At 54.6% G+C, this 136,214-nt stretch overlaps 29 protein-coding genes and 1 non-coding gene across 30 annotated transcripts in view; 11 read left to right on the forward strand and 19 right to left on the reverse strand.

Moving 5' to 3' along the window:
• Nucleotides 1-11,584: 11,584 nt before the first annotated feature.
• COL26b_004379 (uncharacterized protein) lies at nucleotides 11,585-12,154 on the reverse strand (the record flags this gene model as incomplete). Its single annotated transcript, XM_053177257.1, has 2 exons — nucleotides 11,585-11,953; nucleotides 12,080-12,154. The coding sequence occupies 2 exons, from the start codon at nucleotides 12,152-12,154 to the stop codon at nucleotides 11,585-11,587; spliced, it is 444 nt and encodes a 147-aa protein (XP_053038853.1).
• A 5,099-nt stretch (nucleotides 12,155-17,253) lies between these two features.
• On the reverse strand, nucleotides 17,254-18,350 carry COL26b_004380 (uncharacterized protein; the record flags this gene model as incomplete). The annotated part of the gene is made up of 2 exons (XM_053177258.1): nucleotides 17,254-18,119; nucleotides 18,308-18,350. 2 exons carry the CDS (start codon nucleotides 18,348-18,350, stop codon nucleotides 17,254-17,256), a joined length of 909 nt encoding a protein of 302 aa, XP_053038854.1.
• A 984-nt stretch (nucleotides 18,351-19,334) lies between these two features.
• Nucleotides 19,335-20,030, reverse strand: COL26b_004381 (uncharacterized protein; the record flags this gene model as incomplete). The annotated part of the gene is made up of 1 exon (XM_053177259.1): nucleotides 19,335-20,030. One exon carries the CDS (start codon nucleotides 20,028-20,030, stop codon nucleotides 19,335-19,337), a length of 696 nt encoding a protein of 231 aa, XP_053038855.1.
• Nucleotides 20,031-29,949: 9,919 nt separating this feature from the next.
• COL26b_004382 (uncharacterized protein) lies at nucleotides 29,950-31,069 on the reverse strand (the record flags this gene model as incomplete). The annotated part of the gene is given in 3 exon segments (XM_053177260.1): nucleotides 29,950-30,002; nucleotides 30,022-30,710; nucleotides 30,789-31,069. 3 exon segments carry the CDS (start codon nucleotides 31,067-31,069, stop codon nucleotides 29,950-29,952), a joined length of 1,023 nt encoding a protein of 340 aa, XP_053038856.1.
• Nucleotides 31,070-32,873: 1,804 nt separating this feature from the next.
• On the forward strand, nucleotides 32,874-34,355 carry COL26b_004383 (uncharacterized protein; the record flags this gene model as incomplete). Its single annotated transcript, XM_053177261.1, has 5 exons — nucleotides 32,874-32,948; nucleotides 33,011-33,177; nucleotides 33,233-33,459; nucleotides 33,566-34,204; nucleotides 34,282-34,355. The coding sequence occupies 5 exons, from the start codon at nucleotides 32,874-32,876 to the stop codon at nucleotides 34,353-34,355; spliced, it is 1,182 nt and encodes a 393-aa protein (XP_053038857.1).
• A 1,031-nt stretch (nucleotides 34,356-35,386) lies between these two features.
• Nucleotides 35,387-35,516, reverse strand: COL26b_004384. The gene has a single exon. It is a non-coding gene; the product is annotated as a tRNA-Gly (tRNA).
• Nucleotides 35,517-37,635: 2,119 nt separating this feature from the next.
• COL26b_004385 (uncharacterized protein) lies at nucleotides 37,636-39,510 on the forward strand (the record flags this gene model as incomplete). Its single annotated transcript, XM_053177262.1, has 4 exons — nucleotides 37,636-37,681; nucleotides 37,766-37,866; nucleotides 37,932-39,387; nucleotides 39,440-39,510. The coding sequence occupies 4 exons, from the start codon at nucleotides 37,636-37,638 to the stop codon at nucleotides 39,508-39,510; spliced, it is 1,674 nt and encodes a 557-aa protein (XP_053038858.1).
• Nucleotides 39,511-40,727: 1,217 nt separating this feature from the next.
• Nucleotides 40,728-47,479, reverse strand: COL26b_004386 (uncharacterized protein; the record flags this gene model as incomplete). Its single annotated transcript, XM_053177263.1, has 2 exons — nucleotides 40,728-43,183; nucleotides 43,309-47,479. The coding sequence occupies 2 exons, from the start codon at nucleotides 47,477-47,479 to the stop codon at nucleotides 40,728-40,730; spliced, it is 6,627 nt and encodes a 2,208-aa protein (XP_053038859.1).
• A 7,506-nt stretch (nucleotides 47,480-54,985) lies between these two features.
• COL26b_004387 (uncharacterized protein) lies at nucleotides 54,986-55,546 on the forward strand (the record flags this gene model as incomplete). Its single annotated transcript, XM_053177264.1, has 1 exon — nucleotides 54,986-55,546. The coding sequence occupies one exon, from the start codon at nucleotides 54,986-54,988 to the stop codon at nucleotides 55,544-55,546; it is 561 nt and encodes a 186-aa protein (XP_053038860.1).
• A 247-nt stretch (nucleotides 55,547-55,793) lies between these two features.
• COL26b_004388 (uncharacterized protein) lies at nucleotides 55,794-56,986 on the reverse strand (the record flags this gene model as incomplete). The annotated part of the gene is made up of 3 exons (XM_053177265.1): nucleotides 55,794-56,450; nucleotides 56,518-56,647; nucleotides 56,709-56,986. The coding sequence occupies 3 exons, from the start codon at nucleotides 56,984-56,986 to the stop codon at nucleotides 55,794-55,796; spliced, it is 1,065 nt and encodes a 354-aa protein (XP_053038861.1).
• Nucleotides 56,987-58,099: 1,113 nt separating this feature from the next.
• On the reverse strand, nucleotides 58,100-60,200 carry COL26b_004389 (uncharacterized protein; the record flags this gene model as incomplete). Its single annotated transcript, XM_053177266.1, has 2 exons — nucleotides 58,100-59,052; nucleotides 59,105-60,200. The coding sequence occupies 2 exons, from the start codon at nucleotides 60,198-60,200 to the stop codon at nucleotides 58,100-58,102; spliced, it is 2,049 nt and encodes a 682-aa protein (XP_053038862.1).
• A 5,782-nt stretch (nucleotides 60,201-65,982) lies between these two features.
• Nucleotides 65,983-67,252, reverse strand: AOX1_1 (Alternative oxidase, mitochondrial precursor; the record flags this gene model as incomplete). The annotated part of the gene is made up of 4 exons (XM_053177267.1): nucleotides 65,983-66,128; nucleotides 66,187-66,518; nucleotides 66,587-66,680; nucleotides 66,754-67,252. 4 exons carry the CDS (start codon nucleotides 67,250-67,252, stop codon nucleotides 65,983-65,985), a joined length of 1,071 nt encoding a protein of 356 aa, XP_053038863.1.
• Nucleotides 67,253-70,362: 3,110 nt separating this feature from the next.
• Nucleotides 70,363-71,655, forward strand: HCR1 (Translation initiation factor 3 subunit J component; the record flags this gene model as incomplete). Its single annotated transcript, XM_053177268.1, has 4 exons — nucleotides 70,363-70,381; nucleotides 70,540-70,637; nucleotides 70,697-71,385; nucleotides 71,496-71,655. 4 exons carry the CDS (start codon nucleotides 70,363-70,365, stop codon nucleotides 71,653-71,655), a joined length of 966 nt encoding a protein of 321 aa, XP_053038864.1.
• Nucleotides 71,656-73,161: 1,506 nt separating this feature from the next.
• Nucleotides 73,162-75,488, reverse strand: COL26b_004392 (uncharacterized protein; the record flags this gene model as incomplete). The annotated part of the gene is made up of 2 exons (XM_053177269.1): nucleotides 73,162-74,600; nucleotides 74,654-75,488. The coding sequence occupies 2 exons, from the start codon at nucleotides 75,486-75,488 to the stop codon at nucleotides 73,162-73,164; spliced, it is 2,274 nt and encodes a 757-aa protein (XP_053038865.1).
• Nucleotides 75,489-76,514: 1,026 nt separating this feature from the next.
• Nucleotides 76,515-77,535, forward strand: PNO1 (pre-rRNA-processing protein pno1; the record flags this gene model as incomplete). The annotated part of the gene is made up of 5 exons (XM_053177270.1): nucleotides 76,515-76,733; nucleotides 76,795-76,876; nucleotides 76,938-77,132; nucleotides 77,191-77,289; nucleotides 77,351-77,535. The coding sequence occupies 5 exons, from the start codon at nucleotides 76,515-76,517 to the stop codon at nucleotides 77,533-77,535; spliced, it is 780 nt and encodes a 259-aa protein (XP_053038866.1).
• A 697-nt stretch (nucleotides 77,536-78,232) lies between these two features.
• Nucleotides 78,233-80,108, reverse strand: COL26b_004394 (uncharacterized protein; the record flags this gene model as incomplete). Its single annotated transcript, XM_053177271.1, has 3 exons — nucleotides 78,233-78,527; nucleotides 78,591-79,836; nucleotides 79,895-80,108. 3 exons carry the CDS (start codon nucleotides 80,106-80,108, stop codon nucleotides 78,233-78,235), a joined length of 1,755 nt encoding a protein of 584 aa, XP_053038867.1.
• A 643-nt stretch (nucleotides 80,109-80,751) lies between these two features.
• On the reverse strand, nucleotides 80,752-81,185 carry COL26b_004395 (uncharacterized protein; the record flags this gene model as incomplete). Its single annotated transcript, XM_053177272.1, has 2 exons — nucleotides 80,752-80,836; nucleotides 80,902-81,185. 2 exons carry the CDS (start codon nucleotides 81,183-81,185, stop codon nucleotides 80,752-80,754), a joined length of 369 nt encoding a protein of 122 aa, XP_053038868.1.
• Nucleotides 81,186-81,348: 163 nt separating this feature from the next.
• On the reverse strand, nucleotides 81,349-82,381 carry COL26b_004396 (uncharacterized protein; the record flags this gene model as incomplete). Its single annotated transcript, XM_053177273.1, has 4 exons — nucleotides 81,349-81,409; nucleotides 81,459-81,899; nucleotides 81,968-82,055; nucleotides 82,114-82,381. The coding sequence occupies 4 exons, from the start codon at nucleotides 82,379-82,381 to the stop codon at nucleotides 81,349-81,351; spliced, it is 858 nt and encodes a 285-aa protein (XP_053038869.1).
• A 4,533-nt stretch (nucleotides 82,382-86,914) lies between these two features.
• COL26b_004397 (uncharacterized protein) lies at nucleotides 86,915-87,888 on the forward strand (the record flags this gene model as incomplete). Its single annotated transcript, XM_053177274.1, has 2 exons — nucleotides 86,915-87,407; nucleotides 87,470-87,888. 2 exons carry the CDS (start codon nucleotides 86,915-86,917, stop codon nucleotides 87,886-87,888), a joined length of 912 nt encoding a protein of 303 aa, XP_053038870.1.
• A 1,922-nt stretch (nucleotides 87,889-89,810) lies between these two features.
• Nucleotides 89,811-90,576, reverse strand: COL26b_004398 (uncharacterized protein; the record flags this gene model as incomplete). The annotated part of the gene is made up of 2 exons (XM_053177275.1): nucleotides 89,811-89,847; nucleotides 89,894-90,576. The coding sequence occupies 2 exons, from the start codon at nucleotides 90,574-90,576 to the stop codon at nucleotides 89,811-89,813; spliced, it is 720 nt and encodes a 239-aa protein (XP_053038871.1).
• Nucleotides 90,577-98,661: 8,085 nt separating this feature from the next.
• On the forward strand, nucleotides 98,662-102,993 carry COL26b_004399 (uncharacterized protein; the record flags this gene model as incomplete). The annotated part of the gene is made up of 4 exons (XM_053177276.1): nucleotides 98,662-99,150; nucleotides 99,209-100,328; nucleotides 100,761-102,740; nucleotides 102,839-102,993. 4 exons carry the CDS (start codon nucleotides 98,662-98,664, stop codon nucleotides 102,991-102,993), a joined length of 3,744 nt encoding a protein of 1,247 aa, XP_053038872.1.
• A 64-nt stretch (nucleotides 102,994-103,057) lies between these two features.
• COL26b_004400 (uncharacterized protein) lies at nucleotides 103,058-104,371 on the forward strand (the record flags this gene model as incomplete). Its single annotated transcript, XM_053177277.1, has 1 exon — nucleotides 103,058-104,371. The coding sequence occupies one exon, from the start codon at nucleotides 103,058-103,060 to the stop codon at nucleotides 104,369-104,371; it is 1,314 nt and encodes a 437-aa protein (XP_053038873.1).
• Nucleotides 104,372-109,385: 5,014 nt separating this feature from the next.
• Nucleotides 109,386-111,498, forward strand: COL26b_004401 (uncharacterized protein; the record flags this gene model as incomplete). Its single annotated transcript, XM_053177278.1, has 2 exons — nucleotides 109,386-109,892; nucleotides 109,945-111,498. The coding sequence occupies 2 exons, from the start codon at nucleotides 109,386-109,388 to the stop codon at nucleotides 111,496-111,498; spliced, it is 2,061 nt and encodes a 686-aa protein (XP_053038874.1).
• Nucleotides 111,499-112,775: 1,277 nt separating this feature from the next.
• COL26b_004402 (uncharacterized protein) lies at nucleotides 112,776-113,645 on the reverse strand (the record flags this gene model as incomplete). Its single annotated transcript, XM_053177279.1, has 1 exon — nucleotides 112,776-113,645. One exon carries the CDS (start codon nucleotides 113,643-113,645, stop codon nucleotides 112,776-112,778), a length of 870 nt encoding a protein of 289 aa, XP_053038875.1.
• Nucleotides 113,646-116,525: 2,880 nt separating this feature from the next.
• On the reverse strand, nucleotides 116,526-117,260 carry COL26b_004403 (uncharacterized protein; the record flags this gene model as incomplete). Its single annotated transcript, XM_053177280.1, has 1 exon — nucleotides 116,526-117,260. One exon carries the CDS (start codon nucleotides 117,258-117,260, stop codon nucleotides 116,526-116,528), a length of 735 nt encoding a protein of 244 aa, XP_053038876.1.
• A 3,077-nt stretch (nucleotides 117,261-120,337) lies between these two features.
• On the forward strand, nucleotides 120,338-121,110 carry COL26b_004404 (uncharacterized protein; the record flags this gene model as incomplete). The annotated part of the gene is made up of 2 exons (XM_053177281.1): nucleotides 120,338-120,368; nucleotides 120,446-121,110. 2 exons carry the CDS (start codon nucleotides 120,338-120,340, stop codon nucleotides 121,108-121,110), a joined length of 696 nt encoding a protein of 231 aa, XP_053038877.1.
• A 141-nt stretch (nucleotides 121,111-121,251) lies between these two features.
• On the reverse strand, nucleotides 121,252-123,015 carry MUS81 (Crossover junction endonuclease mus81; the record flags this gene model as incomplete). Its single annotated transcript, XM_053177282.1, has 1 exon — nucleotides 121,252-123,015. One exon carries the CDS (start codon nucleotides 123,013-123,015, stop codon nucleotides 121,252-121,254), a length of 1,764 nt encoding a protein of 587 aa, XP_053038878.1.
• A 990-nt stretch (nucleotides 123,016-124,005) lies between these two features.
• Nucleotides 124,006-125,677, forward strand: COL26b_004406 (uncharacterized protein; the record flags this gene model as incomplete). The annotated part of the gene is made up of 2 exons (XM_053177283.1): nucleotides 124,006-124,764; nucleotides 124,817-125,677. The coding sequence occupies 2 exons, from the start codon at nucleotides 124,006-124,008 to the stop codon at nucleotides 125,675-125,677; spliced, it is 1,620 nt and encodes a 539-aa protein (XP_053038879.1).
• Nucleotides 125,678-127,208: 1,531 nt separating this feature from the next.
• On the reverse strand, nucleotides 127,209-130,647 carry COL26b_004407 (uncharacterized protein; the record flags this gene model as incomplete). Its single annotated transcript, XM_053177284.1, has 2 exons — nucleotides 127,209-130,047; nucleotides 130,181-130,647. The coding sequence occupies 2 exons, from the start codon at nucleotides 130,645-130,647 to the stop codon at nucleotides 127,209-127,211; spliced, it is 3,306 nt and encodes a 1,101-aa protein (XP_053038880.1).
• Nucleotides 130,648-135,130: 4,483 nt separating this feature from the next.
• Nucleotides 135,131-136,214, reverse strand: part of COL26b_004408 (uncharacterized protein) — a gene marked incomplete at both ends in the record, with an annotated part of 2,509 nt that continues 1,425 nt past the window's right edge. Inside the window, one exon of the mRNA XM_053177285.1 lies at nucleotides 135,131-136,214. This exon is cut by the window's right edge and continues 535 nt beyond it. Coding sequence (XP_053038881.1) covers nucleotides 135,131-136,214 — 1,084 coding nt within the window.

Here is a 136,214-nt window from a genome sequence, read left to right on the forward strand (position 1 = left end):
TCGTGGGGTTTTGGAGGTTGCAGGCTCGCGTCGGGTCACACAGGCCCGCCGTCCAGATGAGGAAGATTTCGGTATACTAGCCCTGCTGTTAACAATGACGACTCTGCCGAACTACATATTCGGAAACACTTGAGGACAGGACGGCGTCTTGGCACGAGGATGTTGGAGAAGCGACGTTGAAAACTTGCAATCAGAGTGCCCGTGGGCACTCTCTCTTTGTCTTGTGTGTCTTGCCAAAAGTGACGAAATGGTGTGTGGTACATGCCTGCAAAGTAACCTCAATATGATGACAAAATAGAATGACAACTTGTTGTTTCCTATGGTTATCCCCCATAGGTGACGACACCCAGTCCCGAAAAACGCCGTAATGCCCGCTTTGCCAGCCCATCCAAAGTGAGCAGTAACAGAACTTGCTTTGCTATGCCGGTGATGAACAGAAGGAGAAAAAAAAAATGAGCAAATCTCAAACCAAACATCAGCGTATGAAGAACGAGTCAAGAGCTTTTGACCGAGGAAGCATCCAAAAAAGAAAAAACTGAAAAGCCAACAAATGCTATGCCAATCGACGGATGCAGTTCAGTGCTCGCTTGCTGTGCTTTTTTTCTTTGCTGTCCCATCTCCCTTCTCCTTGTTGGTCAAGAACCCAGTTTGAGGGGAACCCCTCCCAGGCTGGCTGCTTCGCCCATTAACAGTCGACGACAGGGGAAAGTTTCCTCTCCTGCCGCGCCAGGTTGCCGCGCCGGATGTCCACGTTGTCTCGGTCTTGGGTCTGCAGCCGTACCTGTTCCCCATCGGCTGACATCCCGGATCCGCAGTTTGTCGAACACCCCGTGGTCGCTCGTGTCTCGCTTTCCGGACGTAGATGTATGATTACTGATCCCAAGAACGCCTGTCCATACCGCCGGATAAATGAAATTGCCCGCGTCGAGACCTTCTAGCGGCGGGCTGCCGGAGCTACAGCTCCATCCAAGGCTTGGCCGTACCAAAGGGAAAGGTCGCATTGCTGATGACGCCCGGATACGCAACAGTCGATGGTCGAGGCGTGAGAACGGTAAGTGAGAATTAAAAGTCCTCCCTGTGGCTTCATGACTAGCCACCGCAGAGCGGGCAGTGGCCGGGGACGACAATGTAACGCTCATGGGGCCCCTTGCCACATGTCCGATTCCGATTGCCGTCCACTGAGGTTCTGAAGAAGTGGGCGCCAGGATCGATGCATGACGTGTAAATGTAGTAGTTCTTGGTGAAGTCACACATGTTGGGCGACAGTGAGGTCAGACGCTGAATGGTGAGGTCAGTCTCGGACCTGTCTCCGCCGCAGGTGAGAGGCTTACATGAAAAAGGTCTGGTGTGAAGAAGAAGTGCCGGCTAGGGCGGGCTGAGTATCCAAGTGGTTGCGGTTCAGGCGGTTCTTGTTGGAAGAGGTGATGGCATGCCTGGGTTTATATCGTTGTATGGCGTGGATAGAGAAGGCCTTTGGCTCTAGGACAAGTCGGACATGAGGTCCGAAGTTGAACGGACGGAAGAGCGAGCAAGAAGAGATGACAGGCGTAATGTGAGGCGTAGGTAATAAGCCCGCTTGCTGGTGTATCTGAGGCCTGGGAGGGTTTTGTATTTAGGCACACGAGAGTCTGGTTCTCGAAAGCCCACGGTAGATCAGTCGAGGCCGGATGGGATATATATGAGTGAGACGAGGAGAGGGAGAGAGCGCAGGGCCAGGGCGTGCGGTAGGGTAAGTACCTTGAGGGAAAAGGAGAGCGAGCGCAACAATTGGTTTTGATCAGAATGTGAATGGATTTGAGCTACCCTGTCCATGTCTGAGAGCCATGACGGAAGCGCTTGCATCGAAAAAACAAAAAAACGGTCGTTAGGACGGACGGACGGACGACGAGGTCCAGGGTTGAGGTCTCTCCGCTTCGCAAGGTCCAGGTCTGCGACAGTGGATATGGGTAGGAAATTCCCCCATCAGGCGATGGAGGGCTTTGACAGTGGACGGGGGCATGGGGACGAAAGAGAATACATGGTCGGGAGGTATCAGGACCCCTGGTCTTAAGTGCACGCCTCGTGGCAGCTGCAAGGTAAATCCGCTATCACCACACCCCTTGCCGACGCGTGGAGTGTGTGTTCCTGCGGAGAGACCTGTGTGTACAACGGATAATGGTGGTGTGGTGTGTGGCTCAGGGCCATCCCGTAAAGAGCTGGAAACCGAGCGAGCTTTTCGGTGCCGATGGAAAGATTTGTACTTTCTGATTGATTGATTCGGACTGGAAGCCAGGTATTGATTGTAGCTGTCCTTGATGGGCGTTTGTTTTGAGTGCCAGGGGAACAAGTTCAGCAAAGGGTCCGGAGGACAGACGGACTCTGGCAAATGGCGACCTCCGTGTTTGTCACTTCTTTTGGAAATTTGCCCTGGCTCGCCGAGGGGTAAACAGAGACTCATCGGAAACCACGATGTCTTTCTCGGGAGCATGTTGAGCAGATGGAGAGCAAGTTTCGAGAGTCCAAGGAAGCCTTTGCTGGCGACGGCCGCCCGCGGGCCGCCTCTGGGTTCAACCTCGCTTGCTGGTTAAGGGCAGAAATGCTTCGAGAAAACGTACAGCTGCCGCTTCTCTCCCGACAAGGTCAGGTCGGGCATTTGCGAGAGGAGACGTCAGACGCCGTCGAGTGACCCTTGCTCGAGACAGATTTCTAATTTTTGTCCTTTCCTTTTCTGTGTAGCGTGCGCTGATTACCTGGGAAAGATAGGGCCGTCTCAGTGTCTTGCGAGAAGATGCTACTATGTAGACCAGACGCTCCATCGAGTTGTGACGGACACCAAATTTGGACCCAAGAGACAGAGAGCTGTCGCTGGAGGTGCAGGACATATCCCAGTTGGGACCCCTGTCAACGCACCTACAAGACCAAGCTACGCCTCTCTTCGCGGCGAAATGTCAGGGCGGGAGGTCTCTGTTCAGGCGTCAAGACTGAGGTGCCAGGTGCTGGCTGCTAGGCGCGTTGCTAGCGACAAGCTCCCGATGGACAAGTATCCCTTCCGGTCGGAGCATGTCTTCCTCAAGCTCTGACTTGCCTTGTGTGCCGTGCTAGGTTGAGTTGCTTGCCTTGGTGTCGGTTGCTTTTTGCTAACAGGACCAAAGCTGTCCGACGCAACTTTGGCTGACGACATGCAATATCGGGAGTTCCGAATGCGTGATCCAAGCGAAGCTGACCCTGTTGTGTTGTTGTTAATGATGTTGTTGCTGCTGCTCTTGTTGTGTCATGTCGTCTTGTGCATTGCTCGACAGCCATGAAGCCATGAAGGACAAACTGGCCATCAATCATAGCAAACGATGCGCATAAGTGTTGTGCTGAGAGAAACGAACGGAACAGGCAGCCCGGTGGTTGGTGCATGGCGTTGCTTCGACTGTGTGCGCTTAAGCGTTGAATGCAGCGCGTGTCGAGGCGAGCCGAGTTGATGCAGCATCACACCTAGCACCTAGCACCTAATAGCACCTACCTAGGCCTAGGTAGGCAGTGTGCTGTATGTGCTGTGCTGTGCTGTGCTGTGCTGTAGGTACAAGCAGTCCAGTGTGGAGGGGCTGGAGGGCTGCCCGGCTCAATGCACAGCACCGCACCGCACCGTAACCAGCCTCAGCTCACCTCCCCTCCCCTCCCCTCCCCTCATCCCCATCCCACTCACCTGTCCTCACCTCATCTCCGGGGTAAGGTGAGCCCGGTGTGAAGTTGAGGTAAGGTAGGGGTAGCTATGGTTCCATCAGTTGGCGAGCTGGGGGAAAGGCTTCCAAGAGCGAATAGACAGTATAAAGCCACACCGCTCGGCGCCGGCGGCATCCCGTCGCCAGTAGGTGACAGCGTAGGGTATCAGTCGGCTTGCGTTGTCTGGAGGCCGGGTCTAACACCAGCAGATGGAGGTCAACAATGAAAAGGGAATGTCTTTGCGGCACTCTTCCAGCAGGGTTCGGAAGACAGGATCGAGGTGAGACGAGGCGAGAAGACAAGCAGAAGGAAAAAACGACGGATGTTATCTCTACCCTTGTTGGCTTTGGTCCCAAGGCGAAGGGGAGAGGCCTGGCGAGGTTGGACGAGGCGAGACGAGATGAGGCGATGCTATGACGGTAGCGGCGAGAGAAGAGAGACACGATATCCGCAAGGTAGAGAGAGACAGCTCTACTCGTAGATGGATGGATGCCGGCACCCCACTTAAGGTAGGTATGTAGCGGGCGAGCAGGCGCATTGCAGCAGGGCAGGGCAGGGCCCGACGTGGGCGGGTGTGGGCGTGGGCGTGGGCGTGGACGTGGACGTGGGTTGGGAAGCATGCACGGCCATGGGCATGGCATGGCATGGCATGGCATCGCCTCTCTCCTCCTCCTCTCATTCAGGAGCCACGGCAGCAGCCAAGGTACCTGCGACTGCTCTGTATGGAAGGTATCCATCCGTACGAATAAGGCCAGGTGCCTGCAATCCAGCAAGTTGGGAGGCGGCCGAACCCCTGGCTTTTCCTTTTCTGTCCCGGCCTGTAGGCGAGGTCTGTAGCTGCTGCATCTAAGGTACATTACGACGCTGAAAGGGGATTCATTCCATGTCTTCATCTTCAGCACAGGTGGGGGTGCCTGCTGCCCAGCTGGAAGTGTTGTGGCTGCGGGCTGCGGGCTGCCAGAAGAACAATTGAAGAGGCAAAAGAAAAGAAAGGGAAACACAGCCTGACCTTGGGCTCTGCCACTTTGCAACTGCCGACAGGACACTCTCACAATACCTACGAGTCGGGCATTGTTTGCTCTTCAGTCTGCAGCGAGAAAAGGAATGGAACTCTCAACCCCCGACTCGCATTCCATTTCCAAGAGCCTGAGCCAACATCCATCTCGAGCCACCGCAGGGCTTTGTTTTCTTTTCAACCTCACCCTCCCATCCCAGACTCAGCCTCACCATTCGCAACAACCGAGAAATTATCGAACGTCATCCATTCCCATCCACCTAGTAGGTATGAACAACGACAACCACCATCTGCAACAACAATATTGCTCGCTGGCCACGAACCCGGCATCGTCGTTTCGAGGTCAAAGCACAACCAACAAACCCACCCACCCAAACCCTCTCTATCTCTCTATTTCCCTCTCCACTCACACACACTTCCAAGTTCCAACCCCAACGTACCATTCATCTTTCTAAGCAGTCGGTAACATGCCTCGACTCAATTCACCTCCCCTCCCTCCAAATTACCATCATATTTTCCCATCCATCCATCCCTGTTGATAGCTCGGGCAAGCCCAGACCTTTACGCGCCCAAAGCCATCCGAGCACGTCCACTGCATCTGCGTCGCTCTTTCGCCTTGACTGACTGACCTCAAAACCAGAGTACAGCAAACCCCCGCAGAAAGCTCTCGCTATCGGGACAGCCACACTGTTGGCTCACCGACGCTGGCATCCTTCGCCGTCATTAGTCTCCTTGCTGGCCTTCAACTCGCTAGCTCGCGAGACCACCACGCCGTAATTCTTGACGTTTGTTCTCTCTAGAACATCAGCGCCGGAGCCAGATCCGCATCACACGTGGATACCTGCATATGTACTATTACAGCACCTCCCGCATTTTGTTGGTCCGCCTACCCTGGTCGTGGTGTGCAGCGCATATCAAACGCGGAAAACAGGAATGGCATCAGACACGGTCGAAAACAGCACCGTGATGCCAGAATCTGCTCACCGGGAGATCCCAAAAGGGCATGTCAAGCTTACCATCAGGGCAACCAAGGTCTGGCGACAGTGGTCATTGTCACCTTGCCGCTACACTATTCGTACATAGTACTCTCCAATGTCACCCCCCGCAAGGACCGTCCGTCTGCGACAGACATGGCTGGAAAGCCCGTTCGTCGACTCCAACTCAACAACAATGCTTCGCTGCTTTGCTCGGCCACAAGACCCCCATCTCAACCGTAATAGCATGGCCGCTTAACGGACCGTGCAATCCAGCCCAATCGACAGCGATCGTCCTGTGTGACTATATTCTGGAGAGGGGTTTACAATGAATCGACACTTCATTGGGCCGACTGCCAGCTGAGGGTGTATGCCCTTGTCAATATCAACCTTCCACTAAGACATCCGTCTCGACTTTCGCGTTGCCGCTGGCTATTTTCAGCACTTTGTGCCCGTCTTCGTTATACGGCGGGACTCGGAAGCCATCTCCGGCCAGACTACTTTCCACTGAGACCCACCTGATCGTTATGATGTGTATGGTACAGAGTACAAATTGCGGCTCACGACGATTCCAACAAGGAGTCGTGCCGGGCTCCCTGACAATCGTTCTGCCTTGTCGGCCGACTTGCATACAAGTATCTGTGCACTGTCCGTACGTATGGATGGACGGTCGGTCAGAATGCACATTGCAGGCCTCGTGGTGAGTGGAGTGTGCTGTCTCTGCGGATGCCGGAGCATGGAGCCGCGGCAAATATTTAGTGCGCTGTGTCAGACTGCTTTGACGACATGACAAGGCGTCAAATGTGCCGGCCAGGGCATTTGACACTATTGAGCCACTCAGGGCGACCTCGCTTGGCGACCGGTCAGACTGAGGCGCTTCCAATGTTCAGGACCCCAGGCTTGTGCTCACAGATGATCAGATCAGTGGCTTGCAGAGGCGTATTCCACAACCCCCCCCCACGATGGCTTGCTCGGGACTCTTGCGAAACGTCACCCAGCCTGCCGCTTAGAGCTGTGCTCTGTACATCTGAACCAACGGGATCATGCCCCCGAAGCCAGGCTCTTTGCGGGAAGCACCGCGGGCGCGACAGGACGGCATTCCTTCTGGCTCCCCGACTTGAGATGGCACCGCAGTTTAAAGACGGACCTCGTGTGCTTCATAGTGAACGGACATCAGGCCTTTTGATGACTTGCTGACTTGGGTACAAGGGCATCGTGCGAATACAGCCTCTCGCCAGAGTTATTTCCGCTGTTGTCCGGCTCGGGAGAGACTCCACGAACCGATGCTGGTCCTCGGGTCACGCAAATAGCCGGGTTACATCCCATACGGGGGGTCGGCGACCTTTTCACTCTGGTCGTTTGTGATATGACAGGAAAACTGGTCTACTAGGGTGCGCCGCTTGTCATGCAAGCAGATCTCATCTAGCAAGATCGGAGATGGGGTGGAAAAGAAAGCAGCAGGAATCACTTGAAGGAGCGGCCGCAGTGTCTCAGAAACGGAGGGATGCACTTTGCACACGCACACAGACACACCGCCTACGGATACTCTGTGTCTGTACAGCTGGTCTCCTTGCAAAGTCGAACGAACTTTCTCGTCTACTGCATCCAATGGTGCAAAGGTGCGCGCGTCTGAGCGCACAAGAGCACACCAACTTGATGCGATGGTTTCTGGCTTGCGTGGGGACAGTCGCATCAGGTCGCGTCGTGCCAGAGCAATGGCAGCATCCGTAGCAGGATTGCCGAGCTTCTGGCTGGCCATCAAATCTTAATCATTTGGCTCCAGATCCAGACATGCAGTACCATCGCAAGTGTCTGTACGGTACTCCCACACGGGGAGGGTCCGGAGGGGTGTCATGCATTTGACAGGTCGACGACCCTGCAGCTGGTCAACTCCACCACCCCCTCGTCTCTGCAACCAGGCTTTGCAGACGGGGCAGCTCCGCAAGATCTCCAGCCATCGTGACTCTGAGCCAGAGAAACAGGACAGTTGGTTTTCCCGATTCGTTGTTTTACTCGGGAATTCGGGCTTTCTCTCACGACGCGTCGTTTTTCTGGTCGAAGAAGCAGTCGTGGCCACGGAGCGAGATGAAAGGGCTCGCCTGCCAGGGCGTTGCCAGGTTCAAGTTTGACAAGCAAGGGCTCTAAAACAACAAACGAAATACTGTTGCTGGAGTGGAAGCTGAAAAGTTCCGAGCCGCCGGTTTGGCGTGCTTCAGGCACATGTGAGCATTCGACGACCTATTTGATCCCAGAAGGGCCAGGTTCTTCTTCACGGAGACACACCTGGTAATTACGCTTGACTTGACGGCGTGACGGCGCAACATCGGAAACGTCATCCCACCAGTCCTGTGAAGACACCGCAGAGTCAAACACGGCGATGCCGACAGCAGCATCAGTGACCAAGCTCCCCCGAAGACACCTGTGAGGACTAGCGGAAACAGCTCTCATCTGGGAAGCAAGCTTGCCCCAAAGGACTGGCAAAAAGCTTCAACCAAGCCTGGCATGGCCCACATGGCCTCGGCCTTTGTAGGTTCTATCAGGAAAACGGCTATCCAGCTGCTCCTCATCCCCTAAGACGAGAGCAAAAGCATCGGAGCCGCCAAGCAGTTTGCGATAAGAGGAGGCATCATGATGTTGCGACACGATTGAAGTGTGACGATTCGAACATGTCATCGGATCTCCAGCTCCTGAGTCGGTCTGGATAGCAGACAGCTACTTCTCAGCAGCAGAGATCAAAGATTACATAACGACAGACTGACAAAGACGAATGCTGACCAAAGGGGCGTCATCACCCCATTTCCAATAACCCAGGTCGCGTCGCTCGCGTCGCCGAGCGGCGAGGTGTTACCTCGTTCCTCTTGCAGAAGTAGAAGTAGAAGTAGAAGCAGAAGCAGAAGCAGAAGCAGAAGCAGAACCAGGACCAGAAGCAGAGCTAGCAGGAGTTTCCAACGTCAAAGCGTTCGCAGACAAACCCACCGTCAAGTTTCACACCAGACTTCAAAATGGTCAAAGCACCGTGCAGCTCTGCGGCGTCTCTGCAGCCAAACCACCAAAGCCGCCCTCGCAAACCCCAAGTTCCTCATCTGATCTCCCAGGCCCTGGCGCTGGCCCTGGCCCTGGCCCTGGTCTGTTTTTCTCTCTCTCACTCTCTCTCACTCTGTCTGTCCCTGGGCGGCGGCTGAGAGCTGGATGATCGCATCAATCGGATTTGGAGCGTATCATGGCAATTGCAAGCCCATCCTGACAGGTACCCGATGTGAGAGTCCCCTCGGCTACCCTGTTCGCAACTAGCGTCTGGAAGGGGTATCGTCAAGCACGCGCGCTACGAGTACCTCCCACGGCGGTACCCAGCGATGTACATGCACCGCACCACACCACACCATACCACACCACGGATAGACCCAGCAAACTCTGACAGGTGGTGGAGAGGCCTGCAGGAACGGCTAGGCGTTGAAGCCTTGTCTGCCTTATGGAGAACTCGAGCGAGAGAGAAGGGGAACCTGGCCCCATCCCGCTAAACCCTCGGCGAGAGCCCTGGATGTCCGGAATACGAAACCCTTGCTGCGATAGCACGGCACTGCACTGCACTGCACTGCGCGATGGACGGCGGCGGCGAGAGTGGGCAGTCGGCGCACTGGCGTTGAATTGACATGCCACAGGAAGAGATTAACTCAGTTCAAGACGACCGAGTAGCATCATCTTCAACTTGGGAGCCATGCTACGGATACATGGCCGCACGTACTTTGCCTTTCACACACGCCCCCCTCCCCTCCCTCGCCGTCAACTTTCCCCCCCATAACATGTCATCCCGCCCACACCAAGCCAGCGACTTTGACGTTTTCACGCGCATCTCCCAATACGTCTTGCGCTCCAGCCCATCGGCCGGCCTGAATGTACCTACCCCTCCGAGTGCACACGGCAGACGTTGCGTGGCGGCGCGGCTCTTGCAATCTGTCTGCGTCTGCATGGGTAGACTGTCGGACGGCGTCTCTGTCCCTGTGGGGGGCCAGCCTCTAATGCTCTCAGGTCTGTGGTTCAAGCCGAAAACGGCCAACGAGAAGAGGACGGCCAGGACAACGACACCGGCAAGACGCCGAATAATCCAGAAAGAATGCTACGGGCACGCAGCAGATTCTCACCATCGCCCGCTTGTCTGCCGTTGCTCAGACCTCGCGCCGTGACAATATCTTTAGGTGGGGGATATACGAAAAGATTGTGGCAGTGACGGCTAGTCTCATCCACCCTGGGCCGGCGTTGAGGTGACGAAGACCACTTCTGGCCAGATGGTTCCGGCTCATCTCTGTATATTGCGGCAACCATGAAGCTGTACGCTCGTTGTCACATACCTTATTGGGCCTCTTCCCAAGCAATTTGAGGGTTCCTGCATGTACTAGGCAGTACATATAGCGTACATGGATGTCGGTTGCGTCGGCTGCATCGGCCATACTAGACGGGATCAACACCGCAAAAGAGTCCTTACTGCGTAAAGTCGAGCATTGCATCACCGCCTCGGCCGTCGGACTGGCAGCTCAGCCCCTGCTGCGTTGGACAATCGAGACCGGAATTTCCAATCGGCCGTCGTTGGAAATGTAGCATTTGGACTACACCGCTCCCGATCTACAGATGCCGATATCGAAACGGTTGCTACCGTTGCATCCCAGCGTTTGCGCTGCATCTCATCTCATGAACGACGGAGACAACATCCAAGGCAACATTTGCTCCCCCGGACGGGGTCTCCCGGTCTGGCCGGGAGCCTCATGGCAAATGACGCGGCTATCACCTCCGTTCCGTCCTCTTTTGCCGCGACCTCGGTGGCATTGTCAGTGTGCGGAGACCACCTCGAAATGGGACAGCATCCGCTCACCTGCGACGTCCATCGAAGCTTACCACGTGCCGTCGTCGGCAGTCATTTAACCTACATGCGTGCTACCAAGGTGTGCCAAGATCGTGCCGTACTTGGTAGTCGTCTTCATCGTCGACACACACCCAGCCTGTTAAGTGCCATCTCAGCAAACATGTACCTCGGCGTACACTGCCTTCCCTGCAGTGCCTGCGTTGTGTGTGGTCGCAACGAGGCTTTGGAAGCGTAGCAAGCTTCTGGCACCTCGGATTTGACAGCGGGAAGAGGAAGATTTCCCTCAAACTCCAGGCGGGCGGTAGGGTCAGACAGACTTTTGTCAATCTCGCCGTTTGTTGATCCCCCTCCCGCACCTCCTACAGCTTCCGCCTGCAGAAGGCCCGAGGGCGTTTGGGGGAAGTCCAGGATCCCTAGGCCGATGCAGAAGAAGGTTCGTCGAAAAACTCAAAATAAATATCCTCACCAGCACCAGCACCAGTACCAAGGCCAGGCCAGGCCAGGCCTCACGCACATGAACTGGCGGTCTGCTACCCCCGGACACACACAAATGCTACCCGCGTGCTGAGCTCGTCGTCGGCAGATGGATGATGTAAGGTCAGGGTCCAAGGAGAAGGGGTCCCGCCGATGTTTCGGCGCTGCTTTTCCGCTGTTCTGCCGACATATCCACAGACAAGACGGCGCGTTATCAACGTGACTCCGCTTTCGTATCGTCCGTTGCCGACCGCTTTGACCAAGACATTGGTCTCATTGTCCAGCACCGTCGTTGCATTTGTTTGCAGGTTAAGAAGAATCCTTGTGCTGCCGCATTGATATCACCAACCAATTGCATGGCATCAACGTTTCCTGTCACTGACGAAAATAACGACACATTGATGGTAATCACGTATTGATTTCGGCAGAGCGTAGGTGCAAAATTAACGCCACATCGAACCCAAAATATAGCCATTAAAACCATGATAAGTAAGTCCACATACAGGCTCGGTGAGCCTTTAAAAAGACGACGATTGCCGGTCGTCGTCGCGAACATCGAAAACACTCCCAGGTCATTTACAGAGCAAAAAGCGCGGCGAAGAGACCACCAAGCAGCGCTCCAGGTCCCATGATGGGCGCCGCGTTGGCCGTGCCCGTGGCAGAGGGACTCGACGCGGTTTGGCTCGCACCGGTGGCCGCCGCGCTACCAGACGCGGTGGCATTGGCGCTCTTGCACACCACTTGATCGGGGACAGTGACGCCGGCACCGGTGCAAATGTCCTTTGCGTACTTGACGGCAGTGTCCTGGTCAGCCTTGGGACAGGCGTCAGCGAGACAGCAGGCGATGCCGTCGAGGAAGCCCGAGTTGGAGCAGATGCACTTGATGTCGAGGTTGCTGCAGCCGGCAATGGCAGTGCCTGACGTGTACTTGTTCACACATGTTTGCTGTTACCAAGGTCAGCCCACGAAGACGCCAACTGCTTCCTCCCGCCGACGCCAGATGCGACGTCAGGGGCAGGGGGGTTGAGAGCGAGAGCAAGAGGGGTACGGAGGAACAGGATGCGAACGTACTGCGCAGGTAGGAAGCTGCTGGACTTGGGCGCCGGCAAGCCCGGCAAGGGCGACTGCGACAATGGCGAACTTCATGTTTGGCAGGTTGCGGTATGCGGTATGTGGTGCGAGGCGCTCGGTTGTGTGTTTGTCTCTCACTCTGATGTTCACTCTGAGGTGTTGACAAAGCCGCGTGAAGATACGTCTGAGCGTGGGAAATGCAGCCGACAGACGAGAATTGCGACCTTGAGGGACAGATGGAAAAAGGGAAAAGGGAAAACCGACACAGGTGCACAAAGGACGAGAAGAGGGGGAAGATTGAGGCACCTGATGGTTTGCTAAACTCGTGGTGCTTACCCCGATTCAGTCATGACTTACTTCAACCGCGCGCCACCAATCCTTATTTTTCCCTTCACCTTTCCATCCGCCTACTCAATATCGACAGGGCCCCTAGGCAATGGGACACTCTTTTTTTTTCTCATGATGAAATCACACCAATTACAGGGTCGTATTGCCGGCATCATAGGCGCGCCTAATTGGTCGGCGGGCTGCCCCTTTCGGCTCAATAGGCTTTTAGACTTTTTGACTCTGGAGCTTGTTGGGGAACTCATTTGGGGCAGGGGAAATGATTAGCATGCGTGCTAACGGCCGGCTGGCAGGGTCGCCCAGGTCCCCCGGGGAACGTTCCCAGCCCACGGAAGACCCGGAGCTCGCTGTGCGGTGCGGTGCGGTGCGGTGCGGTGCAGCGCCCTCGCGTTCCTCGACGACGTCGTGCTCAGTAGAGTGGGGAGGAGATGGTGGAGGAGGAGGAGGAGGAGGAGGAGGAGGAGGAGGAGGAGCAGGCACTGGGACGACACGGTCCCGGGGAATGTTCTATCTTTCCAGTTCAAAGGCAGGCCGCCCGGGGGCCCGGGCAAGCCGGAACCTCCGTGTTTACTTTTGCTCTGTTTCTTCCTCCCGCCCCATCCCCTCCGACATTCCCTTCCCTTGCCCTTCCGTGACGTTGTTTGGGTTACCGCCGAGTCTGATCGCGAGAAGGCACTGAAACGTCGTCCAAATTTCTCACAGGCCACGGCCGCGTGGCGCTCGCTTGTCTGGATTATTGGTCCGGATGGCCAGGTCACGTCCTGTCCGGATGATTCAAAGAAGGGGGAAAACTCTTCTTTTCTTTTTCCTCTTCTTCTCTTTGCGTCCACTCCGGATGATGTTCAGCGGATTTTCTGCTCCGTCCAAGTAGATGAGGCGGAATAAGGCTGGGATCAAGGCTGATGGAGCCCAGATGAAATCATTCAATTCCGTCACCCAAGACGGGACGTATGTACGTACAAACGACATCGTCATCGCGCGGGGGTCCAAACACCTCCTTAGCTCCCTCGCTCAGCCCTCCCACCCTTTTCTTTTTCTTCCCTCCCTCCCCCAGTTCCAGGGATTTGGGATCGCAGGAGAGACACAGACATAGAGAGAGGAGGAGGAGAGAGACATGGGCGGGCACCATCGACCACGTCCATTGGGCACCAAGACACACACACTCACATACTTCACACACCCATATGCATCGAAGACGCAGCAGCTCGTGCGTCCGCTTCACTTTGACTTGCTCAGGGAGGCTTGGACTTTTACCCATCACTAGACCGCCTGCAGACTACGGGCCTGTCGCTCGTTGCTCGGGCCGCTTCCTCCTCCTTCATGCTTTGGGGGCCAACCACAAAGCACACGTCGAGACATTGGGAAGCTAGGGAAGGGACGGCCGCGGTCCCCGTCAGAGACATACCTAGCGCACATGCAGGCATATCGTCTGATCTCACCCCTTACCCACATCATCGCTCCGTTTCCCTGCAGGCAGGTTGCTCGCGTAACACGAGACAGAATTATTGACGCTGCGGCTGACATCTTCTTTTCTTCTCGCATGATGTTCATGTTCTGCAGCCTCACGTCGTGCTACCCGAGGTTTTTTTTTTTTTTTTTTTTTTTTTTTGGGATGTACGATCCATCCCCTTACACAGAGAGACTGACGCACGACATGATTCGCTCCGATCTCGTGTTCACGTTGCGCAGCAGAAAGTTCCCGATCCGCCCAGCGGGTCTCTGCACACGCCGAGCCGGGCCAAGAGCCGACCGAGAAAGCTTGATAGGCGGCGGGGACGGCGGCAAGAGAAACGGAACAAGGACGGGGAACTGCCTTGTTTCCCCCAGCTATAGACTTGAGTGGGATGGCGAAGATGCTCCTCATCCCCCTAGAAGACGGGAAGCTTCCTTCCTCTGTTTTGCCTCAGGATCCACCAGTCTTGAACGGAAGATCTGAATTGAAGATGGCAATCACCGTCACATCTGGGTTACTGATCGATTATTACCCACATTTGACTTACATCGGTCACACAGGAATCGATAGAAGTGTCGGCATGCCTGCTCCTTCAGGGATAGATGCAAGACCCTGCATGCTTCTCTGGAATCTCCGCAAGCAACTATGGATCGGCTATCGAACCCGACGCAGGCCTCAGGAGGTTGCAGATGGAGGGGCCGGGCAAGCCACATGACAGGCCGGGACGATGCGGCGTCCGTCCCTTGGGCACGCAGGACGCAGCCGCATGAAGGCTCAGTCCAGGGCTGGTCGAGTTGACGCCCCTCCCCTCCCCGCCGGGCAGTCGTTCTCGGCTCCTCGGCGAAGAGTTGCTTGGCCTTGGTCCGTCGTCTCCTTTGGGCCGGCCAAGACAATCATCCGTGTCACGTTTGACAGATGCGGGCTGATGGCTCTCTCTGCTCTTCGTGTTCCCTCTCTCCACCTTTTACGGGAGAGGAGAGCACACACAGCAAAACACACACGAAAGGAGAGAGGTATGTGCGGACCTAAGCGCCGGACCGCCGCCCGTCCTGTTGCCGCGCATATACTTTCAATAGTGGCGCCCGGCTCTCCTCCGCCTTATGCATATTCCTCGCACCGGCGGACCTAGCGCTAATTGCGCCTGCGTTGTTGGAACCGCGTTCGTCCCCGTTCTTGACCTCGTATATCATGGCATTAGAGGTGCACCGCCGGAACAAGAGCCGTTGGGGCCGATTGTTGCCGACGACAAGAAGCATCTACTAACTACCCGTTGAGTCAAGCGTCGAGTTATTAGTTGGCATGTTTGGCATATGCCAGCTGAATACAGATACAGAAACTGGCTTACACTCACCCACCCCTCGAGCTCTCTCCCCTACGTCCACATCAAAGCCACAAACGCCAGCCACAGCGCGTAGCTTCATGTCTTGAACGTGACGACCAAAGACGGCGTGGGCAAGCGGCAAGGACCCTGGAAAACGTCGTGGTTCGCCATTGGCGCAAGCCTCAAGAACAATGAAGCCACACGTCACAGGAGTGAAAGAGGACAAAAAGAAAATGCACGGCCTCGTCCATCGACGTCTTGTCTTTGCCTTTCCGTGTCTTGTCTTTGACGTGGAAGGAATGTGTCGCGGTCGTTGGAGGGGACGAGCGGGGGCGGGAAAAGAAGAGGCTGAATCCGAGCGACCACGACGACAGGTTTGTGCTGCAAGCCCAACACCGCTTGGGCATGTTCCTTTTCTTTACATCCCCCTTGGGGCCCCAATCCGACTTCCCACACGCCCCCCTTTTCCTTTCCCCTTTCCCCTTTTGAGAGAGGGGTCTGATCTGTCTGACCTGCCTGCCTTGCCTACCCGGCCGAGAGACCAAGATACACGCCTTCGAGGTACACACCAAGCCAGGCCAAGCCTAGCTAGAGCAGCCGCACCCCACGGCCTGGGTACAGGCGACACTGCATCTGCAATTTTGCAGTCATCTCGATGTGTTGGGTTCGGTAGTTCCTTCCTTCTGTCGCTGTCCTACTCCACTAGTTCCCTTGTCCACCACCTAGATGGTTCATTGTGCTGTTTCTCGAGTCTATGTGGAAGGCTGGTAAATGTGGCTTGCGCTTGATTCCCTCTGACGTTGGTTCTCTCGGCCTTTTTTTCCAACTGGTGCGAGGGCGGTTACGGGAGTGTCTGTTGGTAGAGGTGGCGTTTAGGTGGCGTTCGAGGGAGGCATTCGGTGTGTGTAGTAGTAGCACGCGGAATGACCGAGGAACAGTTCGGCCCGTGGCACTGGCAGATTCAACGCGGAAACCGAAGCCGACGCGGGTGCATACCCGGTGTCGGCGGTCCAGGTATGTAAGTACACCGGAGTTTGGTGAGGTTTGACGGAGCACGCCGCGATGTATGAGCAATCCTAGCGATGGATATAATCTGGCATCTTATTATACAAGGAAACTTGTGGAGGTACGTTACACACTCGCAAACTCGCGTCAACTCTTCGCATATCACGTCAAGTATCGGAGCCCCCAGTTTGGTACGATCAATCGGCCTCCATGGGCCTCTGAACAATCAAGAACGCCTCGTCTAAACTCGGAACTTGATATCCACAAGTACGAGGATGACCAGTTCAGATGCGTGTTGATGAATCACCCTCATGTTACTATGCCTGTGGCGCGAGGGGAGTCTTTGATGATAACCCAATTCGCCTGTTATGTGTAAGATGCGTTTCCCATCAAACTGCCGATAGGATGTCTCCTGTTGATTCTTGTGAGAGGCAGACCGTATCCCAGAGGCACGGGGAGGGCACGGGAGGTCGTGGCTTTCCTCGTGCTGGAAGAGAACGGTGCGGCATTATTAGGCAATGGGCAAGATTCAGACTCGGAGATGTCCAGCTGAGGGACACCCCCTTCCGGTCCCAGGCGGGCTAAGCATCACCGGGGGCGTCTGAAGGATCATGATTGAACGGCTTGTGTGTGTGTGTGTCTGTCGCGCTCTCTGCGGCTTTCATCTTAAGAAAGTCGCTCTCTAGACGGAGCCAGTCATTGGCAGACAAGAAGGAGAAGAAGAAACCGAAATAAAAAAGGAGGGAGCGCGGAGCATCTCATGCAAGGGTATCTCTCCAGTCTAAGCCCCCATCGCAATCCAAGTGTTCTGTTTGTGAGTGCCACTTCTCTTCTCTTCTTTTCCCTCTTATCTTTGTTTTGTTGTCTGTTCAGTCGAATCAACCATATCTGCGAGCCGCTCGCAGCCGTAGACCCGTCGTTCTAACCTGATCGGTTCCTTCAACCTCTGCTGTAGATTGTAGTGTCATCTGCTCCTCTTCAACATCCACCTCATCTTCCTCATAGGCGCACAGCCGCAAGTTGACAGCCAAACTGGTTACAGTAGGGTCATCAGCCCTCCTGAGATGGCATCGCCGTCGGGTAAAACTCTGGCAGGAACCGGGTGTTTGTCGGGCTGAGGACCAGCTCTGGGTATATGCCCTGGATGATGGACCAACACCACCTAGCATCGGCATCGATATCCATGAGACTCTTGAACCATTCAACACACAGAAATATGGTCTGCCTCGCCTGCGCGTTCCACGCGCCGGGTCTCTTGAACTCCTCCTTGTCCTTCTTACCGATACTGAGACACACCGCCTGCAGCCTCGGGTGCGTGATGGCGAGGCGTAAGATGATGAGAATCCCCATCAGGTTGTGCGACCAGAAGTAAAGACCATGGATCAGGCGCTTGCTGTGGCACATCGGCGGTATGATAATGGGCCAACAAACACACTGCCGGAGGTATTCCTCGGCCCCGACGAGGTCTTGAGAAGACAGCTTGTCAGAATGCACGACCCGGTAGATATAAGGACGGTACAGCAGACACCGCAAGTAACCGAGACGAGTGCGCAGCAAAGCTTGGAGTATGGCCTCGGGCGACGCTGGCTGTGTCGGAAGAACTCCCGTCGCGATCTGCTGCTGTGCCATAAACTGGTTGCTGGGAAAATACACGGAACCGATTGAAGACATGACCCCTTCCATGCGTTCTTCCCCAGGGGTAGGGTACGGCGATGGGTATGGCGTGGGATACTGCCCTGGGAACGGTGTAGGGGTCATGCTTTGGTTAGTATTCCACTGAAGTCCTTCCATCAACTGCGATTGCCATTCGTTGAGACTACTTTGCATCTGGTCAACTGCAACGTGTAGCTCATGGGAAGCCTTCTCCTTGGCCGTCTGCGTAAACAGCCCCGGACTGGAGGCCGGCCGCGTCGAAGCTGGGTGAAGCGAGATCGTTAGCGGGTTACATCCCAAACGGATCATCGTATGGTGGGTGGCATGGGGAATGCCTCCTGCTGCACTTGCGATGGTGCAACTCAGAACTGGCATATGACGACAGAGTCATCGCTGAGCGCCAGCGAGAGGAGAGTGGTCAGAGTCAGAGGCGCTGCTGAGAAGTACTCACCCGTTGACAATGTGCGATGTATGTCGAGCGCGAGCTTCCGCATGCTGATTTGCGAGTAAAAATGCTCCTCGTAAATGCCGTACCCTGCATCTGGGACCAGACTATCTGAGAACATATCTGGCCACATTTCGCATTCTGTCTTACTGAGCGATGTCACAGGCAACTCGAGCTCCAGGTTGAGTCCCCTGTTCAGTAATCATTCGTCAGACAACTCAGACAGACGTGGAGGGATAGACACAGGGGATGACAGGACTGGCCGGGCGTTGATGATCCAGCCAAACACCACGAGGGGGTGGGAGGGGGGTGCGATTAAAGCAGACGACGCGGACGCGCATCGTCATCAGGCTACAGGAATGCGCCGTGAAATGGAAGATGGGGTTGGCGATGACGATGGGGATTAGGGGTCCAGTTTGGGGCGTTGAGTTGGGGGTCCAACTTTTTTTTTTCTGGATCGTTGAATTGAACATGAAGGGAAAGGGGCGATGGCACATACGTTTCTGTGATGGAGCAATGCCAAAAAAGCCGCCGCATCAGATCTGCCTGCGTCTGAGATCGGTCCTGGCCAGAGCTGCTGCAGGCTCTCATCAGCACATTGGCCAGTAAAAACAGCGCACCGGATGACCCGCGGCAATAATGGGGGTAGAGAAATCTCACCCGGCAATCATCCTGTGGCAAGCCAAGGACGCGTGAACGGACATAGCTCGGAATTCCTGCCTCCATCTTAGCCAAATACCCACGGCAACCCCTCCTCTCGCCGTTTCTTACCATGTGTCGAGAACAGCATTCATAGTACAATCTGGTCGTGGAAACCACCAAGCTCGAGTCAGCCAAAAAATTTCTTTTTCCAACAATCACACCCAAAAAGCGCGGGTGCGGCTCCCGATGCGGGCACCTATGGGACGGGCCCCCGGGTCCGGTCCCGGTCCCGGTCCCGGTCCCGGGTCCGGCGCCGGCGCCGACACGGATCCGGATCCCGCCCGGATCCCGGCGCCACGCCCGGCGCATCCCACCCTCCGATTACGAGAACTCACCCTGCTAACACGAAGACCTGTACGGCTTCGATGGTGGAATCTTCCATGAAGAATCCCATGCGGCGTCTCGCCTCGTTGAAATAGTGCAGGCCCGGCGGTTGGTTGTCCATTTCCATACTGGCACCCCCAGTTGAAGCCATGTGAGCCAGAGCAATCGTCAGAAACACCAGAGCGCATTCTGCGCTTTCTTGCGGAACTTTACCGCTGACTGCAGATGACAGTGTTCTCTTCATGAAGTACTCCTGGTCTAAAACAGGGTGCATCAGGTGGAAAGTACTGAAGTATATCGTCGATCCTTGCTCCAGCCATTCTTTGTCGGCATAACTCAGGGTCGCACCGCCCGCAATATTCGGTCTGAGAACATCATGCGAAAGTTTCCCATCGCGTCCTTGGCTTTCCATTAGGATCGACGTAAAGTTTGGCTCCAGGAGGGTCTCAAGTCCCTCTATCTTGGGCTCAGCAGCTCGAAGCATCTCCCATACTGCACCCCACCGCATCATTTGATGAACGGCGGACACGTACTGCAGCTGCGTCTGTAGGGGCACGGGCATCTGCAAACTCGCCGTCGCGGTTTGTGACTGGTAGCCGAAAGGGTCGAAAATCTGGTAAAGTCTAGAAATGTCTCCGCTGTTCTCATAAATGTGGTGGATTTTGGGTTCGATACGAGCTAGATAATCTCGAATTTCTTCCATAGTTCTGTCTTTCCTGTCGCACATCATCTAGTTAACAAAGGCTGACAAGGATCCCTCCGGACAACCCCCGGCGAGGCAGTCCGCAGGGATTGAGAGAGGAATGCTGGGAACAGACGTGCAGTCGTTGATGCTATCGGAGTCAGAGGAGGGTTAGGCGGGAAAGGAACTCACTTCGTCACGGGCGGCGCCGCGTAGTCGCACTGGAACCCTCGCTGTTTGCAGAAGCTGCACTTGGGTTTCTCCGCGTCGCATGCCTGCTTTCTTCTACGGCAGGTACCGCATGCCTGTTATCATGTCAGGTTTCTTCTGGTTGACAAGAAAAGGCCAAACAGTTGCTGGTCGGCAAGGGAACAGCTATCGGACGGCGACAGATCGAGATCGCCAAACTCAACGACCATCGGCAGCCAAAATTACGAGCAAAGCCACGTCGTCAACATAGCCGCAAAACTTTGTGCTGTTGCAGTCGACGCAACGCTAAACCTGCAGCAAAAATAGCGAAAGGGTCTGTTGGACTTACCACCTTCATGACGGAGTTTCGGTCCCTTCTCAACTCGGCCGCGGCAGAGCTTCCTCGCGACATCTCGCTAGAAGGCCCTGCTGCTGCTTCGTCGTCCATGGTACACCTAATAGTGACGGGATCGGAGGGGGTTTGATTCGATTTGGGTGTTGGAGATTCATGAAGAACCTAGGACAAGTTGAGTCGAGGAGATGGCATGCCAAAAAGCACAACGCCAGGCAGTGCGAGGGTCGAAGGGGACCAAAAGCAAGACTGCAACAACAACAGCGTCGATTCAGGCAAGCCGTCGAGGTGCTTGCGAAGGGGTGATTAACCCTAGGGGCGACGAGATCGGGTCTGAGAGGGCGAGTGATGGCGAGGGTGGCACTCGGCGGGCCACTTTCGCGGTCGCACAGAGGAGGAAACGGGTGGCAGGTTGAAGCTGTGTCGTGAATGGCTCGAAAAGGTGGCGGATGTGGTCTAATTGAGTCTTGGGGTTGTCAAGTGGCAAGCCGTAGCAGGCACGTTGGGCAACATGGGGACGTGGAAGTGGAGGAGCAGGATGAAGAGGGCAGGGAGAGGGAGGGAAGGCAAAAGCGGAAGCGTCCTTCAACAGACGGAGTAGGCACGGCCAGAGACGGAGTTGAGGGGTCCCTGTTGCCCGGAGTGCATTCCGTGCGTGCTTATGATATCCTTTTTTTTTTGTCCTTAGTCCCCTCTCTCTCTCTCTCTCTCTCTCTCTCTGTCTGTCTCTCTGTCTCTCTGTCTCTCTTTCTCTCTTCCTATTTTCGGGGGGGGTGGGTGAGGGTGAGGCGTATGATAGTAGGGCGCTGCGGGGTGGCCTGGCGAGCGCACCGGAGGCGGAGGTGGCTGCAGGCAATTGATGTTGCTGTTTGGCCACTACTGGATATCGCCGGTAGAAGCCAGGCGGAGTATGAGTTTTTTTTTTCCGACTGGGAAACCGACTGGAAAAAAGACTGGAAGGCTGGCAGCGACAACGCGGAACAAATTGGTTTCTGACTGATGGACTGGGGGTCCCGTTCTGGCCGGGGCACAAGGCCGTCTCCGATGGTCCGCGGTGCCGGTGGAAGCAAGTCTTGTTTCTCAAGCAACGCTAGGATGGCGAAGAGAAAAGCTCGAGAGTAAAAAAGACTGCAACCCGAGAAGAGACGAAATCGGCAGAGGCAACGACGAGGATGGCGACGAGGATGGCGCCGGAGCAAGTGGCACACACACACGCACACACACACACCTCACGCGCCGAGAGATAGTTCCGGAGCGAGACCCAGGAGAGGCGGCGGGAGGGTGGAATGACCCATTGAAGGCTCAACACAGGCAGGGCAGACTAATCGAGTGGGCGCACACAACTCCCATTGACCGAGCGATATGAATGGAAACAAGAGGACAAAGCAAGCCTATGAGACGTATCCAATAACGGTGGGCGGAATGACACTTTTTTACCCTCAACAGCAAGGTCCAAAACTCACAACCCGCAACTAGTGACTGTGACAGGGAATAGGCGGGATGAGTGGACGCCGGGTGGTATTTACCGCTCAACATTGGGTTGTCCGCAGCCATCAGGTCTGGTCTTTTTTTTTTTTGTCCCTCCCCCTCTCCCCCCCTTGGTTCAACGGGGGCATCCGACCGTACACGACACGACTGGAGTTGATTGTACACGCTCGAAACATGCAGTTCCTACCTTGCCTTCGGTACATCATGCTTGCGGAGTCCTGACTTGTACCAAATTGAGAAATAAAATAAAACGGACTCGTAGGCTACCGTCACAACAACCTACCTGGCTGAGATGTATGGTGCAGGAAATACGTGGGGCATCAAGCGGTGGGATGCGATGCGATGCGCTGCGTTGCGATACGACGACGAGTATCGCCGAGGTTGGAAAGGGGGGAAGGGGAGAAAAAAAAATCGAGTCCAACACCATGTCAAGCAACCACAAAAGACTTACCTAAATTTGGGCTCGCAATGACTTGACGCTGCCAATGGCTGACATGGGGCTCTCCCGACAAAGCGATGAGTGGCGGCGTCGGGAAGGGCAACAAGTATGGATACATGTGAGTTCAATGTTGCCGGGCTGAAGCCACTCCACGCCTCGTTTGTCTCTCACCCCCCTCCTGTTTAGCTCCCGCTTCGACTCCTCCTCGTCCTTTGCAGCAGTAGGTACGGATACGCCAGCGTTGGTGCGTGGAAGCCTGCCTACCTGCCTGCGTTGGTTGATAATACCCTAGTCCGGGATGATGCGAGGGAATGAGTAGTGAGTGAACAAGATTGGAAAAAGTGAGGGCCCGAGGCGATCCAGTCCTTTGGCTCGTTCGCCTGTAAGGTCGGTCGGTCGGTGTTGTGTTCATGACGCAGGCCCGGTCGTCGGTCGCTAGTACAAAAGGACTTGGCCGGGAGTTTGCTTAATAACGAAAGAAAGTGGTGGTGCAACATCCCATCGACTTGTTTGGCAGAGCCCTGTATGAAAAACAGGATGACCCCTCCACAAGGAATGAGTCCCCTACGCGGGTCGATCTGCTGGAGGTCCTCGGTTATTGTGGGGTCAGGCTGCCTGCCCCCCATCTCTGCTGCGCTGCAACATCCATGATGGGTTTCTCCGAAGGGCCAGTATCCGCACTGCGTAGGGCCAAGGCAAGGCCTGTCGCAACTTACAACTCATGGCTCGTCACAGAGTGCCGAAGACTGAAGGCATCCCAACATACAAGCACCATCCTCGTACCTGGTGCGGAGAGATGGCTTCTGTACTACGCCGCAAGTCGTTCGCCGTTGGGAACGGGCTAAAGAAACTTCCATCGGACAGATGTGGCACGGGCAAGGGGGCCATCTCATCTGAAATGCTAGACCCGATCTAAGATTCGACCTGGCTCAACTTGGCTGGGTAGGGCTGGTCACTGCGGGCGAGCTAAAGGTTCACAGCCCTGACAGACCTGGGAGGGAGGGGAGGAGAATGCGCACACCACCTACTTGGATGAAAATGAGCAACGGCCAGCATAAGCACGACATTCGTCTGCCACTTACTTGGCACACTTACTTGGAGGACAATGTCGCGAACCCGCACCTGTCTGATAAGAAGAGCCTGGCCTGGCGTGACCTGGCCTGTGGAAGCCATGAGCACGGTGTGTCGTCTCCCAACTGCACTATGCACCGTTTGGGAAGACCTTGAGAGATTACTCACCGGAGTGTCCACTCCCGCTCATAGTGTGCTTGCAACTAGAGGCCATTCGCGTACCTACGAATAGAGCAATGGGTTCGTGCAGCAGTGCTGTGCATATTCAGGCGGGACCACGACTCACGAGACCGACCCCGGAACAGTGGGCGCCAACCGGCACCCGCCATTCTTGTCTTGCTCGGGTCGAATCGTCCTGAGTTTAAGGGTCCTGTGAGGTAAAACTTTAAGATGTGCGTATCCGGAATGCCTGCCCTTCTCCAGCAATATGATTAATCACTCACGCGGACGACGGAAGCAAAGATGGCACTGCACACTACGCAGTAGGTAGAGTGATTTTCGGCCAGAATCGCACCATCAAATCGTGCCAATTCCGCCCCTCGTTGATGTGAGGGGATCTCCGTTGAGTCCGTTGAGGAGCATCAAGTGAAGCCGCTCATACCTGCCAGCTTTGGCCAGCGTGTCTTTCCTCGTCTTGTTTCCTCCTTACATTCCTGCCATTTTGCCTGCTAGCCCGTCCCTCACATAAAAGTCTACTTATTCAGGTGCTGATAGTGCGGGAGATGCGTACCTTGACCTTGACACCGGCCAAGTTTCCAAGTTTCCATCTATTTCTGTCTCACTCCATCCCTCCCTGACACCATGCTGGTGTGACAGCTCGAACTCCAAAACCCCTGTCCCGCCTTGCTCGGGTCCGATCTTGGCTGCACTGGGTGGTACATACTGCGTAGTAATGGGTGCTGCGTGGTATCTGGCATGGTGGCCCGGTGGTACGAGGTAAAAGAGCAGTTGCACTCGAAAGCGGCAGACAGATGAGATTGCACTCCCGCGGCGAGGAAGCACCGATGCTTGTATCAGCCCCCATATCCCCGCGAGCCCCGAACGTCCATCCGGTCTTGACCGTGAGCCAACACCAACACGCATTTGGCACGATGAGGAATCAAATTGGCCGTTTACGATCAGCGTAGACATGCCGGCAGACGTAGTTTCTAGATTGATTCCAACTCCCGTGCTCAAGCGAGATGTGTCGTCAACGTCGACGAACGCTAGTCCTCGGTGAGTGTGTCAGAGTTGAATACGTCCACCGCGACAAAAGTGCCTCGTCCAAGCTGTCTGTCAGCAGTAAGGTAGCGATCCGCAGGAGGAGGTGGGTGCTACCGTATGCTGGACTCAAACCATGGGTTGCTGCAGGCGGTACCGAAACAAGCCGGGGGGGGGGGGGAGGGGGGGGGGCTTCAATCCGACAGCCTGCTTGCTGCCTGGGACTCGGGCCCGCTCCGTCGCGGTTCAGTTCAGCAACAGTTGCCGAGTAATGATGGCTTGGTTTCGCTTTCCAGCTGACTTGATGTTGAAGCATTGGACTTTGAATATCATTGCGACATGAGCTAACCCTACCTTACTATTGTTACTGTTGTAGCAGGCACTACAGCGAAAGGCATTTTCCTAAAAGCGGATAGCGGCGCCCGACGTGGCTTAGCAGCCCTTGGGCCCGTCGTCTACCCTAGGTAGGTAGCTTACCTAGCGTGGACCCTCTCCGGGGAGCGAGCGTTCGTTCGGTGCCAAAGGGCATTCATCCCTCGGACTAAGGCACCTCACAGAGTATTGGTACCTTACCTTACGGATACACTAGCACATTTGCCAACCAACAACACTGACTGACGTCGCTTCTTTGAAGGGTGCACGGCACGGAGCGGGACCGATTTGTCGCGGAGACAACACCGGATTCCGTATCTTCCGCGGATGTACGGCTAGATGGCCTTCTTCCGCAAAACATGCTGCAAATTACGGCAGGCGCCTTCAGGCTCCGTATGGAATGCACCTCGAGGTACCTTACCTTACCTTACTTGACCTTAGCTGTCAGCATCAGCACCACTTTCCTCAGCCTACCTAACCTCGACCAAGGCATGGCATTGCGGTATGACACTAATAGGTGTCAACATCGAAGCCCGAGTACCAGTGTAGACCCACAATCCCGTCTTACCTAATCTTCAAGAGAGCACTGTAAGGTAAGAGCATGCGGGGAGGGGCTGAACCATCTTACGCGCCACAGGGCGGCACCAGCGGCTGCCCCTTGGCAAACTTCAGATCTAGGTCGATCCAAATCAGATCCGAGCTTTACCATTCGCCTTCTACCGCCACCATGAGAGAAGGAATTAACGGACAAAGAAACAAACATGCACCCTCGAACCCGACGAGATGGTTTGGCTCGCGCCTAGCAGCGACGCCGGCTTGTCTACCCCCCAGCCATTCGGCGTCCGACGTCTGCCGATGGCGTGTCGCTTTCCAACCCCCAAACAATCATAAGCATCACCTACAACGCTCGCCCAAAATTCGACAACCTCGTCTTCGGTAGCTACTTGCGCCGCAGAAGCTGATGACTGTCTAGAGATACAAATGCCGACGACGGTGGTCAAGGTCCATGGTTACGCAACCCTCGGGACGGAGGTTTTTCAGCCCTACCCACACACAGGAAATCCCGTCTTCGATTTAGATGACGCTCTCTGGCAGAACTTCTGCCGTCTCTACGCTTCAAAAGTCTCCTCTTACGCGAAAATGACTTTTTTTTTTTTTTTTTTTTTTTGCTTCCTTTCGGTTTTGTGAGGAACCACCCGGGTACTTGAGCCGTTTCGCGGCATCTCGGACCTGATCTTCCGCCTAGGTTGCCTATCGTCTGGTCCACATCCCGAACTACCCCGACCGCAAAAAAGGGTGGCTAGGCACTGGGGTAGTCTGGGTCTTACCCTGGCATCTACCGCGAAGAATTCCAGCCACCGTCGAGTTGCGAATCACTAATCGAAGTCCTATCCAGCTACGGATACCCGTATATCCGTACGGAATGGACGAATTGCTCGATGCATTTTCCTATTTTCAGCCGCACTTCGGGCCTTCTCTCGTCTCTAATTGTTCGGGCACGCCAAAACAAACGGCTAGGGACCCAGTATGCATTCCCACTGCGTTTCGGCTGCCGTTAGCCTCCTTTCGCTCTTGATGGACATAAGCCCTTCGACGCCACGCCCGATTGCGAGGCCCAGAGACTGAAGAGAAGCCCGAGACCCTTGAACCGCTCAGCCGCCCCGGGACTTCATCGTCATCTACACCGACGGCCGTGGCATTAATATGGCTACGTCTTTCGATGTATCTATACACGCGCCGAAACCTTGTAAGAGTTGCAGTCACCCCAGCTGCTCGGCCTTCGCTACCATTCTGCTTTGCCTTCCACGTCTCAGCTGCAGGAGCTAGCTTGCAGCTGCGCCAGTCTGGGGTTCCGCTTTTGGAGTGTCGGGCCCTCATTGGTGACAGGCCCGGCACAAGTTCCAGGGGCATTGTGTGGTTTCTTCAGTTCTGTCCGTACGCAGTAGTTCTCTGCGGCGGGCCATGCCCGACTATCGTCTTGAACATCGGACTTTACCGACGCCTTCGTGCGGCCAGACCTGAGCAAGCAGACAGACGTCCGAACTGCCGACTTTTTTTTCACACGGCGGAATTTTTTCAGTTCGGAATCGAGAGAGAATTCGCTGAGCTGCCTGCCAAGGTGTCAAGGCTGGTTGTACACCGGCACTGGTCATATTGCGGGAACAGCAGGCAGCGGATCTTCTATCTGCACGGCACGATGGACTAACACTACACCTGCACACAATGAGACCCTGTACTGAGTGCAGTACTGCGGTGCGCGAAACGACAGACAGACAGTGCTAACGGCATGCGGACTGGTCGCTGGGGAGGGCGCTTGTCATCAAGATCCCAGATCAATTGTCCGATCCTCACTGTCTCTTCTGATTACACATCGCACAGAAATTTCCAGCGATCGCAGAACCGCAGCCAAATCGATTCACGGCTACGTACCGTCTGGGCAGGCACTATTTCAACCTCGCGGCTGCGAATTGGACAACCCGAGTCAACCTTCATCGACGATTCGCATCTCGACAACCGTCAGGCGCTTTGCGAGGCTCCAAGTCCTCTTTGCTTATGATGCTCGTACGATCCAAGGACCAACCGCAGTTTGTTCGCGCCTTACTGGGGCCACGGCGCCAAAAGCACGTCGCTCGAAGCAGAAACGGTTTCCTGCCCTCGATCGTGTCCTCTAGAGGCTCATCCGGTCCATCCGCAGAGCGGCTTCTTCTTTTGTGGTTTCCGATTCCTTCCTAACTACTCTATATCAATATTCCATTCGTATAGAGCGGCTTCTTCATTCCATATCAAGCAACCTTTTCTTTCCAAGGAATGCATAAACCGCCAGCTGTACACATCAAAATTTCCATGGAAGTCTCATGCAGCACCCCGGGAGATGGCTTCAGTGCCAAGCCATGTCAGCAGCCGCAACCAGGCGTGATGTGTTGCCGGATCACGATCCATCTCATGTTCGCCATGCGTGACGCTTTTGAGGTATCTCTCGAGATTGAGTCTCCAAGTCTCAAGTCTCCAAGGCTTGCTTGGCATTCGCCAATGAATTGTTCGACGTGGAATCAAGACCGCTCCAAAGGGCCGCTCGTACAGCAAGTTTCGCTGGGATTTCCATTTTCAGACACGCAGGTAGTAAGGAATTACCAGCATCAACGGCGCTTCCAGTGAGCGGGGCGGGACCCTCTCTCTCTTTTTGTGTTACCGGCCGGCAAAATGTCATGAAAACACTATTTGATTTTTGACAAGAACGAAGAGACGAAGCCCAGTCTAGACCGTACAGACTTTCCCCCCGTCCCCTCAAGCCTGCGGGGTTATCGCGGGGAGTGATTTGCTGATCTACCCGAAAGAACAGACGATGGTTCGAGGCATCACCGCTCAAGCACCATCCCCGCCACAGATTTGATTTCTTGTCGTCGTCTCCTTGGTGATCGCTTCTGCTGCGTCTTGAAGCCTCGCAAGGCCTGCTCACTTCCCGGCAGGCCCCAGCTGCCGGACGCTCTCGTACGCCTCTAGGGCGAGAGACCTCGGAAATTCACAGTGTTACAGCGATCCGATCCGTTCCACTGCGTTGCGTTGGAGAGAGTCACAATCGAGGTGACCCCGTTTGTCTTATTGCTTGTCACTTGTCAGATTGGCGCTCACCAGAACCTTGCAACGCTTCCCTGCCCCTGGACGAACTCCGACCCCCTGGCGGTGCACGTGCAAGTGACATGCCGCGAATCACCGGTCAGCAAGCGGTGAGGAAATTGGACTTCTCGAGTGGGCTTGTAACTTTTTTTTTTTGTTCCGAATCGCACGATATGGACCACCGTTTGGGGAAGCGATCAGTCGACCCCATAACCAGGCAAAGAATCGAGATCAAGAAAAACCCCCGCTTTCAACGGTTAGGGTGCCTATTCGCTGGATACTCGCAGGCCCATGCAAGCGTACTCGCAACAAGGACTACGTCTGTACAGATTCGAATTTCTCGTTGATGCGTGTGGGGGGGGGGGGGGGGGGGGGGGGCGAAGGGCATCACACAGGGCCCCTCTCGTCCGTATGGAGTATTCCGTCGCACGCGTAAGCACAAAGAGCAGGGGCACGGAAAAGAAGGGGTCATTGATATCAACTGGAAATCGGAGCCGGGTGCTTGAGTTCGATCTCTTGACAGTTTGGGGAAGCCTGACACATCCTTTGCTCTCGGAGGTGTCTTGACGACAACACATCATCAAGCACGCAACACCAATCCCGCCGCATCATGTGCGTACGTGCGTGACATTCCGTCCCAAGAGACCTACCGTTGCCATCATCAAGCACGCAATACCAATCCCGCCGCATCATGTGCGTACGTGCGTGACATTCCGTCCCAAGAGACCTACCGTTGCAGGAAACGCAACATGAAACCCTGCAACTGCCTGTCCGTTTCCATACAACACTTGGGGCGGCAGGCAAGGTATTGTTGAAAAGTTCCCGATCAAACGATCTCGCGCTCCACCATTCGGCGGGCTACGTCCAGTCCATGCATTACAACCTCAAGGGAGGGGCCATCGACGTCTCGATATCTTCGTTCACACGCTCTGCCGGGAGGTTATCTCCGTCCGAGCTAAGCGCTTTGCGATGAGCTGTTCGTCTCATGTCAACACACGTACGCTCTCGCTGATTATCTCGGGGTTCAGGTAGGTGGGTGGATGTTCGGATAGACTCACCTCACCGCACGTCACAGGTTCATACTTGGCGGGATGCGCCTCATCGACACAAGTGGGCAACACGCCGAGTTTTTGATCGAAATTGAAACCTTCACACGTCATTATTCAGTTGAAAACAGGTTTTTGGGATCAAGAAGACGCAGTCGAAGGAAGGGATCACTGGATCAGCCCCATCATTTGCGGGATCAATGACCTCACGTCCCGCGAGGCTGCAGGAGACAGACTTACCGAAAAAGAGAGGCATCGAGATCCTGTCCTCCCGGCCGTGCTGCAAGACCCGATGCACCGTCGACTTGAGGCGGTCATTTGTCAGCCGCATGAGAAAGTCGCCAATGTTCACGACGAAGGTGCCCGGTACCGGCGGCGCCCACATCCACTCCCCGGAGCTGTTGAGCACCTGAAGCCCCTTGTGCTCGTCTTGCCACAGCAGGGTCATGATCTGGAGGTCCGTGTGGGCCCCGACGCCGACCTCGTCCGGATCCTCAACCGGATCGTCGCCGTGGCCCGGGTAGAAGTTCACGGCGAAGTCGCCGCCCGGATACGTTGTTGCGCCGTCAAAGTGGTCCTCGGGCAGATCCAGCGCTAGTGCAATGATGCGGATCAGACGACGGGACAGATCCAGACAAGCACGCCAGTGTGACAGCAAGGCAGACTTGAAGCCCGGCAGGACGGCGCCGTCCCCGGAGTCGGTCCAGGTGAAGTCTTCTTTTGGTAAGTGCTCCCGGACGTGGTCCGGAACCTCGTCCAAGCGGTTCTCGTACAACGGGTCAAACTCTGGCTCGTAATGAAACATGAAGGCTTCCTTCCTGTCTTTGGACTCCGTGACGTTCGCTTGTATCTCTCGAAACCCACAGTACCCGTATGCAGACGTGTTCGAAGTCAATTTGCGCTTCTCCTCCTCTGGGAGCTTGAAGAACCTGTCATCGTGTAAGTCGTTCGCCTCAAGTTGACGCCATTGTCGTCGTCGCCGCGTCTTTTTGGTGGCCGGGACCTACTCAAGCCCCTTTTTGTGAGCGGCACGCGTCACATCCTCTGGCACCCCATGATTCTCAATATAGAAGAACCCGCTCGTCTTCGCAGCGTGCAAGATTTCACGGGCAACCGCCTTGCGCGCGTCGAGGTCGCCGTGTATACCACTCAGGTCAATGATGGGAATCTCATCCGGGGTGCAGTCTCGCGGCGGGTTCGTCGACACAAGTCGATATGTCTGGCCCTCATAGCTGCCCAGGTAGATCTTCTTCATCCCAGCGGGTATCGTTTGCGTGGTGGCGGCCATAATGTGTGCGTGCGTAGCGACTAAGGCCGCAGATATAGAAAATTGGCGCAGATGACGATGTGCTGTGCGACGATTGCAGTCTTCGTGTTCAAACCACGTCTGTTTGGAACCGTTCTTATTTTAGACTTTATATCAAAGGCAGACAGACTTACACAGCAGTTACACAACCCACGTTTTTTCGCCACTGGTGTCCCCCGGAGTCCCTACGCACCGCAGATCGAGGTTCCATGCTCGACCAACCCCGGTCCGTCCATATCCGGTTATCTCCACTCCACCTGCAACCCCTTGCTCCGGCGCTGAACGGTTTCCATTGGACGATAAAGTCAGCGAGGACGAGATAACGACATTCCGACTCCGGCTAATTCCGTTTTTGTCCGGCGCGTCCGACGACGTGCCTTTCTGCCATCGTCAATACCGCGGCGACTACGCGATATCCGCATACCCCATCTCCGCAATAGTCGGCTTCGGATTGTCTTGTAATGTCTGGGAGCGAGGAAAACACGATGCAGAACGAGACAGACGCGCCCAACGTCCGCCGCCGGCGGCTCAGCGATGAGAGCCGTCAGGACGGCGCGGGAGGCGGCAGAGACGAGTCAAATCGGAAAAGAAGGCGGCGAATTCTTTCTTGCGATACTTGCCGTCGGCAAAAGTGTCGATGTGAGCTGGACGAGGAGTCGGAGCAGTGCTCACGGTGTCGTTCGCTAAGGTAAGAAGGCGCACTGTCTTGGTTGGTTATGCGGTCTTGAGGTTAGGGCACAATCAAGGATTGTGATACCCCAAAACGAGATATCCTTCAGAAATTAGCTCGAAATGGCAGGGCGATATCAGATGGGTTGACTGACAGGGTATAGGATTACCTGCACGTGGAACGACAGTGGTGACACGCATTCCGTCTCTTCAAGAGAAGCACCGACGAGTAAGCCAGACGCGGACGCAAGGTAAGTTCTCCGCCCCCATGCCTGTTTCTTGCTGGGAGGGAAAATGTCTCTTAACTCTTTTAAAGTGCTAAAAAGACGCAACTCGACAGAATTAAAAGTCTGGAGGCCTCAATAGCTGATCTGAAGGCCACTGTGCAAATGTTGGCGCCTAGCATCAGGCCAGACCTAAAGAGGACTTTGGCTGTGGGCCGTCAGGAAAGACTTATTGCTATTGATAAAAATGTTACTAGCAACAGCGTCATTGATGACAACGACGGGACTGGAAGTGTCGTTAGCGGTGGTACCGGTGGTACCGTTGGTAGGTCGTCTGCAAACGAGGATGTTGAGCCGGCGGATCGACATGTCTACTCCTCTCCCGCCGAGGTAGTTCGAAAAGTCGGAAGCCAGCTAAGCGGAGGGTTCCGTCGAACATTTGATGTTCAGGCTGACCTCGTTTCTCTGGGAATACTGAGCGAGAAGACGGCTCGCGACTTAGTCTTGGAGTAAGTGTTTTCCCCTATACAAAAGTCGTATAAGTACCAGGGTCCGAGAAAAAGAATTGTGGGGGGCCAAGAAGAAAGGAAGAGCGGCGGCTTTGTTCTTGAACAATGCCTAGGTGTGACGGGAAGGCGTTAACGAGTTGGCATCATGTTTTTTTTTTCTTTTTGGGTTTCTCTAACGCAGCAAACAGATTTGTCCGTCGAAGAAAAAACACCTTGCTGCTAAATAGCGAGATCGACCTGGCCCCGAGGAATAGGGATCTCAGACATGCGTCGCCATTTTTGCATGACGCATGTTGCCTGCATGCAATGAGATTTTCCGAGCACAGCTCTTCAGTTTTGCATCGACGCGTGTTCGAACATGTGCGGTTGCAACTTGGCCAGCTCATGATTGCGAGCCCGTTGCCGCTGGAGGAGTTGATGGGTATTCTCATCATGAGTCTGTGGGCATGTTCGCCATCGGTACGTGATTAAACAAAGCCAACTCTACGCTCCAGCAATATGAGGCTGACACAATGCTACAGAGCCCCGAGTATGTCGACAGTTGGCTGTTGAGTGGGCATTGCGCTCAGCAGGCGATGCTGAGCATCAACTTCTCAGAAATTCTGATGAGAACAAAGGCGAGGACTTCGACAGAGGATGACCAGAGAGTCGTACGACTTTGGGCCAATACATGCCTAGTTAACCTTCAGTCAGTTTGTTCTACAACATCAAGTCTCGACAGACTACTGACTTGCATTCTTTAGTTGGGCGGCTACTACAGGTAGGCCAGCGACCGTGCCTTCTGCGTACTTGGCACAATGCAAGCTCCTCCTCAACTTTGAAGAGGTGACCATGCGCGACGCCATGATGTATGCGGAGATCACATTGTACCTTATCCTGCAGGACAAATTTTCGCAGCGCTCGTACCTCGGTGCCGACGGGGAATGTGAAGAACTTGCGGCGTGGAAATTGAGGTGGAACTATTTGTTTGGTGAGTATCCAAGTCGACGATTTCAATACCCGGCTTCCACTTTGGGCTATGAACATAATTAGGAAGACAATTGTCAATGTCGATCACTAATATTGTGATATCCCAGAACTACCCGCGGCCTCGACATTGAGGATAAGCCATTCCATCGCGTGGCTAATTCTCGCCCGACGCTCACTTGAGCACGACCAGGCCTCTTCGGACGACGACTCCCTGTCAAGCTCGCCAAGGTTACAGCCAGCTGATGCCGTGCGTCAGGAGCCGCCTGCTCATCAGAACCCAGAGCTCCACGACTTGGCGCATGCTCGGGTATGCGGCTTCGCGACAGAGGTGGTGAGGGCGTTCGTGGAGATGCCATCCACTCGGGCAGAGGAGCTGCCTGAGTTCCATCGGCTCTGTGTCGCGTACGCCATGCTGATTATCTCCAAATATGAGCAAAAGCCGCCTTATGGCGGCGTAGACAGTGGCAATAACGGCGGCAGCCATGAAGTGCTGCAATTGCTGAAGGCGGCGCAGAAGCAGAATTCAGTGTGGTCGGCCAGCTCGCCGTCTGCGATTCAATTCGGGTTGGAGAGAGCTTTGAAGAAGGTCACCGCGCGGGTCGAGGGGACGGGCGGTCCGAATGTAGCAAGCGTGGCGGCGGCGGCGGCTACGCCCACAACAGCCATCGTCACGGACAACCGCGCGCCGCACAGGATCGCCATGGCGTCGCCGAGCAGCCTTAGGGAGCAACAGGTAGCTGCTGGTGGTACGCCGGCGGCTTGGGGACAGCATCATCAAGACGCAAGAGGACAGCAGCAACAGCCACCGCCGCACCCACAACAGGATCATCCATCCTCGTTCAGTGGCACGACAATGGTGCCGGAATTCGATGGGTCATTCTCTTTGGAGATGATTGATAACTTCTTCAACGGGGGACATCTCAGTCTCGGAGACCCCTCACTCTTCTAGATATGTTTCAAAAATGAGAACGTGCTCCAACCGTAGTGCACTGTCTTGCTGTATAGCTCCGTAACATTGAGAAATTCGCACGAAAGAATCGTGAGTCTGCGTACCTGTTTCGGTACAAAGCAGCTTCTGCGTTCCCCCTTCCGTTGTCAAGAAACACTTCCCTCGTCAAACGAAAGCCAGATCTTTGCACTCCGCATTGATTGTTTCTGTGCCATTTTTTGTCTCGTTGCTGTTCCTCTACACATTATCGGTAATCGGACTGCTGGGGTTCTCGATGGGGGCGCTTTGAGCTTGTCGTAAACGTCGCGCGTGGAGGGTTTATAGTATCCCGTCGGTCGCCGTTGCCAATCTGCTCTTGTCGGCCCGTTTATTTTTTCGCGGTCATGATCCTCGAGTCATCTTCGTGCCCGCTCGGATTTTGCGTTTGGATAGGTGCTTCGGTATTGCCATTAATTTGTCAAACGTCGTCTGAGGGGAAAGACAGCGTTAGCAAAGTTGCGTCACCCGCGAGCTTCCTGCATGATTCGCCACTGAAATCACCCTATCCTAGCTGCGCTTGCCAACCAACTGGCAAAACTAGTCTGTAAAGACTTGTCCAGCCAATCGACGGCCAGACTACAGCTCGCAGCGTCCTATAATCGACTGTATAGATTCTGGCAAAAGGGCTGAACTCTGTCTCGGATGTGGACGTTGAGCTTCTCTCAGGGTGCCTCCGACCCGGCAAACGTGGTCTGTAGTCGTATGTCAAACCGAAAGTCAGTGAGAGAAAACGGATACCATTTGCCTTTTTTTCTGATTGTCCTCGACGACGAGCGAGAGCCTACTCTCTGCCGTGGAGTGACAGACGAGCGAAAATAATGGATTGTTCGGAGAGGTGTGCATTGACCAGACTATTGGACACTGCGAAAGCACAGAAAGGGCTGGGGGATTGATTCGTATTGACCGACGGAGAGCCGGGCGGTCGCAAAAAAAGAATTGATGCGCGGCACCGGGTTCGAACCAGTGCTGTTTGGGTTAGCGAAGTTCCCAAAATCGAGAAGATATCAACCTACTTTCTGCCTGTCAACAGAAGTGGGAGGGCAACGAGTTAACCACTACTCCAACCACGCCTCGAGTTCATTGTTTGTTTGCTGGTGAGATTCTGCGAGTGAATGCTGCCTTACGAAGGACGCGGGATGCCCATGTCGGCCAGAAGCAGGGCTTTTCGTGACGGGACGTGACGCGTCGTTCTTTCCATTTTCGCTCCGTTTGCAAGCAGGCTTTTGCCCGAGTAGGCAAGGACCTATGCAGTCTCCCCAGAAAGAGCCATTGCCATCACCAATTGCCATCCTTGTTGCCTCGAATTGTTTGCTTAATCTCCCACCTCTTTTCCACCAGAATATTCGTAACGATCCATGCCTATCCGCTGGCCGTAATAGCGGTCTACGCCAAAGCTGAACCGACAGCTGTAAAAATTACAGCAAACAAATGGTGAAGCCTGCATGCAGTCTGTTAGGCGAATATAACAGGATGCATAGCGCCCTCGTATTACAAGCGTCGCTGTGCCAGCACATTGGGCTCCTTAGACCTCGAAACAGTTTCTCGAAGTTACCTGGGAGGAATCCCAGTATTCTGATATCGATTCGGAGGTTCGGGTTTGAATTCGTACGGTCGGATTGGCATACAAGAAATACTATGAAAAACGATCCTCGCGTTTCACGAGAAATATTAATTGAAGACGAAAATGGATTATGCTTAGATGGCCAGCTTTCGGGTTTGCCAACTTCAAAGGACGTTTTGAATGGGGACACTGCGCCTGCTGATTTGTGCAGGTCATCATCGTCGGGTATGTTGACTGTCAAAAACGACGAACCGCACAAAGCATCAACAATAAAGGCCGCAGGTCTGGTTTGTGCAAGCTGGCGAGTTTTGCATCAACAGTTGCTTCTTTTTGAACGAAACTCGCGGTGAAACAGATGGACAGCGGGCCGGCGGGTTGATGTAGTTGAAAAAAGGGGAAAGACGCGCAATTCGGGCTTGGGTGCCGTTATGACCGTTTTTTTCATCAGAGGCGGGCAGCTCCTCCGACGTGAAGTTGAAGAATCGCGATACCGATGAGGCTTAGACGACCCATTTCAAGCCTAAGGACACAAGGAATCGGCCAATTACCTCTTTCGGAAGCGGCATCCTTGCACATCAGAAGCCTATCTGCATGTCGTGGGACCCTACTTGGACACTTTACCGTGCTAGCGGCGCTCGTGCCTGCCGCCAGGAACTCCAACGGCGAGGTTCGTTGGAAGAAGGGGAGATGCTGGTCAGCAGAGGGGATTGTGCTCACGTGCACGTCGAACAAGCTCAAGGAGGTGTGCCACACAGATCATGATAGAAATGGCGACAGTCAACGATTAGTAACAATTGCGGCTAGAGTTCACGGCTTCGTGTAAGATGATAATGGTGGGATGCATGTTTTGGGAATGTGCACGGGAAGTTTCTATTGACTCCACCTCCGGAACTCTGATGCTTGGACTTAGGAGCGGAATTAACGTGGAGGATGGGGGAGTTGTTAAGGTTGATTCTAACAACAGAAGGATGGGATGAGATGGGATGGATCAGCTGCTTGAGACGGCCATAACATCACCAACAGGTAAGTTTGGCCGTTTTTCAAGTTCTTATTTCCTTGGTGGTAGACACCACCATTGTTCGCTGTGGAACCTTCAACAAGCTTAGTCACCCAATCAACCAAGCTGGCTTCCCTGTCACAGACAGCCCAAAGGTTTGCTGAATAAGGTTTGATGAGCCACAAGATTTTGCGGGCCCTGCGGAGAATCCCAGCACTTCCAAGCCGCAGGTGCCGAGCAAACAGTGGAACACCCGCTGAATGCCGTCCGTCCAGGCCCTGCAGGACGGCGGCGACAGCACCGTGAGGTGAACCTCGAGGCCCACTTTCGTCGTCCCAGGGTCGCACCACACACTGAACAAGGTCCCGAGTAAGGTGTCGGAATGGCTCCTAACCTTTTTGGTGTTGAGAATAGCCTTTTTGCGTCGCCCGCTCATCTTACCTTAGGACGCAGCACGGGAGGTGCCGTCGACGGCAAGCGCTGTCCATCAACGTCCCGTCTCCCGGCCCATCCTAAGAACTACATCTTTCGGCCGCCTCGTGCTCCGACCTGCACTTTTGACCCGAACATGTCGTGAGCCCGCGACTCCTTTACTCAGCTGAACGCGCTTTGAAGAACAACTTATGCGACCATGGGTCTCGGCGTTTTAGAATCAAAGTCCCTGGACCATGTTCCAGGTGAGTCCAACTCCAATTTGTGCTTCAACCACCCGCTCTGTCCTCCTGTCATCCCAAAACTGACGCTGTCAATCCGCTCAAAAGGCACGACGCGCTACTTCGACGACCCCGACCGCCCACAGGCTGCGACCAACGCTCATCACGGATTGAAGGTCGATAACAGCGGAGATGTTCCCATTATTTTGGTGAGCTACTACTTCAGGGACCACATCGCGACCCGCCACCCCCCGCTGACAGCCCTCCCCTCCAGATTCCCCAGCCCTCCGACGACCCGAACGACCCCCTCAATTGGCCACTCTGGAAGCGTGACCTCATCACCTTTGTTCTGTCCATAACCGCCATCTTTGCCACGGCTCTGGGTCCTATTCTCGCTGCAAACACCGTTACCATCGCGCTCCTCTTCCGCAAGAGCTTCACGTCCATCGCGCTATTGACGGGCTACTTCCTCCTTGGAGTAGGCGCCGCTGCTATCTTCTTCGTGCCCTCAGGACGTGTATGGGGGAAGCGCCATCTTTTCATCCTGGGAATATGCATCCTCATCGGGTCGTCCGCCTGGGCCGGCGCTGTCGGCACCAACTACAACTCTCTCCTTGGCGCCCGTGTCGTCCAGGGCATCGGCTGTGCTCCGTTCGAGACCCTTGTCAACGCTGCTGTCGGTGATTTGTACTTCGTACATCAGCGTGGCTCGCGCATGGCCTTCACCAACTTGGCCGTTTTCGGCGGTGCCTTCTTCACACCCATCGTCGTTGGGAAAATTACCCACAGCATCGGCTGGTGGTGGACCTTCTACCTGGAAGCCATCTTCTGCGCCATCATGCTGCCTGCCGTCTTCTTCCTGTGCCCCGAGACGGCCTATCGTCGCGACGCTGCTCTCAACACCGACATGGTAGCCAACACCAGTGACCACGAGATGAAGAATCTGGATATGAACCACGGTCATGATAAGAATTCTGCCGATACGACGACGCTTGTGCCTGGCATGGCCTCCAACTATGGCGCAGACATTCCCGAGAAGACATTTATGCAATCGCTCAGTCTCTTTGATGGCCGCAAAACTGATGAAAGCTACTGGAAATTGCTTTTGCGCCCGTTTCCACTGTTCGCTCAGCCAGCGTTCCTCTGGGGCTGCCTCGTTCAGGGAACCATGATCGGTTGGACGGTCTTCATCGGAGTCATCGTTGCCGCCATTTTCCTCGGACCCCCTTACTACTGGAATGAGGTGTACGCCGGTTACGCCTATGTGGGTGCTTTCATCGGAGCTCTCGTGGGATTCATTATCGCAGGTGTCTTTTCCGACTGGAGCGCCAAGTTCATGACTCGGCGCAACAATGGCATCTACGAGCCGGAGTTTCGCATCGTCATGGTGCTCCCAATGTTCATCATTGGGGGCATCGGCCTGTACGGCTTCGGTATCACCTCTGCAGGACTTATCAGCAAGGAATTCCACTACAGCATTCCTCTTGTCTTCTTCGGTTTTGAGGTCGCTGGCATGGTAATTGGCGCTGTGGCCAGCTCCCTCTACATTGTTGACGCCTACCGTGATCTCGCCATCGAAGGCTTCACTTGCATGATTATCTTCAAGAACATCTTCAGCTTTGGACTGACATACAGCGCCTACGACTGGATCATTGCCGGTGGCACCAAGCGCACGATGATCGCTATTGCCAGCGTGCAGGTTGTCGTCTGCGCAACGAGCATTCCAATGTGTAAGTGCCATCTTAGCCCAACCTTTTAAACCATGAACTGACGAGGATGCAGATATTTATGGAAAGCGTGTTCGTGCCTACTTCCACCAACACGACCTGCTCAAGTTGACTGGCCTTCGCTGAAAAGCCGGGCAATTTCCTGAGATTGATCTACTTCTACATATTTATTCACAAATGGGGCACTCTCTGCCCAAGACAGGGCGTTGTTTAGTTAGTGCTTTGGCACACGCATCTACCCGTCACCTAAGATAGCTTCACGCCTTCGCGCGTTGACCAGAGACCGTACATTAGTACCATAGTAATGCTAGTTTCTCTAATTTACTTCAATATGCTATAGCTAGGCCTGTTTTGTATGAGCAAGAGTATGGAATCACCAAGAGCCAGCCACCGACAGGTTCGTCCCGGGCAGAACCATCACGGAGGGTCTCCCTCAAGGACGGCCGGTCGGTTGGTCTCTTCGTGCATGTATGGCAGTAGCAAGCGGGAGTGGATCTGATTTGGAGCTTCGAGAGCTATTCGTACCTGACCAAGCCCATCCCTATCCTGGCCCCTCCATCCAGAAACAAGGTCCGCTCCGTGCCGCAGAGGCTGACCATCCGCCACACCACACTGGATGTTTCCTCAACCCCTCACAAAACACAGAGCATCAATCAGATTCCGCAGTGGCATGTCTTGCTCGGCCTATGAATCCCCTCTCTTCTCCCCTCTCCACCAGCGCGGGCCAGCGCCCCTCCAATCCACATGCCCATCTCTGCACAGTCCCCAATTCCGTCCAGTCACACAAATCCACGACATACAACGAAGGCAGCTAATCACATGTGATGACGGAGCTCGCGCCTTACTCTTGGGCAATGGAGAATAGCAGCAGATCCGCTGAAAAGGAAAAAAAAATATTTCTCACACGTTTCCCCGGGTATAACTATGCTACGCTATGTTGGGTGTGTGCGCACGCGCTGTGTGTGTAGTGTTGACAGAGAGAGTGTATGTGTATCTGCAAATTCCCTACTCCTTTGGCCTCCTTCAAGGTCCGTATGCTAGTAATCCTGAGCCTCCGCAAGCAATGCACTGAACTTCCGATCCCAAGGAGATGATACAATCCGACAGTATATGTTTCATGGTTTTTGGTTCTTTCTCACACGCTTAGAAAAAGGCGTCGCAACAATAATTTGGCCGTTTCTTGGTAAGATGGATTGGGGGTATGTGTCGCTGATGTCGTGGGAAGAAATATACTGAAGATAAATAGCAGAAAAAATCAAGACAAGAGTCAAAATCAAAATCAAAATAAAACACATCGCACGCTTTCGTCACTCGGTAACATCCATTCATACAGACATGTCGTATCATCCAGTCCACTTCCGCCACCAACTGCTGCGGGGCGTGGCATCGGAGAACATGGCCTGCCGACGGCGCTCATCACTACCTTCGGAGCCGCCGCCGGCACCGCCGCTGCCGCCGCCGCCAGCATATCGCCGCTCACGCTCTTCACGACGGGCTTTGCGGCGGCGATCGTCAGCCTCGTCGGCGGTACCTTCTTCGTACCGGGCCCGACGACGGCGTTCTCGTCGCTCGCGGCGCATCTCGTCCTCTGTCATCGGGATGGCCTCCGCCTGACCACCGTCTTCCGGGGGAGGGCCTGCATCGGTATGCTCCTTGACCCACGATGAGGTACCGGAATGAGGCCAGGCGGGCTTCATTTCCTCGTCACGCCTGTATCTATGGCGGGACGAGGCGAGGCCTTCGTCACCGGATTCTCGGGTGGACCGCCTGCGACTACCGCGATGGCGGACTTCTTCGCCATCCGTCTCCGCGGCGGCGCGAGCAGCACGTCGTTCTTCCCGCCTGATTCTTCGGGCCTCGTCTTCGTCGATCGCTGCCGCGTCGCGCTCCTCGCGGGCACGGCGGCGTTCTTCTCGGGCCGCTCTCCTGGCCTCCGCGTCTGCCTCTGCAGCGGCGGCAGCCTCACGTTCTTTGCGACGACGTCGTCGCTCAGCTCGCTCAGCCTCGCGGTCATCCGCAGCTCTGCGCTCTTCCTCTTCGCGCTGGCGTGCTGCGCGGCGCTCTGCGCGTCTGGCTTCCTTTTCATCGCGGCGGCGAGCTTCCGCGTCATCTTCTTCTCGCCGACGACGACGCTCACGTCTTGCCTCGTCTTTGGCACGTCGAGCCTCATCCTCATCTTGCTCGACAATACCAGCAGCCTCAGCTTCCCGTGCGGCACGGCGGGCGCGACGAGCAGCGCGACGCGCCTCCTGGTCCATGTCCGTCATTGCTACGGCTTCCGCCTCTTCAGCGTCAGCAGCGGACCCCTTGCGGCGGTGCTGCCGTCTGGTGTCATCGTCGGTTGCATATGTATGTCGCCTGCGCGGTGGCTCTGGGCGGTCCGGCTTGGGTGTTCTTAGGCCGAACAGACCACCAAGGCCCTTCTTGGCACTTGAGCTGGATCGCTTCATGGGTGGCGGCTCAGGAACATCGGGCGTCGCGAAATCATCAGGATATCTTTGACGTCGGCGGGAGGACTTTGGGGGGCTGATGTCTTCCCCATCCCCATTTGCTCCCATCATGACAACGTCTTCGTCGCGCCTGCGACGCCGACTGCTGGATTTATCGACGCCGAGCACTTTGGCCGCCTTGGAGGACATCGGGGGCGCTTCCTCTGGAGGCGGGGACATCAAGCCACTGGCATCAACCGAGTGTCGACGCGACGGATGTCCGGACCCAAGCCGCCGATCCCGAGTGGAGGTTGAGCGAGAAATGGGTGGCGTGCTAAACATGGACGTCAGCTTCGGCCGTGCTGGCGCCGGCGCTTCGACGGAACGGTCGGCCTTATCGGAGCTCGAGCCCTTGGAAGAGCTCTTGGTCCCCTGTTTTTCCGCAGAAGCGTGTTTTCTCTCCCGCCTCTCGGACTTGGACTTCCTTTCCCTGTCGCGATCACGGTCACGGTCACGATCACGATCACGATCTCGGTCCCGGTCTCCGTCCTTGTCACGAGAGTTGGAAGCCGCCCACGTGCCCCACGAACCGGAACCCTCGCGGCTAATCTTGGTTCGGTCTTTCCTGGAAGATTTTGGCTCAGGAGGAGAAACAACCTCGATCTCCTCGGCAGGAGGCTGTTCTTCAGGCTCTTCCACTTCGGGGTCTTCAACCACTTCAGGATCTTGAGGCTCTTCCGGCTCGTCGACAGGAGGCGCTTCGGGCACTGCAGGAGGAGGTGGCGGCGCCGGAGGCGGGGGTATATCCTCGGCGAGAAGGTACTTGTCCTTGTTCTTCTTCTTCTTCTTTTTCTTCTCCACAGGCGGCGCCTCAATTACCTCAATGATTTCGTTCTCGTCCTCTTCGGCAGGAAACGCGCCAGGAGGTTCTGAGGACTTGTTCTCGTCAGCGTCAGCGTCAACTACGACCGGTTCCTCAGCTTCAGGATCTGGTTCAGGTTCAGGCGGCGGCGGCGGCGGAGGTGGTGGTGCGGCTGCTGCTTCAGCTTCGAGGCGCTTCTTCTCCTTCCTCAGTCGCTTTCTTTCCTCCTTCGTCAGCGGAGGCGGAGGGACTGGCTCCGGTTCTGGTTCGGGTTCCGGCTCTGGTTCCGGCTCCGGCTCCGGCTCAGGCTCTTCTTCGACAATTGGTTCCGGCTCGTCCTCTGGTTCTTCTGGCGGCGGCGATGGCGGTTTGGCTTCGAATGCTTTCAATCTGTCAGCGATCTTGCTTCCCTTAGCCTTACGAGCCGTAGACGGTTGCATCCAGGTCGAGGCGTCGTTGCTTATGGCGGAAGACGTGTTGTTGTCATTCCAATCGTTGCTCGCACCTTCTAAACAAAGAGGAGTCAGCACTGTAACACGGTGGGATGCATCTCATTTCAATAGTCTCGATGAGGCTTGGTGGTGTGCTGGAGTGGTGTGAAGGGGAAATTGGGGGTTGCCTGAGGCCACTTACCATTTTTGGACGCTTTCTTGCCGCCAAGTCCCCAGAAACTGAAGGCATCGAAGGCAGCCTTGGGTTGCAGAATTGGCGGTGATACCGGAGGCGGAGGTGGTGAAGCGGGTTCGGCATCGGCCAGAAGCTCCTCCACTTGCTCCTCGGTGAGTTCAATGTCGCCAAGCTCGTCGTCCTTGTCGATGTCGTCGATGACATCTTCAGGCTCCTCCTCCTCCTGCTCAACTTCCTCTTCTTCTACCTTTGCCTTTTCCTTGTCCTTATCCTTCTTGTCTTTCTTATCCTTCTTTTTGTCCTTCTTATCCTTCTTTTCCCTCTCTTTCTCTTTCTCCCTTTCCCTCTCCCTCTCCCTCTCTTTCTCCTTCTCCTTTTCCCTAGACTTGGACTTGGACTTGGATTCCTTCTCCGACTTGGAACTCTTCTTGGACTTCTTGGCCGCTTCCTCGGCCTCCTCTCGCTCTCGGGCTGCCTCTTCCTCGGCCTCCTTAGCCGCGGCTTCCTCGGCCTCCCTGGCGGCTTGCTCTTCAGCCTCTTGAGCTAGGCGCTCTTCCTCCTCGATGCGGGCAGCCTCTTCAGCTTCTGCGGCAGCTGCAGCTTCCGCTTCCGCGGCCGCTTGGTCCGCATTCCGTTGGTCGATGGCCTCCTTCAACCGATCGTAGGCTGCTTGATCTTTTTTCGTCAATTTGCCCTTTTTGAGCTTCTTAGCCTCCAGAGCCGCAAAAAGGTCTTCTTCTTCGGCGATCCTTGCCGCCTCCGCCGCAGCTTTCTCGGCTTCCTCCTCCTCAATGCGAGCTTTCTCGGCAGCTTCTTCTTCCTCAATCCGGGCTTTCTCGGCAGCTTCGGCAGCGGCGGCCTCTTCCGCTTCTTGAGCAAGGCGCTCCTCCTCTTCCCTGGCGGCTTGCTCGGCGGCTTCTTCCTCTTCTCTCGCCTTCCGCGCGGCCTCCTCCTTCTCGGCCTTCTTCTTCTCCTTTTCAAGCTTCTTCAGCTCCTTCTCGCTCAGCTTGGGCTCTTTCTTGGGCTTCTCCTTGTCCTTGTCCTTTTCTTTGTCCTTAGACTTGGACTTGGATGAAGTCAAGTCACCCCAGAAGCTGGATTTGTCTGGTTCTGGTTCTGCTTCAGGCTCAGTCAGGTCCATTGTGGGAGGGGTAGGAGCTGGCGGTGGAGGGTCGGCAAGTCTGTCCTTACGGTTCTTGTTCTTCTTCTTCGAGGAACCCCAGGCGGCCCAGTCATCGTCGTCGCCTTTATCCTTGGTTTCCTCGACGGAATCTGGCTGCATAAAATCCAGGCTTGGCTCTTCGTCCATGACTTCCACGGGCTCGTTGTTAGACTTGTCCTTCTTCTTCTTCTTCTTGGACGACGTGCCCCAGATATCGTCCACCGGCTCCTCAATAGCGTCCGGTTTCATGGAGGCCTCGATTTCAGCGTCACCCTTCTTCTTCTTGTCTTTCTTACCACCAGTCATCCAAGAGCTGAAGAAGCCGTCGCCACCAGTGTCTTCGAGCGGATCAGAAACATCGGGAACAGCAGGAGGTGCCTCTTCTGCGGGGGTTGGCTCGTCTTCCTCAAGTTGAACCAGGGCCATGGCATCGTCCTTCTTCTTCTTCTTTTTGTCCTTCTTCTGGCCCCAATCGGCCCAGTCATCCTCGGCCGGAGGCTCTTCTGCGGGTGTAACTTCTTTGCTCTTCTTCTTCTTCTCTTTATCCTTCTCTTTCTCTTTATCCTTCTCCTTTTCCTTTTCCTTATCTTTCTTAGAAGAGCCCCAGATGCCCCAGGAGTCTGACGCTTTTTCCTCGGCCTCTTTCTTCTTCTTCTTGTCCTTCTTAGAGTCAAGACCGGTGAAGAAATCGTCATCGTCCTTCTTCTCGCTCTTGGCTGACTCGGGCTCTGCCTCAGCTTCTGCAGCTTTCTTCTTTTTCTTATCCTTCTTAGAAAGGCCAAAGCCCCAGTCGTCCTCAACAGCGGGCTCTGGCTCCGGCTCCGGCTCTGCCTCTGGTTCAGGAGTAGGTGGGTCAGGAGCTGGCTCGGGAACAGGTTCCGGTTCAGGTTCCGCAAGCTTGCCCTTCTTCTTCTTCTTGTCTTTCTTGGTGGTTATGCTAGCCCAGAAGTCGTCTTCTGCTGGTTTTTCGGGTTCGGGCTCGGGTTCAGGCTCGGGTTCAGGCTCAGGTTCCGGTTCCTTTGGCGGCTCTGGATCGGCAAGAAGTCCCTTTTTCTTCTTCTTCTTATCAGTCTTAGATAACCCAGCGAAGCTCCAAGGGTCGTCCTTCTTCTCCGGCTCTGGTTCAGGCTCAGGCACAGGTTCCGGTTCAGGCTCCGGTTCAGGCTCTGGAGGGGGTTCCGGCTCGGCAAGAAGGCCCTTCTTCTTCTTTTTGTCGGTCTTTGACAAGCTCGCGAAACTCCAGGGATCGTTTTTCTTCTCCGGTTCTGGCTCGGGCTCAGGAGCTGGAGGTGGTGGTGGAGGCAAGGGTTCGGGTTCGGGCTCAGGTTCACTCTTCCCTTTCTTCTTTTTCTTGCTCTTTGTGGCGATGCCCCATCCGGTATCATCAACTGGGTCGGGTTCCGGCGCTGGCTCCGGCTCCGGTTCCGGAATTGGATCTGGTTCTTTCGCAGCCTCGGCCTCGGCGGCGTCAGCAGCGGCTTGTTCCGCGGCCAGTGCTGCTGCCGCCATCTCGGCCTTCTTCTTCTTCTTCTGCGTTTTTGATAAGCCAGCAAATGGGTCTTCTTCCACCTTTGGAGGTTCTGGCTCGGGCTCCGGTACCGGTTCTGGCTCTGGCTCTGGTTCGGGCTCTGGTTCGGGCTCTGGCTCAGCAAGCAGACCTTTCTTCTTCTTCTTTTTGTCCGTCTTGCTTGGTGGCGTCCCCCAGCTCCATGGGTCAGCTGCCGCCGCTGGAGGAGGATCTGGAGCAGGTTCAGGGATGAACTGTGGTGGTTCAGGCTCCTCCTTTGCCTTTTTATTATTCATGCCCCAGGAGTCCCATATGTCATCTTGCTTGGGAGGATCCGGAACCGGTTCCGGTTCTGGGTCAAGAAGTAGGCCTTTCTTCTTCTTCTTCTTTTCCGTCTTGGAAAGAGGAGTTGAAAGTGCCCAAGGGTCGTCCTTCTTCTCTGGCTCTGGTTCTGGTTCTGGTTCCTTTGGTGGCTCCGGGTCGGCCTTGCCCTTCTTCTTACCTGTAGTGCCCCATCCCCATGGATCGTCGGCTGGTGGTTCTTCCTTCTTTTCTTCTGGTAAAGGATCCCAGATATTGGTCTTCTTCTTCGTCTTCTTATCCTTCTTAGAAGTCGCAAAAGAGCCCCATGGGTCCTCCTCCTCCTTCCTCTCAGGTTCGGGGGCAGGCGGGGGAGGTGTTGGCTCGGGCTCGGCCTTCTCGTCGCCAAAACTGAATCCCAGACTATTCAGCTTCTTCTTTGGTTTTGCAGTGCTGAGGCCCCAAGGGTTTGCGTCTTCCTTTTCAGTAGAGACCGCTGAAACCGGGCTTTTACTCCCCCAATTCAGACCCCAAGAGCTGGCAAGTCCGGCGCCCCACGTACCCAGTCCTCCACCAACACCCAAGCCGCCAAGACCTCCTGGTTTGTTGCCGTTGCCGTTGCCGTTGCTATTGCTGTTGCTGTTGGTATTACTGTTCGTTGTACCAAAATTTAGATCAAGTCCGCCGCCGTTGCCGCCACCTCCGTGATCGTCTAGTTTGATGTCTTGGAAGGAGTCCATGGGAATCGACGGGGCATCATCGGCAATGCCCTTCTTGGTTTTCTTCTTGGTCTTTGTGGCCGCAAAACCCCAACCGTCGTCTTCTGGGGGCGGTTCTTCGGCAGGCGGTGTTGGCTTGTCCTTGTCCTTGTCACCGCCGTCGCCATCGCCAGCCGCACCACCATCGTCCTTGGGCGCTTCGCCTCCCTGGTCACCTCCGTCTCCGGCGCCTTCATCGTCCTTCTTAGCGTCGTCATCATTACTATTGTTCGTCGGAGCCTTGGCAGGGGCCTTCTTTTTCTTCTTTGCCGCCTGCATGAAACCTTCCTCCGAACCAAAGTCGATGAGGAAATCGTGCGTCGGATCTCGAAAGATGGAATCCTTGCCGCGCCGCTCCCGTATGTCTGTGCTCGAGGCTTGAGGTCGGACGAAGAATGAGAAGTCTGAGGGTTGTCGGTTTGCGAATCCGCCAGAGCCCGTCGGGTCCATGACTTGTTCTGATGATTCAGATGCTTCGGATGGTGGGTTTACATGTCGTGACCATCGCGGACCGTAATCTGGTACTTTCAGCGGGCTCGAGGTGCTGGTGTTGATTCTGATGGTTCGGCGATAGGATGAGGTCTAGGAATGTCAGCGGATCAGCTTAGTCTACATGTTCATCTGATGACTGAGGCGTGTTAGTGGAATGCGGGAAGGGGGGGTAAGGCGGCATGCGCTGAGCAGCCCCCCCCTCCCCTCTCCGATTCCCCCGTTGGACTCGTAAGTTTCTCCAAACGGCTACGGCGCTGGTAGCCGTTGGGTTTAAACCGAACTTTGGAGGCGTCGGCGCTGGAACGACGCCGTCGCCCACAAATTTGGAGCAAAAACAATGACGAAGGACGAAAATGATTCGGGTCATACCTGTGGTTTTTGCCAGGCGGTTTCCCATGCGCAGGCGATGATGCGCAAGCGAACGCGTACATCTTCTTCATCCCAGCTAGTCCTCGAGTGCTGTGTTGTTCTCCAACAATGGGCGTCGTTTGCCCAGTTTCCTGGAAAGGACGCCGAAACCGTGGCCGCAGCCATGTTGGGAATTGTTGCTCGTGGTGCAGCTTCCTGTGCGAAAAATCATGGAAGCTGAGCCGGCTTTTGGAGGAATCGATGAAGATGAAGATGGGCACGTGGGAAGGTGGTCGCTGTCGTCGTTTCGTTTTCGTTGGAGGGGTATCGGTGAGGGGCAGCGGTTTGCGCACGCGGAAGTATGAGGCAGGCAATCGCAGCGATGAAACGGAAGACGGGTTGGTTGTGCGAGGGGAGAGTCTGCAGATGTGCGGTCTCAGGGATTCGTATGACCGGAGCGAAGTGAGACTGGAACAGAGGTTGCGCAAGTTAGTAAAGTTGTTTGTGATTGTGACTGAGGTGGTGGAATTATCCGTAAATGCGCGGGCTGGGGGGAGATCGGCTCGGCTGGCAAAAAAAGGGACGGGGGCCGCTACGCGCAGCGCAGCATGGCGCCAGGGTCCTGGGAGGGAGGTGAGGGACGGGAATGGAATGAAAGAATGACGGAGGAGAGGTGCCACAGGGCGAAATAGTAATACCTCAGAAGTCCAGGTCGCCGGCCGCTTCACTTGTCCCTACCTAGGTACCTAATAAGTAAGTAGTTGGTTAATTACCTACCTTATGCTACCAAGCAGCCCAGGCTAAAGATAGGTAGGCTGGAGAATGCCTTCTGTGGTCGATAACGAGCCAGTTGTGAGCGATAGCAGGGATGGAGCTTTTGGTGTTACACCTCAAAAGACGGCCGTCGCCACTGTTTCGCTCGCCAAAAAGTGCCAGTCTGACCGCGCTGAAAGAAGTCAATTCGTCGTTCAAGTCTCTTTTTTTTTCCTTCTTGCTCTCGTCTAACACTCTCAGTGGCTCTCCTATCTTCTTCCTCGTGAGCCTCTCTGACTGACTGAGGGAGGTGAGGTCGAGTCATATAGGAGAAGAAACGGAGCAATAGGAAGGCTGGAGACGGTCCGGAAAGAAGATTCTTACAAGCCACTTGCTGCACAGGGAGCCAATGGCCCGTCGCGTCGTTGCTGGATCGTCGCGGCGAGGCGAATTGGAGGATGACAATGTTGCAGACCGCCAGTATCTTGCAGCACCACGCACGCAGGCAACACACCCGCTGGTGCTGGGAGGAGGCTTTTGTCTGGCTCGGTGCCGGATATCGTAGGCCTGCACGTCGAGTTGAACGGATGACTTCGTCGTTGGTCAGGGTTGAAACGATGCAATGCGTAGGATTCGGGGTCGTAACGCATGCGCCGCCGGCGTTGGTCGATGATGGGACTGCGCTGTCTTCCCTTCCCCTCCTGCTCTGCGCGTCTTGTTGTTCTGTCCAGGAGCCTCGTCGTGCCATGCAACAGAGCCAGAAAGGGACACCGTCAAAGCAGGGGTGGATCAAATGAATGCTGGTGGTGCCGTCCAGTCGTCGTGAAGATTATGAAGGCTTGTTGATGTACGAGAGGAGGAGGAAACTCCCTTGATCAGCAGGAGCCATACATAGCATGAAGCAAGTTGAGGTAAGGTAAGGTATGTCGGAGTAATAATTATGGATATGGATGCTGGATGTACGTCGTTGCGATCCATCTGCCCAGCCATCCGTCCTATCACGTCCAATCCGAATCATCAATGAGTGAGTCTCCTCTGCTGTCTCCCGGCTGTTGCTCCTCAGCGTCGTCCCGCTCCCCTCGCATGGCCCATCATCCATGATACCAAGCACTGCATACAGTAGATGCGAGGAGGGAGGTGCCACAGTCGGCAAGAGCGCAACGAGCGACTCGTCCGCCAGAGGGTGTTCATCCCTGGCATCTGGGCGGGTGGAAGGGCGGGCCCGGCGATTCATTGGCTGCACAAGTGTGATGTAGTCCCTGCAAGTCCCGTCTTTTGACTCGATTCACACCACTTCGGGGGGCCCCCCTCCCCTCCCATCCAGCCTGCCGCCCAGGTGATGCCTCTTCTCCAGGATCCCATCTGCTTCAAGTGGGCGACCATTCGGGCAGCACACACCACACCACACACACGCACCACTAGTACACTGCGGGAGTGGAACACAAAACCAAGGTCAGGAGGTTATCATCGATGCCTCTCTCAAGTTCCTGTAATGACAGACAGTAGGGTACCTTACCTTTACTTAGACAAGCAGACGGGTTGTGACGATGGCCCACGAGCTAGTTCGCGAAAAGAGCCGAGGGGACGATGGCCGGAGGGGACGACACAACGACCAACGCCCTTGCCGCGCCCTCGCCTGTCTGCCACTTCACTTTCTTTCCTACCTTACCCAGACAGGGTACCCCAATGCCACCTGCTCTTGGGCCGGTATCCGCATCTTAATTGCTTCTGACTGTCGTCTCTGGACTTCGGTTCCTAGACTAAGCAACAAGCTGGACCCTACCTTACCCAATGCACGCAACGGCTGGTTATTCCAACCTTCTTCCCTGCGACGGGCAGTGAGCTGTCAGCACCGTGTCTTGGGTTGTCGCTGCAACACTTGTTTGTTGCCCTCCTCAGCACTGCGATGTTCCATGTTGCTCATCATGACGCCTCACGTTACACTCTCATCAACCCCTCCAAAAGGAGCCCGCCAGCCCAAGAGAAAAAGCCGCACACACAGAAAGCAATTGTGTATCACGGCCCCCACCAGTCGACAGTCAACGGTCACTTCCCTTCTAGCTGACTGGAAATCCGTTTCACTCGCCGACAGCGCTCAATTGGCGGAAATACATGCCTCTCCAGCCACCTCGCCGCGCTCCCCCATGTACAGTGCCGTGGCAAAAAAAACGACACAATCCGGAAATCGCCGAAAAAAGCCCGCTCACGTCGACCTAGCAACGAGGATCAAAAAAAATCCCAGAAATACACTTTTTGCTATAATTACCTCAAAAAAACATCAGAAAATTTATTAATTAATTCTATATTAGGTTGAGATTATCTAGTACTTTATATACTATCCCTTAGCGTTAATAATAGGTTAAATCTATCTTAGTATTTATTTTAATAGGTTATTAACTATTTTTTATTTAATATTAAGCTAGTACTTTTCTACTACTTTAACTAAATAATTAAGAAACTCTTTATTGCTCTTCTATATTTCTAAGCTTAGCTTAGCCTTATAAACCTACTATTTAAGGACTTTTTATAAATTTTTAATAAGTTTAAGATTTAAGCTATATAAAAGCTAGTTAATTATTTAAAACGCTTATATATTAAGCTATACTATTACCTTTTTTACTATATAGATAGAGGTATTATCTTATATAAATATATAGAATAAAGAGTAGAGGTCTAGAAAATTCTCTGAAAGTAGTTTAAAGTATAGATTTATAATATAGCCCTTCTTTTTAGTATTTAGATTACGTATTATAGTTACTAGAAAGGTTTTTTTGCTATACTAAATACTAGCTTAGAATATCTATAAATAGTATATTTATTTAATATAAGGTTATATATACTTAATATTAAGTTACTTATCCCCTATTTAGATTAAAAAGTAAGTAAAATATACTTATAGTAGTTAAGTAATTAGAATAAATATGAAGAAAGTATAATAGATTATTATAGAGCTAAATATATACTTAGCGCTAGTTATAGCTATATTTAACTAAGCACTTATTAGTAAAGTAAAAATATTTCTACTAACTTACTAGCTTCTTATATATCTTTAAATACTGTATAAGACGTCTTATTATACTTTCTTTAGATAATTAGAGGTATTATAGTGCTACTTTATAAATAATACCCTACTTAAGAAGCTATTATTAAATAGTCTACTTAGAGATAGTTAGAGTAATAAATTTAATTAGATTATATGCTAAGATAAAAAGGTTATAAGAGATTAACTATAATATATATCTTCTTATAATAGGAGTAATTAGTAGTAGCTACCTTAAGCGTATATTTAATCTAGTAGATATTTAATACTAGTATTAATACGTAATACTATTTACTATATACTACGTTAAACCTATCCTAGTAGCTATATTACGCGCTAAAATACCTGTAAAGCGTAGGGTTATAATAACTGTTTGTTTATAAGGCGACTAGTGTTTTTTCTGATTTTTTTAAGGGCTAGGGGTTAAGGGGGATATTTTCGTAGTATGTAGAGGGTAGGGTGGTTAACGCGTAAAGTGGTGGCGCGAGAGAAAGTGTGTCGTTTTTTTTTACAGCCCTACTGTACCTACACGCCCACATCCACCCGCTAAGCATGGGCACCATGGAGAAGTGAGATGCCTCACACACTCCATACGCGCAGAGCTCGTCGTAGTCGGATACGTACGGGCACATCACTGCCATGTTGATGACAAGCAGCTTCTGCCATGCAGGCGAGTCTTCACACACCTATGTATGGCATACGAACCAACGCTATTGCCATTGTCTCTGGGCCGTGGCGGCGGAAGCGGGACGAGGCTTGCAAGGGCAAGGAAACTGAGGGAGATGCCGTCGCTCATGGAGACGTTGCCATGCGGACGACGGCTCGGCCAGCATGCTAGCTAGCATCGACGTTGATGCACCAAGCCGCACACGATGAGGTATCGATACATGGACAACTGGGCAGCCATGCACCTGCGACCGTGGGATGACATCCGCTGGGGGTTGTATTCGTACCTGTTCGCACGGCGACATCCTGTCGGGGCTCCTGGCCAGTCTTCCCACGCCGCCGGAGCCCCATTTGGCATCTGTACGATGGACGAATGTCCTCTCGAGCCAGCGCCAGACCTGCGTCTGAATGGGTGTACTTGCAGCGCCGCTGGCTGCGCATCGGGAACTAACAGGGCCTTCATGCACACCCAAGTCTGGGCCTGTCTTGCGATGCAGGCGACACTCCTGTACTGAATCGTCTTGTCTGCCACTCATCCCACGATAATCGCCCAAAGAGGCATGGCGTGTCCTTCACCGCTTCAACATCTCAAACCACGCTGGCCGAATTCGCACCAACCAGCCACGCCGAATCGCCAAGTCTACACTTTGGACGCGACGGTGGAGAAGAAATTTCAATTTCCTCCCCCTTCTCACCGTCAATGGACACAATGAGTGCGGATATGAAGAAAGTCATTGTCCTTGAGACATGAGACATGTCATTTTGAGCGCAAGAAATGTGGTAACCCGCTCCGTGCAGCCGAGTTGGCGACGTCCTTGTGTATAGCAGACAACCCTCTCACGTTGGTTTCCACAGCTTCAGCAACAGCCTGATAGCTTGACTGCAGGCAGCTCAACCGATCATTGCCACACAGACATGAGCCCATGGATGCTCCTCGGATGAACTTTGAGTGTGATGTTGCGGCTCTTTCTGGCGGTCAGACCTGAGCCGAGAAAACGGCGAAGGCAACTTTCTGCTTCGTACCTAACCTCTGTTCAGGTTGAAACTATGGGTCGATGGGGAAGACAACTCAGCAAGTGCAGCATCACCGACTTAGCTAGCTGCAGACTGCAATTGACCTCCACAAGAATCATGTCGACAACTTTTCGAATGGAGCCCGGAGTTTAATGACTCCAGCTGCAAGAAAGCTCTCCATTCCATGACGAGCATCAAGTCATCGATCCCCCAGATTACTTGGCTGTTTACCTAGCGGTCTCGAGGAAAGGGCATGTAAATCATGTTCGCGTTTAGGGATCAGAGGGTCCGCCGTGACCACAGTTCATGGCGCCCCGTTATTGAGATGCCTAACGCGGCCTCGTCCCATGCGCGTTCATGTCTCAAGTCGTTGGTTTAGAGGGTGACAAAGAGCACCGGTGGCTTGGAAGAAAGAAGTCTTGGACGAGACAAATCTGGGGTTGGAACTCGGGACGAGCCCGACGGCCCTTGCTTGTGACCGTGACCTTGACCGTAACCGTACCCGTTCGAAGGGGCCGTGAAGAAGAAGGATTGTTCCGCTTCCGCCGCCGGCCGGAACACGACCTACGGATACCAAGCCGCAAGAGCAACGACCCTGCATCCCCGAGTGAAAGTGACGGTGGATAAGAGATAGCTCCCCGCGGAGCCGAGGTGAGGATGAGGTCCGGTTCGGTCAGCCTCAGCAAGCGCAGCCACAGCCACCGCCATCTCACGCCCCCCGGAGCTCCCGCCACGGGCGCAGTCACCAATTGCGGTCCCCCAGTGGAAGTGCCGACTCAGGGTCCAAGATCGGCCTGTCGTTTATCCCAGCTTGCGCCTCCCCCAAACATGGACGTTACCATAGGGCTCATTCCGAGGCACTGGCTCCTCCTCCAGGGGTTAAAATTAGTATCACAGGCTGTTTCAGCGTCTCTTCTCAGTCAACGTCGAGTATCAAGCTTGCTGCGAAATGTCATCCATTCGCCCTCAATGTCACTGAGGAGAATCGCTTCAAAATCTCACCCAATGCGCCGCGAGCCAATGCCTTCCTTCCCTTCCTTGGTGGGTGTAAGTCAGCCAGGCACTAACTGCAATTGAGTGCAACCGACTGCTAGCATCGGCAGAGCTGCCATCCGTGTTTGCGTCGGTTTGCATATGCTTGTCGACTTGCACGCGCCGCCTCCATCCTTCGGGTGACGTCGATGGTTTAGTGCCGCAGCAGGGCAAGGTCCATGCGACACTATGTCGGCATCAGGTGCACCCTTTCCTCTGCTCTTTGTTTTGGCGTTGACAACCCCTCCCCCCTCCCAAGGAGGACGTGCCATCAGACGAAACAAAAGATGCTGGCCCCCTTCGCTCATACCGTTCCTGCCTGCTGGAAAGGCAATTCAACCGTCAGTCAGGACAAGGTTCTTTCCCGGCCGCTTACACTCTGTTGGAGACAAACCACGCGGGAACCCCGCTGATCCTCGGACTACAGGGAAGGAAGCTGACTTGATCTCGACTTCACCTCGCCCTTCAGCTCGATAGTCTGTTGCCATCAGACGTTGTTCTTCTCTATCTCTATCCAGCTCTCGCTTTCGAGCCCGAGTACACTTGGGGCCATCGGTTCAACACCCCCAGCAGCTCCTCCGAGATCACCACCGGGAAACCCATCCGCCACCATGCCCGCTCACCACAATCTCACAATACGCATCCCGCTCCCCAGCATGTTACCGGCGGAGGCCGTCATCGAGACTCTCCAATCGCAGTCTCCAGCCCTTCGCCACCAGCCGCTGATAACCCGCTTCGAAAAGGTACCCGTCAGCCTCGACAGCATCGTCGACGACGACTTCTTCCTCGACACGGGCCTCAAGATCTCCTCCTATGTGGTCTACGAAAAGGTCACCGTCGTGCCGGGCATCAAGAAGGAAATCTCCTTCCCGGCCGTCCTCCAGAACATTCCCAATGGTCTCCGCGCCCGCGCCTCGGCCCCGGGCGGCGTCATCGTTCGGAGCGAGTGGCTCGTCGTGCCCCGTCCCGAGGAGCGCTGGCCGGGCGAGCACAGCTCCGGCAAGCTCGGGGGCTATGTCGACGGCGACTACGAGCTCGTGGAGAACGTCAGGGTCGAGACGAGCCGGATGCTGATGCCCCTCGTCAAGGGGCAGATGGAGGGCGCCCATCGGGAATTGTTGCGGAAGATGCTCGACGAGGTGGCGCAAAAAGTCGGCCGGTCCAAGATGTGATACGACGCAAACGGTGGGAAAAGGACATGATTTGGAAGTAGTACGATTTTTGGGTCGGCGTTGGTTGGCGAGTTCTTCTCTGTTTGTCTAGATACCACGGTCATTCATCATTCAGCGTTTTCTGTCGTCTTTGGAAAAACAAAATGAAGGACATATCCCTTCAACATTAATCCCCGTTACCTCACAACACACACCCTCCCCTCGTCGTTCCTCGTGTGCTCATTCACAGCCTCCCTTTCTGTAATTGTCAAATGGTATAAACAAGCTTGCCCGCGCTGACCTTGCCCTCCTTCAACTCCTTCAGCCCGACAATGACGCCGTCGAGTCCACTGCCGCCGCGGTTCTTGATGACGCGGATGGGCTTCAGCTTGCCCTCGGCGAGCAGCTCCCTGCTCAGCTCCCAGAAGCGCTTGCCAAATTCGTAGTTCTCCGGGACGGCGTCCCTCTTTCCGAAGTAGCCAAACTCCTCGCCGAAGACGGTGTAGTACAGGCTCATCTGCACGTCGGCGTTGGGGTTGACCTCCTGCACCTTTTTCTTGTCGACGGGCAGCAGCGTGCCGACGAGGGACGGCTTCGAGGACGACAGGGCCCTGGCAACGATCGCCGCGGACTCGTCGGTGGACTGGCAGTCCCAGGCCAGCGTGAGCGCGTCGCCCGTGTGCTTGCGGATGTCCTCGGACACGGTGGGCGACTTGTAGTCGAAGACGGCGGAGGCGCCGAGCTCCTTGAGGTAGTCGAAGTTGTGCGGGGAGGCGGTGGTGATGACGTTGTAGCCCGACAGCTTGGCGTACTGGATGCCGGAGATGCCCATGGCCGTGCTGCCGCCGTAGATGAGGATGGTCTTGGGCTCCTTTGCGGGGGAGCTGGGCAGCGGGAGCTTGAGGGTCTGGTAGAGACCTTGGCCCTGGTTTTGCGTGTGTAAGTGGATGATGAATCACGGGGGAGGGGTGATAGTGAAGGGAGAGGCATACGACAGTGGTGACGGCAATACCGAGGGTGGCAGCCTCCTCGTCGGTAATGTTGTCGGGAGTCTTGATCTGGAGGTCGCCCTTGACGGCAATGTACTTGGCGAAAGCGCCGTCAATCTCCCGCAGAGCATTGCTATATGTCGTCGTAAGCCACACAAATGGCCTCTTGTCTTGTCGACCAAGAGGAAACTCACGATCCGTTGACGGGTCCGCAGATACGGTCGCCCTTCTTGAAATCCTTGGTCACTCCGGATCCGACCTCCTCCACGATACCGGCGTAGTCGCAGCCGACCCAGATGCCGACGCAGCCCGCCTTGTCCGCGAGGTCGACATGCTTCCAGTCGGTGGGGTTGATGGCCACCGCGGTCGTCTTGACCAGGATGTAATCGTCGGCGGGGAGCTTGGGGACAGGTGCGTCGACAACCTTGGCCACGCCGGCCTCGATCGTCTTGACAGCTTGGTTCTGAGCCATTGTGAAGTCTGTGTGAGTGTGAGTGAGTCGAAAGGCGGTGATGTCAGTTCACTTCCCAATTGGGTCGATATGCCGAGAGCGAAGGGTGTCTTATATAGAAAGAGCTATGCCAACCACACAAACAAAGCATGAGAGCGTTCCTGCCCCCTCCGTCGTCAGAGCTTACAAATGCTAGTCCCGCGTCCAGCCAAGCCCAAAGCGCGGGTCCTTGAGTCTCCAGCATCTGCTGCTCGGCACATTGACGGCGGGGGCGGTCAACCTCATAGAAAACCACATCATAGACGGCCCCGCACCCAGAGGACGGAACGTGGCTGTCGCGCGGATCTAACACCGTTCCTGGAGTATTCCCGGTGGTCAAGCTCTACCTTCTGCTTCCCCTCCTAAAGAGCTCCCCAAAAAGCCCTTACTAGGACAGATGCCGAGGGAGTTCACCTTGTTGGCACTAAAGCTCGCAGGGCAGGGCAGGGCAGAGAGAGCTCCTCTGGCCCGGGGCCCTGCTCAACCGAAGGTCCCGTCTCGGCGCCGGCCATCTGCTTACGGCAACAGCCCATGCTGACCCTCCGTCGGGTGCTGCCCAGCCCGGCGCCGGATGCATTTGTCAGATCAGAGCTTGGCCGGCTGCAAATCGAATCGCTGCCGGACGTTGCTTGAATTCGTTGTCACTACGTAGATGGCCTTATCCGCACTGAACGATGAGCGAAAAGCCCCGCTACGACGACGATTTGGCCCCGCGGGCCCCCTCGCTGGTGATGTAACCATATCGTTATCGCCGACGGAAACCCCTCCGAGGGGCAACGCTTTGCCAAGTACATCTCACGTACAACGGAGGCCATGGTGATTTTTACTCAAGTGGAGGAGTAGAGGTGAACCTAGAATTTCATCATAATGGTATCTATAGCAACGCGTTCTAAACCCTGTAACCAGACCATCCGCTCAATGCCATCCATATCAGCGGCAATATTCGCAGTGTCCCCTTACAACAGTCGCTTGTTCATGAAGCGGTATAACACCAGGAATAAAAAAGATAAAAGACGTGTATCATAGACGATCCGTCGCACGTAGAAGTCAAGCAACAAAGCAAAAAAAAAGACAGCAACCAGCCGTGTTCGAACACTACCGACCGCCGTAGTCGCTGGCGTAACCAACTTCGCCGAACCCTTGGCTCATGCCACCCTCGCCAAACCCTGTGCCGGGTCCGCTGACATAACCGCCATCGTCACCTTCGTAGTCGCTAGCTTCGAACGATGAACGGCCTGAAATGTCGTCTTCCAGGCCGCTGCTTGCGTCCGGCGCAGACCAGTTCATTTGCGCGAGTGCTGGGTACTGTGCGAGCAGTGCGGCAGGCAGCATGTACTGGCCGCTGGTATCCATAGGGTAGCCCGGCTCCATCATGGCACCTTGGGCGGCCATATTTTGCATGTTTTGCTGTTGCATCCGCTGTTCTTGCCAAGCACGTTGTCTGTCAAGCATTTCTTCGTCCAGCAAGGGTTTGATGCAGATCCGACCTGCTTCAGAACGGAAATGTCTGCCAAGCGCATCCGCACGCGCAAATCTACGGCCGCAGCCCCACTGGCCACCAGCCTTCAGATCGCCCTTGCAGACAAACTTCTTCTCTCCCGAGTGCAGCCCCTCGTGTCTCTTTCTGTCATGCTGCCGAGCAAACGCCTTGCCGCAAACTGTACATACGAATGGACGTTCGTCTGTGTGTGTGCGCAGATGGGATCGCAAGTTGTAAGCTCTCGTGAATCGTTTCGGGCACAGCGTGCACTGGAAGGTGGCAGGATGCTTCTGCACACGTTTCGCGTTGCCGTTATCCTGGGAGTTTTGGTATTCGGGGTCTGCCAGTCTCAACGCAATGACGTTATTGGGCACCGCCGATGTCGACTGTCTTCTGCGATTGGGACTCGTGGCCTGTCGGTCGAGCGGTGAGAGTGATCGCGAGGAGTCTCTCGACAGATCGACACCCAGGTGAGGGGACAAGCTGCCTGAAGGAGTCTGGCGAACCATGCCGGGGCCGCCGCTGTTGAAAGGGTCCGTAACCGCGCGTGGACGGGATCGGGGACGGCCTGTTGCTTCTGTTAGTCACGAACGAATGGGTCAGAGTTGCAAGTCCCATACCTCGGTCAGGAGGAGTCAAGGAATCTTGATCCATGGGAGGCTTGGGGGTCTCGAAGTTGTTCGATCTTGAAGTAGGCGCAAACTCGATGTTGATAGCTGGCGCAACCTGGGGCATCTCATGTTGCTGCAGTGTCGGAAAAGCCTCCTGGCCCGCGTAGCCGGCAGCATATCCGGCATTTTGGGCAGCGAGGCCAAAGTTGGTCGGTTGGTTGAGCTCGGGCATCGTCTGGGGGAGGATGCGCGGGGAGATGGCCGGACTGTGGGAGGGGCTCCGGCCATGTAGGTTGGGGCTGCTAAGCGCCGGGTCCGAAATTGTGAAGCTGTCGAAGCCCTGAATCTGCTGGTAAAGACCAGAGTCTTGCGGGCGCTGCATGGGCGAATGGCGCTGGTCGACCGCCTCGAAGCTGTCGGCGCTCACGAGGTTAGGCGACGGGGCGGCGGAAGAGACGTCCGAGTACTCGGACGGAGACCTCCGGTGGCCCTGAAACTGGGGTTGACTCCATTCGTTCAGCTGGTTCGGCAGCAGAGCGGCCTCGGGCCCGAGTGAGGCGTTTCTCGAGTGACCGGAAGGGGGCGACGAGAACTGGTGTTGGTTGAAGGCCGGAGACTGGTGCGCGGAGGGTGTCTGGTGGGGGTCGGGGTTGAGCAGGTGGGGAGGGGTCGGCGAGTGGTGGCTCTGAGGCATGGCCATGTTCATGTCGCCTGGGTTGAGGCTGCTCTGGTCGAAGACTCCGGTGTTGTACTGCTGCTCGCCCTGAGTAGTGTTGGAGGGGAAGAGAGGAAAGTCGCCGGAGGCGAAGTTGGGGTCGAGGAAGCCGGCCGAGCTCTGGTTCGCGAAGGCGGCGGACTGGTTGAATGACTGGCCGTTCTGCTGGCCGTTCAGGAAGTTGTTATTGTTGTTGAAGGTGTTGAAGTCGGCGGAGGCGGGTCCGGAGAAGGCTTGTGTAGCTGATTGATCCAAGCCGAGGCCGAGTCCAATGTTTCCTGCGTCGGTGGGCTGAAACGGATTCGGCGATGGGGAATGCGAGGGTTGTCTTATATGAGGCTGTTGATGCCCCGCAGACGGTGAGCGACCGCGTTGGGCCTGTTGATCCATGATGTAAATGGATGCCGGGAGTCGGTAGTCGGAAGGATGGGATGCGTGTGTTGCGTGTGTGTGAGAGTGTTTGTTGCCGTCTTTAGAACTGGGCGAGGCAGTTCACAAGTCAGCCTTTCAGGCACCGCACTGCCCTGGGGCTGTGCTGACGCGCGAGAGCTGACAGACCGCACCCAACTGGCGACGGCGGGGGAGAAGCGTATGCGACGGACTGCGATTCGCTGTCGCAAAGACTTATGCGGGAACGGTAGACGTAGGCGCTTCTGGCGGATGTAACTGAACAATGAGATGGAGAGCGATGCCGAAGAGAGGACGAAAGTCGAGGGGGTTGTTTGCGGGTTTTGGAGGGGGCGTTGGAGAGAATGCGTGTCGCAGTAAGGTAGCAAGAAGAAGCGTCGGGGAGTGTATGTGTGCGGTAAGCGGTGGTAATGAGGTAAGTAAGGCAAGTACGCAGTAGGTAGGTAGGTAGGTAGGTAGGTACCAGCGTGCCAAGGGGAGTTGAGATGGGGAAGCGAGGGACTTGGATTCCTGTCCTGTTCTGTGGGCGGGCCAGAGACCGCGGGACCGGACTGGACAGCTGAAGGACTCAGACTCAGACTCTCAGGATCGGACTCAGGACTGGCGGGACCGACTGAGAGAGACAGAGGGACAGAGAACCTCGCAGTCACTTCTAGCGGTAATTTGGGGTCTGAGGTGTGTCGGTCGGGTCCCAGTTTGCAGCGGGCAGCTGGGGGGGAACTTGGTTGGGAGGGGAAGGGGTGAGGGAGGAGAGGAGAGGAGAGGGGTGAGGGAGGAGGACAGTGGAGGGGTGCGACCAGGGTCTGGGAGACAGAGACGCGAGTGGAGAGGCAGGTGCTATGCGCGGTAAGGTACCTCACAGTGCTGGGGACTGACAGGCGACGTGGTTGGCTGGAGGGGATCCACCTGGGCGGCCCAATCTGGGTGGTGCCCACAAGGCTGTGCACGTTTGAGGATGGATCTGTCGACCGGCGCCTTTGGGAAGTCACTCAGTACCTGGCAGACGCAGTACCTGACAGTTGTGCCTGACTTTGGCACCTCGATTGGGTACCTTTTTTTGTGCGTCCAGTTCCCAGCTGAAGTGAGTATCGTACCTTCGGCGGCAGGTACCTGGCGTTGGGGTTGGGGTTGGGTTGGGGGCGGCCAAGTTGTGCGTGCTTGCTTGTCTGTTCACGTAGCACCGCTCTCTGCCCTGCTCTCTGCAACGGCGCGCTCCGACTGCCCGTTCTACTGACTGGAATGCGCCGGGCTGCTTTTGCTTTGCTTTGCTTTGCTGTGCTGTTGCTTTGGCTGCAGCTCTGCGTCTCGGCTTCTGATCCTCTGCTGCTACGGCCGCTTTGCTTCTGGTATTCGGTTGGCTGTCGTCCTTGGTGTTCAAAGAGAAGCTGTACCGGCCGCGTGTCTGTCTGCGTGGAGCGGCGAGCGAAGCGAGCGAGAAGCAATGCTATGCTGCAAGCCTAGCACCGTAAATCCAAAAATATCCTTTTCTTGTTCTTTCGGGGCCGGCAGGGATCAGGACGCGACAGCTAGGCGAATTGTCGTCGAAGCTATCGTAGCTCTCTCTGCTGTTGCTTTGCACTGCTCTCAATTGTGGGCGTGCGTTGCGTGCGTTTGCTTGCCACCTTGGCCCCGACGTCCTGATGTCGGATGACGATCTGCTGCTGCTGCTGCTGCTGCTGATTGTTTGTGTCCGGTTGGTCAACCTTCTGGTAGCGCTCGTTATGGCTGCGAAGAGAACAAACAGTTTGATGATGATGTGATGTCCACGACGGGGGTGATGCCAATCAGTGGGATTCGCGAAAAGTAGATGGCGTTTCTATGCTGATATTCGTGGGAGCACGGGACGGAGGGCGCCAACAGCCATGCAGCCGTGGCGGCCGATTGAACGACACTTCACTTTGGACTGGGGTGTCCGTGGGACGCAGATACACCCTGGAGCAAGCTTGTGACTCGCGACGGCGCGGTAATCAGTTGTGCCGGTCGGCGGCGGCGTCGGAGGTCGGGGGTCGGGGGGGTTAGGTGAGCTTGCTGCTGCTTGACCTACCTAGGTAGGTAGCTTGGTGATTTGGTGGTCGGCGTCGCGGGCATGTGGGCTAATAAACACACTTCCACTTCACAATTTCTTAATTACACACTGGCTCCCTGGCGCATGATATCTCGCCCTTCTTTCAGTTTAGACCATGGGAAACGGGCGGGAAACAGTCCGGTGCAAGAGGGGCAAAATAGGGGTCCTGTTTCGAACATGAACATATTCAAGATAATGCCATCACTTCCAAGGTGTGGCCGGGTCACACCAGGGTGTGGTGTTGGTGTTGGTACCGAGCACGGGGAAATGGATTCACAGGAGGCGGATCATTGCTTCCTGTCCTCACGAGAACGGACATCCCGTCCGTACTGTAGAATTGTGCGGCTTGTTGGCCGTACCGCCGTAGGTAGTGTAGACTCGGTGATCCAAGCGTCGATCCGCATCCTTATTCGTACAAACCCATCCATTTCATTACTGTTATGTCATGCCTGTACGCTGAGTATATGCGAATATATGACCTAGGTCTCTTCCTGTACAGCTTATTACACAGCTCACCTTGCTGACCTTAACCCAGGTAAGGCGCGCTAGGTCCCAGAGTGTCCAGAGTCCAGACTGGATCATTTCCATATTACTCTTCTGACAGTTCATATTGCTGTCTATCCCAGACCGTGGTTGTCTCCCCATCAGCCGGCCTCTGGCTGGTGGTCCGTTCCACGGCCAATGGAATCTCGACTTGCTGGTCCTACGAGTGAGTGTGTTTCTGCTTGGGCAGGCATGTGCCTATGTCTGGAGATCTGTTTGGTGAGTACCTAATAACCTACTCTGTAAGATGAGGAGGTATGGTTGGTTGGTGTCCGCAAGTACTCTGTAGGTGCCTGGCCAAGCCAGGGGAAGGTTTCTGGCAATGGCACGAATACCTAGCAACTTGTAACTGAAAGTGTTAGGTTAGGCGTTTTTTTGCTTCTCCAAGTCTGCCTTGAGGTGGGTTCGTGTTTCCCCCGTCCGTGTCCACCGCCCAGCCAGCGCGCGCTGACTGCTTGACCAGACCCGATAATTTGAAATTACGCTGTTCCTCGCTTGGTCTTGGCATCTGGTTTCCCACCACCTTCCTTCACACTTCCGTGCCGCAGAGCAGAGCAGAGCAGAGCACACGCCGTCGGCACCGTGACCCCGTCCATCCATTCCCATTCCCATTCCCATTCCCCTTCCCCTTCCACCACCCTCTCACCGATCCATGGCTTTCGCATTTGCCCTGCATTTTCCCATCCTTCCCACCCTCCCCTGCGCCCAGTATTGACTTCCGGCGCTGTTCACTGTCCAGTCTTGATCTCTTGGCCTGGTCCGTCATCATTCCGTGCGCGCCGCAATACCGCCAAAATTCCAACCACCTGTCATCGGTCTGTCAGTGTCACAGGCCGTCGCCCCGTCTAGACCTTGACGCCCGTAGGTATTGACAGGCCTGCTTCATCCACTTTCCACCTCCAGTATCCAGTTGATTAGACGACCTGACACGGACGAAAGAGCCCACTTGAAGCTGTGATTCGCGTCAGCATGAGATGAGAGTGGACAGCCAAACGACTGGTCTCATCAAAAACATGACACCACTAGCAACCGTTGGCTGTCCGAAAGTCTCGGGTGTCTCTGCTTAGAATCAGCACCGAATTAATGGTGACGAGAGAGGGCCACCAAATGTGGTTTGCTCATGGTGCGTCGGACTCTCGAAATGGTAGTCTACGCGCGCAGGAAGAAGATGCTGACACTTTGTCATCGCCGTTACCCTCATCAGACAGGCCGATTCGCGAGCAAGCGAGAAGGCATAGCGACTTGCAAAGCAACCCTACTCGCCTCCATGTAGCCCTGTGCAAGCCCGGCATATGCATGTTCCTCCCAGATACTGATACAGGTCGCAACGCCGAGTTCGAGTCTGTCCTCGTCTAACACATACAGAGTCCGCTGGTACCTACCGAGTAAGGTACCGTAGCTCGGCTTCGATGACGTTTGTCCAATCAGCCCTGCTTCATCCATCTTATCGTTTGACAGCCGCTGCAAATCGCCGGCACTGTCGCCTCGCTAGGCTGAGCCGCCGGTTTACTATCGACAGGCACAAGTCTCACCTTCCCGCGTCCAAGTGCATAGCATTGAGACGAACGTCAGATTCAACATGAACCTCACCCCTCAAATCTACATCAGCGTCACATCTCACCTAGCTTGTTCGGATGCGATCGCCCACCTGAATCACCCACTATCCCTCCATTGCTGGCAACATTTCGCGGCCCCGAATTTCCAATGACACTTCTCGAAGGAGACCAAATGAGGCGCAATTCGTTTCGAAACAGGGCCCCCCTTCTTTGCCAGAATCACGACAACGGCCACCAGCAGCCCTGGTATCGACATTGTCGTTCGCCCGTGATTCTCAACCCCTGAGTGTCTCGCCCAACATCTCCCACGATACACGCCAGACTGCTCATGCTGCTCGGCACCTGCATCCCAGCCAGCCAATTGCAAAGCTGTTGCAGATGTAGCGCTGCAGGACGCGGAATAGCGTCTGACACAGCCACCCAAGCTTCGTGGCCCCCAATATCAGACCTGCCCCGAAATGACATCAAGCATCTGCCATCGAAAAATCCACAACGCGGCAGGAAGAAGCTTATTCGAGAAAAGGTACGAGGGACGTTTCAGGACAACCGACGTCTGTAAACTGCCTTCCTCCGCGGGCTTCTAGATTCTCCACATCGGCGAGAGGTCGGGTTCCATCCCATGCCGGGGCGGGTCTCGAGCCATTTCCCCCGCCTGCTCAAACTCCATTTTTAGAAAACATTCGGGAATACGAACCGGACCGCACGCCTGGGAATGGCATGTGGTTCAAAGACGTCAAGTCAAGCTAGGAAAGATGACGATGACGACGACGACGTGTCTCGCAGACGTGTCTTTCCGGCCGTCTCGGCGCAGCAGCATTGGCACTTGCTTTTACTTTTGCCCACGTGTGGATGGCGTCTCTTGGATTCCATACTTTTCAGTTCATCAGACCACTCCGAGCGAGACTTTAGGCAGCCATAATCTGCAATAGCGCTGGGTTTGGTTCTTCGTCTGATTACATATCGTTCATCCAAAGATGAGGCGGCTTCGTCCACAGGGATCGTGCCCTCGGGTGGCTGTGCTCGTCGATCATTCTGGAGAAGAGCTGAAATCCCCCACGAACACCGAAACATTCGTCGCCCGAATCGTCACACCGACTGATGGCATGCAGCGGCAGGCGCCCGGCACTTTTGTCTTGTCTCGGTGTCGTTCCCTTCTCGTCTCTCCCTCGCACAGTGGCTTATTCTGTACCACAGCAGTGTCCCACGATCTGCCAGGAGATGGATACACCGGATATCTCGATTCGACCGCCCATGTTGGGTCCACTCTGACGGCAAGAAGCTGACTGGATCTCGCTCAGTTGTACCCCCAGCTGTGTTGGTCAAAGTCCAGCAAAGGAACCTGTTTCGGAGTGTTGAAGAAAATGGCATTCCACCAAGTCCAAAGACCGATGTCTTGCTCCCAATATTGTACAATGAGGGGGGACTGCCCTGTCTCCCGATAACGCCGTTGCGCCGGACAACCCCTCTTCTTCTAATGGTATCATCGGTCTTGTCGTCTATAATTCGCAAATCCCAAAGGAACAGAAATGTCTGGTCTCTATCCCAGATCTACACTTGCCAAACAAAGGAAAGGTGTTTTTGTTGTACAGTCAGGACATCCTCAGATGACCTCTTCCCGCTCGAAACCCTGAGCCTTCAACGCGGCGTTGGGCTTCTCGCCGTCCTTGTATTCGCTGACGAAGGGGTTCGGGTCCTCCTTCTGGTTGAGGTTACTCAGAGTGTGGTTAACGCCACGATGGACAGCCTCTGCGGTTGATATCAGTAAATGCTTTCTCCTCTTGAACTTGTACTTGATAACACATACCATCAGCTCTGATGTACATGATCAGATCCTTCATCGTCCTGTGCCCCTCTGGAATCTTCCAGTACTGCACCGCAATGTCGGGGATCTCGAACTTGGGGTCGGACCACTTGGGCAGAAGGCCCTGGTCGATCTCGTGGATACACCTGGTGTACGTGTGGACGGCCTCCTCCTCGAGATACCCGACGAAACGATGGGTGATCTTGGGCGAGACCAGGTACGACAGGAACATGCCGTTGAAGAAGACACCCTGGGCGCCGAGGATCATGGTCTTCATGAACCAGCCCGGCTCTGACATCTTCATAAAGGTCAAGAGATGCATGCGCTCGTTGAAGCTAAGCCGAAACCATGTTAGTATATCTGACTGCACCGAGAGAACATCCTTCGAGCCGCGTCTACATACCTCTCTTCCAGGAGCGTTTCGATCCAGCCATTGTCGCGCTTCATGCGCCGCAGGCTACCAAGATGACGAAGCATGCCGGCGACCATGCCCGGGACTTGAGTAACGTGTTAGTGACCTCTTCCTGCTAACATGCAAAGAACAAGGGTGGAACTATTTTGAAGGCTTACCTCCGGCAATGCTCTCGAGGAAGATGAACCGCACCAGCCATTGGGCCTCAGTGAGCGGTTTGTCGGCGGTCAACGCCGTGGTCGGGTTCTTCTTATCGACCTGCTGGTCCGCGCCCAGGCCCGTGGCTCTGTCCATGCACCACCTCGCCAGACGGACAAACTTCCACGCGGCCCAGTCGCCGACGGTGCGCGGGACGCGGTGATCCGGCACGATGTCCCGCATCTGTTGCTCCGTGTACCCCGGATGCGGCCATGCCGGCGCAGTCGTGCGGATGTGCTCCGTCTCCTTGGCGGGGAAGAAGTCCCGGAGCTGGGCGGCGGGCGTCGTCGAGAAGTTGCTGTGCTGCTGCTGCTGCTGCTGGATTCGAAGGCTTGCTGGGTAGTAAAGGGTGTGCGAGGAGGAGGCGCCGATTTTGTACGTGGTTGCTGCTGCCCGGACGAGCTGGGCTGCGCCGGTTCTAGGCGCGCAAAGTTTGGTTGATGCTCTTGATGAAAGCATGGGTAATGATATTGTAGATGCTGGTTGACTTGGAGTCGTATGAGTCTTCAGGGATCGTTGTGATGTTGTGTTGATGATGCTGTGAGTACATGGGAAGAGTGCCTGAGGAGGCTCACGGCCTCTGGCTCTTATATATCACATCTTCAAGGCAAGTCGGCGGCGGCGGTGGTGGTAGGGGTTTCGGCTGTAAGACCCATGGGATGGATACACAAACACAATGCGCAAGGAAGACAACGGTAACGGGGGCGGATTACTCAAGCCTACGAATACAGACCGGGTCAAAGACGGGGAAGAATTCTACTGTTTGCAATGCCTCAGGTCGCAGGCGTGCCCGTGACACCGGCCGGAGCTGTCCCCCGTGTCAAAGCTGAGGCTAAGTCGCCGAGAGTACGCCGGCTAGATTAGCCTCGATGCCTTGTTGCGTCCAGCTTACATTACCAGCGCTGTGGTTGACCAGGTTGACGGTTGTGACGTCTCCGATACCCGATCATTCGGGTGGGCAATACTGGTTTTGGTAGGTGGGGGGCACGGGGGGCCAGCAGGCAAAGCCCGCTGGCGGGGATCAGCTGGACGGCGTCTGTCGGGAGCTCTCGGGATGGGACGCTGGGGACGCTGAGAACGATAGCTGAGCACTCCGCTCCTTTCTCGTCGGGCTGTGATTGGATGGAATCCGCCGCAGTCGCCAGAATGCACTCACGGATACGGACGTTTTCTCAGCGACAATTGTTTCCGCACGGAGGTGAAGGCATGCATTTGATGCCGCTGCTGACGTTGGAGAGCCACCTGCATTATCTATCCCCAAGAATAGAGTTGAGCCGGTAGTATAGGGCGCGTCTCCGATGGTAAGGCGTTCACTTGGCAAACAAGTTGATGTTATTGTTTTAGCCCTTGAAGTCATTGAGTGGGCTCGCTGTGGTAATCGCCGACCTCTCCGTGTGTTGCCGTGGCTTTGATGATGTCAAACAGGAACAAAATTCTCTCTGCGAAGCTGGTGCTGTTTGAGTCATGAAATCGAGAAAAAATCTTCTCCTTTTACGGGGAGGTGCAGATGTGAACGGCGATGTTTACCGCGAATCCCCACTGAGCTTGTTTACGAATTTCAAATCCCGACTTGTCGATGGAGAAAAGGCTCCAGAGCGGGACACCCGTCCGCCGCCGTCTTCTCCGCCGCCGCCCCGGAGGATCGAGGCCGGCCATGTGACCGTTCTAGAAATGGCATCTTTCAAAGCCAAATTCGAGATGACAGGCTGGGACCAGGATCCGGAGGGGCATGGGGAAAGGTAATTGGAGCACGAAACTGCCTCAGCTAGGGGGCTCTCTTGGTGAACCCCGACTATCCTGTTGCCCAACGCCCTACGGTCCGCGGAGACACGGACGATAAAACGTTTTGCTAGTCACGTTGGCAAATTTGAGGCTGTTTTGGGCAGGACCGTTTAGGAGGGATCGGGAGAAGGCGGCTGCGGCTCTGATCGCCTCAGGCCCGTTCGTCCTGCGAATGGATGGCCGTGATCCATCGGTGCCTCAGCTGCCAGGCTACGACATGGTCGTGGTTCAGGTGCTGGGTTGAGTATCTGTGTCAGATATTTGAGATTTCACTGGGCCTGCCTTCTTTGCGAATATTTATCACTAAGTCGTCTGGCTGCCCACCCGCAGCCTGACCGCAGCTTATCCTGTCCAAGTGTTGAGTTTGCGGAAATGCGAATTATCCTGATTTACAGCCTCTTGGATCGTGCTCATGAGAAAAATGACAAGCAAACGTCGGTGTTCACGGGACAATCCGATTGGAGCGCCTCTTGGCATCTTCATCAGGTCAACCTTCTTCACAACGGTCCACCAGGGACCGCAAGCAATGAAAGCAAAAGAAATCCTTCTCAGGAAGCTTTGGGTGTTCAAAAATTCCCTAGCCAGCCTAGGCCGACTAGGAGTGGTCATAGTTATAGTTTTCAACTAGCAAAAACACGATCTCGGACGAATCCTCACTGATACGCGTAAAGCCCTTGCACTCGGATGAAGAAGAAAGAGAGAGAAACGAGCAAGACCCGCGGCACGAGCTGGGGTTTATATGTGTTTTCCATGGTGGGTCACGGATCAGTAAAAGGTACGTACCGGAAAAGCTCCAGGTGAATTTTTTCAACAGGCAACAGGCGCGGGGTCATTTGCTGGGTGAGTCACTGCGCGCAAACACCAACAAGGTGCCTGAGACGGAAGGAAGACTGAGGTTTTCCAGCAGCAAAGTTCTCTGCCTGGAGGGACATGAAGAGGCAAGGGCCACTTGAGGCCACTGAGGCCACTGAGGCCAATGAGGCCAAACTCGGTGACGCCCGTCATCAAGCTACCTTGCTGCTTGCCTTACCTAAGGTATGCAGCCCACGGCCCGAATCTAGGGATGGCGGGGTAGAACATCCCACCTTCGCCTTTCGGCCGCGACTGGCTTACACTGTCTCTACCATGAGTTGTGCAAAGTATTCCATGATGAAGTTGCCGACGACGTCTTGATTCTTATCTTTATCAGTCAGTTAGGCTATGACTTGACGAGAGATGCCACGGTGATTTTACGAACGCAAAGCATCCTTCAGCGCCTCCGTCGTAAGGTACCCTTATGATCATGAAGGTCTCCGTTCTATGGCTTCCTATTCCGTGCAGCCTCGGTTTTACTGAGCGTACCTTCGCAACCCAAACGGATTATCCCCTTTCACAATGACTCTAAGCGCATCTTCTTCAGATGACGGGAGAGCAAGCGCAGTAAGGGTGCCATTTCCGTGCATCACAGACGCTGCCTGTGGAAGTCGATCAGGGTGACCTCAATACTTCAGACTTCGTCGGGTCTCCAGCGAGTTCCCCCGCTAGGTGCTGCCCGCTGCCGCGTTCGGCCGGTCTGGGCTTTCCCTTCCTCGGGCGCCCTTCACTGCTTTCCTGCCCAACCACGGACCCCCCTCCTGTCCACAATTGGTATCTCCGAAAACCAAACTTCAGGCTTGATGGGATTTTTTTCTCCTCGACCAACATCTCTGTTAATCGCCCGCTTCTCTAAGCTCTGCTTCCGTCGCCCATTGTCGACTTTCGACTTTTGATTTCTTGCCCCGCGCCTAGCACATATACCATCTGACATCATGCCTCCTAAGAAGTGGGGTGAGTAGCTACATGTCCCGCACACGCACACAAATTATCCTCAGAGGCAAAATGTCACGATGATCTGGCTGGACCGGTTCTCGCGGCCATGATCGTCAACCCCACTTCAGCATCATGTCCTCATCTTCTTGAGCTATGCTGACTGGGTTTAACCGTAGACGAGGAAGAGAGCGGCGAGGAGAGCTCCAGCTCCAACTCGGCCCCCGTTGCCGCCCTCCGCCGTACAAAGTTCGATGACGAAGAAGACGAGGACGATGTACGTTCGCCGACCGACCCGCAACGTCGCTGCGCGCACACACTGACGCTTTCTTGCAGGTCCTTGACTCCTGGGATGCCGCCGAAGACTCCGAGGTCGAGCGCGAGAAGGCCAAGAAGGCCGAGGAGGCCAAGGCCAAGGCTGCCGAAGAGGCCAAGAAGAACAAGAAGTCCAAGACCCAGCGCATCGCTGAGCTCAAGGAGGAGCGCGCTCGCCGCGCGGAGGACGAGGAGTCCGGAGAGGAGGAGACCGAGGCCGAGCGTCGCGAGCGTCTCCGCCGTACTGAGAAGGAGTCCGACATGAAGCACGCCGAGGACCTTTTCGGTGATATCGGAGTTCCCGCCGGCCGCAAGGCCACTCTCGCCGGCACCGCCGTCCAGATCGACCCCAACGATCCCAGCAAGACGGCCAACATCGCCCAGATGCCTCTGTTCAACCCCCAAACCAAGACCCAGTTCGAGCACCTCCGCACCACGCTGACGCCCATCCTCGTCAACAACGCCAGGAAGGCTCACTACGGTCTCTTCATGCAGGAGTTCACCAAGGGCTTGGCCAAGGAACTCCCTAGTGAGCAGATCAAGAAGATCGCCTCTGCTCTCACTGCCCTCAGCAACGAGAAGATGAAGGAGGAGAAGGCCGCTGCCGGTGGCAACAAGAAGAGCAAGGCTGCCAAGACCAAGGTTTCCGCTGTCGTTAGCCGTGCCAGTGCTGCTGACACCGAGACCTACGAGGACGATGCCTTCGGAGAGTAAGTTGCACTCTTGAGATGCTGTGAACGTGCCCCGAATGCTAACCCTTTCTCCAGTGACGACTTCATGTGAAGCAGCAGGCAGGGTTGCATCATTCTCCCATACCCAGCGTCCGGCCCCTTACAGTCCTGCGAGCCCGCTACGTGTCGTATAATTCGGCGCGTCTGCGTGCCGAGATTGGCGGCGGCGGCGGCGGCTTGATTGTACGCGATCATGTCCACACGGCACAACCCGTTGCGTCATTCGCACGTGGGAGCAAGGACCCTTGAGGGATCGCAACCGTTTGGGGCCGCTGGAGATTGGGCCAAAGCAGAAAAGATGACGATGTTGGTTGGCGGAGTAGTGAAAAATGGCGTCAATTTTGGCGGACGCTGAATAGATCATGGATGGTGTTCTTCGCACTCCATTCCGTTAGGGTCAGCATGCTACACTGCGTTTTCCGCATGATATCAGGAGCACGACGATTCATGATCGATGGATAATGGGACTTGGTAGATCAAAACAATATGATAGATCCGATTCATCAAAGATTCATTTACAAGACTACCTGCATAGCCCGACACATTCCGCATAGATTGGAGGCGAAGTACTAAGTGTATGGCATCCAGTGCTTGCTAAGAGAAGCGGCTTGAACTTCGAATTCGGTACAAGTAACCCCTAGTAAAGGGATTAACTCATGAGTTCTGAACATGCTCAAAAAAGTAAAGATCTCGCAATCCATCTTTTCGGTGATTGCACGAGCAACGACTACAGCCAGCAGGAGAGAGACTCCCTGTGATTCTGAGAGCAGCATTGTCATGAGATACTTGATCAAATAGAAACATGTTCCGTCAGATTCCTGCGCAGTATGGCCAGCGGATACAAAGCTAGCATGTAGTCATTGATCCAGGCATAGAACAGGTGCCTCTCCATCCGCCTACTTGAGCTACACCAGTTTCGACCATTTTCTAGACGAAGGAGACTTTGGGCCTAATATCACTCGACGGGTGGTTTGTCTTCTCCACCCCGGGCATGCTTCCTCAGCTTGAAGCGTGTTAAATGTTTAATGCCTCGTTCGCTGTGCTTTCCAAGCATCCGGCGATACGCCTTCTTCTCTAATGCATGTCAAATGGCTATCAAAAGCAGAGAGAGAGAGAGAGAAGGGGGGGGGGGGGGGGGGGGGGGGGGGGGAGGGAACTTGAATCGCCGTGATAGGCGCAATCATTTCCTGGGTGAACCCCAGAAGACCATGCTTTGGTATCCTTGGATGGAGGTCGAGATAGCACCCTAGGCTTCAATATCGCGCGTTATGCATAAAGTAGGTGGTCAAGGGTGTCGCGGGGAGGGTGGAGAGATGTTTAGAACCACGAGCATGGTTCGGATCCCGGTTTGACGATGTGGGCGTCATGCGCGAGACCTTCAACACAAATGCGACAAGCGCAGTGTCGATGTGAGTCACAATCGAAGCGGAAAAGGCAAGCCAGTTGGTGCGAAGTTGCAAGCACATACGAGTCAAAAGTTGGAAATAGGGGTATCAATTATTTTGTCGTTACCTCTCCCCCTACCAAATGTGTATCCCATGTATCGTACGGAACGCCTCGCCGCCCAGAAAGCAAAATGAAGGAGTGAAGTGGGGTTTGAGAGCCGACCCTTTCTACTCCGAAAACATGCTCAGCCGTTATATATACACATTTCCGTCTATGCAAAATGAACGCCCTTCTTTTTAAATCATGAGGCTCGTTACCACAGCCGTGCCCGCCCCAACTGGAGCAAAAGCTGATGAGAGGAGAGGTGGACTAGATGACGTTACCGGCCATGCCCATGAAGAGGGCATGGACAGCAAGACTCAACGTCCAGAAGCCAACCTTCTTGAGTCGGCGTACGCGGCTTTGCTGGTTTTCGACATCGCGGGCAAAGGCCTCGTACGTCTCGGCTGACATGTCATCCATCAGACCGCAGTCGAAGATGGTCCAGCTGCCGTCAAAGTCACTAGCGCGTTTGACTATGCGACAAGTGATGGGGATGTACGTCTTTTTGGCGTTGATGTAGGCCACAATGGGGCGAACAAGCGCCTGGTTGATGTATGAGATGTCCTTCGTGAAAAGGGGCACGGCGGCCTTGACATCGTTCATGTGGATACGAAGATCCATGATCAGATACCGCCTATCCCCGTCCATTTGCTCGGGCTCCTCTTCATCGTGTGACTCGGGAGATTCCGGAGTGCTGTACCCGACAACCTCTGGTGCAGCCTGAGAAAGATGACCCGATGTTGGGGTTGGGCCCAAAAGTGCGGCGGCGTCGATAAGAAGGTCCTTTTGAAGAAGGCGCATGCGGTTCGAGATGACCACATCCTCGAGTTGGTCGTAAAAGTCTGACATAACCTTGGTAATGCTATCGTCCAGGTCGGCAGGGAACATTACATCCGCTACAATGTCAACATTTCCCTCATAAATCCAGCCGAAAGGACCTTCAACGCCTCGGTTGAGGTGGTCAATCTTGAGGCCGTCGATGCGAAGGCGGCTAAACTTCTTCCATGCCGACGGCTCGCCAACATCGTTAGCAGCGTCTCCGTTCTCGCCAGCCACGGTGCCATGAACCTGACGAGGGTGAATGGTGAATAGAGAGCCATCAAACGACCCAGACATGTGTGTTGCTGAGAGGAAGTCGTAGAATAACCACTGTTTCCGGAGCTGTGGTAGCTCGCAGGAGAAGATGCTGACCGAGAATGGCCGGAAGCCGTTGGGCTGGTGAACCGTTACGAGAAGATCCTCGAGTTTGAAGGAATCGATCTCAAAGTCGCCAGGCTCGTGGGTGTGACGGTACGAAAGAGGATCGACAACCTCATCCGACCACACAACTGAGGTGCGGTCCACTACGCCCCGGACTCCCTTGACCTCGACATCTTTCAGGAAACCCTTTCCGTTCCACCATTTCAGGAACGACAGGGTGACGTTCACGGTAGCTATAGTGACATCGTACTGCGTGTAGTTGCCGTCGTCCTCTTCCAACACTCTAACATCATTCTCGTCGTGCTTTTCGGCGGCTGCCACAGCCGCGGCATTCTTCGAGGAACCCTTGCTAACTGAGGATGTGACCTGTCCGGGCCGTCGTGATACGAAAACGTTTCTAAAGGTGATGACGCCGTCTCCCCACTTGGGGACGATGGCCGACTCGAAGACCACCGTGACGCCAGCAGACTCGGTCAGAGAATCACCGACCCATTTCGCGAGAGTTTCTAGGACAGAGCATCAGTGACTGGGGTGCCTAGAAGCAGTGCAGTGAACGTACCCTGTGCAAAAACCGTGTTGATACTGAAGATGATGAGGGAGAAGAAGGTCGTGGTACCGACGAGAATCCAGACAAGGTGACCGAACAGGAACCACGATACGAAAGCACCCCATTCATCAATATTCCACGGCCTCATACTTCTAATGCCCGCCCACTTGAAGCGCACCTTCATGCGACCCAAGAAGCCATTGGCAGCGGCGAGAAGTTCTTCCCGAGTGGGCCGGTGCGGCATCTTCGGTATGTGCAAATATTTCGACATGGTGGAGGCAATCGACTCCGCGTCGTGGTCTGATGTGTCGGCCTTGTCCTGATCTGTAGCCTTAGCATTTTGCTGCTTCGGCTCGGCCGCCGTGCCCTTTTCCTCGGGCTTCCCGCTTTCGGAGCTGTGATGCCTCCTCTCATTCGGTGCTGCGCTCCTGGAGTCGTTGTGTATGCCTCGTCGCCATGCTAGTCGGCCCAGCTGGTAGAGCTTCGACTTGCTCGTCAGCCCCGCACTCGCAGACTCGGCAGCAGCGGCGGCGCAAGTAACTACCGCAGCCTGCGAGGGCGAAACGTTGGTGGTGAAGCCGACCAACAGCAGTCCGCTCCCAGTGTAGCTTCGTTGCGCATTGTAGACGTTCGGTCGTGGAAACGAGTGTCGCCCAGAGTGGATGGTTCTTCGGAAAGATGCCGCCTTATAAGTCGGATTGGCAGCCGGCTGAGTAGCCCTGACGCAGGCGTTCCTTGTTGCAGCAGTTAAGATAGTCGTCCCTTGCAGACCCAGAGTCTGCGACGCCGATGCGCTGGCACAGGACCAGAAGCGACGCCCAAGAAGAGTCGTCGCAGTGTTAGACATGTCTCCAGCTCATCCTGTCTCTTGGTTGAACAGAGAGACAGCAGATGAGGAAGAAGAGCCGGTCGATTATCTACCTCGAAGGGTATGTGCGGGGGGTAAGGGGCGGCTTGCAACAATCGGATTGTAAACAAGATGCAAGAGAGAGAGAGAGGCACGGCAAATGTTAGTACATTTCATGCGCTCATGCAGATGTGACTGAGATGTAAACCTGCGCCAGGGAAGGCGCCTGTGAAAAGTCATCCATGACGCGCTACCACAGCTTTCGCTCGCTGAACCCAGCTGGACCCATTCCAAAGATACCTGACGTAAGGGGCGTCACCTCACACCAGCACCCCTCCTGCTGCTGGGAGGCTGGAGCCAGGGCAAAGAGAAAAATTTAGTCAAAAAGGCAGCATGGTCTGTGCTTCCGTAACCTGGGCCCCCTGCTTCCACTCATGTAGGCAATGGTTAGGTAGGGTGCATGGTGAGGCTTGTATGGCTGTTCTTTCTAAACCCTCAACGTTATTCCTTGAAGCCCCGAAGCCTGTTAAGAACTCTTCTGTAGGTAGTCCGAAATACTCTAGCCAGCCTCTCTCAATTAACGTGCGCTGTGACTCAGGAGAGCAGGATGAATATTGCTGCAAAAAGATGCCATGCTGAGCAAGGATGGTGGTGACACACAGTTCACTACGGAGACCGGTCTCCACTCTGCTCTGGTCCCCTCTTTCGTTTCTCAAGTCCGTGCCTTGACCCCCTCACCCAAGAGCCTCTGTCTCTGCTTATCCGCTTATCGATAAAAAAAAAACACAAAAATTTGGGATTGCAGTTTAATCGAATCGGTCTACAATTGATACCCGCCGCTTTTTTTCTTCACAATCGCCTGCCCCCGCCGCCGCCGCCAGACCGACTCGCCCCGACACACAAACCGGAGTCACTGACCGAAAAAAACGATACCCATTTTCGAGTCCTTGTGAATTTCCAGCGATCGATCCCAAGACCTGAGGAATCTTCGACCACCAACTTCCCCTTCCGAACCGCCTGCCCATCATGCCCGCCCCTACCGCCAAGCAGGTCGAAATCGCCGCCCCGCCGCCCGAGGCTGCTTTCCAGGAGGAGCAGCAGGACGAGGAGCTTCTGCTCGATGCGCCGACTGCGCTGCCCGAAGACCTGGATGCGATCATGCCCAGCGTGCCCCAGAACGGAGAGGAGAGCGAGATGGTCGTCGACGAGGAAAACCGCCCGCGCTTTGCGCCCGCTAGAGACATTGTGCGCCTACCCACATACTCGTAGAAGACTTGTTGATGTCAGGGACTAAACGTTGCTCCAGGACCCCGTCACCAGAATAGAGACCCGTAAGGTCCCGGTGCCTCCTCACCGCTTCACCCCCCTCAAGTCCGCCTGGCCCAAGAGTACGTTTTTTCGCACAATGTCTTTGAGGATCACCTTTGTCTGACGAGTGCGCGCCCACAGTCTACCCCCCTCTCGTCGAGCACCTCAAGCTTCAGGTCCGCATGAACCCGCGGAGGAAACAGGTCGAGCTCCGCACATCCAAGCACTCCACCGAGGACGGCGCCCTGCAGAAGGGCGAGGACTTTGTCAAGGCCTTTACCCTGGGCTTCGACGTTGACGATGCTATTGCGCTGTTGCGTCTGGACGATCTCTACAGTAAGCAATATTCTTGCGAAAAGGAGGCAATGTAGAACAGTTGCTGACAATACTGTAGTCGAGACTTTCGAGATCCGAGATGTCAAGCAGGTCATGGGCAACGAGGCGCAGGGCCGTGCCATCGGTCGCATAGCAGGCAAGGACGGCAAGACGAAGTGTATGTCGCTAGCATATCGCAAACCCGTCCTCCAAGAGATTATCACTAACAGCAGACGCAGTCGCCATCGAGAACGCCAGCAAGACCCGTATCGTCCTGGCCGACAGCAAGATCCACATCCTCGGCGCCTACAAGAACATCCACATGGCCCGTGAGTCCATCGTGAGCTTAATTCTCGGAAAGCCTCCTTCCAAGGTCTACGGCAACCTGAGAACAGTCGCCGCGCGCATGAAGGAGAGATTTTAAGAGAGGGAATACCAGCAAACAAAAAAGCTGGAATTGGACAAAAGAAAAGTGAAGGAAAAGTTTTAAAAGGACAATCTTGGGTGGTTTAATGATGGCATGAAACGACATCCTGTCATGGACTCCGGCGTTGTGGGCATTTTAGAGATTCCAAACCATTACATGGGCAGGGGGAAAATATGACGAAGCATTTGAACCAACATTGTCATGCTACGGGTGAAATCTCATGGAGAATGACCGACACGAAATCAACGGAAAAGCGTGAGTCATTTCACTCAATGGTCCTCATGACGTCGACTTACATTCCAAAGAAGTCTGGTACACATACTAGGTTTCTCTGGCACCGACATTACCAGAGGCTACAAAGTTCACCAAAAGTCCATTTCTGATTGCGGAACGAACCATGTCCATAATGCGTTACTCCATAGACGTCTATACGTGCCTACCCGCCGAAAAGACTTTTTTACATAATGGCCGCTCACCCGGCGGCCAACCTGCAAGCCAAGCCCTTTATCCAGGCGATTCGTCTCGATCAGGGGGATAAAAAAACTTTTCCCCTTCCCAGGTCACTCTTACTCACTGCCTCAACTTTGTCGTCTCCCGTTTCACAACCGCCATTTCGTTAGGTTAGATGGGAGCATTCAGATTCCCGTAGCTCACACACACTCTCTCGTAATTTTGTGTATTCTGTTTGACAGATTTACTCGTCGTCACCCTCGCCCTCCTCCTGAGGGGCCTCCTCCTGCTCATCGTCCTCGTCTAGGCTGCCGGCGGGCACCTCGTACAGACGAAGGATGGACTTGTTGGGGTCCTTGACGAGCACGTACTTACCGTCCTGCTCGCGCTTAAGACACATGTCGGCAATGGTGCGGACAATACCCCAACCGTTGGAGAGAGACAGGTTCATCTGGTTGGCAAAGTCGCGGGGCTTCCAGCCGACGACGCCGAGGATGACGTGCTTGTCGTTGGACTTGGGGTTGGCGCGAGACACGAAACTTTGGTGTTGTTAGTTTTACATCTTGGACAAAAGGGGGCAAATCGGTAATAAAAAGACATACCCAAGCTTCATGACATCGGCACGGGCAAGGATGGACTGGACAGTCCACCTGGCGAGCTTGCAGGAGTTGTTCTTCATCTCAGTCGCCACGACGGCACCACGTTGGCTGACAAGCTTGGTCCTCCAGTCAAGAGCACCACCGCTGCCCTGAGCCTTGCTGTCGAACTCGTTGAGCGCGTGCAGGGTGACGAGCTGGTCGTCGCCGCTGATGGCGTTCTTCTGAACGGCGTCGACCTCGGTACGGACGACAAGGTAGACGTTCTCCTCCTCGTCGTTAGTGGACAGGTCGAACTTGCGGTACTTGTAGGCCTTGCTGGCGGGGGGGTCGGTGTCCTCGGAAGAGTTGTAGAAGGGGTTGGCGTGGGGGAACTGCAGCTTCTGCGTCTCGTTCTCGATGACAACCTGGTTGGCGAAGTTGTGATTGATGTAGGTAGCCTCCTCGGCCAGGGCGCCGGGCTGGTTGAGGGCATCCTTGCTGCCGTCGGCGGCATCAAGAGGAGCGTCGGCGGCGTTCTCGTTGACGGTAACCATGTCGAGAGCAGCGTTGTCGCGCTTGTCGATGAAGACCTTGTTGCCCTGGACGGAGATGACGATGTCCCAGGGGTAGACGGAGCGGGGAGAGCACATGAGCATGGACAGAATGCTGTCGGTAGCGAAGATGGTGGCCTCGCCCTTGTCGGCAAGGTCCTGGATCACTGGATCGGAAGAAGTGGTAACGTTGTAAGCGGCACGGTCAATAGCGTTGAGCCTGCGCTCAGTGCCCTTAACAGGGGGCTTGTCGTAGGAGCGGTCGTAACCGTAGACGAAGCCGTAGGCGTCGATCTCCTCGCCCTCGTCGGCATCCAGGTTGAGCTTGGCGAGACGGTTGAAGTCGATCTCCTCCAGCAGCTTCCAGTCGGCCTTGATGTTGATACTGGCGTCACGGTTGCGGGCAGGCTTGTCGTAGTCCTTCCAGCCGAAACGGCGACCGCGCTGGCCACCGCCGGATCTGCCGCCACGGTCGAAGCCGCCGCCGCCGTAGCCCTGACGACCGCCCTGCTGGGTGCGGTTGATGGCCTGGCGGCCACCACGGGTGGTGGTGGCAGCTCCTCCGCGCTGACCACGGCCGCCGCGGGTGAAGACGGCGCCGCGGCCGTATCTTGTCTTGGTGCTGTCGCGGGTGTTGCTGACAACGGAGAATGTGGACTCGTCCTCGGCGGGAGGGGCGTTGAAGGAGATGGCGTGGCCAGCACCGTAGACTTGCTGGTCTGCAGGTGAATGTTAGCGACGATATTTTTGACATTCGTTCTCGGAGAGTGCACCTACCACGGTAGTTACGGTTGTACTGCTGTCTTCCTCCACGGCCATCTCTGTCCTTGCCCTCGGAGGTCCAGTCGGCCATGCGACCGAGCTTGTCGCCCTTGGAGAAGGGCGCATAGGGGACGCCATTCAGAGTGGTGTCGCTGGTGACTGGCGGGCCCCAACCGTCGCCGGCCGGGCAAGTCTCGACGAGCTTGACCCAGTCGATTTCCTGAGCCATGATGAAGAACGTGTGTGTGAGTGCGTCCTGGGATGGGCTGCACAAGCGTTCGGGGGGAGTCGGTATTGAAGGGCGCTTTTGCGGGTGGCAGCGGCGGGCAGCGATTCGGCTCTGGAGAGGGAAAAGTCGTTCAAGGGTTTGGGCTGTGCCGTGTGCGCCTCCTCTCGCCGTCGATTTTCGACGTTCGGTTTTTGGTGGGGTGAACTTTGTGGGGCAGAGCGGGCAAAATTTCGTGCACTGCACTGCGTTTCCGACACCTGGCGGCCACTGGCACCCACTCGTATCCACGCGACGCGGGGCCACTACATACCACCTGAGCGGTCTGCCACCTTCGTGTGTCCACGGTCTGCGGGCAGTGAATAAATAAGTCGATGCCTGCGTCATGATCTTTCCCATCAGGTGTTCAGTCACAAAGAAACGATCTCTGAATCTTCGAACAATACGTGATTTGAATTTTCTATTTGCTTTACCCTCATTACCGATTCATGGTATCAATAGTATTGTTCCCAGAATACGCTCGTGTTTCCCGCTTGAGCATCTCATCAAATAAGTAGTACAGGCTGGGATTGTCTAAATCCCTTATATACATCACACCCTCGCATGGCCAGCACAGGCACAGCTCAAATGTCTTGATAAGGAGATCTTAGTAGACCATCATCTCAGGTCGGGAGCAGAAGACGTTCTCCAGGGCATCCCTGACCTCGAACTCCTCCATCACGGCGCCGAAGCTATGCAGAGGTTAGTAACATGTTCACATGCAAGAAGAACAAGAGATGCCGGGAACAGCACATACCCGTAGCATCGGACCTTGTCCTTGAGCTCGTCAGTGAGCTTGTTGAAGTCCTCGGCGCGGAGCTCATGGCACCTGGGGTGGCCGAGAACCATGCCCCAGGCCATGACGGGCGTGACCTCTCCATCGAGGTTGAGCTTCTTGCTAAGGTCCAACAAGGCTGAAAGGCTGCCCTTGCTCACTTCCCACGTTCTCTGCTGAGAATCCAAGTCCCCGTTGACGTTGCTATATCCGAACGGGATGTCGGGCGTCAGTTCGGGAAAAGGCGCCGGGGGGCACGAGGCCATGAGTGCGTGGCCGCAGGGTTCGCCGCCCATCTCGCTTGATCTCTCTAGTAGCCAGGGCATGTGATTCATGCAGGGTTTCTCGAGACTGTACATACCCTCGATAAAATCGCACTCGTTAGCAAGCCCTTCCGTAACTGTGTTTTTTGTCTTCGATAATCATCGCTCACACCACGCGACTCCCGGCGGTGACCAGAATTGGTGGCATGAACAACGGCTTCTTTTTACTGCGGGGGAGGTGATAGGTATGCCTTCGAGGGGTGGTGGTTATCGTACGTTAAGACGAAGTCAATGCCCGCTTGCTCAAAGTCCACATTTCTGCCAGAATTCTGCTCCTGCATGTTTTGCAGCTGCTGACCGCCCATCATCTGAGGAAGGGGAGGGGGCGGACCGTGGGAGTGGGAGTGAGACGGACCGTGAGACGAGGGCGACACCGATGGCGCTGTCGTGGATGTCATTGGCGGCGTGTACGCATTTTGGCCGTAGCTGTGGCCAGACACACTGGCGCTGGACGTGTACCCTGCGCTGGGGTTGCTAATCATGTCGTCGCCGTAGTGCGAGAGAGGGATGCCGTTTTGGGCCAGGATTTGCTTTAGTTGTCTGTTCTCCTCGGCCACTTTGTCCTTGTCTTGCGAAATATTGCTGAAGATCTCTTTTAGTCTCAGCACTTCGTCTTCCAGAGCCTTGATATAGAGCTCTTTTCTCTCACGATGCGTGCTGTCATCGCACTGTCAGTAACTGATGCGGTCCCGTGATGATTGCTTATCGAGGCAATCGTAGCTTACCGTTGCGCTTGGCGGTTCAGTTCTTGTCTCCTGGTCAGAGCCGGCTTGCTATCGGGCTTCGGCCCTCTCCTCTTGGGCGGATTGCCATCTACAAGGCCCGATTGTTAGATTCTGGACCGCTGGCACCTGATCTTGAGGTATCCTACCACGTGTCGTCCTCTTTTCCGTCAAGGATTTGAGAAAACCGAGGTTCAAAGAGCTCAGGGGGCCCTTCTCCTGATCGGAACCACCACCACCGTTACCGGAGCCACCGCTGTACGGCAGTTGTTGCGGCGCCTTCCCGTACTGGTCAGGCGACAAGGAGGAAGCCATCGCTGCCCTCTCGTGTAGCGAGCCAGACGACTGCTTGCGTGCTGGAGACGACGAAGGGTTCGGCGGGGAGCGATAAGCAGCTATGTTGCCCAAGTCAGTCATTTTGTCGTTCAAGAAGCGTCGCCGTCAAGCGACCACGTTTAAGAAGAACAGTTGCGACTCATGTCGTCATGAGGTTGTCTTGCGCGGTACTGGGCCTGATTTTATGGCGGGAGTGGGCTCTTTTTCAAATAGGTGCGCCCGGCTCGAGGCGCAGCTCGCAGTGATGACAGAAAAGGAACCGGATGGATGGACTGAAGGGCTTACCTTGGAAGATTGGATGCGCGGCGGACAGACTCCCGATTCGTCTGGCAATGCGTGGCTGTTGGACGACGGCGACTGCGAGCCGTCACAGCAAGGGGGAGATGTGTAATGGGAGAGGATTGAGCCGTCCAGATTCAGAGGCCTGTATCATGCGCTCGCTGTTTGCCGGACCGCGATTATGGTTATTTGGAAAGAAATTGTTCCCGCACTTGAAACCCAATTCTGGCGTCCGAGCTGTCTGAGGATACAAAGCGGCACGGTGAGGGGGATGAGCAGGGCGTGGGCAGGCTAAGAGTCGGGGTCGTGTAGGGAAGATTGGTCCGCCCTGTTTTAGATTTGTTTGACACACTCCAGACGAAGACGATGTCGTGCGTCTTGATCTAGGTCTGGGGATGGTTGCAGCGAAGCTCCCCTTTTTTTGAGCTGCCCGCCTAATGATGGACTTTTTCGGTTGGGGAAGAGGGGTTGGAGGAATGGCGGAGAGAGAGTGTGTGTGTGTGAGATGGGTGTATTGTGGGAGTAGGTAGATAGGGAAAGCTGAGGCGATGAAGACGAGGTAGAGAACGGATGACGGCGGAAGCGGAGCAGCAGCCAGAGACAGACGGAGACCCGACAGCAAACCGAAGAGACGGGGGCGAGATAACCCTTTTTCGCTTCTGAGCTTTTGCTGTGGCCGTGTGGTGGTTTTCAGGTGCAGGTGCAGGTGCGTAAGGCAAGGTGTGCGTGGTGGCTAATGCTGTCGCGAATCGAGATGACGAGAACAGGCGCTACCGCCGCTCTTCTAAGACAAATATGGCGGAAGCGGAGAGCAGCAGCGGGAGGGTGAGCGAACAGGATGACAGACAGCCAGCCCGGCAGTCGAGACCAGTCGAGTCGAGTCGAGTCGGGTATGGACGATAAGAAGCCGCAAAAGGACGAGCGGCGGTCAGGCAGTTGGGAAGAAACGCGGGGTTTCAGCAGCAGCTGGAGCAGAAGCAGAGGCAGGCCGCCGTTCGGATCAAGTTGAATCCAGTCCGCTAGGAGGAGGCGAGGAATGCGAACTACGAAAGGGTGGCTTTGATCGATTTCCGTATGCGACTCGTTGAAATTCGATCAAGGAGCGGATTCCGCCTGTCCTTTCGGTAGGCTGGGCCAAGGTACTGGCTAGAAACAGAACTGATCAGAGCAGAGCAGAGCAGAGGTTGGTTTGTTAGTCGGTCGTCTTCCTTGCTGCTGGTCTGGCCTGGCTGCGGTGACAAGGGCTCCGAGGTCGTTGCTTTTTCGGGATCATCGGCGTTCCCACGCAGCAACCACGCAATGCAACGAAGCGCAAATCTAGGCGATGTACCGTACCCTACCCAGGGTTTGTAGATGTAGATGTAGACAGACGTACGTAGCTGAGAGAGATAGATATGTCGGGGCGGAACGGCGGCAAGCCTATCGATCTGGCCACCGGGTAAAGCGTAGGGCTACTGAGATGGTCTGTAACTCCCGTGGCCCTTTGAGTCGACAGAGGCACGAAGAAGACGCCAGAGTGATTTGCATTTATGTCTGGCGCCGGTACTGGGCTCTGCTTGGCTCTCTGCTAGGCTATGGTGGCGGCGGGGTTCGCTCGAAAGGCGCAGGCCGTGGAGGAGGCGTTGGTCTCGACCCCGACTTGCACTCCAACTGCTGCGTCCGCCCAGCGGTCAACTCAGGGCCAGGTGCGGTGTATCCGTACTGATCCTGGTTTTTGGTACCGGTCCACCACGTTCAGCATGCAGGCCCGAATGGGATGGTAGGTGAGTGAGAGCAGAGAGCAGAGAGCAGAGAGGGGGAGGGAAATTATTGTGTTGGTCAGAAAAGGCGGCAAACAGCTGCAGCGGGAATTCTTGCTCTATTAATTAGAGAGCTCATTTACAGTGACCTCAGGTACCTTACCTTACTTTGTGAGGAGGGAGTCAAGAGGGGAGGGGGGTATGGGAATGTATTCGTAATGCAGTACCTTGAATCCGCGTGAGATTCAGACAAAGTCAAAAAAGTCTCAAGATTTCCGAGATTCCTTTCCATGTCTAGGTATCCAAGGTGCGTTAGTAGAGGGGGAGGCCCGATCGAAGCAGACATCTCAACTACGATACTTTATCGAATCGCGGCCAGGAGAAGAAGAAGAAGCTTGACTAGCAGCAACATGAAGCTACCTACCTAGGTAGGTTCTGCCCTTTGACAAAAAACGCGCCGGGCCAGCTTCCATTTAGTTCAGGCGGGGCGAGCAATGGAGGGGTTCCCATTCGCAGGTCCAGGCACAGGGTGAGGTCGGGTCAGGGCAGGGCACTGAAGTAGGTAGGTACCTTATTCCGTACCTAAGGTGCCTAGGTGTACTGCGTGTGTCCGTCCATACCTAGGTACGCGGGAAGCATCCTGGATTCGATCCTGGTGGCCGCTCTGTTTCTTCGGGAGCAGCGGCTGGTCCCCACAAGCCTTTCAAAGGGCTTCCATACCTTACCTTACCTTAGTACGGAGCACCTACTTAGGGTGACTTGCTTGACTCAGAGTGGTCGCCCACAGCTCCGGACCCTGCAGAGCTGTTGGAAACAACGCCCGCCGCCAGGAAACAGCAAACACCCGACCGTCTCGTCGCGTCGGGGTGAGCTCCGTGGTTGTCGGCTCAGTTCAGGTCAGGTCAGGTCGAGGTCGACTCGAGAAGGCCAGCCAGGCAGGTCAAGACATAGGTCTGCCTAGGTAAGGTGGCCACGACAGCCCTGAGACTCGGTGATGCCTTGGGACCAATATCCAACGCCTTCATACGCCCGTAACAAGAACCCCATGACTGGCCCAGCCTCTCAAATCACCTCCCCAACAGCATGAGATCCCGGCAGCCTGCGACGGCCTGCTTGACGAGCTGAATCCCAGCCCAACCTTGCCTGCGGCCATGCGCGCAGTCGAGAGAGAGAGAGAGAGAGAGCCAAGACCAGAGACCCGACCGACGCGGGTATACGAATCTCGAAATCTCGCAGGAATATCTCTTAAGCGACCACCAGAACCCGGGCCACGGCATGCCGCGCCCCATGCAGCATCAGCACGTACCTAAGGTATGTACGGATACCTTGCGCAAGTTCCTTCCGCAGTATTCGTACGGATATTAAGCCTCGGTACGGCTCAAGTGACCATGGTCAAAACCCAATGGCTGCTGCATCAACATCGGACGAGCTTGAGAAAAGCCAAGAGTCCCTCATCTCAACCTCCTACTTCAATAATGCGAACTCGGCCGACTTCCTGGGTGTTGCTATTTTGACATTTCTGCCGCCAACTCTTTTGACACATGAGCACCAGTCCGTGTGTCGCTGTCCTGTCATTGTCAAGTCCATGTCGGCACACGTCGTGCATCTGTCGGATCACGGTCCGCTGGCACTTTGACGTCTCACCCCTGGCTTCTGGCTGGACTGCATCTTCCAAGCTCCATACCAGGTACGCATGCTCGACTCGGCCCATGTGATCAGCAAGCACTCCGCGGGATGGGAGAAAGGGAAACCCCTGGTTCCCCGATTGGGGGATTCTGGAGGGGCCACTGAACCTCGTCGCCATTATTAAGGAACAAAGTTCAACGTGCCGTTCATCGGCTCCAAAGACGGACGACGGTTCTCTCGCCCAAAAAGTCTATGCCGTCATACCGTATCCCACTTGGGAATCACGGCGGGACCGGCGATTCTGCTAGTCGAGAACGAACCATTGCGGTATTATGTTTCCTTTTCCCCCGAGTCTTCTGTGCATCTTGCAGTCGCAACCAGTCTATCGAATGGAATATCCTCAGCCCATGATCGCCTAGAACCAGAGCTTAAAAGATTCCTTGTCGATCAAAGCAGACAGGGAATACGGTGGTAGCTTGTGCTTACCTCAACGACCGAGCGGCGGGAGAGGCGCGCACATCTCTGAGACGAGTTGAACCCCAGATCACACTCACTACCCACTGCCCTAAGCTTGTTCCAAAACGCCCTCTCCAAGAACTGGCGCGGAAAGTCACGCGCACGCGGCTCCCTTTCGAAACATTCCCATCCCTGGGCGAGGTACCCCTGGGGGGGAAAGGCCAGTGGGTAGGTAGATCACTCAGCCGCGCTTCGAACCGTCGTCTCTTTTGCTCCCGCTACTGTCCGTCGCATAGTACGACCAGGACATAGTCAACAACTTTATTGCTTACTTTTTTTTTTTTGGCGGAGACTTTTACTGCCCAAAAGTTGCGACTTGCGAACAGATATTCAGAGTTGAAGGTACCAGAACGTGCCCCTACCGTAGCGAATTGGATTGTTTCGCTTCGCTTTCGCTGTCGCTTTCGACTTGAGCCTTGACGACGGGTTGGTTATCCACACGTCTGTCATCGTCATGGCCGGCAACGGTAATATGATCACTCACTTCCGGGGAGCCGCAATCTTGGCGCCGTGGGTGCTCTGGCTGCTGCTGGCCGACACCGCCATTTCCCTCCAGCTGCCGTTTAAATGGTTCTTCCCAGACTTCGTCTACAACTCGTCTTCGAGGATCGCCGAGACCGTGTGGTACTGGATCCAGATCATCTTTGAGCGTTTCAACGGCGCAAACATCACCTTCTCCGGTGATGCTATTCCGCGCGGAGAGTCGGCCGTCGTGGTCGCCAACCACGTCGGATGGGCAGACTTTTACATGATCCAGGCCTTGGCCATCAAGGCCGGGATGCTCGGTCGGTGTCGCTACTTTGCCAAGATTCAGTTGCGGATCGTCCCGTTCCTGGGCTGGGGTTTGTGGGCGATGGGCATGCCCATGGTGAGCCGCAACTGGTCCAAGGACAGGCATGAACTTGATAGAGCTTTCTCGGGCATCGTTAATAGGCAGTGGCCAACTTGTGAGTAGCTGCTGGCGAGGGCCCATCCCGAGACTATGAAGATGGCAACTGACCTAGTGCAGGGCTCATCAGCTTCAGCGAGGCCACCCGCTTCACAAAGAAGAAGTACGAGCAGTCAATCGTCTGGTGCAAGGAGTCGGGGCGTCCGCAGCCGATGCATCTCCTCTACCCAAGAACCAAAGGCTTCATCACCACCGTGCAGCATCTCAGAAAGGCCTCTCATGTCAAGGCAGTGTACGATATCACAATTGCGTACCAGAGGGGAGGCGAGTTTCACGCTGCACCGACTATGTGGGACACCCTAAGCGTCCCCGGACTCAGCTCGAGGCTTGGATACAAATTTCACGTTCATGTGCGAAGGTTTCCGCTTGAGACTCTGCCGACAGATGATGAGAAACTGGCCAAGTGGCTTGAGAATGTCTGGGTTGAAAAGGGGGAGTGGCTGGACGTGAAGAAGGCTGAGTGGGCGTCTACGGCATGAGGCTATCTGAAGAAGCCATGCGTAGTAAACTCTTCGCTGCCCACGCCCAACTCTTTGGGCGATGAGCACACCGCAATGCGGCAGTATCAAGTCTGTCGAGATCATAATGAGTCAGTCGGTTGATTACGAGAGGTTCTTACCCCAGACGACCACCTAATAAAATAAGATCTATTCCCAAAATCAAGGCCAGCTGGGCGATGAAACCGAAACCGCACATGTGCATGTTTGGCACGTAGTCGACATACGGGAGCTTTCAGCCAACAAAGCAATGCTTGCCAGTCCCCAGACTTTTCAGATACTGTGATCTATTGACACCTTGGCGCCACATAGAAGACGGACGCGAGCCCAACCCGCAGGCGCCCAATGCCATGATGTCGCCCAAGTGATTTGCCAATTGGTTAGGCACAGCGGCATTGATGGACCAGATGTCTTGCAGAATAGCCCAGCCGTTGGAGAGCATCAAGTCACACCAATGAACGGGGGCGGCCAAACGGAAGAGTCCCCGTGTCTCACAGTGAGATACGTTCAACAAGACGATCGCCAATAAACGTCAGACTGAGGTGATGATGGCGGTTTGGTGACAATTCTCTCGTCATCCGCCGTGAGGAGACCGGGAGCACCTAGCTGGGCTAAATAAGGCGGAATGCTATCAAACTGTACCCTCTACCGGCGACTTTTGTCGATAACGGCATGAGGAAAAGTGGTTGTGGCAGGCGTCTGAACGGCAACTTCTGCCGGAGCCACGACTGTAAGGGGTGCCTCATGATGACGGCGTAGTCTTACTGAATCAGTTTGTTCTCGTAGTACCACAGAGAAAGGAGTTGGAGGCGGGCGCTCGATATGAGGCGTTGGGATAATTGTCTTCCGATGCTGTATCGCGGCAGGTCCAGCAAGTACGCATAATTACGGGAACAAAGTCGTACACCCCGTCATGTATAGTAGTGTATGTGATTACTTATGTCAATTGCAACTAATAGAACCATGCGCTAAGTTCGAGTGCCAGGGCTTTGCTCCCGAGTCCGAATTCGCGGCCCGTTTATCCGTCGCTGGCGGACGTGATTCATGGGCTACCTGTATTTTGAACTTTGGCTTCTTCGTCTCCTCGCAGCTTGACTATTCTGCGTCGTGTTCGGCGTGTAGTACTACTTCCTCTGTAAACACTTGATCCACACACATTGTGAAATAATAAACGAAAGGCCCAAGTAGAAGTTATTGACTGGATACCTTCACATTCATCGAATATCACACGCAAGTTTGGCATATACATCACAGGGAGAGACATTTTGATAAAACTTCAGTGGCTTTGAATCCCGGGAGAGCCTCGAGCCCATCCGGTTTTTGTGTTGTATTATGTATTAGAATATTGCTTCTGATTTCCGCTTTCTTCCTGGTAATCACTTTTTCTCCTCCGACAGTTTACTGCATGCTTCCTAACCAGCCAGTAAAAGTTCAACTGCGAGCCAAACGACCCTCCTTTTCAGCCTCTTGGCTTAAATGCCTTCAAGCAGCTGGTGTACTACCCGCAGAAGCAGCCATAGCCTCTCTCGCCAGTATGTTGAGTTGTTCTCTTTCCTCTGTGGTCTCTCTGATGGCTGCAGGTGTTGCTGTCGTAGAAGACGGCACGGAGGCGTCTGTGGTAGGGGATGGCGTTCTTGTTACCGCCGAGATGTTTTCAGTCCTCGGAGGTGCTGGTAGAAGCACACGGGGCGCGGGAGATTGAGAAGCCGGCAGCAGAATTCGCGGGGCCGGTGATTGGGAGGCCGGCAGCAGCACATGAGGAGCCGGTGGTTGTGAGACTGGTGGCGGCGCACGCGGAGCGGGAGACTGAGAAACCGGCAGCACAGCGCGCGGAGCTGGAGAGACGGGTGGTAAACCCTGAGAAAACGTTGCGGCTGCAACGCTCCACGCAGTTACCCGTGAACTCATCTCGCCGGCCTCGGGTTGCGGTAGACCCTGAATCTGCATCCGTACATCCTCCGACGCCCGCTGCCAGGCTCCTTCATACCCGGGTATCACCTCCGGCAAGGCCTCCGTCGGCCAGCCGATCGCACTCAACTGCTCCCTCCGCTCCTCCGCCTCCTTCCGCCTCCTCTCTTCCTCCTCGGCCATCCGTCTCTTCTCGGCCTTGGTCAACTTCTTCGGCGCGTTCCCGAGGATCTTCTGCCGCCGCTTCCACCAGCTGTGGACGGTCCGCTCGGGGACCTTGAACCAGTCGGACGTCTCCTTCAGGGTCGGCCACCGGTACCCGGGCTCCTCGGGTGGCTGCTGGTCCTCGCGGCCGCCGTTCCAGCCCTTACGCGCGCGTATGTCGTTTTCGTCCGTCACGCGGATCTTGTGGTTCTGCAGGAACATGACGACCTCCCTGCGCTTCTGGTCCGTGTACGACCTCTCCATGCGCTTCAGCGGCCCGCGGGCCTGGTAGTGCGCGCGCTCCTCTATGGGTTTGGGCGGTGGGCCGGGGCGTTTGTAAGGGGTGCCGTCTGCTTTGTACTTGGCGCCGGCGATGCGCCCCGTCCTTTTGCGCTCCGCGAAGACGACCGTCACACCGGACGGAACGGCTCGGGCGGAGGCCGGCGACTGCGGCTGCGACTGTGACGGCGATGCCGGGCTGCCGCCGGCCCCTCCGTCCTCGGCGGCTGCGGCTGCGGCAGCTCCGGCGATTGGCGTTTCGGCCGTTGTCGATGACATGGATGCCGGCTCGCGGCGAGCGACTCAGAGCGTTGGAAACAAAGCGTCTGCGAATCTTGGGGTATTGTTTTTGTCTTTCCTCCCGAGACGCGTCTTTTGGCTTAGGTAACGGTGCAAAAGCAGCAGTATTTGTCCGTGCTCCGTGCGAATCTTTGGACTTGGTAGAGTGTTGTGAACTGATGCCCCACCACCCAACCATCCCAACCCTGCTTACAACTTACAGTTCTTGTGTCGGTCTGTCTCGTCGCCATAGCTGTTGAACAATTCCGATCTGGAATGGTGGCTCATGACGCTCGCATTTTTGTTACTTGTTGTCTTTGGTTTCTCTTTCTCGCGACACGCATTGCAGAAACAGACAAGTCCACACGTTGCAAACTGGGGCCGGGGGGCTGGAATGGGAAGTTCGCGACACAAGAGTCGCAGTGAGCCACTCGGTTTCGCTCCAACGAAACATGGCCATTCAACAACAACCTTACCCCTCAATTCCAGCGCGAAGTTCTACGTTGGACCACGGAAAAACCGGCGTCACATGGCTTATCTGAGCTCTAATTGGACTCAACGCCGCCAACGAAGCGATTTTCCACGGCGAACATGAACGTTGCGAGACTTGCAGCGTGTCTCAGAGGTAAAACGGCACAACTTCTCGCGTGGTTCGCAGAGGGCTGTGGCTAGAAGAGGCAGCCCTTCGTCTGAGACGTCGGTCCCAACTTCAGACCGGCGGCTAGTGACAAACAGCGCCGTCAGTCGAGGCACACCCTATCCGGACTCCCCCAGATATTGATAGGGCAGTGACACACTGCCCCTGGCCTTGTGACGAAGGGCACCAAACTTAACAATATACTCTGCTTCAGTTCTGCATCGCCGACGATGTTAATGCAGGCCATTTCTCTGCCGACGCCAGTATTTTATCAGACTGACTGTAGGCATGGAGGCTTAGATGAATTTGCGCCAGGTCAAGTTGCGAGTAGCATGCAGGTTGAAGGGATCGTCCCGTGGCTTATTGCCATGCCAAGATAGCCATCCTGACTTCGAATGGTACTCTAACCTCGGAGAGTGCACTAATCACGGCTACAAACTCAATTGCCGTAGCCAGAACTGAGTGATGGGAGTCGGACCCCGCAGGTCACTTGCTTATGTCTGCACCAGTTGGATGGCCTCTCTAAACCACGGCAGCTGTCGATCACCTGGCTCACCGCAACTGCAGATCGAGAACGCGGGGAGAGCTGCTAGACTAACATGAAGATCGCAACGAAGTGGAACCAAGACATCTGGGTCTAGTTCAGTTCTAGTTGAGAATACCGTCTGAATGGCGTCTTCAATGCCAGACAACATCGGCATCCAAGGGTAGAGGAAGACCTTGGAAAGAGCCTTGAGAGCAGGGTCCTGCAAACGAAAATGTCCAGCTGACTCGGCGATCCGTGGCCACGGCACGACCTTGAAATTACCCGAGCCCGGATTGAGGCACAGGGTTAGAAGCCAAGGATGGCTCTGGGGCAGAGAAGATTTCCCAACCACCAGCACGATGCCTGTCCGGAGGCAGACATGCAGTAACATGAGTCGTTAAGGTTGTCTGGGGTTGCCGCAAAGAGGCGGCTAAATTCCAGACAGAAACTTTCAGAGTCTGAGCTCCTGGCATGTTTGGGATGACAGGCGTCTCGATGTGTGAGAGGCAGAGACTGGGAGAGGGACTGAGAGTGCCGCCGCCGGCCCACTTCCGAGCATTTGATGGGGAGCTGTGACCCGAGACCCGGCCGTGGCTTTGTGGGAAGGAAGAAAGACAGCCACTTTGTGCTTGGGACGAATAGTTTACACCAGGCGTCGATCTTGAGCAGGAATGTGGTCGATCATGCACGGGACCTAACCTCGATCAGTCATCAATGCAATCTGTGCGGTTGACGACACAAGGGACGACTGAGAAGATCGGTGGCCTAGAGAGATGGCGGCTCCATTGGCTAGCCCGAATGTTTCGCGAGGCGCAGGCCCGCGGGGCGTGAGTAACACGTTCAAGGTGCCTTGTGTGCCGTGGCAGCGTGGATGGAAGATCATTTCGAAGGACGGATCTCGACTCGGCGCCGTTTACCCCAGCCCGTGGATGAGGTAGACTAACCTTTCAAAGGCAGGCTCCTGGTTCAATGACAAGGGGGCTTTCGGAAAAGCCAGCGGTCTGGGAGAGTAGGGTATCATGGCAGGGATACTCGAGATGAAGATGATGGAAAGTCTGGAAGAAGGTGATGGACGCCGGGAGCACGGCAGGTGGGCGACGGTGACATGAGCGAGTGGGCGGAGGCCGAAGGGTAAATAGTGAGACAGGGTGCAGGACGGGAGATAAAAAGAGATCAAGCAGGACGTTTTGGGGGGGGGGGGGGATGGTGGTTCAATGTCCACACTGCCCACTCCACAGCGAGTGAGAAGGATGCAGATTGAAGCGATTCGGTGCTCGGGGATGGTGCACTCATACAATTCTGTCACCCGCGGGATCCTTTCGTCACCCTGCGGCCGATTGGGTAAAGATGCTAGGGATGACGAGATTGGCAAGCATCATGCGGGCAGAACGCTTGGCGCGGGCGTTTTGGAGATTTCGGGGTCGAGCCTGCCCAGCCTGCTTGATCGATAGCACTTTTCCCAGTTCGAACCTGACAGCGATGGAGCGAGCGGTGGACGACGTCGGCGGGAGGTGGATGTGAGAAGAGACGGAGGCGGAGGCGGTGGAGGTGCATGCCGGATGGACGTCGTCGTGAGATGGTGGTGCCAAAATCTGGCGTGCCCTGCCGTCGGACGCGACTGAACGTGGCCAAAAATGGAACAATTGAGACCGTCCTCGACACTTACCAACTCCCTTGTCTGGTTTCCATCCCCATCTGTGTCGATTTGATAGGTATTTTGTGGTCTAGCTTCCGGAGTGGCAGGCGGAGCACACTCGCCTTTCGTATCGCCGCTGTCCTCGGTCTCCAGACCTCCCGCTTACTCGTTCCACGACACCCCAGACGCTGGGGAATAAGGTACTCGCAGACGGCTGGCTACGTTTCCTCTTTCTTTTCCTAGACTTCTTTGCGGCACTTGGGACGACTGTGCACATCCATCTGACCAAGCTGATGACGCTGTTTGGATGTGTGTGTGTGTATGTGTGTGTGTAAGAAAGAGATGACACACCTCTCAACTCACCTCCGAGTCTTGTGTGTGTACCGGTGAGCATATGCAGGACTGAGATGCAGATGCAGACCGGGGTTACATAACAAGTGCCGCGAAAGGGTTGCTGGACTGCTGTTGCTGTGCCAGGTCTTGTTCTTGGATGCCATCCGCATCAAAACTCGCGGCCACAATTCTCTGTCTAGGCGAACATTGATCAGACAGACGGCTTGGAAGGTGTTGGCAAACACGGCGGCCACGGGCGATACAATGAAGCCTACCAAGCACCCTAGTAAGCTGTCGCCTTTGATAGTGGGCGGTCGTCAATCGATTGCGGCTATGCAAACCCATTTGACGTATGTCGCACCTCGAGACAGAGGGAAATGGCGGCAATGACATGCGCGTCCTTCAATGTTTCCGAGCAGCAGCGAGAGGCTGGCAGAAACGGTTGCACTTGTTGATCCATGATTACCGTGCAAGTGTGAGGCGGTATTCATGTCTACATAGTAGATCTGCTGGAGCGTTAAAACTGCCGGCACCGAACTCCATCCGTCCCGGGCAGAGTCAGCTAGGAGGCGCGTCCAATCTTTTTGGCACTCGCCTTCTACCTGAGACACCCCGGACTAGGGACGCTCGATGTAGATCAACGCAATCCCAAGGGGCCAAATGCCAGTCGTTTGCATTCTCGAAGGGACCCATCCCAGGATGGACCATCGACGATCTTTGTGGCCTTCACCCTCCGATTCGCAGCCCCAGAAGCATGAGAGTGGTGACATGTTGGTTGCCGGCAGCGGTGCCCCAACGGCTCGACTGCTCAGCGCGGAGGGAAAAAACAAAAGGATATCGAGGTCGGCGGGGTCAAACACGACAGGCACAGGTGCCAGAGTGCCGCGAATGCAACGGTGAACAGTCAGTAGCACGTACGAAGACGCTGCTCTGTGGGACGATAGGATAAAAGCAAAGCCACAGAAACGTTGTGATGGTGTGAGCAACAAGCAACGTGCCCAAGTTGCAGGAGAGCGGCTTGGGGTGGGGAGACCAGGTGATGGTGTCTTACCACTATGGCATGGGCTTGCGCGGGAAGCCCCAGTGACAGTACCACCTCTAGCTCCTAGCACCCATCTTAGTGCTTAGGGCCGACGTGAGGTGCATTATCATGCCAGAGTATTGGTCCCTGTTGCGAGTACGTAACGCTTGATTGTCCGGTTTGCAGGTACTGTGGACTTTAGTTTTCGTTTTGTTACCCAGTTTTTTAGTGTTCTAAAAAGAGATTTTTTTTACTAATAAGCTTTAAGGTATTAATAGATTTTCTGCCTATATTTAGCCTTATCTCCTAAGGTTATAAAGAACCTTAAGGGAAAGGATTAGTATAACTATAACTAGCTAAGCTAAATAAAGATTATAGTACCATAACTTTATCCTTATTACATATACTACTCTTAGTATAGCTAAGATATTAATAACCTTTAATCTTAATTAATATAATATTACTAATATATATAATAATAATATTAATAACCCTAATTATACTTTAAATCTCTATTATTATATTAGTTTCTAATTAGATTTCTTTAATTACTACTTTAATTTTTAAAAAAGTATTAATGTTTTAATAATAAATAACTTAAATAATTACTAAAATATTTAAATATATTTCCTAAGTATTTATATAGCTTTTTTAAGTATTATATAATATAAAATAGTAATTTATTAAACTTAATAAAACTTTAAAGTTATACTAACTATTATTAATAATAATATTCTATACTAAGTATTAGATATAGCGTAGTTAAATACTCTAAGAACTTTAATATAGTAGATAGCTCTATTAACTAAGATATAGTAGTATTAGGCGTAGGAGGATTTATAGTAGTGTAGCTATAAGTACCCTATTAATTAGTCTCAAAAAGTCTCCTTTTTTTAAACTACGCAGCTTACATAACGCAGTTACCTGGGGCCGAGGCCCGCAGGCAGCAGGTACTGTGGACAGTGATGCGTGTGCTGAGAACCCGACCTGGCCGTCTGTATCCGCATCGGCTTCGGCGTCGGTGGGCCGGAGGGGAGGGGAGCGGCGGGGGGCTGAACTGAAATGCACGAGACCGAAGATGGGATAGGCGAGTTTGTGGGATGGCATTTGGACCCCTGGAGCGGAAGGGCCAGCATTCATGAAGACGATACTCGTGCGTGCGGGCAGGCCTGTATCTAAGACGCAAACTAACCAAGCCAGCCCGCAGCCCGAGCCCAGGGAGACAGACGGGAGCAAACTTTCCCATGTGGCCATTCCGGTGCCAAACTTCGGGCTGTCGTTTCTGTTCTCTCTCCCTTGGGTCTGGAAACACGTTCCGGACAATCTTCTATCTTCATATCTACGTCAGAAGCCAAAGTCAAAATAGACAATGTTCAAAAGAGCCTTTCCCTTGATGGTCCGGTAGGGTAATTACATACGACGCAGGGGAGCTCGTACAAGGGGATGAGATAAGAAAGGAAGGCCCCGAAGAGAACAAAAACAGCGTAGACGAGTAAAGGCATGTGCTGAAGAAGGGGCTTGTTTGTACATAGGTAGCAAGGCTTCTGTTTTGCATAGCATCATCAGAGTGCTCCCAAAGGAAACGGGATGAGAGACACGAGGCGCAAGGTAGGGCAGGTGGAACTTGGAAGAGGAGAGGAGAAGGGTCCAATGCGTTGAAGTGATGCGATGCTTGCCTCTAGAAAATGGAGACACAGGCTGTACTGCGTACTTGTGCCTGCTGGCTGCAGACCAGACCGCAGCATGTGGTATTGCTTGCATGACCGTTGCGACGGTGATTTTCGTCCTGTGCTTCTTACTTTCTTTTTTCTCAAGCTGCCCATCCATCCGTCCGTCCGTCCGTCCCTTTACCTTTTTCTGCCTCCCACCGTCGGCAGGCCCCAGTTGCTATCACTCTGCCTCCTGCCTGACGACCAACTTAAGGTGCGATAGAAGTACATTTCGGGTTGTATTGATCCATGCGTTGGTTTGTCGGCGGCATCCATGGATAGAGCGGAGGAGAGGAGAGGTGAGGAGAGAGGAGAGGTGAGGAGAGAGGAGAGGAGTAGGGGGAGGAAACATGTGTACACAGGCAAGCAGATAGACTGATGGATCGGCCTCAGAGGAGAGACATAGCGAGAGGAGGAGAGGTGGACGATGACAAGACTCTAGAAAGCATGTCGGTGGATTCAAGTTACACTTGCGCTGAGGTGTCCATACTTGCACTTGCAGTGGAAGTTGTTGATTTGTTTCCAGCGGATGGAGAGAAAACCTCCGAGTGGTCCATCAGCGCGGCCCCTCGCGGCGGCGCCCCCGCCAGCACCAGCCAGCACCAGCCCGGCTCAGCCCAGTCCTTTCCGCTCCGTCCAATGTGTGAGGCGTGCCCTGGTGCGTGAGGTGCCCAGGTGAGGCGGGGTGCTGCTTCCAACTGTTCAGGAGGGCCGGGCTGGTGCCAGCTGCACCGCGCTCTTGCTGTGCAGATGCTGGCAACTGAGGTGGATGGCGGGCGGGACGGGGGACGGGGAAGGAGCGAGCCCCTTCCCCCTGCTGCCTCGAACCTTCCCACCCACGACGACCTCGATTCTTTACCTGGCACTGGCACTGGCACTGGCACTAGTATCGTCCTTTGGTGGTTTGCTCCCACCCCAAAAAGTCACACACCCGACTCCCCGACTCCCTCGCTCGTGTTTTAGCGAGTCCGCTAGCTGGAAAGAGGCCTAGGCTGCCTTGGGTAGAGTTACGTGGTGTCGCATACAAACATGGCGCCTATTGCATGTATCGCTACTGGGTCTGTCCCAGAAGATCCCGGCTCCATTGGTCAGACCGAGCCCCTTCCCCGCTTAATCCGACCATCCACGGCCTGACCACTTCCACAGGCAAGAGGCCAGTACCTACCTACCTACAGAGTACCTCAGGTGCGGCAGGTGTGGTGCCTGCTTTGGAATGAGGTGGTAGGCAAGGTACCTACCACAGGCTGCCCGTAAGGTGCCGTCGGCCGCGACGCGACGGGACCACTGCCAACTGAGCTGCTCTCTGCTTTCTGCTGGGCCGGGGCTCGGCTTGGACTGGGCTGTTGCCGACGTTGACCTTAGGCAAGAGGTGCTAAGGCAAGGCAAGACAAGACAAGAGGAGCGAGCAGGGTAGGTAATGAGTGTGACTGTCAACCATCATCACAAAGGGCCACCCTGCGGCGTGAACTTTAGCGTGTGCCCTTCTCTGGACTTTTTTTTTCTTTCTGCCCTCGTGTTTTTTTTTTTTTTTTGGTTTGGCGACGACGACAACGACACACAAGGCCCAGTATTCCGTACGGCCAACGGCACTGCGCTGCGAGCTCTGTCCCTTAGGACAAGTCAACTGCGATTCTCGCTCCCCCCCCTCGCCTCCGCTTCTCCATCGTCAGTCACGTCGACTCGACCAACTTCTTTCCTGCCCTGACCCCCTTCCGGCACGAAACGTTGAAGGAGTAGCCAGCTAGCCGCCAACACCTCCGGCCCTGCGCTGCATCACCAAACGACGTCTTGACGTCGAGCGTTCCTTTTCCGATTTCCGAACTTCACCTTGGCTTTCGATTGTCCAACGAACGCTCGCTGCTTGGTGGTGCCGCCGACTACCTTCGTCCACCGTCACCCACCCCCGACTGAACCTCGCAACTCCTGGGTCAGCGCATCGCCAAATACTGGAGCTTTCTCTCGCTTCCCGCGCACCGAGACTGCCCGCTTCGATTCTCGTCATGTCTTGTGGTCTGGCTTGTCTGTAGCCTTGGCCCCTTGCCGGACAACCTGGCTTATTTGGTGTCGCCGAGTTGAACCAATTCTCGACCACGCCGCAGCCTCCATATTCTTTCGCCCACATTTCGCAACAACACCCTTCCAGACAGTACTCGCTCGCCGAGACGATTCAAACCGGCCAATGGTATCGACACAATCGGGGATTCTGCCCACCAACTTCCAATCATGGACCCTCAACCCAGCATGCTGGCACCCCCGGCCGTGACCAATCTCCGGTCACAAGCCGGCGCCATGGAACGCACCCTTAGCGAAGACATTCGAGAAGAACGAGAAGAACTACGTGAAGCTGCCGAGCAGACTTTGAACGTTATCGTCGACCTCAACCTCGACGGTACAATCCGATGGGTTAGCCCGTCATGGACCGATGTTATCGGAACCCAACCCGAGTCGGTCAAAGGATCCGCCATGGCCGATCTGATCGTGAGCGACAACAAGACTGTCTTCGCTGATACTGTCGAGTGTATGAAGAAGGATGATTCGCGGAGTCAGCGAGTGCGCTTCGCCGTTGCCATGGGCCCGCTGTCCAAGCTGCTTCCGCTGGAAGACATCCCAGAACTGGAAACTGACGATGCTGAAGAGTGCGCGCCTGCTACGATTGACCTGGAAGCACAGGGGATAATGGTCTACGACGGAGTGTCGGGGGGAGAGAGCCACGTAAGTACACTCTGCTGACAGCTTGAGCTTCTGTCCTGCTGACGACTTCGCGTCCCAGACGATGTGGATGATCCGGCCGTACATTGCGCCCCGAGAAATCAAGATCGACCTGCCCGCCGTCATCGTGGACTCGCTTGGCTCTGGTGCCGAGGTCCTTGCTAGCTACTTGACGCAGCTGGCAGAGTCCGGGGTCGACGATCCCGAGAATCATCCACCACCGCTGCCCGTCCTTTGTCGTATCTGCGAGCGCCAGATCTCGCCATGGTGGTTCGAGAAGCACACTGACCTTTGTTTGCAAGAGCATCGGGCAGAGATGGATGTACAGATGGCTCAAGACAGCTTGACCGATCACCGACATTCGATCGTCAAAGTCCTCGACGCCCTCGAGGCTAGAAAGAGCCGGTCCCTGACGGGAGATCAGTTGACACTCCCCGCAGCAGAGTACAAGGGCATGCTGATTGGCCCTCCCCCGTCGGCATCGTCATCCCCTGGAAGCTCAGTGTCTCAGTCGAGGGAAAGGTCTGGTGGTTTTGGTCACTCCCGAGCTCGATCTTTTGCCATCAGACGCCCCCAAGCAAGAATTGTGGAATTGTTGCTCGATCTTTGCGATACGGCCATTGAAATCAGCACTCCCGCAGTCAAGGAGGCCTCGTCTCAGAACCCTGGCGAGATTAGGACACAATCACCACAGTCCGAGTCTCGCATTTCCCAGGTCATGCAATGGCAATCACCCAGTACAAACACGTTGGAGCAGGAGCATGGCCTTGCACTTCTGTGCGCTGACACCGAGAAGGCTGCCAAAACCAAAGTCGAAGCCGTGTTCCGACATCGCAAGATCATCGAATACGCCGAGCGCATCAGAATTGAATTCGCTGTCATCGTCCAAGACTGTATTGATGAGGCCATGCGCAAAGCTGCTAGGATTGCCGCTGGGCGCCTTAGCGACTCGACTGAGGACGAAGAGGAGGAGGGAATTAATCCTGCCCAGGATGAACTATTTTTCCAAGGATCATTCGAAAACTCCTCTCTTGCTGCCGCCCTGCAGAATGTCAGTGTAACCGACAGTCTCGAGAGACCGCGGCCGACCTCCTTCGTGGAATCCACCCGTTCGAGCAGCCCTAGGGAGTGCCCGACGCCGAGATCCAACCTAGGAGGCATCAACCCCGCTGTGCCTGCCCGTGAGTCGAGGCGGGAATCCTTGCTGTTCGAGAGCGACAACGGGGACAGTGATGGAAGCATCAGATCTTCATCGGTGGCCTCAAGACAGCCGCCTCGGACCGACTCGCCGATTTCCGAATTTGGAGACCTTCGTCGCGCTGCCAGCGCTCGACAGCATCATCGCCGGAGTATCATCTTACCTGGAACATCGTCACCTCGACGACAAGAATCGCCTTCACGCAACAACCAGCCGTCGTCTCCTCTCAGGATCATGAAGCCAAGAAACTTCCCCTTCCCACCGGATGGTATCACCTCTCCTGAAGCTTCTCCGCTGTTGCCAACTAGCGAGTTCAGCTCCCCTGCTCACCTGCCAATCAACCATCACCGCAGGCAGTCGTCAGCCGCCATGTCCGAATTTGTGATGAAAGGGCCTCCGTCCCCAAGAATGACAGCCCATCAGCCTCCGCCACAGGCACGGCCTGCACCCCCTTCAATCAAGGATTTCGAGATCATCAAGCCGATCAGCAAAGGTGCCTTTGGCAGTGTTTACTTGTCCAAGAAGAAATCGACTGGCGAGTACTTCGCCATCAAAGTTTTGAAGAAAGCAGACATGGTCGCGAAAAACCAAGTTGGAAATGTCAAGGCTGAGCGCGCCATCATGATGTGGCAGGGGCAAAGCGAATTCGTTGCCAAACTGTACTGGACATTCTCGAGCAAGGACTATCTGTATCTTGTGATGGAGTACCTCAACGGTGGTGATTGTGCATCCCTGATCAAGGTCCTCGGAGGTCTGCCAGAAGATTGGGTCAAAAAGTACTTGGGCGAGGTCGTTCTTGGCGTGGAACATCTACACAGCCGAGGCATCATTCATCGCGACCTGAAGCCCGACAACCTCCTTATCGACCAGAAAGGTCACTTGAAGCTGACTGATTTCGGACTGTCTCGCATGGGTCTTGTTGGCCGACAGAAGCGTGCTCTTGACAGCCAAAACGGAGATCCCACGCCTGACTTGCTCAAACAGGGGCCTTTCGCTCGCTCGGCATCTTTGGCATCATCACGATCTACTTCGCTGGACCTCCACGGTCACGCTCATTCCCCGAGCATGACCCCGCAGATGACACCCGACACCGGATCCAGCACTGGGCAGCCTTCATACTTTGCTCTAGGTGGCTCAGAGGCCCGTCGTGTCTCCAGCCACCGCAGCGATAGCGGTGGCAGTGAGACCCTAACCCGCATGCTCAACAACTTTTCTTTGAACGAGCAGGATCCGAACTCGCAAGCTTCCCACCCGCAGCCGGCCCACGACGAGGGCAATGATGGCACTGGACATCCATCTCCTGACCCGCCCCAGCTCCACCACGCTAGCACACAGTCCAGCGTTGACTTTCTGGGCAAGAGCACTCCTCCGCAGCCCTCAATGATGCCTCCCCCGATGGCCCTCTTCGACCCTGAAGACACGAATCGTCGCTTCGTCGGCACACCCGACTACCTTGCGCCCGAGACCATCAAGGGCGAGAAACAAGACGAAACCAGCGATTGGTGGTCTGTCGGTTGCATTATGTTCGAGTTCCTCTACGGATATCCTCCTTTCCATGCCGATGAAGCGGAGCAAGTTTTTGAAAACATCTTGGCTCGGAGGATTCAATGGCCGGATGAGAATGAGTGCGAGCCTATTTCCGAGGAGGCCAAGGACCTCATCAACAAGCTGTTGTGCATGGAACCGCAGTCACGGCTGGGTGCTAACCGGGAGGATAAGTTCCCGTCGGGTGGCGATGAAATCCGAGCCCACTCCTGGTTCGACGGCATCAATTGGGAAACTCTCCTCCAAGACGAGGCTCAATTTGTGCCTCAGCTTGAGCACCCCGAAGACACCGAATACTTTGATGCTCGCGGAGCCGTCCTACAGTCCTTCGCTGAAGAGATGGAGGACCAGATGTCGCCCCCTGTTTCGAGCACGGCTTCGGACTATCCCGACCGACCTCACGATGCCCTGTCCCGCGTCCGGTCCCAAGTCAATTCCATCAAGCGCAACCTTATGCCGCTCCACATCCCTCCCCACGTCAGAGACTTGAAGAGTAGACGGCTTAGCGAGCCTGTCGTTGCCGATGATTTCGGCAGTTTCACCTTCAAGAATCTTCCGGTGCTTGAAAAAGCGAACAAAGATGTCATCCAGAAACTTCGCGCGGAGGCACTGGCATCTCAGAGCAAGCCGACCGTCATCAGCCCCGGCGGTAGCGTCGCATCGCCCGGTCCGGTCCTTGAGGGTAGCCCTGTTCTTGCGAACCCGGTCCAAAGAACAATTTCGAACGCAAAGAACCGGCCTCAATCACCTTCTGGACTGAGCCACGCCGCCTCCTCTCCAAGCAGGGCCTCTCAGCCGTCCTCGCCGCTTCTGGTGTCTTTTGTGGCTGGCCAAGGAAGCGAGGGTAGACGTAAGGCATCTAGCAACTCGTCAAACCTTTCGCAGCAGTCAACCGCTCCGCATCAGCCGGCCTCCCTTGACATACCACGGGTTCCGCCAAGCTTGCAGAAGGCGGCTACGAGTGCGGCCGCGTCTCCAGTGAAGGGCCGGGGCGCTGCACCGCCGCCGCCCCTCGCCCTTTCGCCGCAGAAGATGGTCTCGACGCCTCGACAGGCTTCAAGCAGTCGATCAAGGTCATTGACGGTTGGTTCACAATCCAATGAAGGCAGTCCAATCACGTCAGAAGTATTGGCGCATCACCGCAATCGTCGCAGCCAAGTATTCGACATGTCTCCATCCTCATCGGACAACGAGGGCGACAAACACAACGCCCTTCTCCGCGTGCAACGTCGTCGTCAAAGCTCCCGACGTCTCTCTCAGATTGCGTTCGATGGAGGACCAATGTTTCGGCCCTTGGACGTCTTGATTTGTGAAGATCACCCCGTCTCTCGCATGGTCATGGAAAAGCTTCTGGAGAAATTACGCTGCCGGACCATTTCTGTGGCGAACGGTTCTGAGGCCGTGAGATACGCCATGAGCGAAATCAAGTTTGACATCATCTTTCTGGAGTACAGGTTGCCTCAGATCAACGGTGCGGATGTGGCTCGTATGATTCGGGAGACTAAAAACACCAATTCTCACACGCCCATCGTTGCCATTACAGCATACCTCAAGGAACTTCAAGCTCCTCACTACTTCGACTCTTTGATTGAGAAGCCCATCTCGAGCTCTAAGCTGACGGAAGTTCTTAAGAATCTCTGCCAGTGGAAGCCAGAATCACCTGGGATGAACTATTCCATGTCTTTGTCTCTTCCTCATCCGATCCCATCCGGCCTGCGACAAACAAGCTCACGAACTGACGATAGCCCAACTTCAAGCTCCTCGATGTTCGCAGGCCGTCCCGGCAGCAGCGTAATAACGTCTAGCCGCGAAGACTCCATCAGTTCTAGCCTGTTTGGGGACTCTGAGTCGGTATCTACGGATGATGTGCCTGTAGTTGTCAGCAGGAAGGCAACTGGAGACTGGGAGGAAGGCGGGCTGGGCATTAGAGAGGATGAGATGACGCAACTGAGCAACTCTCCGAAGTCTTTGCCGCATCTCGTGACGCAACAGTCTGCGCCAGGTCAGCTGGAAAACACCCGAATGGCGATACCTCCGCATTCTGTTGAGAAGCTGAAGGCCAGAAAGGAGCACATGGAGAAGAGACACGCAGAGGGCACCGACTCGGCCGATGACGAGGACGAGGAGCTTGGTCTGGGTCGCGAAAAACACTTTCGAGGAAAGCCGCTGCTACCTAGCTCCAAGCTGGGTATCGAGATGATGCGGGCCGACAGCCACGACAGCGTTACGATTGGCTCTGAAAGCACACCCGAGCCAATCACCCAGGTCGTGACACCCTCGAAAGAAGTGGACATGCCTTCCTTCGAAGCTTTACAAGACAACGCTACCCGCACGCCACCTGACAGTGGAGTTAGCTCCGAGGACAAGACCCTGGTGCCCGACGTCGACGAGACACCTAGGCCGACAAACCGAGAGGACGTAGCGGACGAGGAGCCCACACCTCGACCCTTGGATAGGGCCGGGTTGTTGGGTACCAAGTAAAGAAGGCAACCGCTGGAGAAGGTCGCTCACATTTATACACTGTTGAAGCTCCAAGACGAACGGGCAACGCAGTAACCAACAAATACGAAACATTTTTTTTCTTCCCCTTTCCATTTTCCTCAATCGTTTTCCGACAGCGAGGCGTTACGTGGGGACAACAGCGACACGCAGACTGCATCTTTTCCTTGAGTTGAAACTGGTCGGGATGGCTTTGGCGTTCATCGGTTTTAATGGGGAGGCAATTCTCAAGTCCTCGAAGAAGAAGGGACCGAGAAGGAGGAATCAAACGACGGAGGAGGGTTTCCTTTTTTTTTTTTTTTGGTATTACCGTTTGCAATGCAGTACGTATGTGAGGAAGTTGCATTGCCTCGCAGGCCTACCGTCATTGGTCTGCACAGATATTCTTTGGCGAACACTACGCACCACCACCACTTTGGACTGTTTTCTCATTTTCCTTTTTTATATTCGTTCTGTGTCTATACAATCTAGGCTTTCTCCTATCAACTGCATCGGTTTACGAAATGGTCTGGGCGGGAGAGGATTTCCAGGCGGCACTGCCAAGTTGCGTTCCGTGACGATGGACGCTCGACCAGGCTCTGAACGGAATGACGGCTCGGCTTCAAAGTATTTCAATTTGACGCCAATGTGCCAAAGAGAGGAGAAGGCTTCTTCGCTTACCCGTTTCATTTTTTATTTCTCCTGTCTTCCGTTTGGGTCACTGTTCTTGGTCGATTCGGCCATAAAAGTAGGGGGAGTCAAGGCTGAATCAAAACAAAAGCCCTCTCAAAAAAGAAGACTGAATACAGATATTGTCAGACTGCATGCACTTTGTTTTTGCGCTCCGTGGAGTGAGTATACTCTTATCTCACTGGCCGCTATAGGCTCTGCTTTGCGACCGGTGACTTCTAGGTAAGGAATAGCAGATGTACGATATTGGTGACGAAACACAGTCTTGGCATTTCTCCTAGGTCAAGTCTGCGAGCACTGTGAGAAGTAGACAGACTAGCAGCTCTACCACAACGATGACGGCAATTATGATTGAACGGGTGGCTGAGCGTGTCACGGATGACACTCAGACGTTTGCCATTGAGGGTTGGATACGGACAAGGTTGGGAAGACCTTGGAGTTGACTGTCTTGGCGATGAGGTGAAGAAGCAGCAGCGTGGCAAGAGGGGGAGGAATTGCTTAGGCCCCCCCCTAACCCCCCCCCCCCCCCCCCCGACCCCACGATTCAAGATACGTCATGATCTCAAGGCTGTACCGCAGTACGTTTAGTCGTCCGAAGTAAAACAGAGTTGGCTGCGCGTCAAGGGGCACACAGCACGGACGAGTGTGGTCCGGTCCGTCTCCTCCGCTTCGGCGTGCGCCAGCGCCTCCGCGGGAAGGGTGAGTGAGGGGACAGGATACGGATAATGGCGGTAACCATGCTCTCTTCCGAGTTTCAGCTGTCTGTATTCGGATGGTTCACAGAGCTTCTTGTTGGTCTGGGCAAGAGAATGACGCAGCAAAGAGGACAGTTCCATTTCCCGAGGAGGACAGTCTTGGAAAGAAAGAGGGAGAGGAGTCAGATATCACAAATATTCACAAAAGCTTTAGCGGAATGCGGCCGGCACCACCCTCGTGATATGTCTGGACGACTAAGATCAACGACCCGGGTTGAAGGTGCAATTGGGAGGGGGGCGGTTAAGGTGTTCGGGCCAGAGGGATGTCGACTTATTGGGTAGGAGGCGGAGGAGGAGGAGGAGGAGGAGGAGGAAGGGCAGGCTGCACGACAACACAACAGACGAGACGAGGGGTGTGGCGGCGACACGCAGAGGGCAGAATGCAGCGGCCAAAATAGAAGCCTATACAGATGCAGTTTGCGGAGAGCAAGGAGGGAGGCGGGGACTGAGTTGTATGATGCTGCTGCTGCTGCTGGCGGCCCTCTATTCACAATGGTGGTGGTGTTGAGGGTTTGTAAAGTTCGGTTCATGCAGCCATTGGTTCAGGAGTGACTTTCATCCTATAAGCAGCAGCACTTGGTCTGTGTTCTCTATGTCTACCTCATGTGCCTTACTAAGTACGTATACCGACGGAGTTATTTTTTTTTTTAGAATTGTTTATTTTGCTGCTCTGCGTGTTTTGAGCTCGAGTCATTTCAGAGTTGCTGGCAGTGAGTGAGGCTCTCGTTTATTGTTATTGCATGGCACACAGAGAACAATAGCCAGCAGAGGACGTCCGTCTTTCGGTCCATCGGTCGGTCGGTTATTCGTACGGGCAATGGGCATGCGTTCAAAAAAGCTTTGCCAATGTGCGTGGCTTGGGAAAATCAGTCAGGCTTGGCAGCTTGGCGGGCGAGAATGAGGAAAAGGAGCACGCGAGCAGTTGCTGGCAGCGGTTAGCAGCAGAAATCGCAACTCTTGGCGATGGGCTTGGTATGCGGGACGGCCATGGGTAACGTCGGATTTTTCCCTCACGGCGCAGGAATTCCCGTACGATGGCGGCGCGAGTTTCTGCGACGAGGAAAATTGATGCAACGCGGGCTCAGTGGTCGATAGGCCATGCCGGAAGTGCGGGTTTGCTGGGAGTCAATAGATCTGGCACGTTTTTGTTTTACGGGATGTGATTGGCTGATCTGTGACAGCTCTGTTTCGTTGTCCCGTTCGGTGGTTCGGCGGCTTTTGGCTGAGATCAGTGATGAGGACGTAATTCCTTTAAGCTCGCCCTGGCGAGTGAGGGGCGCGGCACGGTGGCAGCAAGGTGGATCTTTGCGCAGCTACGGATACCTAGGTGAGCTAGGGGTGGGTAGCAGCGGGGCCATGCCTGCATTTTCTATGGGGAAGAGAAGGCACTTGGAGGTGAAGAACGACGGCCGGAGGCGACGAGGCAACGGGCTGATTGGTTCGATGGCCGGAGCTGGCCTTTTTTTTTTTTCTCTTCCTTCTCTGTGCGTCGCGTGCAGGGCGACTTTTCTGGGGTGGGAAGGGAAAGAGGGAGGAGGAGGAGGAGGGGGCAAAGCGGCCAGACCCATTGGAAAGCCAATGCCAATGCGAATGCCAATGTCAATGCCAGTGGCACTGGACTGGACTCGCTCGGCTGGGCTTGTTTGGCGAGCTACCATTGCTGCAGGACACCTTTGTTTTTGGATGTTCTGCTGCAAGGCGGTCTCTATCTGCAGCCGCAATTGGCGGGGCGAGTCAGGAGGACAGTTCCGACGAGCACCGTGTCAACCTGTCGACCTCGGCCGGCGGAGAGAGCGGCGTGGATGGGATTCCATTGTTTGGGAGAAATCGGAGATGGGAGGAGGCCTTATAGCATCTGGGGTGGCCTGGGTATATTCTGGGAGGTTTCTAAAAAGGAGGAATGTTGACGGGGACTGCCTTGCCTTGTTGGTTGCTTGGTTGCTGGCGAGGTGAAGTGAGCTTCGGTCTAGGAAATGGCAATCAATGTCATTGCGGTTACTAAGGCGGGTGAGAGATGCAGGTTGTCTCATACTTTGCTTCTATTGCTTACAGACCGTCAATGCTGTGCCTGAACTGGTATCTGTACATCGACACCTACCTGCCTAAGGTTGATGTGGTCTGTCGTTCCTGCCCGTGCGAGTGCAAGTCAAAAGTCCAGTCAGGTAAAGTCAAGCAAGGCCAACCAGGTGACGTAAAGCTAGTGCGCCCCGCCGTTTTCGGGTTAACCGCAGCTAGTCCCTGTATCATTTTTCTTTCATTCTTTTTTTTTTTTTTTTTTTCCATTTTCCCCTTCTCTGCATCTATGTTTTTTCCCGTAGCCGTCAAAGCATGACATCGGCCGCAGCGAGAGTGCCGATGGGGTCGGTCCGTCTATAGTGTCAGTCGACGGTCCATGGAGGGCGCGCCGAGTCAACCTTTGGAGCTATGGCGTTCACTGGCTGCCGGGCGCCATCAACGGTGTCGTGTCGCCTCCTACCTCATCCGGTCCAGCTGCCCTGGATTGGATCTCTTCTAGTCCACTTGATCACACTACCATGTGGAGTCGCGCGTCCGACGTGAGTCCATCCGCGACGCCAAGCCAAGCATGCACCAAGCCAAAACCAAAGGGTCCCTTCGTGATCCTCGTTACCTCTTGCCCTTTTGCCATTGAGTGCCATCCCATGCCATGTCATGGATCCCGGCCCAACCCCCAGTGGGGTGTAAGTGGGCGGAGTGCCACACCCTCCTCATTCTCACTCTTCCGCCGCTCATCCACATCCACATCCACATCCACATGGTCCGCCATCGCTCCAATGTCCCCCGTCCATTCGGGTGGTATTTTCTGGTCTCTGTCCAGCCCAAAGCCTTAACACACATCTCACTTACTGTTATCGCCTATATCTCTCGGAAATCACCTTGCTTTTGTCAATCTCTGACGACTAGCCGCCTGACTCCTCGGTCACCCAACCTGGTAATAGATTCGACACTGCGAGTCGGCCGAGTCTCCAGAGCTCCAACACCAGACATCCAGAACAGGGGACCAGTCGGCACATCACAGAACCGTTGGCCCGCTGTCTGCCAAGCACGGGATCCAATTCTCAACGCACACTGGCTAGAGCCGGCGTTCGCCAGTTTCCACCAGGCCAAGACCATATTGCTGGACTCGTGAGGCGAGACAAGAGACATGCCCATCTGAAGACACACACACACACAGAACCCACCCCCATCCCGGGATCTACTTTGCTTATATCTGCTCCCGTCCCTCTTGGCCCCCCTCGACCGCGTCTCTCTGTTCCTCTTCTCGCCGTGGCCAACTACCTCCTCTCCTCCTCCCACCCCCTTCCTGCCGAGCCTGCTTTCTTTAGCAAAGCAAGGAAGCATTGACCAGTGAACCTTGTTGTCGAGGTTCCATCCCATCGTCTCAAGGTTTTGCTTTTGTCTCCCCGCAACTCCCGGCAACACATCTATCTGCATACCTATATCCTACCGCCCGCCCTGTCCGCGACACATCAGCGCACCGTCGTTGTCGAAGCCACCCGGGTCGTCTTCAGTCAATTCTCTCCTACGACCCAAGGTAGCGACCGTCTTTCATAATGACGACCCATCACCAACGCCATTCCGCTCCCATCGGCGTCATTCCCGTGCCCCACGGCCCCGAGACGGGCCAGGAGCATGAGGATTACCCCCGGGAGCACACCACCGAGTACGAGCGCCAGATCTTCGGCCACGTTACGCGCCCTGACGATTCATACACTCCCGAGGGCACCTACTGGGCCGACCTGCCCTTCTGGCAGCGTGTCAGCTTCGTCAGCAAGGTCGACCGCGATGAGGCCGCCAAGGAGCTTAAGGCCACCGGCGAGATGATGAAGAAGGATCCTCTTTCGCCTCTTGGCTGGTATTTCCGCAATGCTGTTCTCCCCGGTGCCGGTCTCGGTCTCGAGGGTTATGTCCTGTTCTCAATTGGTAACCTGGAGCCTCTTTTCGCTGCCGCCTGGCCTGAATGCTGGGGCAAGTCGCATTCCGCCTGCAGTCAAAATTGGGTCGCCTCTGTCACTTACCTCGAGATTGTTGGAATCATGATTGGCCAGGCCGCCGTCGGTGTAAGTAATTTGTGCTCTTCCCGCACACAGACAAAGTCTAACAACACATCAGGTCATCGGAGACTGGATTGGCCGCCGTTGGGGTCTTATTCAGGACGCCGCCATCATGTTCGTCGGTCTGCTGCTTTTGACTGGAAGCTGGGCTAGCTCTCTCCAGGGCTGGGTCATCTTCTACGCCTGGTCCCTCTTTTTCTACGGTTTCGGTGTTGGCGGCGAATACCCCATCACCGCCACCTCCTCCATGGAGAACTCAGTTACCGCCGGCCGCCTTTCTACTCGCGAGGATCGTCTTCACCGTGGCCGCAAGGTCACCATGGCTTTCCTGATGCAGGGCTGGGGACAGTTTGTTAACCAGGTTGTCCTTATCGTTTTGCTCGTTATCTTCAACCGCGGTTACGGCGATGGTCCCTACTCGCAGACTGCCGCTCAGTACACTTTCCGCCTGTCCTTCGCCTTCCCCGCCATTGGTACTCTCTGGCTTGTCTACTACAGAATCTGGAAGATGCCTCGTGCGAACCAACAGCTCGCACTTGCCAAGAAGAAGCAGGGCGTTACTGGCTACGACATCAACGCCCTCAAGTACTGTTTCCGTCACTTCGGTGGCCGTCTGCTCGCCACCGCCGGTACTTGGTTCTGCAACGATGTGTTCTTCTACGGCAACAAGCTCTTCCAGAGCCAGTTTATCTCTGTCATATCCAGCAACCCCGATTCCCTATTGACCAAGTGGACTTGGAGCTTGATCAACGTTGTCGTCTCCCTCGCCGGATACTACCTCGCCTCTCTTTTCATCGACAACAAGCTTTACGGTCGCAAGATGATGCAACAAGTTGGCTTCCTGATGTGCTTCGTCATGTTCGTCATCCCTGCCTTCAAATACGAGTACTACACCAGCCCCGCCGGCATCAAGGCCTTCCAGGCCATGTACTTCATCAGCTCGTTCTTCAACCAGTTCGGACCCAACTCCGTCACCTTCCTGGTGGCTGGTGAGGTGTTCCCCACCCCCATCCGTGCCAGTGCTCACGGTTTCTCCGCCTGTATCGGAAAGGCCGGCGCCCTCCTCGCCTCCGTTCTGTACAACTACATTGATACTCAGACCAAGTTCTACGTCGTTCCCTGGTTCGGTCTGGCCGGTATGCTTCTCACCTGGCTCTTCCTTCCCGACACCACTGGCCTCGATCTCAAGGAGCAGGAGCGCCGTTGGACCTACATCCGCAGCGGCAGGGAGTCTGAGTACCACGGCGTTGCCGTCCACCCGGAGCATCTCAGTCTGTGGGAGCGCATTCGCGGTGTTGGCAAGTACTACGACGCTGAGAAGGACCACAAGGCCCAGATCGAGGATATGCGCAAGGAGTGGGAGGACAGACAGGCGGAGCAAGGCGAGAAGGAGCCTGAGGTCTGGGAGGACCACGACCTGTTCTCCGAAGAGATTCACGGATACTTCAAGGGCCAGCACAAGGGCAAGGAATCTACTGGAGGCATCATGGCCAACGACGTCGAGGCCTCAGAATCATCGTCCGCGAGAGAAAAGGAGACCGGTGATGAGATCCAGTCAACCCCGACTGTGGAAGAGACGCGCGATTCACACCTGAACGAGAAGCAAGGTTAATGGGAAGAAGGAGCAGTGCATAATTAGGAGTATAAAAATGGGCTTGGAGTTTTATAGGCGGCTTCTTGGCATCAAAATGGGTTTTGGGTAGAAGCATAACATACCTAGCATGGCGTATAAGACGCCTGAATATCTATGACTTATTATGATCACACAAATAATTGGTCCCCTCAGACCTTGGTTTGCTGAATGTTGTGAGAATCCCAGTGGCACCGGCACAACGAAAAGTACCGCGGGGTTTTCTCACCTTCACGTTCCCAGACTACATGGACGACTTGACGCATGCATACCATCACATACGACCATACCCACTGGAGAACTCGGGATCCCGTCCGCTCTCCCATAGATAAGCCAGTGAGGGCTGGAGTAGTAGTCAGGTCGGTGACGACTGGCGAATGCCCGGTGTTGTATGTTTTTTTGATAATATCAGCTTTTTCGCGGTCGTGGTTGAAGCTTGGCAGGCGACGATGTCAACGTTAGAGTTCATGCAATGTAGCCTTACCAAATGTGGTAGCTAAGCTTTTAGTCTGGCGGTGGGTAAATAGCGGTGGATTGATTGTACTATTTTCAGGGAAAGTGTATGTTGTTTAACGTCTGTGGTGCCTATTGAGTTCAGGAAGCTAGAGTCCATCTATTCTACTAAGCAATATGATAAGAGACGAAACAGCATTTGCCTACTTAAGTAAGTAAATTGAACTAAGATGAAGAGATTTTATGTTCCTCATAATATAGTGATTGTTTTGTCCTATCATCGTAGCTGCGAGAGATATTAATGTAATACCCTGAGTATATTGACATGTTCGTTACTTTTAAGAAGATATTAGAAAATTTGCTCACGGACGAAACAAGCTATCTTCAGTCTTTTTTCTCGGGACTTTGTTCTTTCTCCTCCGCCGTTGCGCGGAGAGAAACGACATTCGCTCTCTCCAGCCGTTCATACTGTGATCGCCACGACCTGGCACCCAGGGGTCTTTCTGGTCCACTGTGGTCACCCAGCTAAGCTTTTGCTCCTGCGCTGCCATGTAGCTGGTTGCGTGTCGTTCCGTCGACTTGAATGTACGGGAAACCCATGCTCTGACTAGATCCCACTTGTAGCCGTACATGAACGCCAGCCCTATGACCCCAAATGTGACAGGCAGGGCTGTGGACCAGAAGATCCTCTGGTCATACTTCGTGTCCCTGACATCGGTCGTGTTCATGCCGAAGAAGCTTGTCACGAATGACCTGGAGGGCATAGTCAGCTTCTAGGGTTACAGGTTGAAAGACACAGGCATGGCTTACAATGGCAGGAAAAACAACGTCACGATGGTGAAAACCCGAATCGCCCTCCCGTGACCCTCGTCAAGTATCTCGATCCTCTGCTTCGTATCATCCCTCAGGGCCCGGGTTCTCTTTCGCAGGATCCAGAGGGCTCTTTCGCGCTCAGCTAGCCGCCTTTGCTGCCTATGGACACTTTTGCTCTCGAGTCTGAACATTGACTTTCTCTCTCGGTAATAAAACCAATCGGTGGTCGGGCATTTGAAAGTCAGGGGGGAGAAGAGCTTCTGATGGGCCCTCCAGAGCTCTTGCTGCGAATCAACCACCATCTGAAGAGCTTCCAACTCCTCCTCGAGGGCGTGGATCTGCACGAATGCATTTCTCTTGGGTCTTCTGTTGGTTTCGAACCGAAGTCTGGCCGCGCGGTTCCTGTAATGGTTGATGAGGTCGAATCGCTTGTCGGTCCCACGGATAAGCATGTTGTTCTGCAGGTTGCTGATCAGCGACATCGCAAGGAATTCAGGCCCAATGGGTGCTATGACGATTCTCTCCACGTCGCGCTTGCTGGTGCCTAACAACATTATGTCCTCTTTGGCGCGGTTTAGAAGACCCCGGGTCTGTTCCGAGATAGCGTCGCCGGTTCTCCTGAGTTGATCCAAACGTCGTTGGGCATGTCGGCCGTATGTTGGGTCGGACTTGAGGGCGAATCTGTTCAGCCAGGACAACTCTTTGGCCTTCAGCACAAATAGGCTGACGATGCGTTCAAAGGCCTCGACCAGGCTGCTGGGGAGATGGGGTCTGTTGCCGTTTTGATTGAGCAGGTCGTCCGAGCCAGCCACGCTCGTGACCATCTTGTGCAGTTCCTCTGCCCTCTCGACCAAGTCCTGCATGTCGGATAGAAAGACCAGACTGCTTGCAAACGCTGAGCTCCTGAGCCCTGTAATGCTCGGGCGGTCGTTGGTATCGAGGACTATTTGGTAGATCCGGACGAAACAAGGGTCGTCGAAGGGCCTGCCTTGTTTGGCTCGTTGGGGGCATGCGCTGTTGGCATGGTGTTCGTGCCAGTGGTCGAGGGCGTCGTCTGGTGACTGGTACCCTTTTTCATTGTCGCATTGCTGGCATCGAGAAAGTGCCGTCGCGTCTTTCTCGTAGGATGAGTCCTCGAGCGGGCAAGGGGCAGAGCTCGGTTTCAACACAAACCAAGGCTGGTCTTCTTGTTAATAGGACATATCAATCGCCCAACGGAGCCCCTATGTAACGTTAGTAAAGAAATTGATGTGTGAAAGAGTGCGTCTTGCCCTCAAGATCGAGTCGACCGAGCCCCAGAAGCGTCTATACAACGGATGTGAAACGATTCCTCCATCGTGAGGCAGGAATGCGGACAGTATATTTCGAGAGACGCGGATTAGTTCTGAAAAATTAGAATCGTTGATTTCTAGGCTCCGCTTTCTGGTTCGCAAAGGGTCTCCATGGAGGCGAAAGCTATCGGCTGACACCTCAGATTGTGGCTGGCCGGAGCTGCTGCCGTCGTCAAGTGACGCCGACTTCGAATGTCCAAGATCATTGAGGCTCTCTCTTTTCGAAGAATCATGCCGTAGAATGCTGTCGAATCGCTCCATGACCTCGATCTCGCTGCACTGGAATGACGCCTTATACCACTTCCCAAACTTGTCCCTCTCAAGGGAAATGTTCAGATTGTCTAGCAACTGCGAGAGTGTTTTCTCAATCTCCGATCGGGATCTCTTGTCGTCGCTCCATGTCAATCTCCAAGCGAAGAACGGAACGAAGCCCACCTCGGCAAAGTCCAGGGGCGGCAGCCGTGTAAAGGATTGATCGGCCGAGTATGTGCCGCCAACGGATCCTGCTCTGGGTTTTCTTCCAGATTGCGCGTAGTTTGAGCTTGTTTCGAAATATGTGCGTCGGTCATACCAACTAGAACAGTATTCTGGATCTAGAGGAGAATCCCGGGCGTACCTGAAGGATGAGCCCCGGGACGAGTTTCGCTGTCGTTCGCGCCGTGGTCCATTCACGTAAGGGTGCGTTGCTGGATATGATGCTTCGGTTCCAAACGATATGGACCGGGTCATTCTTCGAAATGGCATCGTAAACCTAGTCTCCTCCACGTGGTTGGAGACCATATCTTCCCGCTGAGAAACGGAGCTTCTCCTCTTCGTGCCAGGCGATCAGTCAGCGACTTTGTCAAAAATTCGCTGCCTCAGACAGTTCCAACTTACCGTTTCGTGTTGCTGTAGATCGACATCCACTTGCTTGTCAAGCCTAAAGAGTTCAGGCACTTCAGCATACCCAGCATTTTCCCGAAACCCGGGGGTGCTGGCTTGTCTGGTGCCGGAGCTAAGTTCTGAGAATGACATCGTCAGGTCAATTGTATCATCAAGTGACAAATCTTCGTCGCCCAAGTGAGATTCAAAGAACAATGTGTCGTCGTCGTCGTCGTCGTTGTGGTGGTTGTGTTTGTCAGTTTCGGTACTGCCACCTGAAAGGCTCGGCGAGTCGGCACGATACCTACGCATCCCGGGATGCAAAACCATTGCCGTGTTCAAGTCAGATCCTCTGAATTCTGATTGGAAGGAGCTGTCCAAGTTTCATCAATTTCGAGATTTCAAAACCATTTCAAAGTGGCCTCACCTCCGGCGCGAGTATCTGCCAAGACTACTCCGGCTGCTTGTGGCGAGAAGCTTCGCCGACAGAGCGTGATACTCTTCAGTTGGTAAGCCCTTTTCCGTGTTTCTCTCTCGCAGGCCAAACACATGTTCTTCGATGATACCATCGGAAAGCAAGTTGAGCCATATATCTGTGGTAACCAAAAGACCAAATTCGTTGACTAGCACATAGGCCGTCACATTCGATCGCTTATGACCCTTAGAAGCCAGTGCCACGGCATGTTTCATAAAATCCTGCGACAATCAGCAACACCACCAAGATTGGAATGATGAGGCAACCTGCGACTAACCACGTACTTCCAGCTTGGAGTTATGACCACATGGTAACGGCACATATCTTTCTCGTCGATGAGCCTGATTGTGAATGTTCTTTCTGATGATAATGTCGTATCAATTGAGATAAGATTTTGCTGCATTTCTGACGAAGCCAATCCAGAGTAAGTGATGATCAAGTCTGAAAGATTGAAGGGTGGTTAGGAGAATTCGTGGACTGTCTTCAACCAGCGGGTGGTGTCATACCAGAACCCAGCACTAAAGTCCAAACCTGCGACGCTTGTACCGACAAAGACTTGGAACCGCCCACGTCGACATTTTGGGCACCTTGGCTGGTATAATGTGTTGTCTCATCGTCATAACCATATAGCACTTCACGGAGGGTTCTCTTGTAGTGATTCCCTCGCTGCCTTTTGCCGGCAGGTTTGTCCTCCAGGATAAGGTACTGTGTAGAGATGAAGGTGACGGGCTCAGTATCGGACATATCCTCGTCTGGATATCTCCCGAGACTGCTGTTGAATCTACCGATGTATTGAATCATTGAGCCAGACTCAATGTAAGTCCCCGACTCAGAAGGTCTTTCGCATCTCGCCATGACTTCTTTGAGGACTGTCAGTGCAACCAATCTCAGGGATGGCATCAAGAACGGACAATCTGTTACTAGCGCCTGTCTTTGTTAGTCAGAGTTCATGGTAGACTTGGCCGTCAGAGTGATTGATCATGGATACCTCCAAAGTTGCAATATTCAACGATTGGGCCTGGACGTGACTAACGGTTGTCAGCTTCGAGGCCATTTCCGTAGACATAGTCTAGTACTCACAGCCATCTCATGCGAATCAGAGACGGGTCACCCATTCCATACCCGTCATCTCTCGGACAGACAAGTGTCACCCTTTGATTTCCAGAGCTATCCATGTAGAACTCTGCAGCATGCGCTGCATATAGTTGCGTGACCGCACCACTCATAATGAGATCAGACCTCTCCAGCTTCCAAGCCGCCAGTCTCCCAGAGGTGGGATCTGCGGCATTATCCGTAAAGTACTTGGTATTGTCCAGTGGAAGGATTCCAGAGTGAACTACTGGGCCGTCGATGTTGCCTAGCTCGTCTCCTTCTGACACTGATTCCAAATCATCGTCTTGTTCTTCCTCGTTGCCGGAGTGGGCTGGCGACTCTGCGACTGGAGCGTCCACACTGATCCAATCGAAGCCTCGACTCTTACTTTGATGTTTTGGTTTCCACGCATCACCATATTCCGAAGTTCCTTGGCCAGAGTTTCGGATGCTCTCGCTTAATCTGAGAAGGCCATCGATAAGATTTGGTCCTAGTGCTAACTGCACAATGATTGTGTCGCCATCTTCGGCAAAAGGATAGCCGAGCTCGAGGAGCGCGCGCTTTGAAACGATCCTAGCAGGAATCCGGGTCGTGCCTTTTTCAGGTCGGGAGCCCCGGTGGAAAGAGCTCACACTGGGCGTAGGCGAAGAGGATCGTGAGTCTGGCCAATCTTCGAACCCATCCTCTTCGAAGCGGATCTGCTTTGGCTTCGATGTCATGGTAGTCTGTGACCTCGAGGGCCAACTAAGAGCAATTGCGCTGAGATGCAATTTGAAGGGCTTTCAGAACATTGGTGGTCACATCCCTCGGCTCAATTGAGAGATTTTATCACAGATCGATTGGCGGTAACCCGTCATCTCTTCCGAGCCTTGTGCTTACATGTCTGTCATTCGGAGCTAAACCTAGCTGGAGGTCAGCCCTACAAGGATTCGGTGCATCATGACGCAGCTTACGCTGCATATATGTAGCCCCAAGTCTGATGGACTCAGCTCAAGCCGATTAGAACACACGATGAACCAGGCATACCTCGATTGTATCTGCATGAATGCCTCTGGTTTCTGAGGTGGGAACCTGGCTGGACACAATCTATGAGATTATCGTCATCCTCCATTTAACCAGTGGCTTTACAATGCGAGACGACTCATATAGTCAATTTTGAAGAAAGTAAAACGGTGCTCAGAGAGTACGCGTCTTCTCTTTGTGAGTTTCATTTTTTGATACCGCCTAATACTGGCGAAATAAACAGGGAGAATTGCGGTGATCTGTGTTTGTCAAGTTATGATTTATCAAGTCCCACGGTGAAGCCGGGCGAGCCACAAATGTTGTCAAAATCGCACCGCCTCCCAGACCGTCAATTCAAAGTCTGTTAGACAGGCCCGCTGAGTTGAAACGAGAACCATTATGGATTTGCGACCTTGACATATAGATTCTGCCTGAGAATTTAGCCGACCTCAAATTCGGCTTTTCTGACTTTCCGGCAAACGCCAAACCTCCAAAAGCACGTTCTTTGAGTCCCTCCGAGGATTCTGGTCTCCGTTGAACATCAAGACGTCAAGCTGCTTCAGTTTGCCATGTTTCCACGCCGTATTGGGAAGGGGCCGAGTGGTCTCTCTTCTAGAGCAACTTCCTTCCCAACGCACGACTTCTTTAGGGGGATCACGAATAGCACCTCTCGCACTTAGACCCAAGCCATTGAGGACTTGGCCATCCGCGAAAGCGATTTGAACGCGCCAGGTCTGCCCAGAGGAGCCCCGTGTTCTGCCTTCCACGGGCTTCATGCTGGCTGACTACAATGACTTCCCCGAAGAAGATGGGCTTCACTGGGATTTGGCGAGGCAGAAACAGTTTGGTTGGTTCGAGATCCAACGTTCCACGTCTTGTCGAGTTACACATACTTTACAGGGTTCTAATGCTGTGTTATAGAGACCGCAATTATGTCGCTCTGAAAGCATTCCCCAAACTTTGGCCTTCAGAGCCGACGATCTATCGTTATAAGCAGATGGCGCCCCTCATTGCCAAAGCTGACCATCCTGGGGGAACAGAGGATAAGGGGAATGCTGAATAGCTTCACCGTTGGGGAAAAGTCGACTTTCTTGTTATTTCTCCGGTGCAGATGTCATTTGGCGACCTTCTGCTTCTGAATGTGGTGGCATCTGGGCGCGGGTTCGCCGAAGACTTTGTTAAGGCAGCGACAAGAGAGCTTCTTTTGGCCGTGGACTTTCTACACACTGAAGTTGACATCATACACACCCGTGGGTTGCTGTCTGAGTCTTTAGAAGGGATTCCACGCTAATTACCTCAGAAATTCATGCAATTAACTTATTCTTTGGAGTAGACGAACGCAGTAGAAACTTCCTCGAAGAGCTCGCAGAGGCAGAGTTCGCCCAACCAAGCTCACGAAGAATCATTACTCCCGAATATACTGTCTTCGCCTCCACGATCATGGATCCAAGGGAGGGACCGCTATTACTTTCAAGCTTCAGCCTTGCAAGATGTGGAGACAGGCAGCTGGGGACTATGAGATGCTCGAAATCTGCAGCCCGGAGGTCTTGTTGCGCACCGAATGGAGCTTCATCTGATGTCTACAGGCATGGAAGCCTTTTTAACATTGGCAATTTGTTCACACCGCAGTACTGGCATGATTTGGACTCTGATGCTACGTATCTAGCTCAGCTGATTGCCGCCTAATTCCAGATCAAACGTTAGAAAGCCTTATGAGACAGGCTTTACAGGACAGTTCCGGTTTCTTGAAGTTTCTTCTAAGAACTCTTACGCGGGTCCCAGAAGAGAGGGCCTCTGAGAGAGATCTTCTTGGAGAGACCCTTGGCTGCAAGGAGCATGTTCCCTGGCGTAGAGCTGCCAGACTCGAACGCATAGAAGAGCAGAGAGAGAAAAACTCATACACTCCTATCGACTGATAGTTTATTAATTTCCCGATAAATTGTTGTTCGCTAAAAAAGAAAAAAAAGAAAAAAAAACAGGACAAGGGCAGACTTGAAGAAACCAACGTCAGCTTATGGCTGGGTATTTTGCAAAACCTTGATCGAAACTCGAATTTAGTGTGACTGAGCCATATCTAGCAGGTTACTAACCTGATATCTTTCTCATCAGATTCTGAAATGACGGAGCCACGGTCGGTTCACCCATACACGAATGAAACTTGCCCGGATACGACCGCTGCATAATAAGCTCACGTCACGGTGTTTATCGCCCGGGGCCTCTCGGGCATCATAATGTACCTACCTCAGAAACACCTCAATACATCAGCTGCACTATCCAACGACAGAGTCGATTGCATGTGTGATGATATCCCCATACTGCCGAAGCCGCGCGGGTAGATGCGCGAAAAAACCCACGAGACCCGAGCACTGGCACCTGGGTTTGAGGAAGCTTAGTAATTCACATCAAGCCACCTAGAACGCCTGAGAAACCGGGAGACTTGGAGCAATGAGGCTGTTACTGGAGCCACATGTAGCGTCGATCTGAGGCGAATCAACTACTGACCTGAATCGCCTTTCAATCAATCGAACGAAGAGTAACTGGGAAGAAACACTCAGGCTTACCAGGGTTGTTGAGTGGTGACGGCTCTACACTGTATGCAATGCCCCCGTTGCAGGAAGTGGGGTGTTTTTGGAGGGGTACCTAAGACTGCACCGGAAGCTCCGCAGAGCTTCCGAAGCTTCACTCAACACCTCATCTAACAAACAATCTGCTTGGTAATAAAGAACACATCCTCTCGACGCGCTTGATTCACGTAGACATACCTAACACGATTGCAGCGCATAACAGTATCATCATGTTCACGGGCATTGTTGAAGAGATCGGAGGTCTGAATCCATCCCCTCACTTGTTGACTCACATATTCTCATCCCTCGACTCCCTCAGTCAACTAACACGCACCCAGTCGTCTCCGAGCTGAACCCGAACGATGAGACGGGCGGCACCTCTCTCAAAATCTCCCTACCGGAGACCTCCAATCTCCTCGCAGACTGCAACCTCGGCGACTCCATCGCCATCAATGGCGTCTGCCTGACGGTGACTCAGTTCGAGACCTCTCCGCCCTACTTCAAGGTCGGCGTCGCCCCCGAGACCCTCCGCATCACCAACCTGGGTTCTCTGGCGAAGGATTCGCGCGTCAACCTCGAGCGAGCCGTCCGCGCCGACACCCGCATGGGCGGCCACTTCGTCCAGGGACACGTCGACACCACCGCCACCATCCTGGCCGTCACGCCGGACGGTAACGCCTTGACTTTCCGCTTTGGACCACGTGATGCGGCTGTGTTGCGCTACATTGTCTACAAGGGCTATGTTGCGCTTGACGGGACCAGCTTGACAGTTACCAAGGTGAACGACGAGGAGGGTTGGTGGGAGGTTATGCTCATTAGCTACACCCAGGAGAAGGTTGTCGTCGCTGGCAAGAAGCCGGGCGACACAGTCAACGTCGAGGTCGACATGATGGCCAAGTACGCTGAGAAGAGCTTGGCGGGCTTCCTGAGCGGATCCGGAGGTGTCCCCCTCGAAAAGATGGTGGAACGTATCGTCGCTGCGGGACTGGGTGGAAAGTCTTGAGTGCTGATGTTTTGGTTCAGAAATACGTCTTGCTTCTATTTTCTTGCTTCTGAGAGCTAGCCATACAATAGCCATGACCCAACATGCTTGATTTGTACAATGCTTGCGCAGTAAACTCCATCTACTACTTCTTGAATGGCTTCATGCATCGCCCCAAACTTCTGCGAGTCGTTGGCTGACGGCTTTGGGTATTTTCTTCCGACCCACGAGGTTGGGCAATCCACTTATGACCATTTCCCGCTTTCTCTTGGTCCCCTGCTCGCCCGAGCCACACTCTTCAAACGCCTTTATCAAATCATGAGGTGTCTTCCACTTCTTCTGAATCTCTAGTGCCTTCTCCCCTGTAATGCCCCTTGTCGTCATGAGCATCTTAAGATATATGTCTCGTAATGTCATCATGTCGGACTTTGACGCGAGAGATGCGAATGCCGGGTACGTGATGTAGTAACCGGTCGATGGTTCTTTCTCACGAAGGTGCTGGAGCAGCGGGAGGTAGTTCTGCGCGGTCAAGACCGTGGTGGGGATCACCAACAGGGGCTTTCGCTCATACATCTTCTTGAGCATGAATGTCATCCGCGTCAGATAGCGGATGGTGTCGTCCATCTTCTGCGTTTTCTTAAGAAAGTAGCCATTTACCACCTGGGTCGACGCTATTGAGGACTGAATCATCTCCTCGACCTTTTGAAAGTAACTAGAATCCATGGAAATCTCTTCGATGATGTAGATGACGTTTTTGACGCCGGACTTTCGCAAGCGAAATTTCTGTTCGTGGAAACGGCCGTCTTTGACGCTGCCGACCAAGTCGTCGAGCCGCTTGCGCTCAACAATCCAATCAAGGACAACTTCGTCTCCTTCTGCGCCATGGCGGGACAGGGCAGCCGGATCGTGACATTTTGCAATCCACTGGGCATCGCCAATTTCCAAAGCCCGCACCAGAGGCTTGACGCCCTTCTTGGTCAATTCTTCTTGCATATAGTCGCGGTCCTTCAGTGCTCGGACTTCGCGATTGTCCAGTGCTAAGTGAACTGTAAACGAGCCTGGGAGCAACCGGATTGGGGTGAATTTGGGCAGTGCCGCATTGTCTGCAACGCCTGGGCCATTCGAAACGACCCCTTCATATTGTGATGAAGGCTTAGGCTGCTCAATCGGTTCAACAGAGGCAGAAGCCTCTCTCCCAATCTGGTTGAACACCGAATCCGGCCTGACGGATTCCGTGCGGGTGCTTGGTCCAGCAGCGATGTCATCTGCTTGCTCGCCCTCTGTTGTTTTCTTAATCCGCCTGGCAACATCCCAGCCATCGTCTGTAAGGGAGTAGCGTCTCTGCGGGCGGCCTTTTTCGCACACCAGGTCCTTGTCAATCAATGTCTTCATCGAGTTCCAGGCCGTGTAGAACTTGGTAGGATCACTCGGCGCGGTAAATGACGAATCGCAGTTTTCTTGGGCAAGTTCAATCAACTTCGTCTTGGTCATGCCGAGGGAGGCATCTTCGTCCAGGGTAGCGAGGGCCAGGATGAGAGCGTAGGGGCCTGAACGATATGTTGGGACGTATGGCTTGGCCTTACGTGCCTTCTTTGGTGGAGGAGCGGGCTCATCTTCTTCAGCGGCAGCGCCAAGGGATGCGCGGTCTTCCTTAGATGACCGAGGATTCTTGGGCATGGGTAGGCCGTTGGCTTCGCAGTGCTCCTTCAATTTGTCCGTAAGGCGAGACGACAGCTTGTCCCCAAAGCCTTTGAGCTGGACCAGCTGGCGTGGATGCTTGAAAGTGATGGGGCATGCCTTCAACGACTCGTAGGCATTCCTATAGGTTGTGACGCTCTTCATGCCTCGCTCTCTGGCGGTATCCAGCCACTCCTTGACCCAGTCAAGGAGCAGGGGGTTCGCATATTGCTCATGTTCGCCAGCCATGATGCTGACGTGATGGAGGAGTGCTGAGTCGTTCCAAACGGGCCATCACCAAGGGCTAAGTTTCATCTGCAGCGTTGCCTGCATCATCTCTCGGTGCGAGAAATGCGAGAGGTTGTCCGGATGCAAACAAGGCCGGGAAGGAGAAGATGCAAAGGAAAAGGGCCAAAGCCAGAAGGAAGTGCCGTGACGCGCTGACGCGAAGACTTGTTCGGGGCTAATGGATCGCGTTCACGAAGACACGTGACTCGTATTAGATCTCTGCACGGACTACTGCCGGCTGATCTGAGTCCTTAGAAGGAGGGGCTTCCAGAGGAGGGGCTCTCAGGTCTGACAACCCCACTCCTTCCATTGTGGCACTGTGGTTGCGGTGTGTTGTGGTTGGTACTGGTGCCGCATCCATCTGACTTGCATGATTCCAGGTTGATTGCATCAGGGCGGGCAGGCAGTGTCAGCTGGCTGGCGAAGCCTGTCTACGTTGGCGCCCACCAGGTAGCCTACCTATCCCGTACCTACCTATCCCGTACCTTCCTACCTCAGGTAAGGTAGGTGGGTAGGTAGGCAGGCATCCGTAGCTTACCTGCCTACCTACTACGTGCCTACCTACCTTACCTGAGGTAGGTACCTAGGTAATGGCGGGGAGCTTTGTTGAAGCCACCCACTGTTGAGGTGAGGTGAGGAAGCGTGGGGAGAAGGGGGGCGTGGAGTGGCAGCCCAGGTGCAGCCCAGGTCTCAAGGAGAGAAAACACTGGAATGGCGGCGGCCTCCACGTCACTAGCAACCCGTCACCGTCGCTGCTATTGTCGTCGTCGCCGTCGTCGTCCTTGATCGTCGCCCTCTTCCCCCACTGTTCTCCGTCAACGCCCCTGGTGTATTCTTCCCCTGCTTTAATTCACTCTTTACGTCCCCAATCGCTCCTCCGCTGTCACGTCGCCGTCGCCGTCGTCAATCGTCACTTCTAAACAATCACCACCACCATCACCACCACCCGCCATGGATGAGAAGATTATTGCCGCTTCGCAGAAGCACCCCATCGTCCCAAACCATACCTTCAAGTATGGCACTGCGGGATTCCGGATGAAGGCTGATCTTTTGGATGGAGTCACCTTCCGCGTCGGCCTCCTTTCCGGCCTCCGCAGCCGTAAGCTTAACGGTCAGACCATTGGTGTCATGATTACGGCCAGCCACAACCCTGCCGCTGACAATGGTGTCAAAATTGTTGACCCTATGGGTGATATGCTTGAGCAGGAGTGGGAGTCGTACGCTACCAAGCTTGTGAACAGCTCCTCTGACCAGGAGCTTGTCGAGAACTACAAAGCCCTGGCTTCCCAGCTGCGCATCGACCTCTCTTCTCCCGCCCGCGTTGTCTATGGTCGAGACACCCGCCCTTCGGGCCACAAGCTCGTCGCTGCCCTTGCCGACTCTTTCGAGGCCACCAACACCGAATACACCGACTACAAGATCCTCACCACTCCCCAGCTCCACTACCTCACCCGCTGCGTCAACACCGAGGGCACTCCTCAGTCCTACGGCGAGGTCAGCGAGCTTGGCTACTACAAGAAGTTTGCCGATGCTTTCGTCAAGGCCTTGAAGGGCCGCAAGGTTGACGGCCAGCTGACGGTTGACTGCTCCAACGGCGTCGGTGGTCCCAAGCTGGTCGAGTTCCTCAAGCACGTTCCCAAGGATGTCACTGGTTTTGACGTCAAGGTCGTCAACGATGACGTCCTCCGTCCTGAGGTTCTCAACCTCGACGTAAGTCCATGTATACCCAAATCATCACAATGGCATAGACTGACAGTTCTAGTGCGGAGCAGACTTTGTCAAGACCAAGCAACGCGCACCCGCTTCTCCCAAGCCCGTCCCGGGTGCTCGCTACTGCTCCTTCGATGGCGATGCCGACCGCCTGATCTACTACTACACCGACCCCGATACCGGTTTCTTCATGCTGGACGGCGACCGTATTTCGACTCTGGCTGCTTCTTTCATCGGCGATCTCGTCCGATCTGCTGGTCTGGAAAATGACCTTCGTATCGGCGTTGTTCAGACGGCCTATGCAAACGGTGCTAGCACCAACTACATTGAGAAGCATCTCGGATTGCCCGTCGTGTGCACACCTACCGGCGTCAAGCACTTGCACCACGCTGCTCTCAAGTTCGATATTGGCCCTTATTTCGAGGCCAACGGCCACGGCACTGTGCTTTTTAGCCAGGATGCCATGCGGGCTTTCCGTGAGACTAAGCCTCAGTCTCCTGCTCAGAAGGACGCTCTCGACACTCTTGCCGCTGTTGGCGATCTCATCAACCAAACCGTGGGCGATGCGCTCTCTGATATGTTGATGGTCGAGGTGATCCTTGCCCATAAGGGCTGGACTCTCAAGGACTGGGCTTCCACCTACTCGGATCTCCCCAACCGCCTCGTTCGCGTCGAGGTTGCCAACAAGGACGCCTTCCAGACGACCGACGCTGAGCGCCGCCTCAGCCATCCCGCAGGTGCCCAGGACGAGATCGATCAGTGTGTCAGAAAGTACACCAGCGCTCGTTCTTTTGCTCGTGCCAGTGGTACAGAGAACGCTTGCCGCGTGTACGCAGAGGCGGCCACTCGATCCGAGGCTGACGAACTTGCCAACAAGGTTGCGGGTATTGTGAAGCAGTACGGTGGCTTGTAGGCAGGGTATCCCAAACTGCTGAACGATAAACGACGACATATCAGTTATAGCGATGAATAAGATGACAAATGTATTTCTTTCAAGATGGGAAAAAGTTGGCGTGGTTTATTTGGACGTTAGAATCGGCAGGGCTAAATAAAAAAAAAAGTACGAAATTCACGTGAGATTTTCCTGGGTGACTCCCCTGGCGGCTTTGCAAACATCGGCGTCCTAGTCCCCGTCGTCGTCGCCATCGCTGTTGTCGCTGGTGATGTTATCCGTCGTCCCTCGTCGTCGTCCCTCGTCGTCGTCGCCTGTAGCCCTTGTTGACGTCCCTAATATTGTCGCTGTGCCTATCATTCGACCTTATTCTTTGCATTTCTTGCTGGCCAGACTCTCTCCTCCATGATGCTGGAGCTGCTGCAATGAACGTGACATCCCTCGACAGTCGGTTGAAAGCGTGATCTGCAGTCGTGTTGGGGACTCCCCTGTCGCTCAGATTGTTCCAAGCCGGGTCTGACAAGAGCTTCTCTGCGGCCCGTCCGAAAGAAGAGTGTGGGTGGTTTGTGTGTGGGTGTGGGTGGGTGTGTTTCCGACCCCTGAATCAGATCAGGTCGATCTCGGAGCTGAGGACGACCATGTGCAACTTTGGTAAGGCTTCCAGAAGCTCTCTAGCATTCTTCTCCTCTCCTTTCCCGGCAACAATGGGCTAACACACGCGCCGGAATTTCAGTTCACGGATTTGAACGAATCTTCTCATGCAAAGCGGGCATTGAGAGTTCACACACTTAGCATGTAGGCAAGGTGGTATTGGCGGCGTGGTTCAAGTCGTCAATTCTTCTGTATCATACAGGTCCTCTCTGCTCACCAACTCTTCTTGACGCTTGTCCCTCGTCCATCTCTTCCCCTACCCGTCCTTCTCTTGAATACATGCCCCTCAATACTTTTTGCGCTTTATACAATCTTACCCACGGAAGCAAGCCAGGAGCCCATACAGAGGCCGGACTGCCAAATAGCCAACAGGGAAGAAACAAAAACTAGATAATACATTACGCAAACACTTTGGTGCTTGTCCGCCCAGTAAACATATGAGGTATAAAGAATCTGCAGTCTGGCAGATGGGTTAAAAAAAATCATGTACTGTAGTTGTTCGGCCGTCAAGGGTAGGTGGTGGTCGAGGCACAGGGAAGAACCAGTTGTTGGCTCACCAGTTCGCTGTGTCGCCCCTTCCCGGAGATGGATGATGTTCTCATGTGCAGAGACATAAATCCAAGTATTAAAAAATGAATCGCATGCGCCCTTCGCTTTCCCAATGCATGGTTTGCTGGCTTTAATAGACCGGCGCCGCCACCAATGCGGTGGTCTGTACTTCAAAAAATGACAATTGTATGTGCTGACTGTTGGCGAAGGCGTCCGTAGTTGAGGGGCTGACCTGGCCCAGGTGCTCAGTCTGAAACGGGGCGCGCCGCATGCTGGTGACGGGTATACGAGGCTGTGTTATGCCGTGGCACAAACCCCTATTCGAGCAGGCGAACTCCGTCGTTTAAAGTGTTCAAGCGTTGCCGCTGAGAGACTTGAAGCGATCTTCGAAAGACTTCAGTTTCTCCTTCTCCAATTCTTGCTGGATGCGTCTGGTCTCGCGCCTCGCGGCCTCACGCTCTTCTTGTAAGGTCAGTACCTCGATTTGCGCCGTACTCATCCGGGCTATGACGTCCTGCATCTCAGAATCGGCATTCGTCAACGCCGTCTCCAGCTCCACAACCTTGACGCGCAGCCTTTCAATCTGGGTCTCGTCTTCGACGGATTGCTTAGGCATGGAGCGTGGCGACCGGGGGAAGAGAGGGGAGGGCAGAGGGCTCAAGCCGGACTTGCGAGAAGTTCGTAGGCCGTTGCCGGCAGGCGAAGGGCTCATACGACGAAGCTGAGCGTTTTGCGCATCCTTCAACTCTCTGAGCTGTTCCTCATGTCGAGTGACACGTTCTTCGGACGCAGTCTGAGCAGCTTGCAGTTGCTCTTCAAGGTTCTTGAGGCGGCTTTGGAGGCGTGTGATGCGGTCTGCGTTAGCCTTGCGGTCCGCATCTCCACGAGCCACTGCCTCTGCCAGACGATGGCGGAGCTCTGAGTTCAGAGACAATTGCTTCTGGACTTGGGTAGCGAGCTCCTCTACCCGTTGAGCGGAGACGCGAAGCTCATCCGCAAGTGCGCGCTCGCTCTCGAGATGGGCCACTTCGCTGCTGGCGAGGCTTTCCAATTGATCCTTGTATGCGGAAGCTTCATCCTTTGCAGCATCGCGTTCGAAAACTGCCGAAGAAAGGGACTGCTCAAGCCTCTGAATGGCGAGCTGAGTCGACTCGTCTTGACTGATTAAGGGGCCGTTGGCTTCAAGTTCCCTGATCTTGTCGAGGGACTCTCTGTACGCAAGCTGTAGGTCTTTGAAGGCTGCCTCAAGCGACTCTGACGTAATAGGCGCAGAAAGGGCCGAGTGGTCGACGCTGGACCGAGCCATTGAAGGCGGGATGAGAATGTCCTTCTCCTTGAGCAAGCCACGCAGCACAGCAACTTCCTCTTCGGCGCGATCGAGATCCATCTTAAGGCCGGCCAGACCCTTCTCGACTTGCCACTTTTGCTCGGCCGCTTCCTCAGCGCGCCGGCGCAACACGTTAACCTCTACGCGGAGATTGGAGATGTCCTTCTCGAAGCCCGCCTTTCGCGGCGAGGTGGACATGAGACGATCGCGCTCGACCTCCAGTGTCTTGATCTTTTTCTCGTTCTCTCGGTTCTGGAACTCTTGTCTCTCGAGCAAGCTCTTCAAGGCGTTGTGGAGAGCGTCCCTCTGGGCCTCTACGTCTTTTAGACGCTCAGACAGCTGCTCACGGGACTCGGTGACTCCAGACTTAACAGTATTCGACCGGGTCAGACCCTTGGGGGCCTTTTGGAGCGTGAAGGGGGATGCTGCTGTGACGGAACTCGACCTGGACAGTCGAGGGGCAGAGCGAATGGTGGAACTCCTAGACCGTGTCTCTTCCTGGGCTGGCTGGCCGGTGGCCTTCAGTGTCTTGTTTTCTTGCTTCAGAGCTTCCAACTCCTGCTGCATCTTCGACGATTCGTAAGTCAAGTTGGCGTACTCGGACGCCTCTGCCTCGAGGCCTTCCAGCTGGGCCTTTAATTGTGGCACGATCTCGTCTCGGAGGTTGTCGCGCTCGTTGGTGGCACTTTGGAGCTCAACTTTGAGCACAGAGAGCAGGTCTTCAAAGTTAGACTTGACCTGAACCTCTTCGCCTAGTCGGCGTCGTAGATCCTCGCAAGTATGCTCCAACTCCTTGAGGCGGTTGTTGGTATCCTCGCTATTTATTTGAGCAACGTCGACCTGAGCTGCCTTTTCCGCAAGCTCCTTAATTTGCTGATCAAGTTCGTTCCTGCGTGTGCGTTCCTCCTGCAACTTGTTGGTCAACTCCAAGCGCATAGACGCCTTTTCTTGTTCCGCGCGTCTCTGGACCTTTTCAATCTCCTCCTTGTTCTGGTCAAATTCACTAAACTTGGCGGAGCTGTAGCCTGAGTCGGAAAAGTAGTCACTGGTTCGCTTGCCGGGAGCTTGAGGGTTGTTGATCTCGGATTGCAGTCGATCAACCAAATCTTCGAGATCCATCTCGCGCCGGATGGACGAGGCCAGTTCGGCGCTGATGGCCTTCAGCTCGTCCTCCATCTCCTCGATTTGAATCGATGGTGCTAGGGAGGAATAAGGTGGTGTTTGCAAGTGTGATTCGCAATAGCCCAGGGCGTTTGTGGGTGTAGCATTCCTCTTTGAGGGTTCTGGCAGAAGTGAGGGCACTCCGGTTGTGAGAGGAGTGTCATCTGTCAGAGTGGCACGTCGTGGTGATGCGAAGGGTGATGAAAGAGACGAGAACTCGGTTGTCGACGGCGACGGCGATCCTCCCCAACCAAAGAAGTTGGCAAGTTTGGAGGAGCCGGGTGACTTAGGCAACGGCTTGTTGATCGACGGTGTCGGAGTCGCTGAGGTTGATGGAGTTATAGACAGAGGCGCGTCGAGCACTGTTGTGACTGTCTGTGATGAATCTTGTCGATTCAACGAAAGATTCAGATGAGGAGGGGTAGGTTTGGTAGCGGGTAAGGACATGATAGAGTTCTCATTAGTGTTGTGACTGTAGGTTGACTCGGAATCTTCGTCCGTGTCCTCCTCCTCCTCTTCGATGATCGGGTGAGGTATCGCTTTCGGCAACCTCGGGGAGAAGGTTGGGGTGACGTCGGCGGTCAGGTAGGCAGCTTCTGACAGGCCGTCTGAAGGTTTTGTTTGAGGAGCTGCAAGGTTGGTGCTTGGGATGTTTCGCGAGGCAAAGTGAGCCGCGTCGTCTGAGATGTCGGCAGGTGGGGGACTGTTTGCGGAAAGACAGTGTCTGGTTAGCCAGAGCTGAGGGGAGGTTGTCTTCAGGCAGGCAATGACCCGGCAATGACAGAGCGATGTTGGACGAAGGTCGGCAAAGAGAAGAAGAGGCAGGAAAGACTCACGGCTTGTCAAGCTTCTGATGAGCGGCGGGAGGCGCAAACAGAGGTCGTACGTCCTCTGAGGGATACTCGTACAGAGTAGGGCTGTCGACGGAATAAGACCGCGAGAAACGTGTCTCGGGCATGGGCAAGTCACCGGGTGACAGGATAGCTGGGCTACTGGAACCGGAGCCGTAGCTAGCAGCTATCTGGGAGGCGGTAGAAGAAAGAGGCTTGCGCTTGAAGGCCTTGGCGGTATTGAAGGTGGGCGTTATGACAGCGACGGGAAGGGTCTGCGATCTGGTGCGGCCGGGTGAGGGCGAAGGGGAGGTTGCAGCGTGGTGGGAATCGCGGTAGGGTGGTCGGCCCCGTGGTACATCAGATGAAGCGTTGAGAGTATCAGAATTGGAAGGGAGTCCCACGGCAAGGTTTTGGCGTTCGAGTGAAAGGTCGAGACGGGCGGGACGGGGATGGGGATCGCGTTGAGCCATGGCTTTGGTCGACATCTGAGCGGATGTGGCTTTCTCTATGAATGGTTGTTATCTCGCAGGGAGAAGGAGAGAGATTGGAACCATGGGCTGAACCTGAACCTGAACCAGAGCCGACGAGAGATGATCATGTCCAAGTCCACGCTCCATTGGAAAAGGACGGCACAATAAGAGGAAATGGGACTTGTATTGGGGGGGCAATTGAGAGGCAGAGGATCAAAGAGGGCATAGGGTGGGATTGGAAACGGCGACTGGTCGAAAAGGGGCCATGTTCGCGCGCAAGGACCCTTGGAGATGGAGGAGTGGAGAGGTCGTCGTAGCGCCCAGGTGCCCTCGCCCTCCACTACCCACCCACGGTGCCGCCCCCCGGTGCCTGGCTCTTTTTTGGCGCCATTTCCCGTTTTGGCGCTTTGGTGTGGGTGTCCCAGCAATTGGATGGAACGGTGCCTGGAACCATTTCCTGACTGCTGCGTCCATAATCCAAATTTGTACGTACCTACGGCGTGCGCGGTACCGTAGCAATGGGCGATGCGCCTGTATTCGTACACAGGCTGCACGCAGGTGCGTTTTTGTGCGAGTACCTGACATCCATGATACGACGGATGCCGGGGCCGAAACAGCTCGGAGGTGTGATTTGTCGCCAATGTCGATTGATTACAGGGTGATCTGAGAGTATCTGTAGGAGGAATTAAGGAAAAGATCCGGCGGGAGGCAGCCGCCGTATAGTAGCCGACTGAAAGAAAGCTACTGGATGTGCAAAGGCATTGTCAATGTCAACAACGAACGGATGTGTTCTCCATGGTTTGCAGCAGAGAACTCTTTTTTTCCTCCCGTCCCCAAGGCCCAGCCAGAGACATGGCCTGGCCGCCATCCAAACGAGATGGAAGACGGGAGCTTGGTGCAGCAAGGAGCCCGGCGGTACCTTGCAGAGGGCTTGCTAGGTTCCCTGCTGGCGGCAGGGGTGAGACAACCGTTTTTCGACGAATTTGAGCTGGTGCAATTTTAGCGTGTGGGGCTGCCCCCGTCCAATCAGCCGACGACCTTACTATTACTTAGTAGGACTTCCACTTCCACCTTTCATCTCTGTTCACCTCAGGCTTCACCAGGAACCGTGAAGGTTCGCCCACCATGCATTATCCCGTCTGCAGTCCAGAGCGCGCGCCTCCATGTCGCGCTGCCGTGTTTCCCGCCAGTTCCTTAGGTCCTGCTGATAGATAGCCTCTTGCTTTGCTTTGCATTGCCGCCGTCTGTCCAACTTTGATTTGGTCTCCTCACCCTCCCTCAGGCACAGATGACACCTGCGAGGTCCGTCCCTGCCTGACCTCCATGTGCCCGTCCACAAACTCACGGCAGCAACCTCGGAATACCTCAGCTTCCCTACCTATACCATTGGAGCTTCCATGCATCCATCGTACCTGCATTCTACGGCGTCTACCGTCCAGTCTCCCAGAAATCGTGGCTTTCATTCTGCAGGCGTGCAGGCATGCATGACTTTGGTCTCTGACCAAGATATGATGAAGCCATCTCACCAACGTTATGCTTCCGTCTCTGCTGATGGCTTCATGCTCCACCACTGCTGACCACCACGACCGACGCCCGGCTCTGGGGAAAGCTGTCATCTGCCAGAAGCCACATGCCATCCCGCCGCCGTGTCCGTCTTTTCTTTCGTCGACTCGTCTCGCGTTTCGTTCTGTGACCCGACACAGAGACAAGAAAGCCAAAATAGCGACTACGATATTGACCAGGAAACTTAGCCTTTCCCACCTAAAACACCGGCAGCCAGCCCGAACTCGTTGCCACCTTACCTCGCCGAAGCCGCACCGAACAAACAAAAAACTACCTTAGTTGGCCTTGGCTTTTTTTCTGCCAATGTTTCGTGCGTGTCGTCGAAACATTGACACCATCAGACGCCATGACAGCTGCAAGCCTCCTTGTTTCCGCCTCGTCAACTCTCTCTCTCTCTCTCTACAACCCACGCAGCCGCGGCCTCACGCGGTAGGTAGTTCCCTACCTCGAAGGTTCAATCCCTTCCTGGCATTCCCCATAACCTCCACCACCAACAGGGAGTACACAACGACAACATATGCTACCCACCAATTTCATGCCCAGTCGTCTGGGCATCGAATTCTGCTCCCCATCGAAAACCAACGTCGGCAACCCCTTGCGTGAACTCCATTTCAGCTCAGCTCAACTCAACCGAACCCAGCGACTAGCTCTCGGTTCTCGATGCACAGACGCCGATTCCGATTCGGTCGAACGCATACCATACAACACTCACTGTGCTACGAAGTTTGCTTTTCCGGACACTGATAGAATTTGTCTCCAGACTCTGGCCAAACAGTCACGTTGCAACGTCAACGCATACGTTGCCCAAAGGACTTAAAAAAACCCAAGCCTCTCTCATGAGCATGCCCAATATGGAATAGGGGCCTCAGCTCCAACATCACATAGCGTTCAAACATTCTGCCGAAACCAACCCTCTGGGCGAGACGCCTGCGCCGGCGACTGACTGAGCAGCCGCTCGACTGTTGACAGTCACACAGCACTCTTCGCCGATCTCCCTCCAGCCAGGCGACTAACGTTGTTTCCATTGTTTAGCGTCGACGGCAAAAGCAATGGAACTCTGAGCCTGGTGCCACAATGAACGACAATTGGCTAGCATATCGACCCCAAGATCTTGTGTGAATTCCACTCGATCATCCCCCACAGCCTGCATCGTGAATTCGTGATTGGACTTTGCACCGATGCGCTCCCCTGAAGCGGCTGTGCTCGCAATCTCTTCATTGGCCCTCGGCCAGGAACAATCACGTCCAAAAGTGGAATAGCGTCAGGGACAGACACCCTGATATGTGCCCACCCCTGACCGGAGCAATGTCGACTCGTGCGCCTCGGAAGATCACTTGCTTTTTGGATCAACCGGGGGCGCATCATAATTGCTGGTGCGTCTGGGCCAGACGCAGACCCAATCGTTACCGATGTTCCCATCAATTGCGGCGGCAATGCTGTGCAAGTGATCGTTTTGAAAAAGAAAAGCCTACGGAGCCGACGTCACTCAACACCCGAGAACTAATACTATTCTCCGTCCGTGAACGAACTGCTTAAGCCTTTCATGCGTGCGGTCCCAGACAACAAAACATCCGAAAAGAACGCGTATTCGTAGTCGGCAGTAAGGCGGCTGCATCTCAGTTGGGTGGTGCTACATACGATGCAGACAATATGCATCTGGTTCCAATTCGGACGGTCTTGCTTTGAACAGCAAGGGATTGTAATTACCATCTCCGCGATGGGTGGACACTAGACAAGAACGGCTGCTTTTGGTTGAGGATCATCGGACATCTTCATCCGGGGTGGCTACTGGCAGGCAATGATCAGCGAGGCGATGCTAAATCCCTGCTCTTGTCATCTGGCGTGGCTTTGGCGGGGTGGTTATTCAGCGCCGCAATTTCATCTCCCACAATGTCGGTCGATGAATGACCTCCTCAAATGAACACTGGCTCCTATCATGCTAGCGATTATTTTGGGACGCCACTCTGCCTTCTAGGCGCCCGTGTCATTTAACCCTGTGTAGAACAAACTGCGGGCAGACGGCAATCCGCAGCAACCCGAGCGGCTCATCGGGAATTGATGGGTTCCAGACACAAATCCGTCAATGTTCCGCTTTCATGCGGCGGCTCCCACCCGTATTCGGCTGTCCGAAGCCATCGCACCCGGACCACATTTTCCACTACCCTCTCCCCGGGCCCCTTTCCGGCGCGTGACACCGGACGTGGCGCCGCTACCGCCGGCGCCGATAAATTATGGGGCTGTTTCTACTTTCGGCTCTCCTCGTGCGTTTTCTCAAGGTTTTTTTTCTTTTTTCTTTTTTTCAACAATCGTGACTACAACTCTCCCAGCGCGTCTCGTTGAGCTCAAGAAATGCCATGCAGATGAACTTGTGTCAGGCATCCCACAGCAGCTTCTTTCCTCATGCGGGGCTTATGATGTGACACTCTAATCCATCATCCGTTGCCCACCGCCGTCAGTGTATCTAGGTGAGCTACATCGAGTATGATAAATCGTCTTGGCTAAAGGAACCCCTCTTGACTCGAAAGTCTTCTAGGAGAAGCTTTCTTGCAGCGCCTCCGCTGGGATGACGCACCGCCGCGTTTCACTCGCCGGCTGTGGAAGTAATACTTTTGCTCACCGGGGGAGCTGGGGTGGTAAATGCCATGTCCCTCCTCACAAATATACTTCCAAGATTTCACAGCTACTACGGACTCAATTCTGGTTTGAACAGTTTGAAATTTGTACAGACTAAGAAATCATTGGCCTACATAAAAAAATAAACAAGTCCCAGAGGTATGATTGCCCAACCATAAAACAAAAGGGCGTAACGCGGCCATTGACTTTAGTTATACCGACCGAAACCCCATAGCATGCAAAATAAGTACGCCTACACCACCCAATTCACATAACTACCCATTCATTGCACCTTCATACTGCCCCTTTATGACCTGGCAGCGGCAGCGGCCTTGGCCATGGTGTTCAGAGCGGAACCGTTCTTGAACCACTCAATCTGGGGGGCGTTGAAGGTGTGGGAGAGCTTGATCTCAAAGTCGGCGCTGCCGTCGGCAGGGTGTACGACCATGGTCAGAGGCTTGCCAACCTCGAGCTCGGTGGCAAGGATGTCGACCTTGTCCTCGGGCTTGATCTTGTCGTAGTCGGCGGGGTCGGAGAAGGTGAGAGGAAGCATGCCCTGCTTCTTCAGGTTGGTCTCGTGGATACGAGCGAAGGAACGGGTGATGATGGCAAGACCACCCAGGTGACGGGGCTCAAGAGCGGCGTGCTCACGGGAAGAACCCTCGCCGTAGTTCCAGTCACCAATGACAACCCACTTGATGCCCTTGGCCTTGTAGTCACGGGCGACAGCGGGGACAGCATCCCACTCGCCAGTGGTGTAGTTGTGGACCTTGTTGGCCTCACCGTTAGCCTCGTTGATGGCACCGATGAGCATGTTGTTGGAGATGTTGTCCAAGTGGCCACGGTACTTCAACCAGGGACCGGCCATGGAAATGTGGTCAGTGGTGGTCTTTCCCTTGGCCTTGATCAGGATGGGGATGTTCTTGACGTCCTTACCATCCCAAGCGTTGAAGGGAGACAGAACCTGAAGACGGTCGGAAGAGGGAGAAACCTGGACATTGACGGTGCTGCGGTCGGCGGGAGGGGCCTGGTAGGTGTTCTGGCCGGGGTCGTAGCCGTGGACGGGGAGACCATCGCCAGAGGGAGGCTTGAGCATGAACTCGTTGCCGTCCTTGTCCTTGAGCTTGTCGGTAAGGGGGTTGAAGTGGAGGCTGCCGGCAACGGTCATGGCAACGACCAAGTCGGGGGAGGTGACGAAGGAGTGGGTGGCGGGGTTACCGTCATTGCGGCCGGTGAAGTTACGGTTGTACGAGGAGATGATGGAGTTGGGGGTGCCCTTCTTGACGTCCTGACGATCCCACTGACCAATGCAGGGGCCGCAGGCGTTGGCGAGAACAACACCGCCGTACTCCTCGAAGGTCTGGAGCTGACCATCGCGGGCGATGGTAGCA

This window comes from Colletotrichum chrysophilum, assembly GCF_026319265.1.
Source record: "Colletotrichum chrysophilum strain AFK26 chromosome Unknown scaffold_26, whole genome shotgun sequence".
NCBI classification, from domain to species: Eukaryota; Fungi; Ascomycota; class Sordariomycetes; order Glomerellales; family Glomerellaceae; genus Colletotrichum; species Colletotrichum chrysophilum.